General features: G+C 41.1%; 4 protein-coding genes and 2 long non-coding RNA genes across 11 annotated transcripts; 1 reads left to right on the top strand and 5 right to left on the bottom strand.

Annotated features, from left to right (window-relative positions):
* Positions 1-37315: 37315 nt before the first annotated feature.
* Positions 37316-58734, top strand: DAPP1 (dual adaptor of phosphotyrosine and 3-phosphoinositides 1). Its single transcript, XM_062574182.1, has 9 exons — positions 37316-37421; positions 46426-46548; positions 49832-49965; positions 52945-53075; positions 54908-54955; positions 55198-55260; positions 57023-57108; positions 57643-57730; positions 58196-58734. Exons 1-9 carry the CDS (start codon positions 37354-37356, stop codon positions 58244-58246), a joined length of 792 nt encoding a protein of 263 aa, XP_062430166.1. The 5' UTR covers positions 37316-37353; the 3' UTR covers positions 58247-58734.
* LOC134139597 (uncharacterized) lies at positions 58499-59278 on the bottom strand. Its single transcript, XR_009958218.1, has 2 exons — positions 58996-59278; positions 58499-58721 (listed from the first exon to the last, which is right to left on the bottom strand). It is a non-coding gene; the product is annotated as an uncharacterized LOC134139597 (long non-coding RNA).
* A 1390-nt stretch (positions 59279-60668) lies between these two features.
* On the bottom strand, positions 60669-66242 carry LAMTOR3 (late endosomal/lysosomal adaptor, MAPK and MTOR activator 3). The gene is made up of 7 exons (XM_062574183.1): positions 66142-66242; positions 65986-66034; positions 65707-65741; positions 64870-64928; positions 63842-63975; positions 62534-62597; positions 60669-61507 (listed from the first exon to the last, which is right to left on the bottom strand). The coding sequence occupies exons 2-7, from the start codon at positions 65992-65994 to the stop codon at positions 61434-61436; spliced, it is 375 nt and encodes a 124-aa protein (XP_062430167.1). The 5' UTR covers positions 65995-66034; positions 66142-66242; the 3' UTR covers positions 60669-61433.
* Positions 66243-69190: 2948 nt separating this feature from the next.
* DNAJB14 (DnaJ heat shock protein family (Hsp40) member B14) lies at positions 69191-96878 on the bottom strand. Of its 3 annotated transcripts, XR_009958217.1 has the most exons (9): positions 96532-96878; positions 88968-89142; positions 80314-80459; positions 78047-78232; positions 77552-77646; positions 76737-76846; positions 75336-75508; positions 71440-72657; positions 69191-69908 (listed from the first exon to the last, which is right to left on the bottom strand). XR_009958217.1 is itself a non-coding variant. In XM_062574179.1 (8 exons), the coding sequence occupies exons 1-8, from the start codon at positions 96662-96664 to the stop codon at positions 72533-72535; spliced, it is 1143 nt and encodes a 380-aa protein (XP_062430163.1). In that variant the 5' UTR covers positions 96665-96878; the 3' UTR covers positions 69191-72532. The 3 variants fall into 3 exon arrangements, 2 of the variants coding, with proteins under 2 accessions (XP_062430163.1, XP_062430165.1); XM_062574179.1 differs by having other exon boundaries at positions 69191-72657; XM_062574181.1 differs by lacking the exon at positions 96532-96878 and adding an exon at positions 94399-94511 and having other exon boundaries at positions 69191-72657.
* Positions 96879-98316: 1438 nt separating this feature from the next.
* LOC134139591 (histone H2A.Z) lies at positions 98317-105699 on the bottom strand. 2 transcript variants are annotated; one of them, XM_062574177.1, is made up of 6 exons: positions 105684-105699; positions 101751-101848; positions 100022-100099; positions 99467-99580; positions 98894-99023; positions 98317-98718 (listed from the first exon to the last, which is right to left on the bottom strand). In XM_062574177.1, exons 1-6 carry the CDS (start codon positions 105691-105693, stop codon positions 98657-98659), a joined length of 492 nt encoding a protein of 163 aa, XP_062430161.1. In that variant the 5' UTR covers positions 105694-105699; the 3' UTR covers positions 98317-98656. The 2 variants fall into 2 exon arrangements, with proteins under 2 accessions (XP_062430161.1, XP_062430162.1); XM_062574178.1 differs by lacking the exons at positions 101751-101848; positions 105684-105699 and adding an exon at positions 100586-100736.
* A 36-nt stretch (positions 105700-105735) lies between these two features.
* LOC134139593 (uncharacterized) lies at positions 105736-113188 on the bottom strand. 3 transcript variants are annotated; one of them, XR_009958216.1, is made up of 4 exons: positions 112384-113188; positions 110970-111867; positions 110197-110299; positions 108928-109236 (listed from the first exon to the last, which is right to left on the bottom strand). It is a non-coding gene; the product is annotated as an uncharacterized LOC134139593 (long non-coding RNA). The 3 variants fall into 3 exon arrangements; XR_009958215.1 differs by lacking the exon at positions 108928-109236 and adding an exon at positions 105736-105918 and having other exon boundaries at positions 110970-113188; XR_009958214.1 differs by having other exon boundaries at positions 110970-113188.
* Positions 113189-120692: the final 7504 nt, after the last annotated feature.

Raw genomic sequence — 120692 nt, 5'->3', positions numbered from 1 at the left:
TTTCCAGTTATGGTCCAAAGATATTTCTCCTCCTATTTTCCTTTGGTGATACCTTGAACTGAATCTTCTCAACTTTACAGAACTTTACAGATCTTCACAGCTGAGGCTAACACCGCAACAGAGCACCTCAGACATGCCCATATGCTTATGGCATATCTCTGTCTCCACCAGGGGGAATTAATGCAACTGATTCAAAAAACTACATACATTAAACCCTACATCTCCTTCAGCCCTCATTTGTTTGTTAGGCATTTCCCATGGAACTAACATGTTCCTAGGATCTAGGCAGCCACCCAAATGCTAACAGCCACTGAAAAAAAGTGAACTTGTAACAGCCAGCCTAAGTGCTCTAATTTCTGTATGTGCATTGGAGGAAGAAAAAACAAACAGGCAAGCGAAAACCAAAGAGAAGGATTTCCTCCTCCTATTTTTTTTGTATCAGAAAATTGTGCCCTGACATAGTGCCAACCCCTAAGAGATGCTTTGTTGTGAGTCTGGCCCAGAGCAAAGTGCAAAATTCCATGGGGGTTTAGGCTTAATTCCTTCTCCTCAGCTTCTCCCCTTAGCCACCTTAGTGTCGGCTTTGGTAGATACTATTTTGGAGGCACCTAATAATCCTCATCTCAACCTCCTGGTTTTCTGATTTGCTCCATTTATTTGTTTCTTAGATTATCAGAATAAAAAAGGTAAAGACTTCTGGAAGTCTGTTTGTAGTCCAAACATTCACTGAGAAAGAAATAAGCCAAATATTTGAGTTGTAGGAGAGTTAGTATAGGCTAAATTCTATATATGTGTCTGAATATCAAAGTTCTTCAATAACTTTGTTTATAAAGCTGTGCTTTTTTTATTATTATATTTTCTTTATTAATGTTGCCAGACAACCCTTACATCAGGCAAAGGTAAAGTGATGAACCAGTATCTGTTCTCAAGCACAAGTAAATAGGAAAAATGTGGTTCCATCATACATTCTTGAAAAAAGCAATTTCTCACTATACTCTTGCTTTACTCTTAGTTGATCGGATCAATGTGATTTTACTTAATCACGTTGGATATTGGTAATCAATACTTGTCATTTTTATGCTCCTACTAATACTAGGTTAAGGCCATCATTAACACTGATCAGTCTTCTGTGTTTTCACCTTTAAACTTACTAAGCCTATCGGTTTCTGAAGTTTCTGGATCCAAATCCATCATGAAGTGCTACTGAAACTGCCCTGACAACCATGCAGCTTCTGTACACTGAATGCCTTTCATAATGTGCATAGTAGGTATTTTACTTTTAGGCTCTTATTGTTAAAAATCCTAACACACTATATTCAACCACATTCTGCCATTTGCTCAGATAAGCTTAGATCAGACAGGTAAAGGTCGGGGAAAAAATTCAGACAGACTAAATTATCTGTGCACCTTAAAACACCATCACTGAAGGAAGCAGGATTTAAGAGAGACTCAAGAAGAGAGACTTCAGAAAAGTGTACAGTTGGTGGCTGGAATGGCAGCAAGATTTAGCTGAGCATTCCCTGACCAGGAAAAGGAAAAATGGTAATTTATTAACATTAAGAAATGTTAATAAATGTGTAATATACATTTTAGTTTTTATAGAGTTGACTCACATTTCTTAAAAACTGAAGTAGGAACATAAATGACAGAGGGTTTAATAAAAATGGGTCAACGCAGAAGGAAAATCAAAATATTGTTTGCATAAGTAGTTCCACTAAATAAGATGGATGGATTAATTAAGAAATTAAGAAATGATGGATTTTGGAGAAAATAAGGAAACAGCAGCAGGATCCTGTTGCATTCTGTGCATGTAGCAAAAGACTTCGGTCCTTATATGTCTGGAAAGAGATGAAGAATGACATAGGAATAGGAAGGAACTTTAATTTTGGTAATTAGTCTCTTTTCAATAATAATCTGAATACTGCTAGATTTGATTTCTCAGTAAATTTTGATAACATTGTGCACTGTCAAAATAAGCTTTGGGGCACACAACATCTTTTTAGCAAGGGCTTGACTGTTGAAGTACTATGTTCTAAGTAAAAAACAACATCCATAGGAATGAAGCCCTTCACTTACTCGGAAGACTACCTGAGCTGAGAGGATCTTTCCTCTTCCCTTCTGAGTCTGGAAGCTTTAGAGACCTTTCTAATCAGCCAACCTGCAAATTTAAACCATATATGGGCTTGTTCCTGGCAGCCCTCTCCGTTTTACAGCAAGTCAGACTCTCTTGTAAGGAAGCTAGAGTTGGATGGGTCTCAGGACCCTAACCTGAGTGTCTGAGCTTGCAGGATTTAAAGGCCTTAGCACAGCCTGTGGAGTAGAAGGCTATGTTTCGTTCAGGCTTGAGAAAGGATCATGTTCTGGCAATTGCCTTATGCTCTGTAATGTGCTCCCATGTAACTGAGCCCCTGTAAGAATTGGTGGCTGAAGCGCTAGTTAAATGACCAAAAAAAAAGCTTGGCTCTTTCTCACCCTAGCTCTAAGCAGCTCCCTCTGGATGCCTTACAAGGTCTGCAGAAGATGCATGCATTTTTAAAACAGATCCTCCTCCTCATTACCCATCCTTCTCTTCCAGACCCCAAAATCTCATGTCAAAACAAACAGGCACAAATGTAATCGCAGAACAAGCTTACATTTCTTGGATATTTTCCCAGTTGTGCTACAAATACAGTCTAAATACCAGTCTGTGTATTTGTTAAGGGAACCTGCTACCCAGGCAAACTAAATTAAATCCTTGCTGAATTTTACATGTGTCAGGTTAAACAGCCTCTACGCTGTCACTGATAGAGTATTTTGGTGGCTATTAGACCTAGACAGCAAGAATGTATGTAAACTACAGGAACATAAGGAATATGGTTGTTTATAAACAGTTTATTACCTTCACTAATATTTTTGCTTGTTACTTTGCTCATGACAACAGGCCAGCTGACCCTGATGCGATCATTCAGAAACAGAGGTGCTCAGAGAGCCGCAGGACCGAGGGGGCTCTCCAAATGTTGTGAGATCTGTCTCCCCATTGCAAGGGTACCTGAGGGCAGACATCCTGACTGGTGTCTGTCCAGCTTTTTCTAGCAGATTTTTACTTACTTTGTTTCACAGCTTCCCCAGGCCATCTCATCTGCTACTTGCTTATCCATGTAATTTGATATGAGTCTCCTCATACCTAATCTGACTCCATACTGTAAACCCTCTATTTCTGCCATGGATGGAAGAAGCGATTATCACTCTCTGTGCTGCAGCTTTTTACATGCTTAAGGGTGACGAGTGCATTTACTCCTCTCCCATCTTTTCTTTAGGCATAACAGCCCCAATTCATTTAATCGTTACAGGTGGAAAGCTCTTGCTAAATCTCTGATCACTCCTCTGGACTTTCTGCAAGTCTGCAAGTGTGGTGCAAACCTTCGAGTGCGGTGCAAAGAAGTGGCTACAGTGTTCAAGGTGGAGCCTCCGCAGTGCTGCGAAGAGCGAAAGGTGACTTTGTGTCTGTAGGCAACGTGCCTGCTTATACATCCCAGCCACATTTGCCATTTTCGCCATGGCGTGACAGCGTTGACATCCCTTCAGCTAATGCCCCATTGCAAGCAGATTTTCCATTCATTATCCGACTATTAATGAAAATAACTGAACGCGACCTCCTGCCCCCCTTGAATTCACTATTAAAACAAACGATGCACTATCCACAACCAATATTCAAGCATGTTCTGTGTAGTTATTTTTCACCTCATACTTTTATCTCTACAGTGCTTCCCTAGCTTGCTGTAAGAAGGGCAAAATGCCATACCAAAGCCAAATGCCATTTCTCCTCTGCACAAAGCCTGTTGCCCTATCATAAAATAAATTAGATGGGCTCATCAAGAGCAAACCATATCACCCCAATGTTGTCTGTAACTTCTCTCTTCATTATCTTTGAAGGGCTTACAAACTGTATATTTACTCCAGTGTCTTTCCAGAAACCGAAACTGATACAGTTACTGATCTAACTTTACTTCTCTTTCTCCCACTTCTCTCAAGACCCGTCTTCCCTGAGATCCCATCTGCTAGGTTGCTGAGTCTGCTGAAGTATCCCATCATGTGCGTGTCTTGGGGACTGAGCTTCAGCGGTGACCCTATTCTTTGTACAGTATTATCGTGTAACTTGAGCACTGCAGATGTATCTGATTATTGGAACTGTGGAAATGATTGCCACAAAACCCGAAACCATGACCTTTGCTTGAGGTGTTTCAGCCAAGTTGGGGGGGGGGGGGAAACAGGACAACAGAGTTGATTTATGACTATTCATTAAAATTACGCAAAACTTATTATTTATAGAAGTGGACTTGGGATAAAAAGTTCAGACTCAAAACCAGCCTTCTTCACAATTCAGAGTATTTGGATGTGGAAAAACATGGAAAGTTTTCCTGAAGCCAGATGAATGTAACCAGATTAAATTTGCATATTTCTTAAAAAAAAAAAAAAAAAACTCCTATTTTTAGCTTGCCACTGGCCACAATATGAAAACATTAAGCCATTTGTTTCAGAATGAGAAAAACAAGCAGCCAAGCTGTTTTTTCTGTTGGGCATCATCAGCCCTTTATGTGATCAACTGCATCTCAGAGGGGTTTTGAATTCTAGCAACAACTTGTTTACCCGTAACGGCTTCTAAAGCCAGAAAGCACAAACGTGCGCGTAGGCACCGAGGCCGTAGATCAGCACTCTCGTGTCATGTCCCTGATCATGGAACTGCCACGGCGTGGCGAGTAGCCAGCTTTGGACTGGGACAGTTTGCAAAGCTCGCTAAGGACACTTGGAGGACCCCACGAAAAGCAAACCCCGTTTGTTACGCACACCTTCCTGCCGCGCGGCCCGTGTTTGGTCACAGGACCCAAAGTCCGTGTGGTACCCGACCAGTGGGCACTTCTCTCCCTCAGCTTAGAGCAAAAGGCAGCTAAAGTGCCTTCCATCGCATGGCAATCAAAAGGAGGATCAAACAGCTCTCAAAGCGAGCCCCCTTTGGGACTGAAGTTTCTATATATAGAGCGGTTCAATAAACACCATTATGAACCGTACGCAATCTGCCTGCCCAGAACTGAGGTCACGTACACACTTTGTATACGGATGTGTTTCTCCACTAGCTCATTTAGCTTACAGATTGAACAATTAAATGGGAGAAGCTGGTTACACAGTAAGTGGTTAGAGATCAAAGCAGCTCTTATCTGGCAAACTACTGTAGTTAGCGCAAGAGGCAAAAATCTTTTCCCAAATTAAAAGAACTATGGAGAAAAACAAGAATGAGTTTTCTTGAATTCAGGTGTAAAATCCATTGTAAAGGTCAGGTTTACAAGGAGAACATCCCAAGATGCTAATGACATGACAGTTTTATGAGGCTGGAAAATGATACCTTGGCTGAAGCTGAGTAATATTAGACCAAGGGATTTATTTAAATTGGACTACATTTTTTTCTTCAAACTTTGTGAGTGATCTTGCCAAATCTTACCAAGATGAGGAATCCTTACTTATAAAAATACTCTCTCTATATTCAATAGAAAATTGAAGCAAGTAAAGGTTATTTACTATACAAGGCATTATTCTGTAATCTTATGTACAAAAATCTTTGAAATATTTTTCTGCAGTATATATAACCAAAAGATATTACATGTATGTGCATTTTTAATGTCTACACATTGCAAAAATATGTAAAACATCAATTCTTAACAGCTAGTCTCAGAAATAGAAAGAGTGAAGTTGTTACACAAACCTTGACACAATTTTAACTTGGAAAAACTGCATTTCTCCACTGTAGTACAGGAAGGCATAATCTGCCCCCGAAGAGTTCATAGTCAAGTATATGCTCTTAACATTAACACACACACACATAACCTGTGGAGCCTAATTCAGGCACGCTAAGAATAGGCACTTGTGTATGTAACCAGAGCAAAAGTACTTTTCACTCACAACACAAGCAATTATTTAATATCTTAATACTGTTTCTTTAGAAAGCAGCGCTAATAACAGGTGTGTTTTTTTTTTTTAATTTGTCCTAATTTCTTGTGCAATGAGTTAATTCAGTCTCTGAACACTGAAAGCCCCTGAACAAATCCTTCATCAACAGAGCAATTCTTTTTCTGCTGAAAAACAATGCAATTTTCATTAAATTACAATTTCAAGCTTCAGCCTCAAAATATGATATCAATACATTAGATTTTGCTTGTGTAGCTCTTGTATAGCTTGTATAGCCACTTTTTGTCCTCATTATTGATTTATGAAAGATGTGAATATTTTAAACATTAAAATTGTCCATTTTCTTTTCTCCAAGAAGTTAGGAATTCTCTAATTAGGTCTACTATTTTTCTACCCCCAGTGTTTCTAAAATGCACACAGAATTTTAACACTTATGAGTGCTCAAGAGGTTTAGAAGGGCTCTTTGCAGTGAACACACAGGCCTGATTCTGCGAGGTGTTGAGTGCTGCCTGGGAAGCGATGAGCTCTCTGAAATCCTTGAGCTTCAGATCACTAAGCCAAGCAGATATGACCCAATCTTCCTCCTGCGCTACCCTGTGAATCCTCCTCTCTGCAGTATCTGCTATGCTTGTTTTCAAGTGAATCTTCAAAAAGACTCTCAACTGAAAAATAACCCGTGGCATTAATGACATGGGGAATGGCACTGTAGCCTGTGGCCTGTTTGGGCACACACCTAGCTTTGCTGGAAATCACTTTGAAAAGCTGATATTCATCTCCTCTCTGTCCAAACCGAGTCTGCATACAGCTTCTCAGCAAAGAGGATTAATGCAGAAACCCACTGGGGCCAGAGGCCCCTCTTTCTGCAGCCTTGGAGTGACGGAGGGCCCGCTGTACACACCTGGACTCCGCAGCGTGTTTGCTGCCAGTGAGCGCCAGCCACTGAACTCCGAGGGCAAAAACACCCTGTGGGGGCAACGCTCTTCCTGCAAACAAACTGCTTCTGCTCGAAGGCCTCTGTAGTGGCCAGGAGGCTTCCTACCCCTCCACTTGCACCAGCAGCCCACAGTCGAGGAATCTAGCGAGGGCCGGTCATGTCCTGTGCTTGCCAACTGTCAGCAGCTGTGGCACAGGCAGGATGGTACTTTCCAGCTACAACAGGTGTACCCTGCCCTCTAATCTCTAACATTTCAGCACAGGCAGGAGTTTCCAAGTCCTCCCCCTCTCCGCGCTCACCTCCCTTCCCCCAGGCGGAGGGGGGATCTTGGCTTCGGAGCCAGGTGGTGTGTGTACTGAAATGAAATGCAATGAAATGCTGGTGCTCTTCCAAGATAACCTCTTACCCCTCAGTTGGCTCCCACCACGGTTTTGCTGCTAAGCTAACTCAGGGTGAGGAGAACAAGCTGGTTTCAAGTAAGGCTCCTCTCTTCAGGGAGGTGTTTTTCCATACATGGTGATCATAACTACTGAATCATCACGGCAAGTTGGCGTGTACCACACAAGGCACACATGCACTGAATGCATCTGTTTTCTGCCTCCGTAAAGATAAAAAATGTGTTTCTGTCAAAGCTGAAGAGAGTCCTGAATCAAACCCCATGACTGTAAGCACACCTGCACCCAAATCCCAGCTGCAGTTTCTGAATGCTGCAGTGCTAACCTTAGTAGAGCTATGTTTCAGAATTTTTAGCTGAGAAAGTCAAGGGAGAAAAATCACTGTAGGTTAGTTCAAAAAAAAAAAAAAAGATCAAACCCTGTTTCTTTCAGCTGAAATTATAAAATAAAGGAATTTCCTTGCTGTGTTAAACAAAAAGACCTGCTTGCTCTTAAGTGGAATGTTTTGCTCTTCATTGGCAAACTTTTAAACTGCATTTACATAACAGGAAAGGAGATTTATTTGAGGGTAAAGTCACAAGTGACCACTGACATGGGGAAGTTAACACCAGGATGTGAAGGATCCAGGCTGCCTCTGCCCAGTCTGAAGCAGGTATCTGACTAAAGGTTTTCCATCTCTGAGGACAGTAATCTAACCAGCTGGCTTTAGTCACTCCCACGCTTGCCCTTTGTCCCTATAGATATTTATAAAAACCAGAATGACTTTAGCCAGGGATATGGAAAGCAACCTAATCCAGAACGGACTGATGGCAAGGGCACTCCTTGGGAGGAAGGACACCCAGGTTGAAATCTCTGTTTAAAATCCAGCAGGAAGGACTTGAGGACGTGTGGGCTTTTGTTTTGGGTAAGTCACTAGGCTGCGGGAAATCAGAGAAAGACTTTCCCCTCCTATTTTTGATTTGTGTCCATGTTCTGTTGTGAATCTTGATTTACAAAAAATAAAAAAGACCCCTCTATTTTGGAAAATATAAACACTAAATAACTTTTCTCCTCCTCTTTTTCAGCTTAAACTACTTGCTGAATTTGATCCAAACTAATAAATAGGCCTGAAGCGTTCAGTAAATAAATGACCAGCTGGAAATTTTTTGGCCACGCTCTAATAGTTGTTTATTTTCCTATACTGTTAGTACAGTTAGACAAAAATATTTGCCGCCCAGCGACGCTAGCAACAACTACATTAGCTGGTGGCTGCCAGGTAGCACGTAGCACAGATACTTGTGCTGACTTTAAACTGGCTACTTGGGATACTAACGGGTCATCTGCAAAAGCGCAGAGGTTTAGCTGGGCTGGGATATCTTGCCTCTAGGTATGGCTGGGCAAGCTTGCTTATCTCAGCTCTACACTGCAGGCACTTCCCGACGGCGAGGACTCCCAAGAGCCAACCCAAGAGCACCCTGTTTGTCAGAAAGTGCTTGTTTGTCTCTTCACTATAGTCTTTGTGATGTGAGGGCGATGCAGGGGAAAAAAAAAAAAAAAGCCTTAATTCTCCCTCAAAAGCTGTTCCTCATATACTGCTCTATGTTTCAGAAGCATGGAAAACTGAAAGCTTATTTGAGCTTCCTTTAAAATGACTTCCCATATTTTCATTCCTCTGTTTCCGGACTCCTACTGGGACCTGGCATAAACGGAACAAAATGCATCTGGAATAAGACTATTTCCTAAACATTCAAACGTTTTCACTAGGTAGGGAAGCCTATGATCATCAGGTTCTTACTTCAGACCAGTCACTTCGATGTTTTAAAGCACGTAATAAAAATTTCCCTATCTGACCACAGAATAACCACCTTACTTCCCATTTACAAGAAAAACAGAATGGAGTTTCCAGAGTGACTACTATCCTGAGACTTTTATTAGGATTTCACAGAGGCCCACGTGGGATGTATTGTGGCAACACTGGAAACCCACTACTATCAGAAAAGAATAAAGATCTGCAAGACGGATAACTTCATCTGAATGGGGATCAGCGGTCTCACTAAGTCTAAGCACTTAACAAACGTAAACTAGTTTATACTTTGGGATGTTCCTGTCAATGGTGGTAAACTTGACGAAAATGATAGCGTGGGTTTGTGTGCAACAAAAGCAGTCATATACGTAGTCAGTGTCCGATACCTCGAACTACAGTGGAATGATATGTTTAGCTTGAACGAACTCTTGAGCCCTCTTTCAACTGCTTATGCATGGCAATGACCTCAAATGTGTTCAACTATTGCATACTCATCTCCATGCTGGAAAAAGGTTAGTCCATGAAAGCCCTATCCTGCGACACCAGCAGTCAGTGGAACCTAAGCCAGATGAACTTGCAATACAGCTAGGTCTATAATGTAAACTTCATATATACATACTTTACAAATAAGCAAGCATAAAACACAGAATAACAATTTTCTATCGCTGGCTACCGCGTACGTGGAAGCACACGTTGATGCTTTTGAACAAATCACTACTCTCAGCTGAAATCTCCATACATCCTACCGTGAACATGTTGAAAAGGGCTGGCACTTAAAGATGATCTGGGCTAAAGTCAAGCGGCACTTGACAATAAAGCTCTAGTTAACATATATCCTGTTTGGGCAGCACAGTTGTCTTTAGTGATCAAATATAGCAAAAAGGAGTTACAGTGATACGATGGCAACCTGAGAAGAGCTGTGCAGTGACAGAGACAGTATAGCCCATAACACAATATGGGTTTGAAGAGAACAGACACGCAACCAATTCCAGGCTCTAACGTAGATGGGCAGGTTCTCAGGTTACATGATTTAGTCAGTCATTTATCAAGACTAATATAAGTAGTCCTGTATGTTTAGGAGAAACCTAGGATTTATCAGTTTCTAAACCAGAGATTCATGTTCTCTCTCTTTACCTAGAAAAGATGGTCATTCAAGGTTACAGGAGAAGTAACTGAAAGATCAGCACGCAAAAACTTCCAGAGCAGCTGCCTTAGTCTGTTAAGGCAGGCTTTTCCACCCCAGAGCAGATGGCTTTGAAGCTGGCACAGAATCCAAACGGGCGAGACATGGATACATGTACAAAAGCTTTCTCCACTCCCGCATGCACTAATGCCCTCTGAAGACAAGTCACACTGGACTTGCACAGAGTGTCTCTGAATACAAGCGTGCAAGAAACTTTCCACATTCTCCCTTTTGACAAGTGAGTTTTGCTCCCAAGCTATGTTACTTGGGAAAGGACTGGATAACTGAAAATCCAGTACTGTCACAGTATGTTGTTGCAAAAGAGACGAAGATACATTTTTCTATCACCAGCCAACTTTTACCACACTCTGCACAGGTTTCATTTTTGGATATTATAAATGCTAAAAGCAGTGAACAAAATTTGGCAAAATATGTTAAAAATGCACCTATGGAAAAGAGGGCTCCAAAAAAGAAAGCACTGAAAATTCAAGAAACAGGTTTTTCTTGGCTGCTTATCAAAAGAAAGGATATATATATTACATTGAATACTGTTACTCTGCTTTAGAGGAAGAAAAAGAATATATTAGTAATGAAAAAAGTCAGTCAAGCTATTCACACTCCTGATGGTGCCTTTTAAAGTGTTATTCAATTGTACTGCAGTTCACTGCTGTTCCTGCGCAGAGGGTTTCCATGAATATGAATATTAATAATCTCTGACAGAATATGGTTCAGATCAGCTGACCCACCAGAATACTGATTGTCTAATCTTCCTTAATACAAAATGTTCTGTCAATAGTTTACTACTGTAATGGCTTGTCAGCAATGCAGAATGGAATAGCAGACTTGTTAATAAAAATTAACATTTAAAATAGTATGTGACTTATTGATATATGCAAAAGTCTGAAGAATTAACTTTCTGAATGAAACGGAGAAGGCAATTTCCTTTTAACAACAACAACAACAAAAGTCAGTCTGATCTTTGATTTGGAAACCTACAGAAATAAAACTAGGTTCCAAGGTTGTATCTGAGTCCTGAAAATTGATCAGCTGCTCCTGACCTGAACAGAAGGTGAATCTTCTCCCATCTGGACCAGAGGAGTGGCTTGACTTCATGGGATAACTCCAGATTTAAATTAGCACGTGAGCTGAATCAAATGCTCACTCTATCTGATGATTAATCTGCAATGCTTCTCCAACATTTTCACTGTGCACAAGAAAGAAAAATCTTCCTAACTGGACATTATCTGTATTTCCAAACACAAAAATGAATTTCAGTTTCTAAGCAAAACCGAATTTTTATTGATCAAGCAACATTTTAACAGCTCTACTCAGTCTAATTTTATTTTTTTTCACTATACTATAACAATAGTCATCATTATCCTTCATCAGCTGGACAGTCCTATGATATATCTCAGTAAAAGATAGGTAGGTGAAGACATCCAAAATTCATTGCCCCTAGGAACCTGGTATCTCCACAAACAAATTTTTTGTCACATTAACGCTGACAGCATGAGGATACAATAGCTGCACTGGCTATTTATAGACATCTGTATAAGTATCAGCAGATGTTTTCAGAACAGTCTTGTACTTTAACAGTTGCTTCTGTTAAAAAAAATCAGAGCATTAGAAATAACTGTAACACAGAAACTCAAAAATATACAAGCCCAGAACTGCTGATGTTTTCTAGGGTATCAGTCAGTCCTAAGGCTAACTGCTCTTCTGGTCAGACTATTTGTGGGCTGCTTCTGTCTTTGATCAGTACTAGCTGAAAGCATGAAAACAGGGTAAAAGCCAGACAAAAGTTAGAATAACGTCAGTAACTCATAGGAACATCTCAGGTAAGGTGCATGTTAAAATGTTGGCTTTAGATTATAAATTAATCATATTGCCAATCCCAAACATCCAAAATTAATGAGATTTTTGAAATCAGTGTAGACAGATGTACTCACTTTAAGCCTCTATTGCTCACTCTCAAATTCTGCTATATAATTATGCTTTTTTTTTAATAAAAACGCAGATGAAAAAACCCTACAAAACAAAATCCTATACTGATTCTAGTGCAGTCATTGAAAAGTTACAATACAGCTGTGTGTAAGTTTTTGTTGCAGTAGCCATTAAACACAAAGTACAAAGAATCCCTTGAAAAAAAAAAGGCACCTTTTGGTGAGAATTTGACCGCAAAATACTCCCTAAGCAAGTTTCAGCTGTGTCAGTTTAAACCATAGTCATCAGTTTTGCCTCTAAAGTTGGATTTACCTTTCCCCATCCTATCTACTGCCTAGAGGTGCTGAAGAGGCTTGCCTAATTTCCAAGCTGAACTGTGTAAATGGTAAGCTACTGCAGTGTACAGTAATCCCCAGGACAAATACAGGCAATATGTTTGCACAAAAACACGTGCCTTGCAGGCTGACGAGCCATTAGGTGTTCTCCACGATCAAGGCTTTGTCATAGGGACTGGGTGCAAAGCATGGAAACATCATTATCACTGCTCCTGAAGGATGAAGAGCTCAAGCTAGACATGTGGCAGAGCCATCAGGAAGGATGTCGAAATTGGGTAACAAAATCTGTAAGTGCAAAATTCATATGACATTTATATATGGAAAGTGAGCTCTCTATTGGGAGTGCTTTCTTAGAGCTGTCAGACAGGAGGAAATGTTCAATACAATATCTTCACTGCTCTCATTTTAGTATTGGAGCAGAACAGAACTTGTGCTTTCACTTATCTTTCATTACATCCAACAAGTAGCACTAATAACAATCAGGCAGAAAATTCTGACTTTCATTACACATTCACAGAGCAGTAGCCAGAAGAAATTAACTTTATCAACATCTTGATAAAATTCACTTTATATACTTGGAGGAAGTCTAGACCAAGATACCTGATTGCATACTTCCAGGATTTAATTTGAAACATCTCCCAGGACGAAGGACAGGACTGGAATTTGAGAAGAATTCTATAGCCAGACTAAAGGAACTAAACAAAAATCCTGGATCCAAATAGCTCCGAGTTTTGTGATGCCTGAAATGCAGATCTGATACTTTACTAAACAACGCTCAGGATGTTCTGTTCCCTTTTGCTGACGTGCACTATAGTTTATTAATGTGAACGGCAGCACACCAAACCTGTGTAGCATCTCATGAGCAAGTGGCAAGAGTCAGCACACCTCTGAAGCTGGGCGCCTTAGCCCTTTATAGCAGAACGGGTGCTCGGTTACAGCTATGGCTCCCTGCTCATACTATGGTCCATGCCAAAGGCTCTAGTCAGGAGAGGCCTCTGGTCCCTCTAGATGCTGTAAAATAGGAGTCTAAAGCTCAAAAAAAAGAGTCCCAGCAAAAGCTCTGAGGGCTGAAGCAGAGGCTGCAATGGAAAGGAAGAGATCGGAATAAACCTGGTACACATCCCACTAGACTGTAGGCACAAAACAGGCAGTTCTGGGGACTTGTCATTTTTAATTTGGCTTTAGTCAATCTGACGCAGTTCTTCCTACTGCAACCTTCTCTCATTCTGAAATTTCCTGTACATTTCTGTGATCAAGAATTTAATCCAGAAACATCCATCTGCATCTGTTCCAGTGTGAACACTGGCATTATCTCCTGCATTAGCAAAGTGTAGTTTGGACACCTGGCTCTTAGAATGCCCCCAACACAGACTCTTTAAGAACTGAACAGGACAATTCCCAGGCATGAAAATGGGAATCTGTGGCTATAGAACATATTGTGGCTGCAAAGTCACAGTCTGTATGGGAGGAAATGTTTGTATAGATGTTTTCTCTTGACTGGAGACTCTCAGAATCCCTTCAGGAGCCTTAGGCAGCAACAAAGAGAAATGCCTCTACTCAGCTCTTCTTGTTTGCCCTGCAGTTCCCTTTACACCTTCAGCAGCTGGGCAATTAGCACAGCTGACATTCTTGGTTCTGGATTTAGGTAAGGATTATGAACCGGTCTTGCCCTCCCACCTTGATGTGACCAGGCTGCACTTGGGCCCTTTGCATGTTTTGCTTGCTCCAGCCATAACTCTTCAGTGACAAGAGGAACAGATGAAACATTTCCATAGTTTCAGCAAGCAGGGCCCAGTGAGGTTCAGTAACCTTAATCAGCTGATAGCACAGCAAAAGGATAGCTGTTCCTAAATTAGGTTTCTTGGCTTGGTTGCTTTAAAACTTTCCATATGGTACAAAGCAACAGTTGGCACTGTTTTCTTACAGGGTAGAACTGACCTCTGCCCAAAAGCTTGGCGACCCCTGAAGAACAGTGAGGCAAAGTGAGGCTCATTTTTGTTTCTGCTGGACAAAGATTAGACCTGTTTAACTCAAACTTTAAACTGGTCTGTTACCCCTATGGGATTGCCCAGAGAAATTCTGATTACTGCTGATTTCTAAAACAATTTCTACAATTTTGTGTCTTTCAGCTGTGACCTGTTACTTACATTCAATTTAGAAATGTTTTTTAAAGAAATGTGTTTGCAATGACTCATGTTGTAACAACACTCATTCAATCAGCTAATACTGAATTACAGCAGAGCTCTGAGACATTGCCTGCATGGGACTCTCTGTACACACCTTGGAGGTTCACATGCTAGATGGTAACGAAAGGGATCTGCTTAGATGGACCTGAACGAGAAGACTGGCATCTAACAGTATATGGGACAGAAGAGTCATCTGTTGTGCCTGAATTTTAGCAGCAGTAATTCATGGCAGGAAGAGCAGGATTGGGGCTCCCAGGGTTTAAGTCAAGCATATTGAAATAACATGCACACAAGAAGATCAAGGGTAGTAGAAGTCTAATCAGGGCCTAGATAGGTCACGGTCATTGACGGCTGAAGGTATTTGGGAATTTGGAGGAGACAGAGCTCTGCGCATGTGACCAGCGCGCGTAGCTAAAGACAGATAGGCAAGGATTCCCAGAAGGGACCCTCTCTGTGCAATACAGCACAGGATGAGAGACCCCCAGAGCCTTACACGTACATACACATCAGCAGGTTGTGGTACAGCAGTACTAGCACAGATCCCAAAGGAAGGACTGTGTTAGACCATCATGTGTAACTAGCCTGGCATCTCTGCTGTGACATTTACCACCAGCACAGAGCTTCACTATGGTTGCTATATTGCTTCTGAGTCCAGAGTTGTTAACTTCAGTATCTCGACACCCTGTGCCCTTCCAAATGTGCTCTTCATTCACAGAAAAACCAAATTTTACAGTTTATGCACACAGACATGAACAGGCACACAAACCCCCCAAGATTATGCAGCCTTCCTTGCTACAGCCTGGGAAACCATACCACACCCTGACTTGGCTTCTAGACCCTTTCCTAAGGAACTCATAGTACCAGTGTATTTCTTAGTGTCCCTTATGCTGTTAAATGAGCCAGCCGAGTCAAGTAACCGCTACTATAGTTACATTTAGTGCCTATTGTATAGCACTGTTCACACCTGAGGGCATTTAGAAGTATTAACTTTCTAACACTCTGATGTACGTATATTTATAATAATGATTATGTCTACATGGTGTAAATAACTTGTAAAGATGGAGAAAATGAGGCAGAGAGAGCCACAGACCCAATTATGGCTATAAAGCCACTGGCAATTTGGAGAATAATATATAAAACTTCTTTTAAAGTAGCAGGAAAGCCTACCTTTTGCCCTGATTTTTCATGAGTAAAGCTTAAATGGGTCTTTGTATAGAAACATCCTTTCCAAAGCTCTGTGAAAATAGAACATTATGGATATGATCACACTTTATTCATTCCTTTTACACAGGGGACCACAGGGTGGCAAAGATTGCTCGGTGCTTGACTTCTACACAGTGAAATGATAAACTGAAACATTAAGATGGGTAGAACTGCATAAGGTGTCCAAGGCCCTTGAGTGAACAGAAAACAGAACCACAACAGCACTCACTCCACTGCTCAGATATGGAGGCTGTATTTCTTTCCTATAGGAAGGACACAGGATGGGAAAGAGAATAAACACTCAAATCCTACAACAACAACAGAACTTTTCAGAAGGTCCCATAAAAGGCAAGATTTTCGTGTATTCCAAGTCGCTAGAACCTAAAATGGACCTATGTCACTTCAAGGCATGCTGATGATTCACACTGTACATAAACTTCAGAAGACAGCAGGTGCTGGAGTTGTCAGAGGACTGAGTACAATTGTTTTCTAGTGAAGAGAGTAATTTGAAAAGTATTTGTGCCATCTTGCCAAAAACACAAACTGTGCCATATTTATTTTTAGATCCAGATATCCCTCAGGGAAGAAACTACACCAGTTATGTCACGCATAAATCAGAACTACCTGCTAGTTCTATCACAGAATTTAATAAACAAACCAGTGCTTTTTAACAGCTATATCTACCCAAATCAGACCTTGCACTGTGTGTTGCTACTCGGCAAGCTACATTGCACTAATAGTAAGTATCCAAACTTTCTTTAATTTGCATGACAAAACATCTGTTTTCTCAGGGATCAAAACGCTAACTAGGCTAGGGGTGTAGGGCGGGCAACAGAGAATGCAGGAGCAAATGCTGCCTCTTCTGCAGATTTACATCAAACAGATTTGCCTTCCAAATCTCCTGGATGTTGGTGTCACATCACCCTCAGATACAGATGCCTGACAGAAACCTGGGGCCATCATTTATGGACAGATAATGAGTTTACGCTGTGCAGAAGAGAATGGGATTCATGCACTGAACTCAAGCTATCAGAGTAAATGATGAAGAGCCATATTGGGGATTTAGGTGTGGCAGCTCTGGGTGGTCACCCAGAAACCAGGTAGGCAGAAGGCTCTCACAACCTCTGTAGCAGATCAAGCAGATTAGCCACTAGAGGGGCACAAAGATCTATACTGGCCTCATCTTCATCTGAATTACACTGGGTTGCTTCCAAGGTTATTTTTTCTGTCATACTTTTTTGTTTTAATCTGAGATATTTACAAATGAACACCTTCCTTTGCAAAGAAGGAGAAGCTACTTGCCAAGGTCACATTGCCATACTAGCAGTTCTGGAATCAATGAGTCTGTGCCGTTGGCTTCCAGAAACTCCTAGAGAGGTTGGCTTTTCCTTTAACACTGCCATCACCATCCTTACGCACTTCTGAGGGGCAGTAAACCCACCATCATAGCGCTCTGATCACAGAAGTGGGAGTATCTGCAGAACCCCCCCCACCTTTGGAGCAAAGTTAATTCATCCTTTAAAAGCCAACAATCACTCTACAACTGCTTTACACTTAAAGACCTGTTTCTCTGTGCTGCTTTTAGTGCTGAACTGTACTGAGCTCTTTCTACTCCAGCTGCTGAGCTCCTACTCTTCACTAAATTCACATTTAAATTAAATCTTGTCACATTATGCATCACTGGATTCTGCGCCTCCCTGCCATTCTATGCAGCTGCAATTAATGGCCCAAATCTTCGTTCAAGTGTCAGAATCTCAGTAAAGTTAACTGGATTTGTGAGGAAAGATAGAATAGGAGTCATAACCAAAACCCCGCTTCTTATCAGCAACCAGGTTCGTACTACAAGAGTCTTAGAAAAGGATGCATGAATATACGCCTATTAAGGGAAAAAACAGAGAAGGATTATGTGGAGAGAAAAAGGTTTCTGTAAGACTTCTTTAATGCTATTTTCTTATTTTTCTTGTGTCATATTCCACAGAACAACAATACTTATCTGCTGTCCTCACATTTCCTTTCTTGATAGGCTCTTTGACCCTCAACTCTTTCCAAAAATAACCATAGTATTAGTCACACAGTGCAATGCTCTGCAATTACGCTTTCACCATTCTCAACAAGTATTACTGTTTTTCCACATTCCCCTCACTGTTTGGAAAATAAGGTCTGCAAATCCAGTGTGAACGTGCACTAGTTAACTCATTAAGCTAGTACTGTTTACTAATTTTGAATACGTAGCATTTGGAATGCTTAACCAAAAGATCAGATGCAAAAACACGCATACTAGTGGGCAACTTTAAGAATTCAAAGTTCCAGTTTAACTCAAATGCTGCTGGGGATTAAGAGTTAAGAGCTCTGATGCCATTTTGTCTTCACGTTCCTCCCATTTTTTATCATTGTATTTGCTTGTCATGGGTAAATACTGGGTTAATTATGGTGCAATTACCACAGTGATGGAAACCATTCTGAAAACCCCACACAAGAGTCCCTAACGGCTGCACAGACACTAGGCAACAGTGTTACAGCTGGAGGTTGGACTAGATCATCTCCAGAGGTCCCTTCCAACCATAATTTTCTGATGACTCTGTAACATGTACTTTTATATGCTTTAACATTACCCTTCCATACATTAGTTATTCTGCACAGAATAATTCCATGTGGCAGACAGGATTTGGGGGCTGGAATTTCTCTGCTAGATCACCTTCTCCAAGCCCGCAGAGAGCTGTCCTGAGCCTCACGAGACTGAGCTCCAACGGAAGGTGGTGTACTGCTCTCTAAACATCACACGAGTTCCATGAGGTTGAGCGGCAGTAGTATCTTGAAGAGCGAATGCACAGATCTGGCAGCTATCAAGCTGAAATAATCCTCAGAGAGTTATTCCTCAAAACTTGGGGCCTTACTTTCTCCTTTTGGGGAGAAGAGGGCATGAAGTTTCTGCCAATGAGGTGGTGCTGTGTGCTAATAGCCCATGGGCCATCTATAAGGAATTCACATGCAGAAAATTATTTAATGTGCATGTATTCTCCAAGCAATGAAGACTGAGCCAGGATCTCTGCCAGCTTGTTAACTCCTCCATCTTACATTCCTCATCTTCATCCACCGTCTCTCCCACACCACGGCTATCAGTGACCTCTGGACTATGTTTCCGATGGAGCCAGGGTATCTCTTGGCCTCCTCGTGTTTCAGAAATCCTTCACCCTTTCACTCCTGCCCTCAGGGATTATAAAACAAATGAGATAAGCCATTCACAACTTATCTATTGAGAAAAACAATTGGGTTGTTTCCATCTGTTAAAAGTGACCATTCCTCTCAGATTTCTTCTTCTATAGCACCATACAGAGAAAGTGATGCATACTGGTCTCACTTCCCATTAAACAAATGCTATCCCTGTCCTGTTTTGAAAATATACAAGCAGCATAGCATTGCATAGTCCCTGTGTTCTTCAAGGAACAGTTTATTCCAGATATATAAAATCTCTGAAAATAACAAATAATTGTGTTCCAAATACTTACGAGCCTTCTACTTGCCTAGTTTCAAGGTAGTACTTTACAGGAAGCCTGTATGTCTCGCCCTACCTCAAGTAGCTTCCACATTGCCTTTTCATATCAGCGTTTTCCTTCCTGCAAACCCCCTCTGGTGCTTCACATTCCTGTTGTATACACTTACACATACCCACAGAGGGACTTTTTTGATAAACAGAATTTTCTAATCTATGAATTTGCAATAGAGGTCAGGTTCCTCTACTTCATATTGCATTCTGCTCCAAAGATACATATTATTAATATTAAATAAGTACATTGTTTTAATGAAGTCAATAAAAAGCATGTTTCCCACTACCCTCCTACAAATGGTAATACTAATCTCTACTCCAAAACAGAAACAAACCCATCCGATAGTTCTACTGTATAAGTTGTTTAAAGAACTCAAAGACTGATATGTGTTTACAATTTCACATTTTGTTTTTATCCTCAATGACATTATCCTTGAGAAGGAGCAGCTGTTTATACCATGACCCACAAATACTGAAAGCTATTTAAATACAGTCTGGACAAAGTACTTGCTAGGACTAATATTCTGAGTTTTCTTTTTTACTCTCTGACTCTAACCTCTCAACTCAAAGCTCTTCTTTCTTCAATCATTCCTTGTTTAGGGCTTTATATAGCTCCTATCCACCCCTTAATTACTCTTTCACTAGCTTGTCTGACTCCCGTCTATTTGCTTGCAAGTATGTCATTGCACATCCTCGCTGAAAAAAATCCCTGAGCTTTCTTTTGACCTCATATGCACCTCCAGCTCAGAACCTGTTTCCATGATCCAAACCCCGCCAAGAGAGCTGACACATTACTTCAATATCCTGGCATTGCTCTGCTCTGCCTTCACTTTTCTGGCGTTAGGGAAACATCTCCTGAGCACTGTTTCCTCCTCTCTCCCAAAAAACTTCAGTTGTTTAAAGGCTCATTCCCCCTCTCGTGATATCTAAACAACTCAAATCAATCTGAATGTTTTCTATTTTTCTACCTGACAGTTTCTGATTTAGATCTATTTTATTTTAAAATCATGAGGACCAAAATACTTTTCTCAGCTAGTGGAGAAAAAAAGCATATTGACTACACTCTTTTCCTCTTCTCTACTGGTTCAGATGCAAACAGTAAAACCATTTTAAGTATAGGAAAAGAGTGAGCTAAGAAGTTAGAAAAGTAAGAAAAAGCAGTGCAATATGGAAGAGAAAAATTCCCAAATGCTAAAAGCTTTTTCTTTTATCTTTCTTGCTAGATGAGATTACAATTTCAATCTTGTTAAAAGGGGGGAGGAGTATTTTTTCCCTCAAAGAAAAAAATCCCTCTAAAAATAAGTCCTTCAAAACAAAGGACATGCTCAGTTTTTGTTATTACTGTTCGACTGTGAACTTATTAAGGTCCTTACTGTGACTTCATCCTTTCTTTCTAAGCTTCTGCAGTTTTAAGTACGAATATATGCTAATACTGTAGCCTCTCTTATAGATTCTTTAGGTACAACAGGGTTTTATGGTCAGTCTCTGCGTCTTCCTTTGCCTCCTGGGTAATCCCACTGTTTTCTGTCCTTGCCTTAATTCTGACTTGCTCTTACGCTACTATTATCTTCTGTGTGATACAGAAACACTTAGAGGCCTCAGTTTTGTTCTTCTATGCTGTGTATCCACATGTAACAATGAGAATATCTCTGTCTCAGCAGCTTCTAGCTGAAGGCCGGGATCCAGCTAATAGTTCAAAGTGTGGTGAATTTTTATGACAGGAAGCAGCACCATCTGTAATCCAGTGAGGTTACAGATGTTTGCAGAATCTCCACTATGTATGCGCCCTTCTGGTAAGCAATAAAACTAATGGACAAAATATTTGGGAGAAAATATTTCCATAGGAACAAAATTTCTCCCCCTTTTTCACCTGGAGGAAAAAACAGATTTTTAAAGTTAAAAATAGCTAAAAAATTTACCATCGTTTTTTAAATCAAAATATTAATCGTAACATAAAATTGTGACTAAACTGAAAGGTCTTTTTGATTCTAGTTCCTCCTTCTCTTCCTCTCCAAATATGTATAGTTTCAGCCAGCTCTGCTCAGCAGGGATATGGGAAAGAGAAACTCTTGGGATATTTTTGTAGCTGAGATGAGACCTGTCCATACCGACTTTAATAGGGAGCAAAGAAAACAAACAGGCTCTTCTGAGCCTTTCTTCTAAGAAAAAATATGTGGAAAGACAACAGAATAATCACATTCCTCCCTTCTCTGTTAGGCTGGTGCTGGGAGTTACGGCTTGCGCTATTTTAGATGAATTATCTCCACTGGCTTGACCCAAAATGCATACTCTATAATGCTGTCAGGAATCGTGTATGCACACAGCCTAGTGCAAACAGTGTTCCTCACACTTTATTAAAAAGACAAACCAGAAATCCTTAGCTAATACACAGGACATCGTAAGATAGGAATGTGTCTCCCAGAACCTTTAGTTCTTTCTAATCACTTTCCATGGCTCAAAGCAACACAGCTCAGAGGCCTAGAGGTAAAGTCCAGAATAGGTTTAACTGAATTAGGTATACGATATCTGCAACCTCCCTTATTTTTTCTTCCTGTTCACAAGATCTGAGGACGAGGCAAGATTGCTTCAATACAGCAATTACACAAAGAGCACGACTGGTTTTGTAAATCTTTTGTAAACCCATATACCTTTCTTTCCTTTTTTTTTTTTTTTTTTTTTTTTTTAAGAAAAACTATGTGGTGAGAAGAACTGGGCAGCTCTGTGGCTGTCAGACAAAGCTCTGCCAAGAGAGACGATTCCATTTTCTACACCTTTGGCTTCAGGTATCACGTACTGTCTGCAGCTGTAGAAACTAAAATCTGATCTCTAAATTTAAGTACAGGCCACTTTAACCGCTCATCTGGACAGCTGCAAAACTATCTCAAGTGGAAGCGAGGCAGTTCAGAGCAATTACTTAGTAGATCAGCCTTTAAGCAGAGCCTGGAAGAGTTTCAGATCTCTTTCACCCTCGCCACAGAAATTACAAACTGTCATCGCTATCTCTACTCTCTGTTCACTCCCTTGACAGCTATTCCATATAAATATATTACATTAATTTTCAGGATGACACAGAAATTATTATGTGTCTTTATTTGGGTGTACAGAATTTGCCATTCTGATTAAACAGAAAAAAGGGGGGGTGAGGCTCAGAATACAGAAATTAAAGTACTGAACTTACCTGCACAGATGTCTCACTGCAAAAACAAATGGCTGATTTACACCTGCAATTTTGGATCTTGCTTCATTATCTGAGCACCAGAAGAAATTTTCAGCTTTTTCAGTAATTAATTATCCTCACTAAAAATAGCACCAGTTCCTCTGTTACATTATGCAGTTGCTCAACTAACAGAATCAATCAATCAAACTTTCAGAAAGGGTTTCTGATTTTTAGTTAATTACAAAAAAATAAAAAAAAAGCCCCAGCAGCTGAATTGTCATGCTTGACAGTTTTGATGTTGAAACTTTCGCCAAAATGAAATGAGTGTTTAATATTCACTTCCCTTGGGAACATTCTTGGAACTCTGAAGCACAACCCTAAAAAATTTCATTTTCTCCAACTCTGTTTTTCCTATGTGGAGGTTCCTAAAATAGCTCAAGCATTTCCAAATAGCTATCCCATGTCCCACATTTACAATGAAAAAAGTTGTTTTATAAAAAATAAAATGAGAAGCTCAGTCTATGTGTAATGATCTAACTGTTGTTTAACAGTTCCTTCCTACATTACTAATTGTTCCACACCTTGAGTTTACCAGGTGTGAAAAACAGTGGCCATGTAGCTAAAAACAGGTACACAAAAGACAAAATAAAAACCAAACATTTACCATCAGCAACTCAGCAATGGTGCCATCGGCCAGTTTGACTCTGACTCGCTTTCGCGCTCAGCTGAAGGGGTGTGCTTACAGAAGCAATTGCAGACAAATCGGAATTCCTCAGCCCACACTCTATACCACCTGGATGTGAGCCAGTTTTGGCCTGAAAACTAAATATCTATGTTAGCAGGCCACTGTGCATTTTCACTCTGGCCAGCTCCAAGCAAGTAACATAACATAATGGCTTTATCTCAGTTTCCCTGCCTGAAACAGAGAAATAACACAGGTTTCTCCAGAATTCGTTCACATTTTTACAGTGCTGTGGTTTCCTGGATTGTAACAGTGCTATATGAGTACCCCACTGTATAGTCTGAGTCTACCACAGCATGGCGCAAAACAATGCTGTAGTGGAGGAAGTTTATTGTCCCAGCTTTCTTCAATGTAAATTCAAGCACAAAGTCCCAAGGTGGAAGTTTGGCCATGGAAGAAGTCACAGCGTTAGAAAGCAGCCAAAAGCCTCCTTTCCACCAGAGAGACCTACCTGCTAAATCATATTTACACCATACTTGGACATAGTGGTGACAAATGTGATCTATAGCTGTCTAGCTGTATTTATACCGCAGCAACCACTGCAGTATCTGGGGAGTGTGGTATAAATACAGACAGCATGATAGCCAGGGAAGCCCAAGGAGTGGGCAAGAAGGGCGAGTGGCCAAAGCAGCTGAGTGAAGTGCTGACTCAGTGCATCTCCTTCAGCTGTCCTCAACAGTGGGTTGCCATGGAGCTGAGGTCAGGAAGCTTAAAAGAGCTGATCTTTCCACCATCACTCTGAAGACATTTTCTTTTTTCCCTTTAGAGCCTGTTTCTCCTACCTGGTTTGAACCTACAAGTTCCTTAATTTGTTTTTGAGTATCTGACCATAATGTGTTGCCCTACTATATAAAGTACAATACATAACGAATTCCTTTATAGTAGTGATTTAGTTCATGTCTGCCACCCTGCAGTATTGGAGTTATTTTACAAATGGGGAAATATCATGCAAAGATAAACTGCCTTGCCCCAGCTGGCCCGTGGCTGTGCTAGAGGTGCACGTTCTAATCTAAAAATCTAGCCATAGGACTGTTAAGAAGAGAACTCAAACTATATCCCCATTTAAATGTGGGAAAAATGATCAAAGGAAAATGGAAATGATTGTTTAAGGAAAACTCCTAGATATCCATCTCTCAGTCACATGTTCAGTCTCTTCCTAAAACACATTAAAGGCTCTGAACAGAGCCTTTCAATAGTGAAATCAGTGACAATTCAAAATCTGAACTTTGGATGTTGACTTCCTTCTCTTTTTCAAAATATTATCTTTGTTCTTAGCAGTTCTGGAGAAATGTGATGGACTCACCAGACTAGCTAGCTACTTGCTGCAATTCCAGCAAGAAAAGTTTCTTTCCCTACTCTATGAGTCTGCAGTGAGTTGGACTTCTTAGCAGCAGTCTAGTGTGGCAGAGTAGATATTCTGCAACAGCTTTCAGTCATGTTTTAAAGCCTTTTACATAACCAGAAAGGCCAGAATGAATTATTTTTAAGTCTAAGATTAGATTTGGGAGTATGACTTTACCTCTAGCAGTTGAACTCAATGAGTGAATGGGACTGCACTTAAAATGCAAAATCTATCTGTTCTTTAGGAGTTTATTATCATTTTGTCAGATGACAGAATTTAGGTGACTTCTGCTCCTAGAAAATGAACATCATACATGGCTAGTGCCAAAAAGCATTACAGTTTATACTTATCTCTTTGTCTGCATGGTCATCTATTCAGATACATTCTAATTACACTTTCCTGATCTCCACAGATGTTTATAAGCACAAACACGTTTTTTTGAATGGGGTTCTTGACTGAGTGGGATTATGAAAGTGACCTCTCTTCTAGGTATTTCTCCAAAAATATTACTAAACAAACCATCATATAAATTACATGATTGCATTATATGTGATTATTTCATAGAAAAGTTGAGAAGTTTCAGAGGAAGGAGTTGCTTTTATGCTTGCAACGTAACAGGGTGCTTTTGGTTAGATGCCCAGTGGCTTCCGTTCCCTACAACAGACACAGCTATTTGACTTACAAGTGGCAACATGCTCAGAAACCCAAAAGAATGGGACATGGACCCAATGCTGTTTCTTGTGAAAAGTGTTTTTCAAGCTGTGCCTTCTGGTTTGATTCACATAACAATCTGAGTAAGACTCTCTCCCTGTTTATTTGGTTCTCAATGCTATTTAGCAGTAGATCAACAAGGTAGGTCAAATCAAGACTATCTTTATGTGAGACCCTTGCTTCTCAGTGTACAAATACTGTAGCTTCTGGGAAGAGCTCTTTGACAGATACCTTCTCAGCCTTTTTTTTTTCTCCTAAGTGAATAAGGTGCCATAGTACCAGTTTGCTTTAACCTCTGTTTGATTTAAATGCATGGTCAACAATGTTCTGCAAGTACAGGGCATCTTTCCAAAATATCTCAGTCATCTTCTCCTGTTTTGCAGTAGGCTTCAAAGGCAATTTTCACAGAGACTGCTGTGGACAGTACTACTTCTCTCTGCCCCCAAAAACTGCGTTAAGAAAAATCTGTTTAGCAGCTTGAAAATACATGGATTCTCTGGAGTCTTTGTTTTGATTGTAAGGGACATTATGCAGCTTATATTTTCGTTACAATTTTCTTTGGATACGCTCCTGTCAATAAGGAGCTGCTCTGCATCAGTTTGAAAGATCTGACAGCACTCGCTACAATGAGAATGTGCAAGTTCCTCTTTGATAAGATTTCCTCTTTCCTTCTCTGCTACTGTTACTCACTAGTGGCCTATGTATTTGCCATTGTACAACTGTTCTTTAATGTATTTAATTTCTATACATTTTCTAATGTTAAAGAATACTAGAAATTAAGAGCAGAATGGAAATAAAAGGTGTTTTCTGATTTCAGGCAGTTTAACTTGCAAGGATAGCTAATACTCCTTGTAAGTCGGCTCTGAAGGGAAATTTTCAGTACTTAATTGTGCACTGGCAGCACAGGGCAGCCAGTCAAATCTTGTTCCCCATGGTGCAAAGCAACACAAAAACATGAGCAAAATATACTGCTCCTAACTCCAAAGAGCTGTTTACACCTTGAATCCTGAACAAGTAAAAACTGGTAGTTGTTTTTCAAAGTGCTAACAGGGGCTGCTGCTACCTAGTTTACTTCTTTTAACCAAGAGAGCAGACAAAGAATCAATGTGACATTTTCCTTCTTGGCATTAACTAAACTGCCCACTCCTATTTGACTACACAAGTTTTCTTCTGGAGATGCTCTAAGTGTGATCCCTATTTGTATGCCAGTGGGACATCTCCAAGGTATGTTGGATTTGCAACTCTCCTTTGAAGAATGTGATTATGAACATGTATCTGTTGTTAAAATGTTTTTTTTTTATCACCTGCAAAATATGCAACAGATTAAATGCTGTCCAGCTTCTAAAGGGTCATACTTTTTGTGACATCCAGATTGGATTGCTATAAATTCTTTGTCTGCAGCTTTGGCAGGAACACTCTGACATGACTGGCAACTTATACAGAAGTCAAAATAATTATCACCATCTGAGGGAAATAAATATTTTGCTATATTCTATAAGCTCTACACTGATGCTACATTTTTTACTCAGTGGACTTTTCTTTTACTGAGCTTCAGTTTATTCAAGTCAGCCTCAGACTGCTATTTAACATACAGTAAAACTACTATGAATTTCAGTACTATTTCTTAAACAGTGGTATTTACTGAACAAAATAATTTGATTTTAGCAGTTTAAAAATAGGTTAAATTTCATGAATACTTTTCATTACTGTGCCACTTGCTTCTCTGGAGCCGGTGCTTTGCAAACTTCCACTAGTGCTGTGACAGGTAGGAAAAGCAGGCAAGTACCTTGTGAATGCTGAAGAGGATTAGCTCATAAGAACATCTGGGTTCTGCTCCCAGCTCTGGTGCGGGCTGCTTGACCTCACTAAACCACTCTCTTCATCTGGCCTTCTGTTTACCCATCTCCAAAATGAGCATAATTTTGAACCAGATCACCAGCATGAAAGCTGACAGGTCTCTGACATTCGTACATCATACAAAACCTTTAGATGGAAAGTTTATTGGTCTAGTGAGTAAAACAGAACAAGCAGCAGCAACTGAAGTACTAAGGGTCACTGCAGCTCTAAAGCTATTTTGCTTCTGCGTATGTTTGTTTCTTATATTAGAGTGTGACTTATATTTGGCTCTCAGAAATGTAAGAACGCTTACTACTAGAAAGATCCTATGATCCCTGCAGAAATACTGTAGATAGAAATGCTCATTTTCCCTGTTCATATGAATGGGCCTCTTAACAGATTACAGTCCATGTTTTTTTGGTTTGTATTCTACCTTTTGCCAAACGTGACCTTGGATTGTCAAATGCTTCTAAAGCCAAGCAAGCAGCTCATTAAATTTTAAAATTCATAAAAAATAATGACGTTGAAAATCTTGTGAACTACTTTACTCAAATTTAGGGTTTTCTGGGTGCATCCCTCTCCCCCCCCCCAAAGTTCCTCTGCAAGTATTGCACATGAAATTTAAAAATTGGAGAAGTCCCAAGAAATAAAGGTAACCAACAAGAATTCCCAAATTCCAGTTCTAGGTATTCTGTCTTAAAATGTATCAAAGATGTAGGATAAAAGAAATGTCTCCTACTGAACATATATACACAAAATTAATCTCTGTGTCTGAGGAGGAGATTCTTAATTTCCTGAAATCAACTTAGGCTAGAATATGACCCCCATGCTTCTAAGAGTATCCTCAATTTTCTTCATAGTATCAGGTCGCTATCTCAAATCTCAGCTTTTTAAATTCTTCCTCTTCAAACAGACCAAAATCCTCACAGCTTTATTCTTGGGTCATAGGCAAATTCTCCATTCAATTATAATTTGTATTTCAATCATCTGCCTTGCTGGGTACAACTGCCTTTTAATCAGTTTTGCCTATCACCAATGAAATTAGATAAGTGGCTATACTTGGAGCAGATCCACAGTGTTGACAAGGTTTGAGCTGTACAAACTTTGCAACAGATAAACATGAGTAAACCCCAACCTGCTGTAAGTTCGTGTAACCAAAGAACACAATCACCACCACTGCAAATAAACCAAGTAACATTGTAAAATCCTTGAACAGCCAAGTGTCTTCAGTTTAGTCAAGAGCGAATAATTTTTTTTGCTGCAGAGTGAAACCATTACATGAAAGCTGCATTTTCTCCACTTCAAAACAGAGCTAGTCCACTGTGCTGAAGTCATGTTGGCAAGGACACATCAAAACCAAACTCCCCAGACCATTGCTACCTTACTTGCTTATGTCAATCAGTTTGAGATTTTTAACATTTGAGTTATGTTTATCTGAACTGGTTTTCAAGGTCTAATAATAACATTTGAAGCAGGGTGAGACTGCTGCTATGAAAGTCGCAATATAAATAAAGGACTTGACGGGCTGACTGATATGTTGGCACAGACCAAACATGTATGTCACGTGGAATCCAAGTGCAGCTGTTGTAGTCCATGTTACAATAAATAGCTTTGGGGAAGCTGCATGGTCACATAATATTTTTTAATACCACTGTGCTAACTTGACCGACTGTATTTGTGTTGCAAAAAAATGGTGTATCTGCAGTTTAAATGTAGAAAAGTGATATTACTAGCAGAACAAACCTGGTGTGCTTAGAAGTATCTGGATGAGAACATGGCATGACTGCCTCTCCCATCCTGCCATCCATTTACACAATCCTCCGAAGATTACCTACACACATCTGCCCACTCAGCAAAATCAACACTGCTCTTGCATTTTTTGTTTCTTTTAGCAGGCGCTTTATATCAGACAGGGTACACTGTATATAACAATGAAAGGTGAACTTCCTCCTCCCTTCACAGGAGGAATCAACAACGACCGCCGAGGAACAGCCACGCAAGCATCATGCCGCACAATACTCACAGAGAGATGTCTCAGGTAAGACTACGCTCCTAGAGAGGATCTCTATTTATAACCTGGACCCTCATAGGTGGCGAGACTTGGGTGTTAATGTGACAAAGTATTGGTTTTTAGAGTAGCTGAAATGCCTCAACACAAAATGGAAGATGAAACCGCCACTGGCTTGTAAATGATCATTCATGTCGTTTGCTGGTAAGAGAAGCAGCAATGAATATAGAGAATTTGCAGTGCACTGAACACAAATTCAACTGATTAAGGTCCCTGAAATCTTAATAATGAAGCATCTGTACCCTTTCTAAGATTAGGCTCTTATTCTTTTTAGAAAACATTGTTCTGTCATGGGGCATATGTAGCTTTAAATTAGCAACTGGCAATGAACTGAGCTTTTGACAAGGCTCTGAAAAATGCCTGGCATCCATAATTCCAGTAAGATGACTTCTGGGTTTCTATTACACAGATATGAGCAGCATATTAACCCATGTTTCCCCAGCAAGGAAAAAGCTTTACAATTACAAATACTGCCCTCAGAAAGTAACTTACATTCCCTTTTTGAACCAGACTCTCAATATCCTGCAAGAACATGCAATACACAAGAACAACTCCGTAAGATGCAAAATTATGCAACATTCACATGTTTTTGGAGCTTCTGACATAACATCATTTTGTTTGGCTAAAATAACTTTCTCCACTGCTTAGCTTTCAGTGTTACTCATGCAGTTTGTCCTTGCATCCATATACAGTCACATAAAGGAACAAGACTATAAAGTTTGATAGTATATGCATACATTTTGCATGTTATTTGAACTTAAACTTTGAAGCTTTGAAAAGCTAAAAAATGGCACATTTCAAAAAGAATTGAAAAAAGAAAAGAAAAAATATGTAAATGAGCTATGGAATAAAATCACATAAGACAATGAATTTCATAAACAGGCACATAAAACTCTTTTCAACTTTCTTCCTAACTTACTCTCTAGTTTAAACAATTTCATTCTGTATTTTAAGACACTTTTATCTAAACCTAAAAGTGTATGTTGTATCCCTATCAATTTTGTCTTTCTCCTGCAGTATTTTTTTCTCCAATAAAGTGCTTGAAATTAACACCGCACTTTGTATGCTTTCTCATGAGCTCAACTTTGAGTGCTTTGAATTCAAGGTATAAAGGATCTAATCTATTTGTTTTACAGCTGACAACATGGAGATGATATTCTGAGCCTTTGGGAATAAGACACATTAGGTATCTGCTCCAGAGTCAACAGATGTTGCAGAAAACTGGCATTTATTTAGTTGTACCACTTGTTTCAGAGTTTCTTCTCAGTGGATTGGTAGACCTAAAGACCACCACAAAACCTTACATGGAGGCAGGGTAGCTCCTGTGCGTACACCAAGATAGTTCTATGTAATTAGTGGGGCTGATACTGTAGTAGCAGCATCTCTGGGATGCGAACAAAAACATTAATGATTGGTAGTTCTAAAAATGTCAAATAGGTGTTTAGTCCCATGTGTGATCTGAACCTAAGCCTGTGGTCAGATGGGAACTGTAACTCATTACAGAGGTGGTGCTGGGACCCTAGGCTCTGCAGAGGGGACCGAGTTTTAGGCAGGCTTAACAAGCAAGTGGGAGAACAGCAGGACTCACTGGTGGGATTCTGGGTCTGAAGACATTCAGTTCTCTAACCCTAACACCACCCCCGACCCCAAAGGGCTACAGCACAGACCCAGATTACAGGGAGCCCAGAGAGCCTCCTCCTCTCTGGATCTTTAATCAATAGGTAGTCACAGCACACAGGCTGCCACCCAGCCATGATGCCTCTTGGGCAGAGACCTTGGTCCTGATTGCTGGCAGGACACTTGAACACCATGTGGCCCACAAAAAAAGATGCCTGCCTCCAGCCACTTCCCTCACACTGGCCTGTGGCAAGAGATCACTCTCTTTTACAAGCCCATGCATGCTGTAGCTACTAGCCACCGAAACTCACAGGATGATTTCCTCATTTAGACATAATTCCTAGATATTTAGGTTTATTTCTTGAGATTATTTTGTGGCTTGGTTGGCTAGAAAAAGCATTTGTAGTGCATATCATCTATTTAGAGAGAACATTTCTCTAATATGGAAACTTTTTAAAAAGAGACTTTGGCCATCTCTGAGAAGACCTGAAAAATGTGCTAAATGCTTCAAATACAAGTGTGTATTAAATAGTGTATTGAGAAAGTTCCTAGAAAGTTTTCCTTGTAAAACTGAAGCTGGGAACATGTAATCTTCATGTCATTATCTACATTATTAAATTTGTGGAAACTGAACCACGTGCCACAACACAGCTGTTCCATAGTCATTTAATCTCCCACTACCATCTCAAAATATACATGATCCAGCTCTTGGTAATGTACACAGTAAGCAATGATTAGAAAAAATTAGCAAGCATCAAGGGCAACTTCCTGATCTGACTTCCATGTCCCTGTTAAAGTTCACATACCCCCCCAAATCTTGCTTTTCTTTCTTCAAAAGGAATATTGGACTTTCTAGACTGAACAAACAAGAGGAGAAAGTCTTACATGGTTAGGAACGCTAACTATAGTTGGTTTCAAAAGTCACATCTTTTTGTGAGTTTGGAGAACGAAAAGTTTTTTTCTAAGGGTAGTTAAGAGACTTAGAAGGATGAATTATTTAATAAGTGTCTCTTAGATCCCATAGTTAACAATTTTTGCACAACACGGCTGTGGCCCTCCTATTTTGGAGCAAAGAATATAAAGATCTGGGAGGACATGGCTATTACGTAACTTGCTGCACATAAGTGGGAATATAATCCTAGCTTAAGTCTGGAGCCTAGGGAATAAGCCTTACAGTGACATGACTATGCCAATCTTGGGGTACAGAGGCACTGGCCAACGCAAACTTTGAGAGGAAATGAGGGAGACATAACCTTTTCTTTTGCCACACTTCTCTCCAATCCCATTTTCACTAAGAACCTTGGTAATTTCTCATCCCTTTTCTCACCTCTATTCTGCATTCCCCATCTAAAGATATTACAAGCAACATAGGGTTAGTCAGAATCTTTTCTGTGTTGACCACTGAAATTGGGACTGCATTAAACAAACACATCCTTGGGCATCTCAAAATTGATGAAGAAATATTATCACTATGTTGATATCTACTGCATCAAGGGTTTTCCAACAACAACGACAAAATAAAACAGTATAATTTGCTTTTCATAAACACTCCAGGCAATCTGTGATATGTTCAGAAGGGAAGAATCAAGTTAATTGCAGAAGATTAAGTTAGTGCTCATACCATGGGTGAGCCCCATGTGTGAATAAAGTGAAAATATTTCTGTAGTCTTCTTAATGGATTTCATGGTATCCCCTGGGACTACACCTGAGTATAACAGAAAACTGTCAGATGCAATTACCTTAAAAAGAATACTTGCTTTTGCAGCTCTGTGTCCTATAGGAAACTTGCACTCTACCGGTAACCAGTTTGCTGCAGCAGAGAGTGACCTCTCCTGTTGACTGCTGAGCGCAGCAAGAGCAGCTGCTGAGCGCTCTCATTCACAGCACCTCTGCAGTCGCCTCACGCCCTCCGTCCGCGGAGCAGTGCGGCGATGAGAGCCTTCACCCAGGAAGGAAATGAAACGAAGGGAGACCAAAGCTCTCTTGCTCATCAGGTTTTGGGGACTTTAAGCAGAAACTCTCCAGATGGGGTCACTGTGGCACAGACCTGGACTGAGATGCAAGCCCTACCCTGCAGCTCCAGACATGTCCCTCATCCTAATAACATTAACAATGGTTTTGTGATATTTCTATTTATTTTGGTTTCACTTCGATGAAACCAATCCCTTTAGGGTTTTTTCTTTTTTTGCAGGGCGGCAGTTTGCAGTTGTCTATTCAACTTATTTGAAACTGAGGTGAAAGGGTAAAATGAAATAAAGATTTCAAATATTTTCTGTCAAATTCTTATCAAAAGTTTTAATAGCATTGGGGTTTAATAGCATTTAATTGCACTTCCGCAGTAAGTATGTCTCTTCACCAACTTTATTTGATGCTCAGCTATTTAAGCTAAATTTTCCTGTATTACATTCATGTATCTTGAAATATCTAGAATTACACCTCTTCCTATCAATGATAGTGATTTACTGGCCTAAATTCTGAATAAATTAAAATTATTTCAAATAGCTCTAAGTAATTACTTTGTAAAAACTTACGATCTGACTGCAGGACACAGGCAGTATGATCTGATTTAGCAAATCCACAATTTCTGCCTGAACACAGGCACATCTTCCCAAAGTGCCTTGTCCTAACAGAAAGCACTTGCTAGTCTGTGAGACCTGCGAGCTGCTCTGTAAAAGCATTTATTGGGGTTTAAATTCTGCCTGTAGTTATAGTGTCCTGTAACAGCCTTGAATGACAAGGTATACTTACATACCAATCATTATCGACTCTCCCCCTCCCCATTTTGCTGGCCATAGTTTTCCTTTTGTTTAATTATGACCTAGAGTTAATAAGTTTTCTTTTTCCTGGGATGAGGTAGTCATTTAAGCAAGACTGTAATTTTGAATTAAATTACACTCTTTGGTTCACAGCTACTGAAAGGTGTGAGAAGATGAGAAGAAAACCAAACTACAAATTGATTTGCAAAAAGGTACCTTACTTATTCTCTCGTTTCTTTTGGAGGCGCTTTGTGCTCAGCAGTGCTCTGGGCTGAGCAGCGGGCGTTGGAACACTGCTGCTGCCTACAGGTCTCATCTGCATTGTGCTCGAAACCGATACAAAATCAATCCTGCCACACGTTCTTGTATTTGGGAAAGGGAACTGACACTACAGCCTGTTGACTTTTGGGAAATGCAACTTAGCAATCTGTTCTGTGGCTGAAAGTTTGTTATAAAAAAATTAGGTGGACTTGATTTAAGGGAAGGCTGATCTCTGTTGCACAACGGGGCTTTTTCTTTCTTTCTTTTTTTTTTTTTTTTTTCCTATGAACGAAGAGGAAGCTTTGCACTCTCAGGTGCAGAGTAAGAGGAAGCATCTGCTCTGAGATGGGAACCCTCTCCCACCACAACGTATCAGTGCACGAAAATGATGGCTTACAGAGGGACTAGAAACTATCTTCAAGCCTGCAATGCTCAACTTTTAAACCAATTTGTGATGTAACTAGAATTCCCTAAAACTTAGCTGTGGCTATTCATTGTTCAGAATTTACTCAATCTCTTCCTCAGCTTTTTCTTGCCACAACCAAGAGACATTGATAACCACTTTTCTATTTTTCAGTAAGACAGGCAAACAAAATAATGTGAAATAGATTAAACAAAAACTTTGCTACAAACAAAGCAGTTTTCAGAACAGAAGAACAAAAATAAATAAATCTACCCACCATATACAAAGAGACCATGGAGAGTTTAAAAGTATCTATTGTTACTTAACCTATGGTCATGGATTTCAGTACCCGGCTACCAAAGACAGCATCGGATCATAAACATTCTGTAGGTGACAGAGGAAGGGGCAAACAGAGGAGCAGCTAACAAGGAAAAACCTCCCCCAATGTACAATAACAGAACAAAACCAGATCATTTGTGAAATCTGTACTTGCAACTGTGAATTTTGCTATTGAGATGAACAGTCAAGAGAAGAGAGAGCATCTTGCAGCCATAGAATTAGAGGCTCAAGCAGAAGGAGAGTCTAATCTGACATACGGAAAGTTTGTGAAGCTTTATCAGTCCAAGATACTAGAAAAGCTCTTCCAAAATTGATTAACCTAGACCATCAGGAGCAGCACCTGATGAGCCCGTTTCAAATAAACCTTTGTTCCATACTGAGTGTCATGCTCATATGACTGCATATGAGAAATACATAAAGAGTCCGAAATAGATATTTATTAAGGTCTTCTGAAAATAACTATTTTCAATACTGGATATTTAGTATTTGAAGTAAACTTCAAATAGTGTACGTGACATGAAAATACAAGTCCACTTTTTTTCTTCTTTAATTCACTGAAGCCCTATCTTATCATTAAAGAAGCTTAATAAAACAAGAATTTACCAAAGCTATAATAGTTACTGCACATGAAATATTCTGGAATACAAACAACCTCTAGTCTGCAGGGAGTCATTTATGCATCTGGAAATGCAGGCACCAGCTGATGCTAAAAGATTTCTCATCCACAGAGTTCAGTCTGCATCTAGCAGAACTTCACATCCTGATTCATATTATCTTTTTAAAATTCTTTCACACTGATTTCCTATTATTGTTTCCAAGAGACAATTAGTACAAACTCTTTAAAATCCACATGCAGAGGGAGGACAAACAAAAAAAAATCAGTCATCAAACTTGCAATTTTGAGTGTAAAAGAGTTAATGCCAGCCTTCAGAAAGCTGATAGAGCACATATATTTAGGAAAGAAACAGAGATGGCAGCTTCAGAAAGAAGGAGCTGTTCCTCCGTGTAGTAACCTAAGAACACATTTATAATGAGCAAGAATATACGTATTTTGGCTATTACTTATGCTATTTCTCTGCTAGCTCCGTTCTGCATTAGGAAAATTTGAGCTTGTAATTTGCCACTGGAACAGTTCTTCAAGTAACAGCAGAAAGCAAAGGTATCATATGAACAAAAGTCTGATATGAAAAGTTTGACAGCTGTTGCTACCACCTGTAGAAATGTGCAGGAGTTGAATTACCTGTCTTGATTTTGTAGAACCAGTTAGCTGGATCAGCGTTACTGGGCTGTATTAAATGATAACGCAGGCTCCATATATCTCTATGGACTTCTCATTCAGACTGCAGCTGCATTTCTGAGGTAAACCATCACCAGGATGCTGAAGTTGCAAAATCTGCAATGACAGTACTGACATTCTAGAAGGCTGCACTCAGGAAGATTTGCAAGTCACAAAAAAGTCCAAATCCTACTCTCAAATTTGGATGGATACAGTAATTATCTACTCTTACATATATGGCAATTTAACCTTATTTTAAGGCTAACAAAAAACTCTATAGATTTCCTCATTGTGTACTTTTAGATAGATGTTCAAGAGTTAAAGGGGAATTCATTACAAGCGAAAAATGAACACATGTGGAATACTTCAAAGTATGTATTCTTGTGATACAGTTTAAAGTAATCTGAAACACACTCCTAGATGTGTATGTCACAGCTTGACACATACTTTATAAATTCCTATTTCCGTTTACATTAGCATTTTAAAAGTGTATCTGCGTAAATACGCACTTCCTCATTCTCACGGAATTAGCAATAATTGTGTAGCATTTGCACACGCTTACAGAACAGCCATGCTGCTGTCCTTCCTATGCCAACAGAGATGCACAAAAATCATAGCCCAGTCTCTTCCACCTGTCTTAATGGAATGACATCTTTTTGACGGATGCATATGGATTGTCAGTGCTATTTCACGTGGCTGCTTGTGAGAAGAATAAGTATCTGTCCTGGTCTGCTTCTAAACATAAAATATCCTGGGAAAAACTTGTTTCCAGTACTGGAAAGCCAATGCAAATGTCAAAGTGTTTTTGCTTGCACATGTAGCTCGGAGGCTAGCCCTGAGCTGACAGCCCGCAGGAAGGGGACAGGCCGCGGTGCGTCCCTCACGGCCCTGTCCTCCTCCTCCTCCTCCCAGTGCTGTGGGGGCAAGGTTGGGTGCAGGGTGTTGGAGGACCAGGCCACGCGCTCCTTCCCGGGGCTGTGGGGAGCCTCCTCCTCCCTCCTGGCTGCAGTCAGGCTTGTGGGGACGTCGAGCCTGATGGCAACTTGCGATTCCCACATCTCTGTGAAGAATATAGAGCGCACCGGCTCGCGCTCAGGAGCTCTGCTCGCTACATCCGCAGAACAAATAAAATAGATTTAAAAAAGCCTCCGATGTCTCACCTCAGGGCTGCGCGGCCGCAAAGGCCTGAGGAGAAGCGCGAAGCCCCGGGGCCGCCGCAGCTTCCCCCGCCCCAGCCCGGGGCCGGGGCGGCTCCCTCGCCGTCGGGGCGGGCGGCGGCGAGACCCGCCTGCGACGGGGCGCCTGGCCGCGGCGGCGCCTCCGCGCCGCCGCCCGCGCACTTCCTCACCGGCCCGCAGAGGCGGCCGCGGGCAGCCGGCGGCGCAGAGCCGCGGCTGGAAGATGAGCCAGCACCAGGAGGCGCGTCCCGCCGAGCAGCGGCAGCTCGCCGAGGAGCTCCAGGCGCTCGGGTAAGCGGCGGCTCCCCGCCACCACCCCGGGGGCGCGGGGCTCCCCCCGCGAAATGGCGGCCCTCGCCCCCCGGGGCGGCACCTGAGGGGCGCGAGGCGCCCCCTCGCGAAATGGCGCCCCCCGCGGCAGCCCCCCCCGCCCCCTCGCGAAATGGCGCCCCCCGCGGCAGCCGCCCCCCCGCCCCCCGCGAAATGGCAGCTGCCCTCCCCGGGGTGGTGCCCTGGGGCTGGGGACAGCAGGTAGCGAGAGGGGGAAGAAGCCGCTCTAGCTCTTGCTGGCGGTTGTTAGTAAGGAAAGGAAGGAAACAAACACCTGAGCATCTGAAAGGCGCAGCCCCCTCAGGGCTGCCCCAGGCGCCCAGCCCGCGTCCTCGGCTGGACGGGCTTGCGGGCGCGTAGCGGGGCGACACGCGAGCAGGAGATCCTCGTTTGAGAAGCAAATAAGCACTAGAAAAACTAGCGCAGCAGCCGGCACCACGGCGCGGACCTCGGTCCCTGCCACAGGGCCGCTGCGCTCGGCCGGGCCCTCGCGCCTCGGCCTCGCCGCCTCCAGCTGGGCGGCCGAGCCCCGGGGCTGCTCGCCTTTCGCGAGGGCATCGTCCTCAGGCGAAAACCAAAACCCCAGAAGCAAAAGGAAGGGCAGCAGTTGCAACGGACCTCCTGCTTCCTCCTCCTCTGGCCGTGTTTGAAGGCGAGCTGCTAGTTTTGCTTTTGGCGGCGGGAAGGGCCTGCTTCGCCGCGGGGAGCGTCGCCAGCGGTAAGGAGGGGCGGCAGCAGGACGAGCGGCACCAGTAGCGAGCAAGAGGAAGGAAGGGATGCCGGACGGCGGAGTAAAGGAGTGGACAAAGCACGCGCACGCAAAAAACAAAAAGAGCAGCAAGGTTTAAAAAGCAAAAAGGCTCTGGTGTCGTCTCCAGACTCAGAAGGACTCAAGGATGAAAACAGATGCAATAGAAGATGATGGGTGAGGACTCGGTGGTCATCGATTTTTGGCAATTACTTAGTGAAGAGATTGGCGCAGAAGAGACAGACCTGCAGCTGATCTCCTACCAGCTGATACCTTCCCCTGTTCGGGAGCACCCATTCGTGGAAAGCTTGCTATTGAAGTTTCTAACAAATACGAAGTGAAACAAATCATACTAAATAACTATTTAACATAATGCATATAGATGACATACTAAATCTCATCCTAAAAAAGCATCTTTGCCTCACAGAAGCAGGTTGTGTTGCAGCTGTTGAGGGAAGCAAAGTTGCAAGTTGCCAGACAAATTGCATATTGCAGGACAGCCATTTGTTTAGGCCTTATGGCCTGAATTGGTCTATGCCAGGGGTCTGTGCCCACAGAGGGCTCCACAGGTTGGTGAGGAATTTGTCATCATTGCAGCCTGACCTGGTGCAAGTGAGGAGGACAAAACTCTGAATGGGAAGGCTACAAAGATGTAGAAGAAGCAACAGCTTTAAAATGCTTCTCCTTCAGTGGAAAGTTGGAACTTTCCACACTACAACAGAACACCAGGCTTCTATTTCAGGGCATCCTCTCAAGTTAAATGAAGGAAATGTGAATAAGCATGGTGAGCAAAGGCTCGTTTCAAGTCATTAAGTCAAGCCCTTCTTTCAGTTAGTATTAGGTCCACTTTTCTTGAATTTTCTCAGAAGAAGGACAACTCTCAGGCTCCGAACATACAGGTTGGCTCTATTTTTCTCCACATATCATATTAACTATGCATGTAGTGAATCTTTTAATGTACATCAACTGTGAAAAGTGAGCCTGTCACTCTCAACAGATACAGACCATAACTTTAAGTTCTCAGCTACCACAAGGCTTTTCCCCCCGCCCCCCCTTACCAGTCATGGGTTCTGTAACTGATCAATTCCCCATATGTCAGCATAGTATCTACCACAACTGAGACCTGAATCTGAGTAGGACCTCTGACTTACATAGGATGTGGAGGGTTTTGTTTTTGTTTTTTTAAACTTCATGTACATCATCGCAATAAAGACCCATAGACACAAAATTCATTTGAATGAGGAGCAACTTTGAAATTCACATGCCTCTTGGAGGGAATTGAAGAAGGTTTATTTTTAAACCTGCTTGATTGTGCAAAAAAAATCAAAGAAGTTTGAGGAGGTTTGAAGAAGTGTTAAATGGGAAGCACTTGCGCTTTACTTCTGAGAAAGGAGATTGAGTACCACAATATCCTTATATTTTGCCAGGTCAGCTGGTCACTTGAACCTGAAAGTTGACAACAACATAGAAGATTTTGCAGTATAAAATCTACTTGACTCCTTGCTAGGTGGAAGTGCCTGGCATTCACTAGTTTGTTCCAGTTTAGTGCTCCAGAAATTGTATGGGGAATATTGAAGTTGTTAAGAATAATGGAGAAGAAAAAAAAAGAAGTTTTGAAGAGTGAAAACATCAAGAATGTTCTTCTGTTGCTCTGTCAAAACACCTAAACAAAAAACATGAAAAGCTCCATCTTTCTTATTCCTGCTCTACACATATTCCATCCATCACTAAAAGTGAAAAAAAAAAAAATAAGGATTTGATCATCCAAATAATGATCAAGGACAATCACAGCCACTGAAAGATTTAGAAATGTCTACAATTACTTTCAGATTGGGTTATTTTCCTCCAAAGCCTCAGTATTTATAACGATATGCTTTTTGGCCTCTTATTCACACCAGAAAAAAGCCAAACCTATCACTTTCCCCTCTTTAGCAGCTTCCTAGCTTATGCTGTTTCTTTCAGACCTTAATGCTGAGGAAGAAAGTGGCTTGTATGTATTTGTAGCTCTCTACATTATTTGAGAGTTTGGTGGTCAGATAATCAAGAGTTCAAAGCAAGCAATCAGAATACCATCAACTTCATTGTAAAGGCTTCTATAGGTAGAACCAATGTCTAACAAAGAGACAGATCAAAATCAGAATATCATATATAATTAAAGAGATGCTAGAATTATTAGCTTCTTCCCTAAAATTAGTGGAAATATTTAAATAGGAAACTTTTTTAAAAGTGACAGACAAAAAGAGACACCTTTGTTTAAAACCAGCTTACTGAGTCTTCTTTATAGATCTATTCAGCTATTCCTGGAATCAGCCCTTTTTCCAATAGAGTTGATTGCTGCTTTAACTAAACTAAAACATCAGCTTTTGCACTGCAGTGCAAACTCCTGTAGCTGATCACATGTAGCGCAAGTTTGGGGAATTCCATTTTGTAGCTCACATATTTGAACAAGAGATGAGAATGTGGAATAGCTTGTCATCCAGGTAATTATAGGTTGGTCTGGTAACACAGCTTTGACTCCAACCTAACATAGCTTTGGTGATACTGCTTTGTTTTCTGTCTTTCAGAGGTGAAAAGAACTGGGGACAAAGAAACAAGTTTTTGAAATTTTCTTCCCTCTGCAGTGCCAGTGTTCTTTGTTGTCTCTAATAGCACAGATTTTGTGTTTCTCCAGCTCCAAGTTTGACAATACAGTAACAATATTAAGACTGAAGAATACTCTTCACATTTAGTTTTAGTAAGAGAAAGGAATTAGACCACGAGTCCTAAATTTAGCTAAGTGCTCAGGAACTGAAATGCCTAAGACAGGGTAAACTGTCAGAAGAAATTGTCTTCATCTATGCTTCTAATAGAGAAAAAAAATCAAAATTTCAAGGACAAAATTGTGACAGTTAAAGTGGGTAGTGGACTTAAAGGAAGAGAAATAGGCAAAAACCAGAACAGAGTCTGTTGAGAGAAGGGGAAGAGAAAATGGAAGTGAGAAGCAGATGCTGAACTAGTAAAAGCCTTCTGACAGAAGAAAGAACTTTAAGGTTGGATACATTGATGGCACTTACATTTCCATTTTTTAAATCGGTTTTCTGCAAAATGGCACCCTTGTATTCCACCAGCATACTTCACATGAGTTTGTGATTTAGTGTTTCAATGTTACACACTGAAAGGATGTCTAACAAATACCATTTTTTAGTTGCATGCTGCCTCTAACTCCTCTTCCTTGCATTCATCTAAGTCTCTCACCCTTTTTGTTGATTTTCTAGAGCTCTGTAAACTTGTAAGCCATTAGAAACACTGAAAAAAAATCTTCATTTTTACTGATGGGAAGTGCAGGAAACCCTTCTGTCCTTTAGATGACAGGTAATATTTCTAGAGTTTGTCAATGTCAGGAAAAAAAACGCACATCTGATCTGGAAGTTGCTGCAGTCCAGCATACAGAGTACAGAAACAGATAAGGCTGTTTTGCAGAGTCATTTTTGGAATAAAGGCACATAAAAACCATTGCATCTGGCCTAAAGAGATAAATGAATGCTTTCCTACTTGCTTCATCAAGCAGTGCAGTAACTCATCTAAACTAAGAATGGGAATGTATCTTGAGGCTAGTATGTAGTTTAAAGCTGTAAGAAAATTCAACTGGTTGTGATGCAGGATAGTTTTATAAAGAGAAAAAAATGGGGGGGGGAGGGAAAGGGGGCAAAGCCTACCAGTATTTACCACTGCAAAAAACAAAGTAAATGTTTACTCCGTAATAATTTAGGAATGAAGTCCTACTGAGAGCACATGCAGACCACTTGCCCCTAATGTGAATCTCTGTTCCATTTCAGAAATGGATGAGACGGATGAATTCAACTGCTGTATTTCTGCTTGGCTCCTGTAGCTCAGGCAGCAGAGGTGCCATCGGCAGGGACAGTCACCTGCCCAGGAGTACAAGTAATATTGCACCAACTTGCTGTTTCTGAGGAGGGAATAGGGAGATAACCCAGCTGACTATCAAGAATCTCCTTCCTGTTTCCAAAAAGGAACTTTAAACTGCTTGACTTTTTACAACAGTAAGTCAAGACATCTGTAATAACCTGGGAAGATACTCTGAGGATGGCAAAAAATAAGCACAACCTTTGCTACTTTTATCTAACAGTTATCTGTTAGCTAGGCATACCTCAGTTATCACTCCAAGCAGTAGAAACAAATGGCAGTTAAAATTTCTTGCTGTGCTCTATACTGGTCATAGCTAACTTTTATCCCTATGAGAAAGACAAGGAAGGATTTCTATTGGGCATTAAGCTGATCGCATATGAAAAGGGCTGAGTTGATTATCCAAGAGTCCTGTAACATTACCTGTTAGGTTAATCACAGCTAGATGTTTTATTCCTTCTGTATGCCAGTAGAGTTTGAAAGTTAGTCCACCTGATGCCAGCTGCAGTTTTGCTGACCAGCCTCTAAATACACAGGCAGAAGAGAAATATTTTGAAAAATGTCTGTACAGCTTCGTCAGTGTCATCAGAAATGACAAATCCCATGCATAAGAGCTCCCTGATCTGCAGGGGGGATATAGCTTCTCCTTCCCCACCATGTTTATTTCTTCCTCCCTCCATCTATTTCTTCATAGAGCTCTCTATCAGGAGCCCCAGGCAAATTCTTCACAGACTTTCAGTCTGACAAATGTCAAGAGTACAGAGAATTTCGGGAATTCTTGCAGCAATACAAGCTCTGTAGATTGAGTCAAATAGAGGATTTTCAGAAGGGCTTTTAGAAATAGCCCGATACACAAGACATACAATGTGGTTTAAACTGGAAAGGCTGATAACAGAATTCAGTTTTCTCCCAAGAAAGTAAATGAGTAGAATGGCTTGCTCATGGTCTTAGTAAAGGCATCAAAAAGACAAGTATTTGTGAAGCCTTTAATTTCATTTTATTAGTTTTCTGTTTTAATTAAGCAGGGAGATAGAGATAGGTTATCTTTTCCATCAACAGTTTCCTCTCCCAGGTATGTAGGCATCACAGAGAAAAAGAGCAGAACTTAAGCTAAAGGTAGCTGCCCCTTACAAGGTCCTGTTGAATGGAGCGTATCTCCTACCTTGATATAATACCAGCACACACGCAAGCTGAGCTCCAGCATGCTGTCTCAAGAGTTCTGTTGGTATCTGTAGAACACAATTTATCAGACTAATGTGACTTTTCTTTAAATCCTGCTTTTTTTTGCCTGCAAAATTCAAAGGGCTGGCTAAATGATTTTTCTAAACATGAAAAGTTGAAGGATTCCCCTCCTCCCTCCAAATACTTAAGTTCAGTTGAAATTTATGCAGTAGTATCAGTTATTAGTCTGGCTGTCTCATAGTCAAGTCCTCTGACTTTGCAAACAGTGTCATGAAGTTTTGACCTTGGTTCAGTTATTGGACCACTGTTGTACATAGCAGAGTGCAGTATAATCAATTTAAATTAGACAATTTCAATTAAAGCAGCAATTTAAGAGGTAGAGATCTGAAAAGTTGCATACATCTTAAATATATTACTAGCATATATTTAGCATTCCTACTGGTTGTAGGAAAAGAAAGAGGGCAGTTCGGATCCTACAGTGGACTGTCTGATGATCAGAATCACTCATTTACAAGAAGATATTAGTACAGGCAGCAGTGCCAGGTATATTCAGAACTGTTATAGTAAAACACATTTCATAGTTGATTTGCACCAAGGAGAATTTGGACTTTTTAAACAGCTGCTGTACTCATTTGAGGAAAATTGGATCAAGGCTTCCCTTTTAGTTTCTTCTTAGCTTGGCATTTGGCTGATCAAGCAGGCTTTATGAGCCTTCACTTTACCTTCCTTGGTGGTTTGTGTGGAAATACTGAGTTGCCATAGGATTTTAAAATTGTACCTGTGTTCAGTATCATTGGAACAAGATCCAAATGACCATTTGCATGGTTCAAATAGTAACAGCTGTCAGGTTACTCTGATATTTCACTATCTGACAGGAGAAAGGCAGAAAAAATAACTACATGTAACAGTTGCTTTGGCATGAAGAGCCATATTATAGCATTACATCCATTTTTAAAGTGAGCAAGACCCTGATGTTTGAGGGGTTTTTGTCCGAGAGCATATTCAGGAGAAAGAAATGGTGGAACCTTTTCTCCAAAGATTGAGATATGCACTTTATGACAATGTTATTTTCCCAAAGTGTTGTTTTTTTTCTGGCACTGCATAGTGGTAAGATTTCACTGGTTAGTGACTTCATGCTTGAAGAGAGACCACACTTAAACAGAACATTTTTAAATAGAGCAACTTCTATTTTAAAATAACTTAGCAGAAGGCTTTTTGGAAATAAGGTAACAGTGCACTTAACCTCAGATTGAATATGCCTTCTTCAGGAAATTGGCCATTTACAGATTTTTCTCAAAGCATGTTTCTTTTGCACAAAAGTGAAAGAAAATGCTTTATGAGATTTCCCCCAGTTGTCTTCCAGGTCTAGATCCAGCCAAGTGTGCGTGCTGATACCAGCCTCCTAGCATCAGGACAGACCTGACCTTTGACTATTACTTACTTGGGCAGTTAATCCCAAAGCAGATTTTGGCTAACAGGTGTTTCAGAGGATGATTGATCTTTAATCTTTGATCTTTAAATATTCATTATTTTATTTGTTACAGTGAGACAGCCCATAGAGCACGTTCTAGAGCCAAAACAGCAATACCCTGCCAATATTAAGTTTCACGGGGATCTTGTCTTCTGTGGGGTTAACATTCTGAAGTCTTTCATAAAGCAATTTATCAACCAGCTGGCCTTTCAAATAGGCAGCTGTCTAAATCCAGAGTTATAACTTTGGGGGAGTTGGGTGGGAGGATGCCAAGTTTAGTGGCAACTTGCAATGAATAGATAAGGAGGAAGAGTTTATAATTACACATCATTTCAGTTCAAAGACTGCCATAATACAAATGCCAAGAAGTGCTGTGATACAGCTCCCTGTCAACCTGTATTTCTGTAGCTGAAATAGTAATAGAATTCGACCCCAAAGTTGCGCACACACACAAATTAATGGACGGAGGAGACCCCCCACCAAGACACAAGCCAGCAAGGGAGGAGCCTCACTCCTGGCAGAGCCGTGCCCTATTAGCACCAGAGGTAGCTCTGCTCTTGCCACAATGTCCCTGCATGTTAAAGTGCAATGAAGACACAATAATTGTTTATTAACAAGGCTAATTCTGCTCAGGGATACTCTATTCCCTTTTACCTTTGCACCTGAAGTTATAATTACAACTAGTAGTAATACCTGCATACACTATCTGTTATAGGATGACACTCCAGCCTTTTACACATCTGTGCCTCCACTTTTTCTTTTTAATATGTTTAGTCTCAGAAACATTTTAAATGAGATTTTCTATTAAAAAAAATCAAGTTTTTCTGTGCTAAATCACTCTGCACATAAATTAGGCCGTAACCAAAGTTTCATGATCTTCTCTGCAGGATTTTTCCAGTGGAATTCCCTATGGGTTCCTTGTCTAATTTTTCATGTCATTCAATAAAGCAAGTGCTCAGATGTTCTGCTGCATTTCTTAGAAAATGTGTGGCTGAGCAGCAATGATACCAGAATTTAAGTTTTATCTTTCCATTTTATCAAGTAACTTTGTTCCCTTCTCCTTTCTGCCAGAAAGGCTAGGCCTCAAATGAAGATTTTAAATCTAGGCAAATCTGTTTTCTTATAGATCTTAACAGTGCAGATGAGCTGAGTTACAGGGAATGTAGAATTTGGGAGGAGATTTCTTAATAGTGTTGCCTATCTGCCCCAAAAGAGGAAGTGTACTGAAGTGTGTAGATATGTCAGGAAGTACAGATTTAGCAAATCGACAAAGGAACCTGAATACCCCTCAAAATTGCTTTCACCTAAAAGTCAGTATACATTTAGATAAGGGCTCATTGTTCATGCAGGCTAAATTTGCATTTTTTTAAATAAGATTCAGCAAACTGTCAGCTGTTTACAAATTCTGAAGGAACACCAACTTCAAACCTGACAATCCCCCCCCCCCCCCCCGCAACCATTTTCTGGGCTTGTCAAAAGGAAGCTGCTGAAAGGGGAACTGTTCTGCGCAACCTGTGCAGAGGACAGGAACGGTAACTCACCATTAAAACAGCTTTAGTTGCAGGCCTTCCTTTTTTCCCCTAGCCCAGCTTCATAACTCAGCAGAAGCATGAAGACTGATGCTGAGAGTGAGTGATGATTTCATGCTTGTGTCTTCCCAGGTGGTATCACGATAATCTTACCCGGCATGCAGCAGAAGCGCTGCTTCTCTCCAACGGGCAGGATGGAAGCTATCTCTTGAGGAAGAGTAATGAAAAGGAAGGCCTATACTCCCTCTCTGTAAGGTAGGCTACAGGCAGAAGTGACTGATTTTATCTAACACTACCCAGCTGACAGTTTTAAAGTTTTCACTTATTTCCATATTTGTTTGCAACTCTCCTGCATTGAAATAACCCACAAGGTTCTTCCTAGGGCATGAACAAGAACTGTTTAAGTGTGTTTTTCTCATGGTAGAATCCTGCTGAATGAGATTTTGATAGAAAGAAAAAGACTTTGGAGAGAGAGAGAAAAAAAAAAGCAATTTCCAATTCAAAGTATGAATTCATCTTCCTGGGAAAAATATCACTGTATAGATAGATTGTACAGGTTTGTTCTTGCATCTTGTGTGGTAAAAATCCTTGACAGTCAGAGGAGTTCAAAAAACAGACGGATGAGAGTAGAAAGGTTTTATGAGGAGATTAAAGTACTCAATATACAGTTAACAGGTGATAACTTCACCAGTTTCTGGGCAGTCTGTTCCTATACAGCTCACAATATCTGTTTCACTGTATAGGAACAATCATCTCTGGGAGATGATGCAGTATTTTAGTGAGCCTTCCCCATTCTGGGTTAAGACTGTTTTAGCTAGTAGTGCCCAACTGATTTGAACAATATCTCAGAGTAACAAGTATCATGCCCTTGAAGTCATCAGAATTACAGCAGTAGCAGTATACAGCCTATACAGAGCACACATAATTCAGCCTATACCTCACTACGGAATCACATTTAAGGACCCTCCTAAGATGCAGAGAAGACATACAAATGTGTTAAGACACAAAAGGTAGTTGCTGCACATCAGCTGAATGGAGGTAACCAACCCCAATACATTCTTAGCCTTTGACAAATACATAAGATATATTAAGCCTCTTTAATATTAAAGTTGAAGCTGGTGCATTTGACCTAATTTCTATCACAAACTGAGCCTGCAGGTGATTAGTGACCACAACTCAGCTGGATCACAGTAATTTTAAGCTAAGGTCACTTTAATAAATACATTACACAACTCTAATAGACAAGAACACAGCACATGCCCTTGAGATTAGCGATTTTCCATGTATTCAGTACCAGGAACCATTATAATTTGGAAGTATAGTCATCAGGAAACTGAGGAAATTGCAATTTGTGCATATTCTGAAATGAAAGGCAAATACAGTTTGCTTCACTGACCTCTGATAGAAGGCCCTAGAGCAAATATTTCCATACATACACTCCCTGAAATTTTACCACTATAGACAGCTATTTGTACAACATGCTTGAGGGGTACATGGATCTGTGCGCCCTGATTGAGGTCCTGAGGTGTTTTTACAGAATGAATATTCAGAGTGATAATGGCTAAATTATGTGCAAGTGTTGTGAAACAGGACAGTAGGATATATAAATAGCACTCCTTGAAAAAATAATTTATATGAAACAGTATCTTAATAGTTAATATTTTTGACTGTAGAGTATAACTAAACATTATTTAGAGTATTCTACTTCAGGCAAATTTTCAAAAAAAAATTCAGAAGCTATTTATTTTCAAGAACACTCGGGAAAAAAGCCTATTACCATAAAATAAAATTTAAATTGTTCTTATAATAGAAAATAAAAGCTAAAGTGTTAAACAAGTGATTAAAATAAATTCACTGATTTAAGTCGAGGCTTAAAAATACCTTAAAGAGTCTACTTCAGGCCAGTTCCAGTATTTATTCAGCTCTCCAAGTAGGATTAAGAATCATTTATTGCATTACTAGATGCACAGAGTATCCCAGAGCCTGATCTTTTACTCCATTATATTAGTTTTGTGGTGGTACAACTCTTGAAATACTGATTTTCACTTTAAAATGTTTCATTTACTCATTTTACATGCCCATTTAATTCTAAGTTTTCCTTTGCATTTTTTGAGTAATATAGAAATTTGTTTTGGAGTAAGTGGTTTAATTTTGTTCTAATACATTTTTATAAATGTCATTTTAGCAATACTGGCTGTCACAGTCCATTTCTCCTAAATTCCTTCTACATTTTTTATTTTCTGCTTCCCTAGACACTTCAGTCATTGTTAGGGTTTGTTTTAATAGGAAATAGTGCTTTGGATTTTTATTGACATATCTGTAATGAGAAGCTAGAGATAGATGACAGATTGACATCCCCTCCCCCATCTAAATTAGCCAACCCTAAAAAGGAACTAGGAAATAGAGTAAAGTTGCTCTCATTGCAACATTGTATTTCTTGTGAAACTAGATGAAAATTTTGCCAGTACAGCAAACAGTCACAGCAGCTATTTGATGTATAGGCCATCATCACTTTGCTTCACACCCTGTCTGAGATGGCTGAAGCAAAGGTGTTTCCATAGTACAAAAGCACAGGGGAAGCTGATAGATGCATATTCTACAATATCATTTAAGTCTCAAGGACAATGCAAAGATTTAACCACCTGCTAGGAATACATTATAAATCACTTCAAAATATTTTCAGTATGTTTGCTGCATATATTTTTCCTGAGCCTGATTTTTGTCTGGACTGTTTTGAATGCTAGCAATAATATTGACAGAAAAACTTTCTCACAAGGGAGAGTGTGCTTCACTGACTTCTGAAGTCAAAATAAGCACCCATTCCAGAAGTGAGGCCTTAAGCATTTCTCTAAATATCAACTTTCATAAACAAATGATGTGGCTGCCCTAACAGGAAAAGGACTGTAGTTCACATTAGACAGAGCCCACAATAGAGTCTCCTCATATGAGTACAGAGACAAAGCAGACCGAGAAGCCTTTTGAAAAAAAAAATATATATATATATGAAAGCCTTTGGTATCTGAAGTTGTTAAATCCATGCTTAAAGAGAGGTAGTCTAATTTTGAAAGTCAACAACATTTTTAGTGAGATCAGGACACTTGACAAGATGAACACCAAGGGGTATAGGTACACCATCAGAGCTAAAGTCTGATACACGGAGGAGTATTATCCTGGTTAGAGGACTGGATAACATGATTCTAAGTCTTGTTATCTATTTGCAACATTAATTAATTCAACTTACCCAGCTTTTCACTATCACCTGTAAAGCAGTGATTATTTATTTTTTTTTAAATGAATCTGATTTTCAAGTGTGTTGAATATTTGTGAAGGATGGTGATAACATTGATATTACTGCTACGACAGTGATTTTCAACCTGCAATCTGTGAATTCCTTTTTATCTGTTGTACTACAGTCTACTGTGTGAAATAGGCCCTGCAAGTCCAGATTTCTTGCAGTGAAAACTGCTATTCAGGAGTTGTAGGTACCCCAAAGCTTCTGCCATGTATGTCCTGACAAATTTTTCCTTTTCTATTGTAGGGGAAAAGATTCTGTGAAACACTTTCATGTGGAACATACAGGAACTACATTCAAATTTGGATTTAATGAGTTTTCTGACTTGAAGGAATTAGTCATGCATTTTGCAAATCAGCCTTTAATTGGAAGCGAGACAGGTAAGGAGAGCCATATGCTTATGCGATTTTTTTTTTTTGCCTTGCTTTGTGTAATGCATTGTAAGCTCCTTTTACTTAAATCTTTATCTCTTTATGAGAGAGGAAAGAAGCATTTCAAAATATGCATGTATTAGGAGTAGAAGGACCTCTCCAAAAATAATAAAACCAAAGCAGGATGTTTGATAATTTATTCTCTAACTAATCAAATATAAATCCCCAGTAAGCAGAAAGGGTCTTCAGATTGTTTAGCTGCACTGTTCTTCAGCTGCAGAAGAGTCTGCAGTGACATGCTCCCCTTCCCTGTAGGGCATGTGCCCTGTATTACTGCTGTTTCTTCCCAACAGAGGATCAGCCTGCTGAGCCCTACCCACAGTGGCTGGCCTTGTTTTTAGGAGAAAAAAAAAAAGCACAGGATTTTTTAATGGCTAACCTTGAACTGATATTTAAAAGATTAAACTCAGTTCCTACAAATGAGTTGAACACCACCACACGGGAATCCAAGGAGAAAGAGAAGCATATTACCATGATAATGACAGTTTTAGGTTTAGCTGGAAATGTAGAAGTTAAAGATTTAAAAGTCAGTACAAGTTAGTGCAAAGAAAAAAAAAGAGACGGGGGCAAAAAGGTATCGTGTAGGAAGTGTGGCAACTGATACATAGAATAGTGCCTAATTATGTGTGTGTCCAGTTAAATAATAGCTGGTGCACACAATAGCCATAATACACACTAAATATGCATGAGTACTCTTTAACACAAATGAATCACAAGTATTAAACAGTAGGATTACTTTCTAAGATATTTTAAAAGAATGCAGTGGTACTTGCACTTTATCTTTCAAAGCATTCTCTTTTTAAGTTGCCTTTAGAGCAGTTTAAGTGGATGTTTTTTTGCCAATAAGCTGTTTTTTCCCTGAAATCAGACATACGCCCACAAGCCTAACTTCGTAAATATTTTAGTTGACATATAGAAATATTCAGGCACATACTCATTGCCTCTGTTACAGACATTAGTAATTAAGGATTTGGTGTTATGTGATCTCTGTGGACAGGACCTGGACAGGATCAACAGTGCTGAGTGATGGGCTCACTTGCAGCCTAAAGCTCCCTAATCAGATTCTGCTGGCTCTGTGAAACCTCTTTAATATAAGCTGGACATGCTACAAAGTAGGAAAAGGCATTTGGACATCACTTCAAGGAACTTTCAGCCTTTTCTTCCTACAGGCAGCAATAACTAGGAGGAGAAAGTTAGCACTTGGGCAATGCTCCTTCAGTAGATATGTCAGAGCTCTCCTGGGAAGTAACTGATTTGTGTCCAAAGGTGGGGGTAGGGGCTCATGAGGGCCCACTCTGTAGGCAGCGTCAGTGAGGCTAAATGACTGGCCCCACACCGGGTCACATAGCAGGTCAGCAGAAGAGCCAGGAACAGCCTCCGATTTCTTACCCCTTTGGCCATGCTTCCATTCAGCGAGGGGCAACAAATGACCTTTGACTCAGGCATTAGTAGAAAAATAGAAAAACTGTGAGCTCAGCAATGAGAGAGAGCAAAGCAGAGTAATATGAATACTTTTCATCTCTGGCTTGTATAGAGACAGGAATTTAAGACAGACAAAGAATTGCAATACATAAATGGAAGATAGTGGAAACCATTATTATTATTATTTTCTGCCCTCTATTGGGGCTACTTTTACCTCTGGGAGAGGCACACTAGGCACTCTTAGACCAGTGCACTCACTGCAACCTCACTGCAACCCTGCAAACTGGTCCATGCAGTGCCAGCGGTTCATTTGTCTGGGAACAGCTGCAGGGTTGGGTTCCAAGCCCGACAAGCCTCGTTTGACTACAGCTTCATTTCCACTTTGCGCTGCTACATGGATTCACATCTATTTTTCTGTGTCATAGTGTATGTCATAATACACTTCCTCCTGAACTATAGATAATTAAAAAGGAAATTAAGGCTAGTATTATCTGAGAGATGTTTTCTTGGAACAGACCACTGACTATTCAGTAACAAGGTTGAAGCGATGTACCATCATTTTTCTTTCTTTATGTAAAGTGACAACATCAAAGTGTTATTCCTACCTATTTGTTTTATTTACCAGTTTTCAGCTACATTTGGAAAACATTTAGAAACTTCGAGTCACAAGCGAGACAGAAAAGCCAAAGTTACTTTAACTTGAGTAAAATTTCCAAGAATGTGGCTACATGCTAGTTTTCATTCTTCCTTAGAAACACAAATGTACAGAAAGACTCTTGCTATGGGGTAGCTGGATCAACTTTTACTAGTTCTTATATATTTACTGAATGATTCTGTAAAAGCATTTTTTGTGGAGAGAAAAAAGGTAGCTTGCTAGAAAAAACAAACCTCCTCTAAAATGTCCTTCCAGTTCTTATATAAGGATCTCTGTGATGTACATATGATATACATCTGTTTGAGCCTATGCAACAGGTTAGGAGCAGGTAAGGTTTCCATAGACTGATGGAGGTTCTCAACTTCCTTCCAAATGGTAAAGCTTTCTCCCCTCCCCTAACTAGAGAAAATTAAGCAGATTCTGCCTTTGGACCTATTATAAGTTGCATATATCATATTTGCATACACCCCTGTGTCTATAATCAGATTTCAGTTATTTGCTTCATATATTATTTTCTGCTTCCCTTTATAGCCCTTCCCATTACAAAATATAACTCATTAAACTATATTTTTTTCACTTTGAAGAGACTTGAGTCAACTGTAGGTTTCAAGTCCAATTTTTAGTAATCCTAGCATCCTCCTTCTTTAAGACCTGACGATATCAGCACAAGATGCAAATACAGCAAAATTTCATATGCTATGACATTATTTAAAAACAAAGATTAGATGTTACAGCAGTTACTATTTTAAGGAGGTTGCTCACTATTGCAGATAAAATAAAAGTGCAGCTATTTGCTAAGAACCTGCAATAAACATGACCTTGTAACTCACTACTGCTCTTTTTCTTTCCAGGAACCTTAATTGTATTGAAGCATCCCTATCCACGGAAAGTCGAAGAACCTTCCATTTATGAGTCTGTCCGAGTTCACACAGCAATGCAGACAGGAAGGACGGAAAACGATCTTGTTCCAAATGCTCCCTCAGTAAGTTGTGTTCTGGCATGGGGGTGGAGGGGGGTTTCTCCCAGCCTGAGTTTAGTATGATTGCTGAAGTAAGCAGCTAACACCAATAATTCATCCTTTTATGGGTTCTTAAACACAGGAAGTCTTTGTCAATCGTAGCAGAACCAAAAGTCTTATGAGATAGAGTCCCAAGACAAATAAGGCCTTTCACACTCTGTCTCCAAGACCTTCAGTGCTGTCAGTGGAAAATATTACCTGGGGCTGACCTACACGAGCCTGCCATCTGAACCCAGTGCTTCTGTATTAGCTTCCCTTTTGAATGTTAACTTAAAGCTTTTAAGCAGTTTTTTTTCCCTTTAATTCCTCACAAAACACACCCACAAAACAAGCATAACCCTTCTCACATCTTTCTGACAATTAAGTTGTATACAATAATACCTATGTCAGGCTGCACAGTAAGCTCTTGTTTTGGCAAACCTCTTTTACAGTCAGTGGAAAGTTTCTCTCCACAGGTGTGGGGGGAGGAATACCATAAATAACACAACCAAGAAACAGCTGTAAGACCTACCACATTTCGTCTCAGTCAGTGAATATAAGGATTAGTTGACAGGAAGCAACTAGTGAAATTAGGCAAACTCACTGCTTCTTATCATTTTAGTAGCTAGCAATATACAGCCTCATTCCTAACAGGGAGGAAGGAAGGGAAAGGAAGAGCATCTCTGACTTTCTAGGTTAATTAAAAAGTGACCCTTTGAAATAAAGGGAGGAAAAAAAGAAAAGGATATGTAAGACAGGCAGGGACACATTTGGAAGACTCGGACCGAAACATAATTCGAACAAATTAATATCAGTACTTACATCCTGATAGGTACATTATTATATTAAAAATATTTTTGGGATTTTCATGTTGTAACTTTAGAATCACCTTGACTTAAAACATGAAGACGCTTGCTGAATTCTGCCACAGACCTAAGCCCAGCATAGAGAAAGCAATATGATAGAGAAGAGCCTCCATACTTTAAGCCCTAATAATTATGAGCACAGTAAAAAAAGCTGTGTCACATTAGAAGCTATGCCTTACTGGTATGAGAAACAAGAGAACATCTTCATATCCATTTGGGCCACCTGCTCTGACATCTGTGATTCACTTGGACAGTAATTAGAGACTTTAAGTCCCTAGTATCTCATATCTGAGCAAAACAGGTGATTTGTCTAGGAAAGTAGTGCCCAGAATAGAGAGGAAGGTACTTGAATGATATATTAATTTATTTTTTGGAGAAAAAGAGAACGAGTTAAATTAATAAGGATTAGCATAAAATGGTTAAAAGAAGAAAGTGTTTTGATGTATCTCACAATCATTTATAGCTGGGTTGTTCCAACTTCACCTCCAAGGAAACATGACCCTGTCATATATATATATATATATATATATATAAAATTGCCTTTTTATTGATTAAGAGCAAATAGCAATCCACTCAGCAAGAATCTTTTTTTAAAAAAATATATAATATATATATTAATATATAACAGTCTCACAAATAGATCCCTGCATAGAGTTTTAGTGAGTATCTGAGAAGCCACAGGATCCCAGAATCACTGATGATGGCAGTAAACCAGTTCAGAAGCCAGTTTTTCAATAAGCACATCTGAATTTTGAATTTGTCTCCCTTAATGTGGGTGGGAGGTAGGGGGTGAGGCACATACAGGAGGACCAAGGATGGAGCAAGCAGTGATGGAAAGCTTACCACAAACAGGCTGCTGTCCTATCTCACAGGAATAAGGACAAGAGGGAGATGTGGGAAGTAAGCAAAGTTCAGTGTCTAAACCTGCTCCCTTTCCTTCTTACCTCACAGCTTGGTACAAAAGAAGGATATTTGATAAAACAAGGCAAAATAGTCAAGGTAAGGAAACCTCTATCCCTTGCTTCCACCCTGTAGTCACACACAAGCTAGAGACAGTGCAGGGCTGAAATAGCTCTGCCTGTACTCCTCTGTATAGAGAGGAATAATTATTGGTGCTTTGGAGAACAGCAAAGCAAGATTGCAAACCAGAGCAAGTTAACAGCTTTAAAGGTTTTTCTTCCCTAAACGGTGTTACACTGACGTTCCCACAAGACAGTTACCATCCTCTTTTGATCTTTCAGAACTGGAAGACAAGGTGGTTTACACTGCATAGGAATGAACTGAAGTATTTCAAAGACCAGACAGTAAGTAGCAAACACCAGTTCTACTGTTGCATCTCCAGCTTCTTGCATATGTATCACCACTTTCCAGGCTAAAACTTCCCATACTTTCAGAGGTGCCAAATCTGTTCAAATAAAGTCAGAATTTGCTGATGACTTTAACAGGAACAGGTTAATAAATGATTATGGATAGAAAACATCTTCTGTGCTCCTTCAGTCATACTAGACAGGGTTTGTTCTTTGCAAAGAATTGACTTACCCAGCGAGTTTTAAGCTACCAGCAAAATGCAGCTTTCATTGGTGGCTTAGACCCACCAAGAGATAGCATGGCTTTGGAGATATTTCTGCAAATGCTAGAAGTATGTTCTCCTCTGCTTTAATTTAGTCCTTTTATTTCAAATGGCTGTATGGTTTGTGGTGGCCCTCATTCAGAAAGTCCCTCCCTCCTAGCATTCTGCCATAGATTAAGCTGTTACACCTCAGAAAAAATGGTTTGTCCTTACAGTTGCTACTCCATTTTTATCTTAAACCCAGTGAAAATAGGACATACCTCTAGAGCTTCTCTACCCCCAGTTCTGGCTACTCCATAAAGGCAGCCAGACTGTTTAACTCTTTATCTCACACCTCTGCCCAGTCCCATTCCAAACACTAATGGATTTTAACACAACAGCATACAACTCTCCCCAAACATTACCATTTATAAACAGCTGTTTATTTATGGGCCTTCCATCAGTTTTCACTGCAGTTTAAGCCAACTTGACTTAGCTTTCTAGGATAACATTTCAGACAGCAGAGCACAAAGTGTTTGAGTAGCACTTGTGACTTACCAGGCACAAAGGTGTCCGTCAGAAACACAGCCTCCTCCAGCTGTCTCCTGGCGCTCCCGTTGTTGCTGCACGGTCGCAGTACCTACTGCCGAGCAGCTTCCTGCTGGCCCAGGGACAGCATTCGCTCACATTTTCTCAGCACAATCAGCTTTCTTCTGATGCAGCACGTAATTGGCATAGAGGTACTTCACATACCTAGTCAGACTGTGACTGCTGAGGCTGCTTGGGTAGAGAGGAAACTATTCTTCCACACCACCTGCCCCTTATAAGGTGTGCAACAAGGTGAGGTTGAGAGAAACAAATCAGGAAAGGACTCTCACACCTAGGAAGAATTAAACTCTTAACAGAGATGGGTGGCAGCAGTGCATAGTCTTCATCCCTGACCCAAGCACTTCTGGGCCTGCCCCAAGAAATTTGGATACACATATTGTTCAGTCAAAACCTTCACTCCTGCTGTAGCAGCTGCTGTTCCAGCTCTCCTTTTGCATTTCTCCTTTTCTAGCTTCATCCTTTTAAAAGCGCTTTTAGGAATTAATTAAATCTCCAGCAGCTGGTTAGGCCAAATCCCTGATGAGCCCTATAAATGTTCCCTGTCTCTGTGAAAGTAATTATTTTAGCTGGAAGTGATATCAAAGTTGTTACTGTGTTGGTCATGTTATAATATATCAACCAGACTCTCAGCAATCTGCTTCTACCTCTAAATTTCCTGTGCTAGTGCTGTACTCTGTTGTTCATCTAGAGCTAAACTGACTGTCCTATTTCTTATATTTAGCTGAGCTCCTCTTGCAGTAGTACTGCTATTAATTTTGCTAGTTAGCGTTTGTAGTGTTGTAGCTCTGCCGCCTATGCCTGGAAAACATTGGTGTGCCCGTAAAGGTCTATATGCACTGAAGACGAGCTTAGATAGATTTAGCTTCTGTTTCCATATATTTCCATTTTAACACCATTTTATTCTCAAGGCCACAGAACCAATTCGGGCACTAGACTTAACTGAATGCTCGGCTGTACAATTTGACTACTCCCAGGAAAGAGTGAATTGTTTCTGGTAAGCTGCTATGTTTTTTCTACTGTTTGAAAAGGTCAGAATAGCTAGAAAAGTTTGAAATGCAACTGCTGGGTGCTTCTCAAAGCTCCTTTTTGATGGTTGCAGTCCTGATCTTCTCACTTGTGACTGTTTTTGTCAGCCAAATCTCCATGTGTCGTGCATGGCTTTGCTGGAATCACCATTGTCAAAAGGGGTTTTCCTGGTGAATAGGAAGGGGGTAGGTCTGTGTTGTGTGCATTTGCCTTCCTAATTCTGTAAGTTCATATAATCATTGCCTAGGCCCTCTTACTGAGGTAAGGTCCTTAGCTCCTGAGTTCAGATCTTGCTGCAGGTCACACAGTAACCACTTCCACGCACAAATGCAGGTCCTTTCTCTGTGTGGGCCTAGGACAGCATATCCCAAATCTGTAAAGGACTGCAAGCGATTCTTGGCTAAGCTCTCCTCCTGTGACTACAGAGCACTGGGCTCAGTTTTAGGAGGAACTACTGACTGTTCTAGCAATTTAAGAAACTGTTGTAATCGTTTACTTACAGCTTAGTGTTCCCTCTAAGGACATACTACCTGTGTGCAAAAACTGGAATAGAAGCAGATGAGTGGATTAAAATACTGCGATGGAAACTGGTAAGTGATGTGCAATGGTAAATGACCATAGGCTTCAGGCAGTAATAACCTTGGAACTACCATAATAAAAGAAATTATGGCACAGAAGAGTTCCAGTTCCCAGTATCTGCAAAGAAGGGAGTAATTGTTCTGTCTTTCAGGCCAACTAGCCTGAAATACGTAGTTTTCAAATAACATATATATAGGCCTGCAAACCTGCTGTAACATTTTTGGGGTGCCTTTTTAACATATCCTGGTTATGAAGAAGAAATTACTTCTATTTTTAAGGATGTCATCTCACAAAGATTGTAAACAGTGTAGAGCATCACAAACTGCATGTGTTGTATTGTGAAGCAAGCAATGAGAAGACAATGCAAAGGCTTGAAAATGTTACTTGCATAAAACTCAGTATTTGGCTTGTTTTTTACTCATCCACATACACATGTGCACACATGCACACAGTAATGGATTGTCTTTCTGTTCTAGTCACAAATACGGAAACAACTGGAGCAGCAAAATGCCACTCTCACGTCATAGTTGTACCTCGAATACTTCTCCTCTGCTGGCCCGATTTGTCTCTTTGCTAAGGGGAAGGCATCTGATTAACAAGAGGACAGTTTCAAATGTCTCCATTGCTAGTAACGAGCATGTGCCTGTGCGGATACCCCTGCACGCACCGATTTGCATCCAGCTCTGCGCACAAAGGGTTTGTACAGCTGACCACTTTCAGGCCGTTGAGTCATGTGTGGAGACCGTTGCAAAATTACAAAGTTGGTTTGATACGCATGGTTTGCATTTGTAACACACATTTAATTCATACATCTGCTAACCAATCACAGAAGTATTCACTGTTTAAAAATTTTGTGGTAATACAGAGCACTCCCTTGAGAATTTGTTGCAAGCTCTATTGCAACTAACCTTTAGCAGCATATTCTGCAGCCTTGAGTCTGTTATTTAAAATCAGTCTTTTCTGGAAACCTTAAATATTTCTTCTGTATTACCTGTGTAGGATCTAAATTAAAAGAAAAATGACAGTTAATATTTTCTTATAGTTGTGAAATCAGCTAGATTATGTTTTTGTAAATAATGTCTATATTACAATCCAAAGAATAAACTTAATATTTCAAGACCCTTTTCAAAATGATGGATGAATAACACTTAGTTCTGGTCAAATATATTTTTGTATGGTTTAGCTTTACACTGCAGCAACAACTACAAGTGAACATTTGTTGTAAATGGCATATAGAGGTAGCGGAAAGCAGCATTGTGAAAGCAAGCTTACTTACAAAGTAGGCATCCCGCAGCTGTTCCCAGCTCAGGTATGAAAGAGGTGCCACGGGAGCTGAAAGATGGACAATGACGGGGCTCTGCAGAAAGCTTTGCTTGCAGCAAACACCAGCCTTTTTAGCAGGATTTTGAGTTGGGCCTCTTAAAATCCCCTGTTGAAAATGGGCTGATTTTGTATTTTTCCTCACATAAAGAACTTGATAGATGAAATAAGAGGCTTTGTCCAGAACTTGAGATGTTCTAGAATTAAGCACTGCTTGCTTTATATTAAATGAGATGAGCAACAGTAATAGAAAGGCACAATCTTCTCTATTAAAAATAACTTATGGATTTACAAGAATACATATATAACTGTATGTAAATTTCCATGAGGGAGCTGCTCCCTCTGGCTCTTCGATGGCCAAATATCCTCCATAAGGTTGTACGCAAACCCCCTCGGTACACTGCTTTGGCAAAAGGCTTTAGTAACGCTCAGGTAGCAAGTCAGTTTTCAGCAACTGCCTTTACAGTGAGGAAAGCTTAAGAGGAGAAGGGGAGAACAGTTTAACCCTGGAAGAAAAAGGAATCCAGACAGGACATAGGAATAGCATTTTATTTTAACTTAGAGATGCCAAATATTTTTTTTATACAGACTTTCTGAATGTCATTATAAAATTTGCAAGTCTTCTGTATGTGTAAAGTAAGCTTGTCCTTTTTTTCTTCCTTAAATATACAGCTTTAACATCTGTAATTTAATTAAAAAGCTTTGATGAGTTTGCATGAAATAAAGACAGCGTAAGGGAAGAGAGATCTGATATTCTTCAGCAGTATTGCTGTTCTGCGAAAACAGCTTGGAAATGAAGCTTGAAGCGTAGCCACAAAAGCAACCCTCCTTTCCGTACAAGCAAACTGTGTTACAAAACTTTAGAAGCAAGGTCAGCACACAGTGCCACCAGCTGAAGCCAGTACAGAGATGGTGCTTGTTTGGCCGACAGGATGTTAGACTAGTTGAACAGAAACTAATGAACAGCAAGAATAGACCCGAGATGGAATGTAACAGCGGTTTTGCCACATATGAGCACAGATGTCTTGGCACTCATATACCACTGACTTCTCTAATTATAAGCAACAGAAAGCCTAAGCCAGGAGCTCAGCTTAAATGCAAAAGGGTTGACTGACAAGTTATTCTCAGCAAGAGCTTTTAAGCCAAGAGTTCACAGCCCTCCTCTCCAGCAGGGCCCAAACACAGTCACCTCCTCCAGCCCCTCCGTCCTGAAGGATGGCAGGGTGTGTGTGTGTGGGGGGGTGCAGTGTCACCTCTCCCAGCTGGAAGCAGAGGTCTGCTCACAGCTCCCTCTTGGACCAGGGTGGAGAGGGAGGGCTTTGTTTCAGAGCTGAAAGAACTATGCTAGAGTCATGACAAAAGGTTTTGGGGGGTGCGATGGGGGCAAAGGACACGAGATTCATCCCCAGTGGCCTCACAAATAGGAAATCAGCCAAACATCAACTTCCACACCTGTACACTGACATAGGGCTTTGATACCATCTATAAGATCCGACCAAAAGACATGCTGGTTAGTTTTTAGCCTGACAGCTCCCAAGTTTTGTACAAGCAATTGACACCTGATCTCTGCACAGAAAATCTGATGTATTACATTAACGTTATGGCACAACAGAAAAACGGACCAGGCTCTGTCATTTAAAAATACTATATTTTATTTAGATTTATTTACTTAGGAAAACCAAGGGTAAATGAGCTGAGAGTCACCATTAATGAATGCACACAAAGAGTATGAAACATAAGAATGTCACACTTATATTACACAAAAACCCATGAAGTGAAAGATTGGGCACTAGGAAAACCCCTGAAGCAAAATCTTTTGTACAAACAGCTCTTGCATAGAAGCAGGATGCAGCTGACATGTAGATTAATAGAACTCCTTTTCCAAAGCATCACCAATCTGAGAAATATGGGGTATTTATTGATTGTACTGAGAAGTCACTGCGAGCAAACTTGCTTTCACAATATTATTTTTAAACCACATCTTTGATAGTATCTTGTAACCAATTAAATTGTTTTTCAGTATGTAGTGGTAACTAATCAGAGGATAAGTCCTGCTGTATGCCTAATTCTCTGTACAGCAAAGGACCTGCAGGTTGCTCATTTGAATCCATAGTATCATGCTGATATGGCTCAGCTGGCTGAGCTAAACTCCATGGGAGCTATTTTGGTGGTCTCTCCAGTACTGCACAATACAAGAAATGTGGCCTAAAATAACATCTATCTACAACACACTAGTAGATCATTTCAGATTCAGTACTATGTACAATTTATTCTTACTTAGTATACTAGGGAGATGTGGTATTTCTTCTGAGGTGTGTTACTCAACTGAGGATTATTGAATCTTTCTGCCCACTGGGTTGCAAAGAGATACTGAACTTTAGCTATGCCGTCAGGTTAGGAAACTTCAACAACCTGCCTCAGTTCTTCAAACAGGGGAGTGAGCTCCTTCTCTAAACTTACAATCAACCCTGAAAAAAGAAGACACAGAACATCCTGTCAGATGACCCACTGGAAAAGCTTCCCTCCAAAACCCACAGCTCCCTCCCCTTAAAAGGCACAGAAAGGGTCTCATGACATACAGAACACTTCATTCCATCTTACTGCTCCCTGTGGGAGAGGCAGAGGCAACTGATCCCAACAGCACCTCAAGGGTCCAGGGCCTGCTCCTAGGGGCGGCCCAAGGCACGGGCACCAGCAGGAGCAGACACACTGCAACTTGTACTTCTCCCCCTTCTCCATTAGGGCCCTGCTGTTTCCCAGAGATATCCAGGGCCAAACAGCTGTGCCAGAAATAAATCCCCTTTGCCCTCCTTCTCTCCCTCCCTCATTAGCCAATACCCTTGTGAGCAAATCCAGGTGCCTCGCTCAAGGGTTTGCCTGCCCAGAGAACTGAGAAGACGAAGCTGCATGTGTTACCACAGGACATAACCTGCCCTGCACTGGCTTCGTCGCTGCTGGTGGCAGTAACTGCCACTACTGATTTAGCAGGATACAGTTGTTTTCTCTGAAAACCAAGAGGGCACCTGTCCCAGAAGTCCAACCATTTAACAAGGGCAGGAAGTACAAGGCATAGAAGCCTGAAGGAGAGTAACTTAGAGATTGACAGATATATTTTTTCTTCTTTTTTTTTTTTAAAAAAAAAAAAAAAAAAAAAGATTTAGTCTATTTATGTGGCACTAATGGAAAACAACTGGTTAATACTATACTATCACTGCCAGTGCAGTGAGTTCTCTCACATAAGCAAGGATGAAGTCAAACACAGGAGATACAAGCTACTTTCTAACTGAGAGTAGCATCTCCAGCAAGTCATCAAGAACCTTCAGGAATTTTTACCTACGCATTTCCTTTTGGCCCCTCACAACACTCTTTCTGACAAAATTCATAGCAGGAGCAAAGTTCATATTCCTTCATAAATTCTGGTAATTTATCTGCAATTATTCAAACATCTGGGACTTAAAAAGGCCATAATATGTAAAACACATCTGAAGACATACCGGTGTTGGCATTGCTGCTAGCAATGAAACTTACTACCAAAGGCAAGCGATTGAACTGGACCACCTGCAAGGAAAAACAACATTCAGGGAACAGCCAAAATACCTTGTATGTCAAAGCTTTACTACATAAGCTCTTTCTGAAACAAGTAGCCTCCACAATTCAAAAGGCAAGTAGGAGTGAAAACCATAGAATTGGCTTTTAAGCATATCTTCTTAAGATTCCTAGTTAAAAACACCCCAGAGCTTCTACCACAGTACATGAAGCTGGTTCTTAGAAAGCCTGGCATTTCCTTCCCTCTCATTTTCTGTAGCATTATCTACTTGAAATAACTCAACTGCAAGAGCTACAGAGCACTCTATGGAGACCACACTTTCCATAGACATCAAGAGAGCAGATAGGAATCACAGGAATCATAGAATGGTAAGGTTGGATAGGACCTCTAGAGATCATCTAGTCCAACACTTAGCGTAGCCCGTATGGGGATTGAACCTTGGCATTAGCAGCACCACACTCTAACCAACTGACCTAAGCCTGCCCCCATAGGTTTATTGTTTTAAAATGCCACTCTGTGTAGAGCAGTATTCCTCCCTTCCTTAAATGAGTGGCTCACATGGTGAGCACAACAATATATTAGTAGTGTTGAGAATCAAAGCAATACGTGCCTTGTGTAAAATAATTCATCCAATCATTTATTTTGCACACAAAGCTGTATACTGCAGCCTAAACAGCTGGCCAGTTTACTGCAGCCATACTGAAAAGCTTGCAAGACCACTAGAACTTCAGAAGGAGCAGAAACTTATTGGATGACAGATTCCAGAACACAAATAAAATATCCACTTTGTAAAACCTGTGAATGGTATTTCAAAACTTTCTTTTTTTAAAGTCACACTTACAGCAAGATTAACTGTGAGAGAAGCTGGATGTGCTTATTTTAAGTTTTTTATAGGTGTCTCTGATCATAAACACACAAATATTTGTTTATAAAAAGAAAACATTAACCCATCATAATGAGTCCTGAAGGCCATTTAACAGCACCTGCAGCAAACAGCTGATTACTGTCTGTTCAAGAAAACACACCAGTTTCAATGAGCAAACCTTCCTTCTCAGGTTTGAGAAACACAAAAGCAGCTCAAAAAAGATTGCAAGAGTTTAGCTTAGCCAGCATTAAGTGGTATGAGAAATAAAATGTATATGAATACTTTAATAGCAGCCTACTAGAAATCTAGCACAGCTTAAACAACCTCCCCTCCCCCTTCTCAACATAGGAATTGCTATAGTCAGTAAGAACAAGCAACACTGTTCCTCACCTGGTATGTGTTGTAGTAACAGATGATACTTTTGTTTTTCGAAAGTCCTAGTTTACTGCCCTGATCTGTTGCAAGGGCAAAGGTGGACAGAAAGCCAGGTCTAAGTGCATGTTCTGGAGCATTATCATTGGCAACTGGAATAAAATACAACCATTTTTGTTTTTACATGGTATCTATGTCTACATTACAAATCCTTACCCAGCTTAGTGCTGTCCCAAATGTAGATTTGGTGTACAAGATGCATTATTTGTTCCCCAACATTTCTGCAACAACTAACTGCTCTGGGACAATCTTCAAAAGCAGTACATGGGTTAATATTCAGTAAGTGACCTGTGATCATTTCATCAGCACCCTTCCCAGCATTCCTAAGAAACATTCTTTTCCTTTGTGGTGTGCAGCCTGTGTTAATGCTGCTTTGGTTCAGCATCCCACACTGGCAAGCATTCATTTGCATGAAGGCTGGTAAAGGTGTGCAAAGTCTAGACATTTAAGTACTTTGAGACATAAACATCTGCAGGTACCTGAATCTTTGCATATTTAAACTATTCTACCTATATCTTAAACATGGACTGCAGAGATACAATACAAATGATGGTGCTGGAAAAAAAAAGTCACAAAAAACATGTAAGAGTCACGTGCAATTTCTTCTGGAAACAGATCAGTCAAGTCACTGTGCTAACAAAATACTGCTAAGCTCTCTCCTAGCATCTTATAACAACCTGCAAATGATTTTAAGACATAAACATCTTATAGCATTCCAACCATATTCACTGATGATGCAGAACAGGCCAATTCCTGCGGACTTCAATATCAGGAACATTGCATATACACAAACGGATGAAAAGACTAAATTAAAGAGGTACACAATTGACTGTTAAAGTAAAAATTTAATGCAAATCTTCAACCTCTGATATTCACAGACTCCAGATGTAAACGTAGAAGAGTCTGTTCTTCAGGAAAACTCCCCAACTGCCCTGGCGTTCAATCAAGAGCTCCTTTGCAGTGCACAGTGAGAAGCTGAAGTTTACCTTTGATAACAGGCACACCATCTCTGTCTGATACTACAATAGCATGAAGACCTTCAACGCTGCAGAAAATGAAGAAAATTTGAAAATGAAGAGTAATGAGTGGCAAAGAACTTTTTTTCTGCACAAACATGCAAGAATGCAAAGAAAGTAATATGGAAAAAATTGCTGCAATAAACTCTGCCTATTGTGAAACTGCTACTTAATTAGAATAGACTTGTAAAATAGACACTACTCAAGAACCATGGTCTCTTGAAAGAAGTTAAACGAGGAACGTAAAATAAAAATACTGAAAGTAGTGCGGAACTTTTAGCTTCAGAGAGAGGAACGTTACTGCAAAAAACTTCATTATTCAAGCAAGAGACTTTAGATAGCACACACAGTTACTAAGGGTAAGTTTTACTGCGTTTGCACGTACTCCCTGACTGCAGCTGTTCAATAATACTAATAATTTGCGATCACCAGAAAATGAGTTATCAGAGACTCTGAAACTGAGTCACACTAAGGGTGTTTTTCCCCCACTTCTCATTGAGAAGCCATGAAGCACACTTAAACTTCCTTTCAAACGCGCAAATACAAGGCCACGCTGGTTTCATCTAAAGGTACTTCCATCTCGTTTACACACCAAAGAGACGCGCTAACCTTCAGGTTCGCTACGTCCCCGACGAGCAAGGCAAACGCCGCGCAGACAGGCTCTGCCGCGGCTTAAAAGCGGCTTACACCAAGCCAGCCACGCTGCGCGGGTGCTTCCGAAAGCCATCGCGCTGCTACCTTCGCTGCACCGCAACACAACTAAGCAAACGCGGCGCTTTGCGAAACGCTCCGGCGCGGCGCGCTTACCTCGGCAGCTTCTTGTAGAGAAACCTCTTCAGGTCCTGAAGGGAGAGGCGGGCGTCAAGGCGCTTTTCCGCGGAAACCGCCCGCGGAAGCCGCTCAAACGGAGGCGACCCTCAGCCCTCGGCGACGCCGCCGCCCCTTCCCCGGCCGCCCGTGCGGCGGGCCCGGCTCCCCGCGGCGCGCGACGGCGGCCGTTAACGGCTGCCCGCGCGCCCAACCGCCGCCCCAACGGCGGCGCCCCTCTCCCCGCCGCCCGCGCGCCCGGTTGCGGCCCACACTTACGTCGGCCATGGCTCGGGGGCCTCCCGGCGCTGCTGCCACCTCCGCGGCCCTGCGCGACAACGCACAAGCGGTCACCGGCGCCGCGGCGGCCCCAGGAAGGGCGGGCGGCCCGGGGGAAGGGGCTGAGGGAGGGGGTGGGGGAAGCGCAGCGCTCACCTGCCTGCGCGGCCGCCGCCGCCACTTCCCCTTTAAGCCGCTATCGCGTGACGGCGCGGCCGCCACAGCCCCGGAAGCGCGTCCCCGCCGCGGCAGCGCCACATTCGTCCCGCTGACAGCTACCGAGCATGCGCGGCCCCGGCGCGGCTACGGCGCGCCGGCGGGGCCAAACGCGGCGGCGGCGGCAGGAGATGAAGCGCGTTTCCCGTCGGGGGAGCCCTTTGGCTGCACCCGCTTTCCCCGGTGCAAGAATACTGAATTTTCCCGGGGGTCTCCTGCGCTAAAAGGCTGAGTAGCCCCTTTCGCCGGGGTTTTTAAAGGGACTTCAAGCTCAGGCACAGGCTCCCAAATATTGCCAGCAGCGCCAGCAACGTGCCGCACGCCGAGAATGCCACGTACTGGCGGAGAAATGCTACTGCACGTCGTGAGCTTGCTCAGGAAAACGGGCCTCGCTTCACCTCGGGAACCGCCCTGCCAGGGAAACACCCCGCTCACCAGAAAAAAAAACCGCACTTTCTTTTAAAGAGAATCGCCTCCAGAGCTGTCAGAGTTGGCCGGGTAGTTTTCACTGTCTGCACTGTGCGAACTTACAGCAAAAATATATAAAACAATCAGAATTGGCGATATTAGCCGGAAAAAATCTGTACACCTATACACGTGTGTGCACCGTATTCACAGTGGCCCCGAGACCAGTGAACCTTGGAATCTGAAAGAAACTATATACCGACCAAGGAAATTATACATGCAAAGGCCTTTAAAAAACACGCTTTGCATAATCCTAAATATAAGGACTTTTTAAAAAAAATCATGCTTAGAAGAAATCAGACACATTGGAATAAATTCCTATCATTAGCAGTGACGATAAAACTGAGAAGGGAGTCTGAAATCTCAAATTTTCTCTGTAAGGATTACAAAATTCAGCTAAGAAGCTACTGCAAGATTACCAGCTACTTTTCACCAGCCAGATCAGCACTTTTTTTTTTTTTCCTCTCCAGCAGCTTTTCCTCCTACGATTGCTTGGTCGATTTACCTATTTCACCATCTGGGCAGAAAAAGCATTTCTGTGGCAGCAGCAGATTTAACTAGAGGAAGGGAAGGAACCTGGTGCTTTTCTGTGAGCACAAGTGGCTGTAACCTGAATTGCGATCCCCAAAGCCCCTTGGGCTTTTCCCGTCCAATGCATGAGGCTCCAGCTGTTTAATTCAGTTTAGGACACTGATGACAACTCCAGACAAGATGCTGCACAAGTTTCAATGAAAACAGAATTAAAACATAAACAACTATTGTCTGCAATCAGCTACTTTGGGAAGTTTGGCTATTTTCATAGAAATCAGATGTTTCTTCTCTTGTGGTCAACAACAAGCAAAACCAAGAGTTCTGTTTTTCCACTAAGCATCACAGCTCATCTTCTAGGAAGACTTGTGAAAATAGAACAGTTTTGGAAAATCCCCCTCATGCATTTAAGGATCAAAAAATGAAATGTCCATTTCTGCTTAGCCTAGTTACATCTAGTTTTACTTTTCCAAAGATGCTCATGTCCTGTAAATGTACTCCTACTTTTGGATCTAGTCCCTCGAGCCATGCACCTGCAGACTAGTAATGTAACAAACTAAGGTGAGGAAACAAGGAAGATTCATCCACTAGATGCTCACCGAGTGAAAATGGTAACTGTGTATCTATGTTAAAACTCCCCTTGTATCAGAATCTAGGATCATAGCAGTAGATTTCAAACAGTGTTGCGCATCTGACAGTGCTCCTTCTCTTGAAGAGAGCTGCTGCACACTGAGCACTGATGAGATTTTGTCTGGATACCAATACTAGAGCTTCAGAATAATAAAGAAGATGCTCAGCTGAAACTTGCTCATTTCTGAACATACAGGTCTTGTGAGGTCTACAAAAAAAACCCAGAATAACCAGATACAAGTCAATTTTGCAAATCACAGAGGAAAAGCTCTATAAAAAAAAGGCAGATCTCTATGAGAATCTATGCCTCTTCCTAAATACAGGATGTAGCAATTTGGTAAGGGACTTGGTCATACTAGAGTAACACTTAAGGAGCTCCCCATAAAATTCTCGTATGTGAGCATCTGGTAGTATTTTGAAAATGTCACATGCAAAAACCTTGGTTCACTCATTTATTTAAAATATTTCTTACCATACACTAAAAATGTAGCAAGAGAGTTGTTAAAATTTGGTGGCATTATCCTAAACGATTCATTCTACTTTTCTCTGTTACACTGAGTACTCACTGAGAGCTATGCAGGAGCATCTATGGGATGACTCCTGCATTTTAAAGTTAACAGGCATCTTGTCTCCAGTTCCAGTGACAGCCTATGTACACATAGAGTCGGTGCTTGCAAACTCAGCCCTGAAGGGAGAAATATATTTTGCATGAAGAACTGTAGCACCATAACTAAATATTACATCTTAATACGACTTCTGAAAATCCTGAGAAATCTGACACTCAGGCTTAATCCTTGCCAGACTGGGAAGTCTCACTTGTCCCAGAGAATAGATACATGGGGAGGAGGGTTTATAATGGCATATTTATTTCCCATATTTATTACATTTGTACTGTTTGCTCTGAAAAATAGCTAGATCACACTTCAAATATGGCACTGCTGATAATGTTTTATATTTGTTATGGGGTACCTTTTGTCCAGGCTCCCCACTGTGGTTAAAAAGGACCATGGGGAAAACAAAGGCCGGAGGTGAGTGATGCTTGCAAGGTTATAGTAAATTCATGGTAAAATAGCAATACAAGCCAGGGCCTGCCAGTCATCTGACTGCAGTCATCATGAATCATCATGACCAAGCTTCCTCTGGCAAAACTGACCATGGTCTATTGACCAGATCTAAACAATTGGGAAGCTAGTACTTGTAAATTACAGTTTCAGGAATTTGTATATTGACTGGATTTCCTCTAACAGTGTTTGGTTTTACCATTGCATTTCGCTTTTTTCCTACTCTGTTTGAAAGATCTACACAAAGAAAGGATAATGACAACTCTGAGGATGAATGAAATTTACAGAGCAAACAACCTTAAAAATGTATTGCCCAGCCACTTTAATCCTTTTATGGGATTCATTACAACAGTATATTAAAAATGTCCATAATTTACAATTGCTTCTGCTGCCTATTTAAAAGCATCCATTATATTTTAGTGACTATACATTTTTACATTGCTTGGAAACTTATGAAAAAAATGAAAATGTTAAAAAAATTCAGTAATTCAAATTTAATGTCATTTTCCCTAACCAGGTAGAGAACTTACAGGCAAATGTTCATCAGATTTGAACACTGAACTTGCTCATGACTCAGACTGCTCCATAAATAGAACAGATACCGATGTTTTATTTCAGCAGATGCGAATCACCTCCCTTTTTCATTATGGTAGGTCAGAGTGGCACTCCAAGATTTTTTACTATTTGAAAGACTTTCCTACTTGCTCTTTGAAATGAGAATTCAAGAACCCTTGTTTGTCCTATCTTTAATTCTAGATTAGACACTGAGGTCATGACTAAACTAAATCAAAGAATAAGGAGTTAATTCTAAGTAGCTTAATAAGCTGAGGGTTCTTTAAGCAAGGCTGTTCAAAATCACAGTTTTGTTTTTCTCTTTTCTTTCCAGTATCTTAACTGTACGATTACTTAACCTTTTGAAGAAAGGTCGTCTGAAAAGATTGAAGTACTCCACCGTCTTCAATTAGCATCCTCATTTAAAAAAAAAATCACTCTGAACTTTCCAGCAGATTCCTTCAGCAAAACCTGGGAAGATGATGACATTTCTGAAGAAAAAAACTTCAGACTCAAGAGAAAAGTAACAACCAGATGAGTGAAACGTTAACAGAATGCTTGCTGGCCATATTTCAAGCAGGTTAATATTTATGCTACAGAATATAGGAACGTCCTTCTGTATTCTGCTGTGTATTTCAAACTCTGCAACTATTCAATCTGTTAAATGCAAAGCAGCATTTTTCCACCAGTCTAAATATATTAGCTGTTTCTTCTTTTAAAAGAGTTATTACAATAGATAATCCAAGGAGATTTAACAGCTCATGTCTTGTTCTTAATCTACTGGGTTATGTTGCCACACAACACAGACATTGCATTATTCCAGTTTGCTGAGATACTAATAGTGATCAAACCAGCAGAATGCTGCTCAGCAGCAGTTCATTCACCACCTCCTCAAAGGAAGCATAAGTAACTGCAGGGCAGACATAACTGATCAGATTATGGTAAGCAGCTTTGCTAAGACCATCTCTTAACTCTGACTTCACAGTTCCAATATTTGACAAATGTGTTATACATCTCTTTTCCTCTGTTAACCAAAAGATCAGTTGCAAGCTCAGACTCATTTGTGAATCGAAAGGCCTGAATACTTGCTAAAGCCTTTGAAACTTTTTTTTTCTATTAAGAACACACAGGAGTATCAATATGTACTCTTATAGTTTGTTTTCATTATTATATTTACAATACATTCCAGACAATTGCAAAATTTGGGGAATCACATTTTCTCCATAAATTTATGTTGTAAACTTTGAACATTTGAGCATCTTTCATCACTTCTTCCCACTCACCCTATAATCTTAGCAAGGAAATCCAGTACAGCAACTCCTTCTTTCTTCCAGCAGCTTTTAGTTCTGCTTTGTTCCTCAGCCTTTCACATCTACTCCGAATGCTGCTTTAGCTGCTCTGTTAAAACTCTGCAGCTAGTCCCTCTTGCGTTACAACAACTTATTCAATACAGGGTGTTTCCCTTACCCTTAGAAAAGGTACATATGCAAGCTGATTTCTGGGTCACTCAGAGCAGTAGCATTTAATGTATTTCTAGAGTCAAATACTGTTCTCAAACTACAAGTCTAGATCAAAAGAAATTAAAAGGACTCTAGTCAAGCATTTAGATTTCCAAATTAGGAGCAGAATTCGGCTCCACATGAACTGACAGCATTGCTTAAGACAATAGTTTTCTCTGGCAAAATATACTGCCCTTATTACGAGCCATCTGGCATTCTCAAATACAAGAAAACATTCTGCTACATAGCACTGTTAAAAAGTAGAAACAGCTTCTGAACATAAAAAAGTTTTCAGCTCACTTTCTAATATAAACTTTTAGTACATTGTACCTAGCTGCTTCAAAACACCTCTTCATTTGCATTAACAGGTGTGGCAACAAATAGTCTCCACGTGCAGGCCACTGAGTTATATGATACCGTAACACGAGAGCCGAACAGCACGCTTACTCATTTCTAGGAAGTCAATTCAGCAATATTTTGGTCCAAAGAAATGCATACTCTACCTATTCGTTCCTTTAGTTGTTCCTGTCCTGGGACAAGTAATATGGCTCTGACCACAGAAGCATATTGCAAACTAGCAAAGCATTTAAATAGTTGGCAAAAGTGTTGGAAGGCACATAGCTTGTCCTCAGCAATGTCTCCCTGCTCCACTTGTGGTGCCCATTGAGGGATCAGTGTTAGGACCCAGCTTGAAATAAAAAACAGTAAGAAAATTAAGCAGGTCTCCCAGGAAAAATATATTATTATTATTACTATTTTTTAAATCTGGATTTGCTATTGCATTTTTTCTCCTACCTTTTCAGTGAAAATTAAGGAAGCTGTGGATGCCCGTTATGGTCTTATTACTGTAAACTCTTGCAGGCACTAAAAGCAATGCTTATAATGGTCTGTACAGCAATTGCAAATACTTACTTTGAAAAGAGATTACTGTAGTTCTTAGTTTTCTTAGTATTGCTTAGAAATGCTAAAAAACTACAACAGCTAACTGCTACTCTACACCAGATCAATATACCCCAACATATATTTAGGAATATACGTCATTATATTTAAAAATACGAAGTTCCTCTAAGCTGGTAAACCTAGAAGATTTTACATAGAGTTAGAGATAAAATATTAAAAATTCTGTTTCAACTCCACACACTTGACATCTGAATAGGAGTGATGTAATCATACTATTTATTCCATCAGTGAGACAAAATGTTATATGGAACTAAATTTCTGAGATTTTAAATAGAAAGTCATTTAACTCGTATATACACAAAGTGTTCTTTCCACAGATATTTACATGGCAAATATGTTAGAGGAGAATCACTATGACTAAATCTCTACAACATAGCATCCTTTCTGAGCTATTCTCTCTGCTGAAGGAATTCACAGAAGCTTTGAAGTAAAATATCTAAACAAGTAAGGTACCTATATTTCACAGTAGGTAAAGAAGCCATTAAATTATAATTCAGCATAAGGTTTCTGGAAACAGCTACACAGTAGAGTTTTACATCCACCTCTCTTTTCCAGCATTCATGATGAAACTAAATCTCTTCTTAATTTGCAAGAGAGACAACAGCATACATAAGGATGCACATGTATAATTCTAGTTCATCCTCCTCGATAGAGGCTGGTCAGCCGTTCTAGTTCTTTGCAGTTGTCCATAGACATGGAGTCTGCTTTCTTTCGGAGGCGGTCATCTCGATACACTTTTGCTGCATAAAGTAAGTCTGTTTCTTTAATAAAAAAAAAAAAAGGAGAGAGAGAAAAGATATCTCAGGTTAAGAATTGAATACTTCACACATGATATATTCCTTCTTAGAGTTGTCCAAACCACCTTATGCTTAACCTTCACCTTTCTCCCTTCTGCCAGTTCTAACTACCCCCAGACACCTCTGAATATCCCTGTCACAGGCTTCCCTTTACTGAGTCTTCACCAGCACTTCATCTTCTTGAGCAGTGAAAGTGGTAACAGCTTTACAGGACCCTCATATTTCACACAGCAGTCTCTGACTGAAAAAAACTACCTCTCTGCCAGATATTGTTAAACAATACAAATATATACCACATTCAGTAATCTTGCATATTATACACAGCTCTAATGTCTTGTCTGTGTCCAAAAACCATTCTGAATGTTAAAACCGTTACTTCATTCATGCCACTTCAGACTGCCTGTGTTCAGGGGTATTAATAGAAGACCTCTCTGTAGTATACTGGCATTCATCAGCTTGTCACTAGCTTGACATTGTTGAGTATTTTAATTCTATACAATCTTTTTCAGCCTTTCAACTTGAAATGGATTAGCAAAGCATTCTTTAATGTCAATCAACACTGGAAAAAAGATTTTAACTGTCAAATAGATCTAGAACACAACAGATACTTTAAATCCATAAAATATAAATATATAGAAACTCTACTAGTGACTGCTTTTTCAAGATTAATCTGGGTAGTTTTCACAGCTTGATAAATTGCAAATAGCAAACAAAATGACAGTCACAATCATCAGGTTATTTTTTTCTTTATACTAGTGTGAGATGTTTCTCTAGCTATCAATTTTTTCCCATTAATTATTTACACAATGAAGGGTGGGCCTCTGCATTGTCCAGGACTCTTCTAATGCTTATCAAAGTAAACCTGTCAAGAATAAATGCTGAAGAATGAGAGGCATCTTTCCCCCCCCTCTTTCCTTCCCTAGATGGGAACTGCGTATCGACTAAGTAGCTATCTTTCCAAAGATACTTCGGCAGTATAGATTACATGAAATACAGATCTGATGTGCCAGTAAATCTAAGTGTAATAACTAAGTCACTAAAAGGACATGATCCTTCCTGATCTATGCTCTGCTGAAAAAATCCACAGACAATATGTCCTCATTTTATTGTACTGGTTTATCTCTTATGTATTAGATTTTTTGAAAACAATCACCTCTCATATTTTTGTGAGCCATTTTATTACATTTAAGTATTTTATTTCCACTTGAGACTATCAATCCTTTATCTAGAAACCACTTGTAGATGAAAAATTAGGTATTTATTTCTTAGAATGTGACCATATTCAAACATTTCAAGATTATCAAAGGAAAATTTAGTTGCAAATATACAAGAGTTCTTAATATTTGCTTATGAGTTACATCCAAACATTTTCTCATGATTTCCTGTATTTGAAAAATATGAGAAAAGTTATTCTGACCAAATCTAGTAGTCTAGGTGATTATCTCAAAATTTTTCTCCAAAGCAAGGTGTTTCTCTTGCATACACGTGGCCCACTGGGACAGCTGGCATTACTAGCCCACAACTTTTCTTTCCTGTGGGCAATCTGAAACTCAGTAGAGATTTTACTCGAGCACATGCAGTGTATATTCCTGGGGAAGGAGCGTAATGCCTCCAGGAAGCATTGGGCCTGCTCTGCATGGGTCATACAGTTCATGTTTGTACACAGACAGGCCAATTAAAACGAGCATGTGCATTCCTGAACAGATATTTGACCAGCTGTGATGTTTGGTGGTCTCTTGCAAGAGGGAGAAGCTAAGCGGCTATTTCAGGTGAAGTGTTTGGCATCACTGGTCTGCAGAGAGTGAAGTTAGGCAGGAACATACAATTGCATTCAGGGAGCAGCAGCATTCTGTTTGCTTCTTGTCAGTGATGAGTTTACCAACAGTTCATGAAAGAGTTATTTCTCCAGTAAGATATCACTGAGTTTACCAGCATGCTTTCTGATCTTAACACTGGTGCCATTTTAGCAGTGCGGTTCTCACTGCAGAGAGCTAATGTCTGATGTCACTCTATTCGCTCTGTTAAAGCAAATTCTGTGCTTTAACACTGAATTCTATTTCCTATGATGTTTTACATGACATGTTGGCTGTCCTTGGTTGCCAGGAACAGTAGTATGTGTTTGTACTGTGATACAAGGCAGTTATTTTTTTCCTTCTCTGAACACATCTACGTGGGCTTTAGTTTTATTTACTTATTTTCATAAAAACACCTATGACCCTTGCCTTGACTATGAGGGATTACATTCTGGAGAAAGAAGCAAAAGCTGGTTCATAAGATACACGATAGTAACGAAAACAAAACAATAATACAATATTGCCATGATAAAACAATGTGGAAGAAATCAGAATTCTCACCTTTCATCCTTTACTTAGAGAATTTTTTTCCATTATAAATTCACTGTAATCATTAATTTTCTGAGAAATGGCCACAGAAAACAGAACAACAGGCTAAAAATCCTGATTATTTGCAGATGGTTATTAGATCACTGAGTAAAAGACAGGGAAATTACATGATACTTGCTGTGACAATCTGAGAAATGAAAACCATTAGGGAACTTCACACTAGGCACTTGACTACAGCCTAAGACAATCTTTTTATAGTAATGCATGCTTTTATGTAATTACACATAACACCAAACTTACTTTGTTGCCTCTCCTTCCAACAGTTATTACGAATGTTGGACACATAATCCTCTTCCACACTCTTTTCCACTTTCTGTAATGATACTCCTTTATATTCATTTCTAAAGTCCTTGTTGACATAGTAAACAACACCCAGGTTTTCTGTCTGCATTTTAATAGTTTGCCCCGTACTTCTGCAGGAAGAGGAGAAAGAAAGAGTTTTTTTTTTTTAAATTTTTTTTGACACCACAAATACACTTTTAAAAAATATCATTATTGCAGAAAAACAGCATGTCACTGAACTTTCTATTTCAAGACAAATAATGATATGAATGGGTGTATATTTTACTAGAAAATTACTTGTATTTACATTGACACTAAACATCTGTTGTTTTCACTCATAATCCCCAAAAATCGACTTTAGTGAGACACTTTATTTTATACCTCTTTAGCCACATGTAAGTTTTGATAATAGAAAATTACATTCAAACCCAATAGAAAGAAAAATAGATCACTATTCTGTAGCAACCTAGTACAGGCATCTCTGCTCTAAAATGTTTTCTGCAACCCCTTAAAAATCCATCTTCTTGCTGGCATTCTGTGGTCTAAAAATCAATGATTATGTGCAAACATTTTGGCAGAGAAGTCTTTATAAGCATCCTAACAGCTTAGTTGCAGAAGGAAACAACATTACATTCCAGAATTAAAGAATGCCAAAAAACAAGAAAGGAGAACGAAGTTCTTGTGTTGAGGAGCCATGAGCTCTACAAGGAACTGAGAATCTTTAGAACAGTTGTGGCAAGTGGGATCAGTCTGTTAGCTGGTTGAATGCTTGATACTTTAATATGTTATTTATTTCTCACAAGGAAAAAAGATGTATATATCCTTCTGTACAAAACAGAAGGTTTCACTACCAGAATTGTCTGCAAGGCAGCAAAAATGAACTATTTTATTGTCATCTAGAATGAATGAAAGAACAGTAATTTCTCTAGCCTTTATCTAGTTTGAAACTTAAGTAAGGATGAGAAAGTTGCCTTCAAGCACTTTGCTTGCTACAAGCACAGATGACTCCTAAAATAGTAATAAGCCTTAACAGGGTTCAGGATTGGATTATTCATGCTGGAGATACAGACAGTTTTGCAACATGCTACATTTCATGGTCCTACTGCCTCATTTTAGAAACTCTCCTAAGTGCCAGTTACTGCTGATCTCTTTTCTCCATTACATCTTCACAGTATGTTCTCAACATCTAACTTGTAATTTTTGTTTCGCTCCATTTCTGCTTCATCTATACTCTTCCTTCCTTCCCTCACTATGGAAAATGAAGGCCTGCCTAATGGAGGACTCTCTAAAACGCTTCTGATGGCAAGGCATTATAATATTTTACCCTGTTTTAAGCTAATGCAATTTAGCATTACTTACGGTCTTGGGTATAAGGTGTAAGGAGGGTTAGATACCATCAACTGGCTCAATAAGGAAACAAGGATCAACACAATAATAGGCATCAGCTGAATGAACATAGAGAAGCCTCCCTAAGGAAAAAACAGATTCAGATATTTCATAAAACAGAATCAAATAAATAAGCAAATTTGACAAGATTTAATCCTAACCGTGACTTTATGCTTAACCATCAAAAGAGTATCATCAAAAGGAAAAACATAACTACAAACACTATTGTAACCTGCAGGTTTACTGATATTATCTGTGACATTATCTTAGCATTCTAATGTACACACATTATTCACAGTGTGCTGAAGCTACAGGAGTTCATGGGTTAACACACAAACAATTACCAAATAAATGACTGGATTCAGCTATATAGTACTCCATTATTTGGTCTCATCTATACAGTGATATGTAATTATATAGGATTATACATAATTCATATATAGGACTAGCTATTGAGCCTTAAGTACAAGCCCTACCTCAACCCAAATCAACTTTTAAATGCAGATAAGGATTACTGATGAGGATTACTGGCACAGTTAGACTAATAGTACCGCTCACTAGCTTGTTAGCGACATACAACAATACACTTGCAAACACGAACCATTATCTTCTTAAATTTGCACGGCTATTTACCAACTCCCTAAGACCACCACCTGCCAAAGTTTTAAAGTGTGAAACTGGCAAATGCAAATTCTCCTCTACAGCACAGAACTCCCTTACAGTCACTGTAAAGGGCTACTAGCAAATTTCACAATCCACATTTTAAAGTCAATGGCACTTAAACATACATCACCCCTTTCTTCTTCCCTTTCATGACCACTCTGACGGTGCTGATTAGGATGACTGTAGCCAGCGCGACCATTAGAAAATGAATGTACACTACCTAAGGAAAAAAAATACCCATATTTAAGACATATAAAATACGACAAAGGGAAAAAATCTAAAAGTCAATATAGGGGCAAAAACAGGGTACTTAACATTATTGCATGATGACAATATAACTCAACTTCATGACATTTTACAACTACAAAGTCTTTCAAAATAAATATTCTAAGTTCTAAAAACAATTGATTTAGTTCAGGTGCTGTAGGATAACCTCAAAGAAAGGAATTCACATTTTGGGGATTTTGGGGGGGATATTTTTAGGAGAAAAATAAACCCTGATGTAAACTCAAAAGTTGAGGGCTTGTATTTTGGAGTAATTTTATTGTTTTAGAATGGCACAACATTTAACACCCCTCTAATCAATACCACTGTATGAAAATGCTGATGTATACAAATACCTGTTGGAAATGCCCCTCCAAAAAACATGTTGAATAGATCTTCTGGAGTAATATCTGCCTCACAACCTCTATGGAAATTGAATCTACCATTGCTAGGGTGACTGCATGCTTGCTCTTCACTGCCTGTAAGGTCATACTGTTTTCGTTTTTCTGGATTACTCAGCACAGCATACGCATTTCCAATTTCTGAAGCAAGGAAGAGAAGACAACTCCCATGAATGAAAGATAAGAGCTATTTTAGCATGAAAACTGCAATTTCAAAGTCAAGAATAGGCAGAGATTGATGTCCTCTACGTTAAAATTCAACTATAGTACAACAGGGTCCAGTAACATCTCTGCTCGTCTTAGCATTGTTTCCACCAAGTTTCCCACCAATTCCATTCAAAGTCTTTTTATTCTGTTGAACTAGGTGCAGAAAGCAGGACAGTTTTGTTCCTCCTGCTAGGGGAACACCTCCACCAGTGGAATTATTGCAATTACAGAAAAGAATCAAGCATTACAATGAACACTTAGGAATGGAGTAACTGCAGCCTAGGATTGAAATTATCATAAAGTTTTATTTAATAAGTGTTAACTTCTAATGTGTCAGCTTGATTGCCTTCAACTGTTTGGAAGTATTTTCATATATGCTGCTTAGATATTTTAGAGTACATTAATAACAAAGTTTTGCATAATGTAACATGAAGAATACAACATGAACGCATGACAGGACTGTTCCTGTTCACATGTCAAACGACACGTTCCTGTTGTTGAAATAACCTTAATGTTTGGTACGTCTGGCCTGGATGCTTGCCCCAGTACATTAATGCCATATTATCACAGACTAATTTATTGGATTTTGAAAGCAGCAAGAGGAAAACTTGGATAGGTGCGCATAGGTAGTGTGAAACAGTGTGAAAAGACCACAAGTTCTGCTGAGTTTACGAGACTCAAAAGTGCTTTCACCCTAACTACTATGCAGAGACACATAGCTTTTGCAGACTTAAGGAACTTTTCTGCTGACACTTGACAAATAATCTTCACTCAGTCATACCTTCATTAAGACCCTTTCTGCTTTTCTTTCTTCCTCTTCTCCTTGTCTCTCCAACAAAAGGCTTCTCTTTTGCAGCCCATCAACACAAGTCACAGGAATTAAGTTTTTCAGTGCCAAAAGGCCATCAGTCATCAAAAGTTGGTGAAAGGTGCACCACTAAAACCTCATCACCGACAAATAAGACTATGGCTCCATCCAATTCACGTTTTCAACATTATCCAATTGAAAAAAGTGAATGGAGTCTTAGCTAAAGCTTAGCTTAAGCTTTTAAATTGACCTTAGAAATTATCATTAATAGTTCCTTTAAGTGGGGAAAAAAAGCCCAAAGAAATGAAGCACAGTAACTTAAACTGGGAGCAGGTTACACACTCATGACACCAAATACTGTTACAAAGTTACTGTTACTCAGCATAAGGATAAAATTGGTACTAAAAATTTAGGGCTTTTTCAACAATTAAGAATTTAGGGAGACAATAATCTGTTGAGAGCAAATAAAGTAAAGAAACCACTCTCACAGTATGGTCCATAATTAAAAGCAACCCTTTTTGACTATTTATTTGTTGGTTACATGTTTTTGATTAGTTAATACTAATTCAAAACAGATCTGATTAAAAAAATAGTTTTCTTTATTTAAAGACCAAAAAAAAGATTGCTCAAATGTTTGAAAGATTTTTTGATGAAGTTAATACAAAGATTTCAAGAGATTAAATGCGATTTTATTTGTATATACTTTTAAAATCTAAAAATAGCCTCAAGGACGACTGCTTAATACAACAGATGAGTAGTACTACCTAACCTCAAGATCTAAGCAGGTATCCTTGCCTACGACCAAACTCAATTCTATTCTTAATTGTGATGATTCCTTAAAAGAAATATCTTTTCCTTCAGATATTATTAGGAAACTGCTTTTCTCAGGTAGGATGTTGGAAATTCATCAGGCACCATTAAAAGCCAGACTAAAGTGATGAATTTACTCAGCCATAAAAAATGACATTTAAATATAAGAAAAATGCTACTTTTATTGTAATTATTTTTAGTCAGCAAGATTCCTCTGCTAAGTCTTTTGTTTATGTACTGTAATACTACACATCTAGTTCAGAACCAAAAAAGGTAAGTTTAATATTAGTTACAAAACACTACCTTGTCAGTTCTATAAAAAGACAACCGACCAATGCAGATGAATTCCTTTTATTCTGCCAAAGTTTGATCATAAAGTTTAAGAAAGATATTTTACTTTTAAAAGCTTCTGTTGCTCCTGGTGCATGGTTTTTGTCTGGGTGGAATTTCAAAGCAAGTTTTCGATAAGCCTTCTTTAGGTCTTCTTCACCAGCATCCTTTGACACTCCAAGGACTTCATAATAATTTTTACATTTCTTTATACTGCAAAAGAAAATGAAATAAAATATTTTAGCCACAAAGATGTAAAAGCAGTATGTTGGAACATAGCTGCAAAAGAAGTAATATACTATATTGGCTGCTGACATTCAATAGAAAATATACAAATAAATTCACTCTAGAAATAAATGACAGAGTATTCCTTCATAATAAGCTCAATATTGAGTACAAAAACTATCGTTCTCAAACCTTATTTATTGGTTATATTTATTTTACTTTCACTTGTACTATAGAACCACTGTAGACCAACAAGCATGTCTTAAAGTCAAACCAAATTATCTAGGTAAGAGTTCAGAAACATAGATCACAGAATCACACTGCAGAAATCAAACACACTTGCATTTAGTAAATACTAAGAAAAGATTTGTTCTGAGTAAGCAAGAGAAATTGCATCCAGAAATATTTTAAAAGGTTAATGGGAGCTTCTTCAAAGTGACACAATTGTTTCAACAATCTTTTAAATGCATGCACCTGTACATAAATATGGGTTTAGTTTTACAAAGACTATGCACAGGGCAGCCAGGTGGAAAGAAAGGGGGTAAGCAAGCCTTTGACAGTTCCCTGAAAGAAGAATGGGCACCCTATTATTAAGGGAATGCTAGCACCAAAAATACAACCACACCATCTTGTGTGGTCCTTCAGAGTTCACAGACTGATCAAGTCAAGTTATTTAGGGATCCCTTTTTCCTATGTTCAAATAACATAAGCTTTTCATGGAAGTGTGTAATGCTCTGTGTAATGCTCCCAAGAGCAATGAATTGAATGTATGCATGCAGTTGCCAACAGGAATATCCTGTGAAACAAACATAGTTCGTTACACTGAAGTAACATTTAATAAGCTCTAGCTAGGAAGATGATAAAGCTAACTAAAAACAACACTGAATTCATCATCAAGAGAGAGTGAAAAAGAAAGAAAATACACTAAATTATACTCTGGGTATAATTTTTATGATAGGCTGAAATTTTGGAAGTAAATGCACATCCCTTCATCTTTAGCCTCAAGACATGGATTATGTATAAGCTATATCGAGAACAGATAACTTAATATGCAAGTTATCTTGTATACTAGCCTTTTGTTTCAAGAAATTGCTGTCTCAGCATCTGATCTAAATTCCTTCTCTTCAATAATTCAGTTTCTGTATCATTTACTTTGGACCACACCTTGCAGAGCCTAGGTTGATACAAAATAAGGTAGTGATTCATCAATATTTGGCACTTACTATTTCATTAGCATTAAAACTGTAGTTTTAATGTTTGCTTAAATGTTTCTAAGAGCCATGCATCTTCAACAACTTTTTCAAACATGAAAAAAAAAGAAATAAACTTGACAAAAACGAAAGTTTAGTTCTTTGCAGACCTGATACACATTTAGTTCACAGCACTCCAAGATGCAGAAACGAGAAAATTTTAAGAAAACAGAATAAAACAAACCGTTCTAATCTTCAGAAACTTGCCCTAAACTTTCTTCCTACTCACAACCAATAAGGAAAGTTGTATAGTGGACTACTATTACAGGAAAATGCTCATTATGAACCAGAAGACATGCAGGTTAGCACACTACCCACCAGCTTCTGACATTATGATTTACTTAATGCCAGAGTGAAGAACTAGAGATCCTTCCTGATGAGAAAGCACAAGAAAGAGCCTGCCTTGTGGGTCATACAACATTTGCCCTCAGCAGAAATGAATGTAATCACTCTCCATGCAAGAGCCATCCTGAACCTGGTCTGCAAGCAGTATCTGCTGTTATTTATCGAGAACTGAGCGTTCGGCTAAGATATAATACATTTCTATTTTCTCTTAACGTGTCTTTGCTAGTGTTTTATTTGTTAAACAAAAAAAATCTGCAAACAAACAAGCAAACTCTTTATTTCAACATTCTTCATTTTATATGAAGTCACGATTTAATATTTCAAGCACATCTAGCATCAAATCACCCTCAGAACTTGACCTGCTAGTCATTGAGATCTTAAAACACTAGCTGAAAAAGCCATTCTTAGTCAGCCAAGCCTTTCCGGAGTTGTGGCTGCCACTCCATACTTTTCTCCTGTTCTCTTTTGCCTGTTCTTGTCAAGATGGGCACACTCACAGCAACATTGCCTACAGCAGGCCTGTAACCGATCTTTCAGATCATTTACATTGCCCTCCTTTCTACTGCACAGGATCTACACTGAGTTAAGTACCTGCCGTTCACTGCTTAACCCCTTGTTGTCTCCAGAACTCTGGCAAGTCCCTGCTAGCTCTTAGAAACCTCAGCAGCAAACACAAGCTTCAAGTACTCTGCTGGATAGCTGGAGGAGCACTGCTGCATGTGACTTCCTTCAATATTCATATACATAAAGCAATTTTGCAGAGTTTGGTAGAACTTTGGATTCAGTCTATCGAGCTTTAAAGCTAAGCACATCAAATGCCCGTCTAGATACACTAGACAAAAACTGTATGAAGACTGCAATTCTCAGCAATGAACTTTGCCCTTACCCCTTCAAGGCAAAACACATCTGGACTGTAACTATCTTGCATCTAGTTAATGCCAAATATTGCCTGCAAAGTTTCTTAAAGAGAGGAAGAATGACTTTTGTCAGGAGGTCCCTTTACTGAGCACAGTTCAGGGCAATAATCACAGGGTAATGACTCGATTCTTCCCACCTCAGTGAAATCCAAGGAGTTTTGCACCACTACTGCAGGAGCTTTGCTGTGGGGAAGGTGGGTCAAATTACCAATGTTTTTGATATATCCCTGAGATAACATCCCCTGCAAACTGCTGGCAAGTCACGTTAACTGGCAGGATGAACAGTGCTAGATAACAGGGCAAACCATCAGACCCTCATTTCATACATATGCTGTGCAGTATCAGGCTTCTCCAACACCGTTGAGACAGCTTGAGTGCACAGCCCACCCCACTGTGGCCTGATATGCTACCTCCCTCCTCCACCTGAAAGAAGTGGGGATCACAGGTTCATCAAAGAGATGCTCTAAGAGTTAAGTCCCCTTCCCCCAAACTGTTACTGCCCCTTTGAAAAATTTCTCTCCAGCTTCTGGGAGCTACTGGAAGCCAGGGCAAGCTTTGTTCCCTGTTCCTCAGCAGAAACAGGCCCTTTTGGGTATGTTCCTCACTACATTTGTCAAGGCTAACTGATAATGTCTGACAATCCTCACTCTGCCAAAATCCCTTGCCTGACATGGAAAAATTGTCCTGTGCAAACTGGTCATGGGAGGACAGACAGATGGAAACAACCAGTCCCCTTTCCATTCATCTTCTACCCCAGCCACACAACATCAGCCAGAAGAAGCTACAAAAAGTATGAGAAAAAACAGTGGAGGTTTTGAATGAAGACTGATCACTGATGGTACTCACGGCTTTTACCTGTATCTCAAATCCCTGCCCTGCAGTACACTCAGCATGAATAACTAATTTTTTGAAGGCTGCATTTCAAATTGTTTTTGCTCCACGTAAGGCACTGTTGTCCTTTATTTTGTGCGTGCGTGTGTGTGTGTGTGTGTGCATGTGTAAACTCCAGACAGATGTTTCTTTTCATAACTGCATTTTACGTATCACTTGTTGACTGCACTCTTGCAGTCAATTTTGTTGCTTATTTTCCAGTTTAAAGATCAGTGTGTTCACTGTTCATTTGATTTTTGTGAGCTGCTTTTCTTGTGCTTTTCATTACTGCTTGGATTACTTGTTTCTGAATTACTATCAAATTATTTGTGGTGTTCAGTTAATTTTTGTCCCTTCTGAATTGTTAGTCCCCTGCCAGAATCTTGGCAGTGTCCTCCTGGCTAAGATATTTGCTGGCTCTTTTAGGAGGGCACACTGTGGACGCACACAGGCCATCACTTGCCTTAATGCAATTTGATAACTTTGTAAGTCAGGTATTATTTCAGGGACATCCAACAATCTGTTGATAGAGGTATCTCATCATGACTTGCAAACCTCCACTTTACCAGCTTGGCAGCTGACAAGCCAACTGCAGTAAAAATGGCCAGCCAGCTTTTAAACTTCAGCAGCAGCCAATTCTGCCTTAGGTCAAGCTCCCCTCTGTGCTCCGGCGGCAGAAGGCAGAGTAAGCCCTTCAAGTAAAGAAATGTCTGCTTTCTCCTGTAGAAATTCTGAGGATATGACCTCCGGTTCTCCTGTGACTATAAAATGATGTGATCCTGTTGCTCTGTGCTTCTTGTTTTACTTTCAGATCTACAATTCAGATGTCAGCATCAACAGCTTTTATCAGGTTAACCAAACCTACCAGATACGCTTTCATTTCTGTATCAAACACCTACAGTAATCCATAACATAAAATTTTTGAGTACCACTATATATTTCAAAAGGCCTTCCAAAACCTCTGCCTACACACATGGGGATGGCCCAAAAGTCATGCATATTTGGACCACAACTTTCAGAAGCTCCGGATAAAAGCCACCATCATTTCTCCTGATTGTAATCTAACCTAAGCAGCACCGTAAGCAGCAACAAGAAGTGCTGGCTACAAAGAATTAAGCAAAAGCAAGCTGTAAAGACTTCTGGTCCCAGAGTTGAGCAGAAAAACAAGGTAAACTGCAGACCAATTTCTACACAGGCTCACATTTCAGATGATGCCAAAGGGCCTGATGCAAATGGCATCTTGCAGCTGAGTGGGGAGTGTGCCAGTGAGCACAGCCTTTAAAAGATACTCTAGATTGGAAAGAGGGGGTCACAGTGTTGGAGGGGAACTCAAATTGGTCCTAGCATACCCCCACTTTCTGAAATGCCCTGGATGTTCCAGATCTCTGTTCTACAGCTACATTCAGCAAGACACTAGGGTGCTTGCCTACTCTTGCACCAGGACATCTGATCAGTTTCTCTTGAGTATACTACACAAAATATTCAAGTCTGTGTTAAATATTAGTATAGTTTTCTCCAGACATTTTTAGGCTTTTCTCTTAAGTTGGGAAAAAAAAAAAAAAAAAAAAAAAAAAAAGCAGGAACTTTCTGAGAAAGTCCAGACTTTTCTGTGCCACTTTTCCGTAACAGGCCTTACTACTGAGATTTCTGTCTTGATTTTCTCAATCATTCAACTAGGTATTTTCACAATTCACAGCAGTTCCAGCAGCCTAATTAAAGGCATGCCCTGATTTCTGTGCTTTGTTTTTCCATTCCAGGATATGTTGATTGCTCTTATTATTCCACTTTCAGTCAATTATCTTTTTGATCCCATCATAACCAAGTAATGATATACCTCTTTTTGCTGAATTTGCAAGTCTCGGTAGCAAGCCTGGAAAAAGTCTGCCATACACAACTTCTCTTCCTTGCAGTTTGATCCATCAAATGTGCAGAGGCAATTTTTTTGGTTTACTTTGTGAATTCAAATGAAGTTGCTGGTTATTCTTGACCACTACCAGATGAAATTTAATCCTGCCTTGCAAGACTCCTACATAACTCATGACCAACAGTTTGTTTTGGTTCTAATTCAAAAATCCAAACAATACAAAATTTCACTTTTATGTGCTTAGAAGTGCACTAACAGGGCAGAACAAGCAATATTCCGGTTGAGCTTTCACAAGAAAGCAATCCAACTCTAGCATATTGCTAATCGTGGAGGTTGCTTTTCATATGTCAAAGAGGTAATATGGAATTTATGCTAACTTATTTACTAACAAGGGACATCAAATACGTATCAATTTTAAGATCATTTAAAGAGAGTCAATATAAAGTGAGCAACCTAACTATATTTCTCAAACTGCTTTTTTAAAATTATGTAGCTGACAGATAATACACACTTGACAGCACAAACAGAAATGAGAAAGATTAACACAAAGCAGGCACTGATTCTTTTTTAAAAGGATATTTTTAATTTGTCCACAAAAGCTTTCCAAAGGGTCTGCATAGTTGGTATGACAAGGCAGATACTACAAACATAATTTGTTTGAAAGTAAGAACTTTGATAACTGTATTCCTGTTCAACACTTATTCTTCAGTTGTTTTAAGCAAAGTAAAAGGAAAAAAAAAGTTACTATGTTTCTTGAGCAGATGCTTCCTTTCTCTACCCCAGCAACAGATGCAGATAATCTATACAAAATAGCAAAGAAATTGCTTTGAAGACCACAGAAGCCAAAACTATTGGCATAGTTCAGATAGGATTCAATTGCCTAAAAAGAGATTCCTAAGGCACCAGCTCTAGAAGGAAGTAACTCTACCATAGGCCCTCACACATTTTCGCTAGCCTTATTTTGTTATCTCTAATATACAAAGACATCTAAAGTGTTAAAGCTATGTGATCCAATCCTTACTGATAAGATGATAACCATCAATAAGATAAAGTTGCATGTACTACAGATTGTATTTTTAAAACATTTTAATTCAAAAGTAACGATGTGCTTTTGAACAACTCAAGTTTCAAACTGTTGCACTGAAATAGTGAGCACATTTCTTTGTTACCTTTCTTAAAGAACAGAGCATCACTCGACACTTATGCAATCCCTGGAAATGTATTGCATCTTACGCTCCTCCCTGTCGAGCAACTTGTTTGCAAGCTCATGCAATGCTCTTCTGAAGCGCTATAGTAGCTTGCTGGTGATCAGGATCCCTTGTGTATGTGGAAAAAATAAATACACTGAGGTGCTTGTTTATACTCACATCTACATTGCTGGAGTAACACTGATGAATAATATAACAGTTAAATCAATCAGTTATACTGCTCCAAGTGCATCCTCGCTATGTTTTCTAACTCTGCTCACAATCAAATTCAAGATAGCTGGACAACTCCAGGAACAGTAATCAGTGCTCTAAGTCAGAGAGCTGAGTCAGTCTCCCTATCCTACTGTTCATTAGTGCTGATAAAGAAGGGAGTGTAAAGGGCACATAGAGGTAGATTAGGAACACCTTCTCTCAGTCTATTCAGTTGATAGCACAGAACCCAAAACTCACTGAGGGAAGGATACCTGAGGATAATGGCCACATTTCAAGCCATTAGCACATAAAACAATTTAGTTTGACAAAATCAAATTCATGCTAAGACTGAGCTTTCCTTCCTGGGAAAAAAGTTGGCTCTACAACATGATTTTATTCAAGACAAAGAGAACCTTACTCGCTGGTAAAAAAACAAAACAAAGTAACAACAAGGCGCTCTGTCTTCCAGAACGTGCAGGGAGTAAAATCTGAGCAAATCGTAGCTCAGAATGCCATATCATGAGTGAGTGAATATTGACAGTAGGGCAGTCCTACCTCTAGCAGCTTTTGGAGAACGATTTGATTTAAGCTTAATTTTAAAAAGGATTTCTTTCTGGATATTTTCTCTCTCACACACTTTTTGCTTTTACAATATGTCAAAGTAACTGAAAATTTACATGCTTGTTCAGGTTTTACTTTAGATGTAACAAAGGGAAACAATATTAATTAAGCAGAGAGATGATGGTAAATGAACAGTATATTATAGTGAACAGCAATACCAAGAGGATAACGATGTCAGATGCTGCTCTCTACTTGCTTGAATGCAATGCTGCTGTATTAACAAAGAAAAGCAAGCTTCTGTCACTGTTAGTATAGCTGAACAGATTACTGAACTTCAGAAAATGATCCCAACATAATAGCAACAGCAGTTTACATTTTACGTGGAAAATTTAACACAGTCTTCTGTTTTGTGCAATAATTCATCCGATCCACACAAGCCAAAAGACAAGGACCTTTAGATTCCCCTTTCGTGAACTGCCTTGAAAATATTTGCTATACTCCTCAGAAAATAAAGGCTGGTTTTGAGGTATGCAATTTTAGAGTGGCTACATCAACCGTTTTTAGCAGAAAGTAGAGCATGCCTAAAACAATGTATTTCTCACTCCTATCACCAAGTCAATAATGGTAACATTACTTTTAAGACCTACTCTCATTAAAAGGACATCTTTATAGATCTTTGATTCTTTTAACTCATATCCAATGTTCCCTCTGTTGCCCCATCTTAATACTGTCACACTATGTGAGGTCCAGAGTTTATGATGCTATTTACACTATTTGATTCAGTGCCTCTCAGACATATGTACTTCCAGAATGAAATGACTGTAATGTTGGTTTAAGCCCTGTTTGTATAACGATATTATCTTGTAAATAAACTTCAGTTGTGAGAATTTTTTCCTTCTCATACTTATAAGCCTAGTTTTTTTTATCCCACTGTAAATTTAAACACTGCATATGAAAATATTCAGGAATAGAAACACTGCCTTGCAAGTTTTACTATAGAATTTTCATTACTACATTCATTTATCATGAGAACTACTTAATAACTATTTTCACTTTTTTTTCTTTTTAAGCTATCCAGGTTTCTTTATATATAGATTGGTATGATCTTTCTTGCACAACGTGACAGCATATCACACTGTCTTAAATCTTTTCTTCCTGGTCACAGTTCAGTATAAGTAACGCTACCCAGCTATGCTTTATTTTTCCAATACTTCTTTAGATCCTATATCTGGAAGCATAAGTATATAATACGCGGAACGAAAACAGTGACATATTTAATAAGGTCATACCTGAATACTCCTTCCATTTGGTCTTTGGTGTAGCCTTTTCCACTTTCACCAGCAGCAGATGCATTGCTCTCCTTCGTGCTATTGGGCTTACTTTGATCATTGCTATTGGCTGGTTTTCGGCAGTAAGCACCTCCCCCAGCAGTACTTCCATTCTTCATAATAGCTTCCAACAAAACTATAAAACAACAATATATGATAATATAATATCATATAATATATGGTAATATCATTACAGTGTTACTGATCAAGTCAGGAGCTCTCAAGTAACTTAAAATGGAGTGCCATGCTGTAAAAGACTACCTAAATCCCCCTTTCTTATTAATCATCGCTTTGTACTACAAATGTTTCTGAAGACAGTCTATCAACTGATTTTAAAGGTGAATAAATAGGAAACGTTTCAAAATTAGTGACTGGACTCCTCTCCATAATAGAGAGTAATTTAATACTGGAGAGAACATGTCCGATACCTTCATTTCCAAATGTTTTTTTAGAGACACTGAGCCCACATCCGAATAAGAAACAGTGAATAGAAAAGGGGAACTAATCCAACACTCAAAAGAACCTGAGAGTTACTCCATACAGATACCAAGCCCATCTCCTGGTACTACGCAGGCTTGTCCTGGCAACAGATTCATTGATCTTTATGATGCAGTGAGATTTTAGTCAGATTTATCTGGTTAACAGATGAGCATACAAAAAATAATAGTTGGTCTTTGCAATAGAATAATTCATCTCTGTTGTTTCTAAAAGAAATAATAAAAAATAAAAAATCACAATTTGGAGTAAGTCAACAATGAAGTTTCTATGCCTTGCTAAAATTAAGAGGACAGAACTGAAAAGATTCTATGACGACAGATCAAACCTCTGGTTATCTCTTAATGCTGCAACAACAAGCACTCTTTGGCTAACAGTTTACTACGGCAACACTAAAAAGGACAACAGAAGAAAAAATTCTGCTCCTTTCTCAGCCCATCATCCCTACAAGCCATTGTAACAGAAAGACAAACAACAGATGCTGTCCAAGGGAAAAGACCACAGCACCTGACCAAAGCTACACTACAAATTCAGGTCATCATTTGCATTAAAGTTATATGCTTCTATTGGTAGCTGCTGGTTAAGAGACAGGAATTTGCTGATACTCAGCTCCCTGTCCTCTCCAACAAGTCTACCTGCTGCATTGTTACTTACAGCAAAAAACACGAACAAAGGATTGTTTGATTAAATTCAACCATGACAAAACGTACATATGCTTGTAGAAAATGGAAAATATGCAGTACTTCAGTCCCACTTTGCCTGCAGAGCAAGAGTAGATATTATGTGACATTGGCTACCCTGGACTCCAGAGCAAGAGTAGATATGTGACATTGGCAATCCTGGATTCCAGATAGAGGAGTTTATTATACTGCTGTTATTACTGTCAAACAGCCCTAAGACAGTACCCTATTTTCTAATGTGTAAGAATGGCTTAGGACATGGGCTCAATCCCCGAGTCAGCCATGAAACTCAACTTCACTCACATCACAACCAATCCCATCCTTATCTGGGAAACAGAACAGGGTACACCTATATCTCAGAAAAGCACTGATGATATAGTCATGCTTAAGGCAATGAGAACTAGAAAGATTAAGACAAAAGTCATGCTTTTGTCAGGCTGGAAAATCATAATGCTCCCTACTAGGGTTTTCTTTAAAGCAGCATATTTCAGCTGCTAAAGAACATGGCTATTTGTAACCAGTTTGTAATCAGTGGCTACGTACTGATGCTCTATACCCCATTTAGGCAATATCAGCTGAAATTCAAATTACTATTAAACACCACAGGTAAGTCAGGACCAACTAACTACACTCAGCTCTTCAGTCCTGTATCTTAAAAAACAGCTATATTTTTAAATCCTCTTTCCTTCTGTGATCCAACAGATCTCAAATGTGTCAGTTTTAATAGATTGCCAGACATGAACTTGCCTTTTTGTTTCTGCATATGAGACTGTACTTTGGGGGCATATGTCTGCACAAGAACTTAATGTAGGTAAAAGACCAACCATTAACTAGTTTTGCTTTATCCTTACCAAAAAGAGGTCCTTCAGAGCAAGATGACAAACTAAAACTGTGAAGGGCAGATTTGTTTCATAAACTAAAAGTTATTAACTAAGAGTTCCCAAGAATTATTATCTGCATTAAAAATGCCCTTATAAAAATTCCCAGAGAAAAATATTCCACTCACTGTGGAAAGGATACTGTAGCTTCACTGTTAAGGAGCATTTTCCCCTAATAGACAGTGAGAAGAAGTTGGAAGGACTTTCTTCTAAATCTAATGAAAAGTTTCTTCTCCAACTAACATGTCAGTCTTAGAGCAGCAACAACTGAGATCCTAAACACTATAGACCCTGCATCTTAGACAAGTGCAGGAAGAAAAAGAAAGCAGAGTTTTATTTAAGGAAGAGAATCACTTTCTTCAGATGTGCTTATTTTTCACTCCCCAATATTTGCTTTAGTTTTTATTACTCACTGGCCAGAGCAGTCTGAAGGACTGCGGACTAATAGATACACTCGGCCTGAACAAGCAAGTCATTTGACTTCAGCTGCCAGTCCTGCGCTCCTGCCTGCCTCAGCAAGACCCATCATTTGATCAGATCAGGATTTTTCACTGCACAGGAGAAATAAACAAGAAGTTAATAACTAGATGTCCAGTTGCATACCAAGAGGAAGTTTTCACAACAAATGAAATGAAGTTCTTGAAAACAGGAGAGCTGTAATCCCATTATGGATTATAACTGAAGTACATTTCCGAATATATTCATTAGGTTCTTCTAACATCACCTGTTATGGCAATACTTCATTCATTTCAGAACTTTAAATAGCAACTCCAACAGATGACTTTGTTCACAGGCTGAGAATTGATCAGGAACAGAGACCTGGATAGACGGAGTCTTTAAAATGAGCATTTCTGGTCCAAGATTGCTCCAGTTAAATGAGAACAGAAAACAGCATTCTTTTTCTATTTTGTGACCTTTAACATACAGTAAAGGTATCACTTGCGATCGTATTGGACATGTGACCCTAACTCACCCTCTATAAATGATGCTGAATTGACAGTTTTGCAAAACTTGTCTTTATATTGGAATTTCTGTGGAAATTTCCCATTCCTGCAACAATGCTTGTGCAAACTGGTAGCAGTAAAACCAGCAGAAACATTGGTATCAACACTAACTTGCATTTTTAACCTAGAGTATCTATTTAGGGCAAGTTCAGCTGATAAGTCTGTTAAGGACTAGCTTGTCTACACAGTGCTTCCAGCACTACTACTTCCTCATCTCCACAGTGGAGCTGCACTGCTGAAAATATAAAGTAGGATGCTCGCAGAAAATGTCAAAAACGTGTTAACTTCTTAAGCTAGCAGGACACACCATATGCAAACATGCTATTATTTTATGCAGAAAAAGAAAGTCATACGAAGAGCCTGGGGGCACTGTTTTCTCCAAAAAAAGATTCAGTTCATATATTCAGAAAAAAAGAGCTTGACTCTTCTGTGAACTTCTGGTGCTAAAATCAGCTTTTAGAGTGGCAGTACTAAGTGTGTATTAAAAACAACTTTCAGTGTGCATACAGAGATTTTAAAATAGGATACAGATGGAGTCAGTTGAAGACTTGTTTTGTTAGCAGGTAAGACAATGATTCTTATCTTCAAACATATATGAAGGCTCTCTCATGCTTTCTGTTCCTTGTTTCTGAATGAAAAATTCCTACGCTGCATTTGCAGCCATCACTCATTCAGCAGAACCCTCACTTGCACTAATAGAAAGAATGTTAAATTCAGAATCATACTAACATAATACCCTAAATAAGTAAGCTTACTTATGCCTGAAAAAATAAATGTTTGCTTTTAAAGTCAGCATCAGAAATAGAGCAAGAAATCTTAAGTAACACTGAGAAATAGAGCTATCCTTATTAAAACTTGTCAGGCACAAACTTCAACGTCATTTTCTGTCTCCCTCTCCAAACAGAAAGGCACATACGCTTGGAAAGGAGATCTTGTTCTTTGTTATCTTTAAATTCACTTACAGATCACTGCTGAAGAAGCAATTAGCTGCCATTCAGTTGCAAGACAGATTATTATCCAAAATCATAATCTAACTTAAAATTTTGATTGAACAGAAGAACTGCAGAACTATTTTCCAGCAGAGAATGACGTCAACACAAAACCCACTACTACGAAGTTATTAGCTAAACATCATTGACTAAACACTGACCTTACATTTCATACCACTAATGCCTTAAAATAGCACTGCTCCATCAGCTTATTTCATGCAGAAGCCTTGTTTAGCAAAACTATACTTCAGCAATGACTGAACCAGTGCTGAATGCAGTTTAAACGCAAATGTGGCCACATGTAGTACCATTTCGGAGACAGTAGTTTAAAAGCTGCTTTGTGTCCTTTTATAAACCACTACAACATCAGGAGGAGGATGCTCAACAAAGAGAATTCAGTGACTGCAAGGTGAATTTCTGCACCCATTGGCTTCTTGGCCACCTTCAGGGAAGGGCAGCATCAGGAGTGCTCTGCTTGTTGTCCTCCTCTGATCACGCCCTTTAAGTTTGTAACCTTTTGAGCCTGCTCTACCTTTTTTCATCCACTGCCTCTGTAATATTTTTTCTCCCTCAGCTTCTTTCTTCAGTCTCCATTTCCTCTTCTTTATCTTTTTCATGTTTGCCACAGATGGGCTGATTCCCATCAGTAAAATTAGTCAGTGCTATCATTCTCATCGCTGTTATCATGAATGGAACATCATTTGTGAAACGGTGGGCAATTGTTCCCCAAAAGATAGCGAGTATACACCTCACAGAGAATCTCTGATGCTGTAGAAAAATGAGTAAAAACTATCTTCTAACACACATTCCAAACAGAAAATAAGCAAGCACAGTGACAACTGGGTCTGCATCATATTGTCCTATCTCCATAGGAAACTAACTCGTTATGATTGTAAAATAAGAATTTGTGTTAGGATTAAGGAAGCTTACAAAACCTTACATGTTCCCTTCTCTTGAGTATGTACTGAAACACAATTTTTAATTCTCTGATGAACTGCTGTTTTTCAGCATGGGCCCCCACTTAATTTATGAAAAAGTGGGCAATGAGATTATGAAGCAGTCACTTCATTTTTTTTTTAGCGTAAAATTCCAATTCTAATTTACTGTACATCTTCCAGATTCTGTTCCAAAAACAGAACATTATGTGTCCTTGCAATCTACTAAACTTATAACAGGGCTATTTAAATGCCTCAAAAACTTAAAAAAAACCAAAAACCAAAAAACAATGAGTTGGTGCTATTTTGTGAGGAAATGGGATAGGTTGCGAAGAACCATCAACTTCCACAGCTAGAAAACTGAAGCACAGAGATATAAAAAGTTTACAGAGTTCCCTAATTTCTAAGTACCTAGTTCAAATCAAGCCTAGAGCCTGATTTTTCAGTGGTATTAGGGCATCTGCAATTCTCATTAGCTTCAGATGGAGCTCTAATTGCCCACCAGTTCCACAAATCAGCCCCTTGTTTCAAGCTGAATACCTGAAAAATGAAGCACAAACAATTAACAGTCACTAATGAAAACAGAGCGAAGTGGCTTATTTAACATCACAGAGAAATTCTGTGAAGCATTTAATGTCAATACACAATTTCCCAGATTACACTCCACTACCATAACCACAAGGCCATCCTCTTCTCACCAGATCTGTATCTCATTTGTGACACACTTTGTTAATTTCCACAGTGAATAAAACAAGTGTCCTAGAGACAATAGCCTAATTAGCCATCTATTTCTTGCACCGAACACTTTACCATGATGGTTATGTAGCAGTCCTACTTAAAAGAAAAAACAAAAACCTCAAAACATAAAACAGATGTAGACATCATCCTTTGCTGAGAGCTACTGTAACTCTTACATTGGAGATGCAAGACCGCTGTTTGAAGCGGGCAAAGCTTTAGAGGCCAAACTGAAACTCTCAGTCTTCCTGCTCCTGACCAACAGAGCTTACAAAAAGCTGAATATACTTTCATGCATGTCATCTTCTTTGGTTGTAAAAATTTAGCGGAATAAGAAAAACTTTTATCTGCTTTTATTTTAGGAGGTATGTAGCGTGACAGGAGTATAAACAATGCCACCTTCTTAATCCAAACAAAGCAGCAAGGATTACCTTCTTTGGGGTTATTTACCAGCAACATTCATGCTGTCTTGCAGGAAAAAAAAAAATCTTATTTACTCTTTAAAAAAAGACGGCTGATAGAGACCATAGCATATCACTTTTATGTTAAAAAGTAGTCAGGATATTAAAGAGGATAGAAAATGTTCACTGAACATATGCCTGACACTGAATGAAAACACAGGCCTCAGCATTCACCATTTCTGAACATGACTCTAGGGTGAAAATTTAACTGCATGTATTCTGTACTGTATTTTATTCTGTAGCAAAGTCAGTACAGAGCACTGAAGCCTTTCCTATCCCCTCAATGATAAAGACAATTTAAGCGAGAACTAGAGGAACGCAACAAGTCATCACAAAGGTATTGGGCTGACTTCTGACATAGCGGAACAGAAAGACTCAAGACATGTAACAGCTCAGTATACCTTCAGAATTGAAACCTTACTATCGTTCCTTTCAAAGAATCACTTCTGAACTTCATTTCTAGCACATTTTGCTAGAAAGTTGCTAATTATTTTTAAAAATTTAGAAAAGAATTGTCTAAAGAGCCAATTACGACATAGAACAACCTGCCCCATTCTCTCTACCATAGCTAAACCTGTGCTTATTTTCTATTCAGCTACTGTAAAATGAAAGGGGATATAAAACCCCCAAAAACCCAAACCACAAATTATTTATAAAACAAAAGCATTGCCCAGTCTGCAATTTTAGCTGTTGGTGCGAGCTGTCAGCTCAAGGCTAATTCACAGTGATATAAAGAAACCAAACTAGCATATCTTGCCCTGGGGCCTGAGGCGCGTTGCTGTGAATCAGGCGTAGGCTTAGTGTGGATGACTCCGATTATACTGATGGCTGAATTAAAAAAAAAAAAAAAAAAAAAAAAACAGCCGAGCGCTGTGGCTGCCCTAGAAGGAGCCCCTTTGGTGAGGGACGCGGTAACCGCGCTCCTCCTGGCGCCGGGCGCGCGCATTCGCCGCGGAAATTCAGCCGAGCCGAGCCAAGCCGAGCCGAGCCTTCCTCTCCGCGGTTTTTAAGCAGAGAGGGCATCCCTGGGCCGGCACAGGCGGGGGCACCACCGCCTCGGCGCCTCTGCCGACGGCCCCACCACACGCCGGCTAACAGTTGCGCCGGCGGCTAAAGGTCGCGCCGGCAGCTAACGGTCGCGCCGGGGCCCAACGGCCGCGCCACGCGCCGGCGGCTTAACGGCCGCGCTGTGAGAAAGCTCCCCACCCCGCCCCCCTGGCCCCGCGCTTCTCCTCCCCCGGCCCCAGGAAAGCCGGTAATAACCGAGCCGGGGGGAGGGGAGGCGGGGATGGCAGCCTCAGCAGGGCCCTCCCGGGGCATCGGGCCCGCGGCGGGGGCCGGGCTTCACCTCGGGCCGTCTCGGTCGGGTAGAGTTTCTGGGCCTTGCCGAGGAAGCGGAGGGCGCGGTCGCGGTTGCCGGCCTCCAGCGCCTCCCGCGCGATGCCGATGCACTTCTCCGCCTCGTCCCGGTTCCCCTCCATGGGCTTTTCCTTCCGCCGCCTCCGCCCGCCGCAGCGCAGAGAGAAGGGGCCTGAAGCCAGAGCGGCGCCGGGCAGGGCAGAGCGGGGGGCAGGAGCGGGGAGGAGGGCGGGCTCGGGCTCCCCGTCACTCCGCCAGGCTCATCCTGCCGCGCCGCTCCGCGCCGCGCCGGCGGTGCCCGCAGCCCCAGCGCGGCGCTCGGCCTCGGCAGCCAGCCCGGCCCGCCGCCTGCTTCCGGGGCGCCGCCGCGCATGCGCCGCCGGCCGGGCCCGCGGGGCGCCCCGGCCCCGCCCCCCTCCGCCGGGCGCTGCGGTCGGCCCCGCGCGCGCCGCGAGGACACGGGCCCGCCCGCGCGCGCCGCGCACTGCGGTGGCTGCGCCGGAAGGCGCCTGCGACCGCTCGCTCTCGCCCGCGGGCTCTCGCCAGGAACCGCTGTGCCGCGAAGGGAGAGCGCGGCCCTTACTTATAAGAGGATGAACGCGGTTGTTTAATATAGATCCAGCCAACGTTTTAGGATCTAGGTCAACACCTTCCAGCTACGACGCTGCAGCAGAGCACAGTACCTGCAAGAGGCTGTCAGAACAGATTAGCCCTGTTTAATGCAGAAGCATCTTTAAAGCAGTGAGCTGCTGGATGAGAAGTGGTTCTAGAGAGCGGGGAGTTTATTGTCCTCATCCATTTCACCACAAATTTAAGGCTTCACAGGACCTTTCGCCTCAGCAATAAGAACATAGCACAGCAGACAGTATCTTAAAAATGTGTGTGTGTGTGTGTGTGTGTGTGTGTGTGTGTGTGTGTGTGTATACACACACACACATTTTTTTTTTAAGTAACAAACCTAGAGGGAGTTAAGGAAGCACAGATAAAAGAAATAAGACTAGAACTTCCCTCAGTTTGCTGTGCTAAGGATACAGCATCCATGACCTTAGAGCTGATGCAGAAGTTGTAATAAAAATTACAAAATAAGACTTTGAAGATAGATGGGTAGTTTCTCACCTAATCACTGTAGGGCTCAAGAGTAACAGAAAACAAGTAGTTTTAGCTCACTGATCTGAATGCGATGTTAAGATAGCTACTTTGACAACAGGTTTTCCACTGGCATTTGATAGAATCAGTATAGACACACAGCCTTGTTGAGAAAGCGCTCAGCCAAGCTTAAAGACTGCTACCTTCCAAGTGTTTTAGACACCCCCCCCCACAAAAAAATTATACTATAAACCAGTGAAGATTACTGTGGTACCCTTCTCATTTCTTTTATGGACTCAATCATGGCCTTTCATTAACAGAAATATAGACAGAAGTTCTAGATTTTCAACCTCCAGCCAGTCAGAAAGCTTACACTCTTCTTCATCCACAATAATCTGAAGGCTGCATCAAGTAAATTTGTCCTTAAATAGCATGACCCTTAGATATACCTTTCTAAAGGTCATCAGGCTCAATTAAGAATGTTTTAACCTGATGGGGTGAAACACATGCACCATGTCAGTCAAACTGGGCTGTACTAGTAGAGCAGTATTCCAGGACTATGCTTCCATTTGAAAATAGATACCTGCAGTACTTCACAGCCTGGAGAACTATCAGTTGTGTGTTCTTGGAAACACTTCAGAGCTGCATAATTGAGACCAAGTGTTTTTCAGTTACTGTACATGACACATTTGGTATTGATATAACATTTATTGAATACTTCCACTCTAGTGGATGAAAAGTCTGTACAAAACCAAACACTTCCTTTACTTAATCAAACCAATCTAAAAACAGTCAGCTCAATCAAAACCCACTACAAATACAATAGCTTCTTTGAAGCCATGGTAACACTTAAATACGGTTAAGACTTCAATGCAGAAATTTGGTTTGTTAGAAAGCTCAGGGAGCTTTAGCTTCTCAAAGTTACAAAAAGGCAAAATTGTGTTTCACAGATACAGTCCACTGGAATCACCAACACTGGACAATTTAAGTACTTAGAGTCCTGAGATAACACGGAATCCTGGTATCCTTTAGACAGTTTTCTGTTGTCCTTTCTTTCCAATGAGAGATTTGTGGATATGTGGTATTACACCTAAGAAAGAGCAATACCAAGAATTAAAAAAAAAAAAAAAAAACAAAAACCACACACATTAGTTCTCTTCAATGATTTCTCTAAGCTTTGCACTTCAAATAGAATTTGAAGAACAACCTTTAACACTATTGGATTTCTTGCCACTTAACACAAAGGTTGACAGCAAGTTACATACCACCACCAGCAATTGTTGCCTTAATGAGAGAGTCCAATTCTTCATCTCCTCTAATTGCAAGCTGCAAGTGACGTGGAGTGATACGTTTCACCTTCAAGTCTTTGGATGCATTTCCTGCCAGCTCCAGAACCTGAAGACAAGAACATTTTTAGATTGAGTTAAGCAAGTCAAATGAGAACAATTACATGGCTTTAGTTCTCTTCTCTACACCAACTGCTCAGTGACATGAGGACACCAAACAGTACATCTTTTAACCAGCTCCTCTTTTAGCAGTTTGGATTCAGGTTTCCCCAAGGAAAGGGTGATGTTTTGCAGCAAATGGAAAAAGCTGTAACTGTACACTTTATGAAACACTTCACACATGCCTCTGTTATAAGCCACAGCTACCTGCTTTGCACAAAATGCAGAGCAGAACATTCCATATGTGTTTCATAGACTCCTTAGGAAGCATGTACTTCAAAAAACAGGCTTAAAGCAAATGAAGAGTCACAACCCAGTTCAAACTGGCAAAGTACAGGGGAGACTGGTCATTATACCATTTCAACTGGACTGACCAACTTGCAGCAGTTTTACCTCAGCTGTCAAGTACTCTAGGATTGCTGCACTATACACAGCAGCTGTAGCTCCTACACGCCCATGGCTGGTAGTCCTAGACTTCAGATGCCTATGGATGCGGCCAACAGGGAACTGAAAGAAAACAGAAATATGAGTATGCTGTCACCACAGAGACAGAATAAAAGCAGTATCATAAAGCACTTCTGCTGCAGAAATTCTGTTGTCCAGCATAAGCAACTGGTACTAGTTGAATTCTAGTGTTGGGAGTGCTGTGTATCATTGAAGTCTACATTTCAATAGCTGGCACACAGTGTCCTTAGCTGTACTCCCCAGCCCACATCAGCAACTTCACAAGTCTAACCTCCAGCAGGAGCAAAACCACAAGGCAATTCTGCCAGCACAGACGTACAGAAGCTCAGAGCATGGCTGAGCCAAACACTAACATACTCAAGCACCAGACTGATCCTTATGCCAATGGACAGAAGACACTGGCTACCCAGGTTTCACAAGGTACAAGCTGGACATGGAAGGCCAAGCTGACTTTCATTTGCCCACGCTCCAGGCTCTGCTCACCTGCAAGCCAGCCCTCTGAGAACGGGACACCGCTTTGGTCTTGGTCTTTCCAGAGTCCTTCCCAGCTTTACCTCCAGCCTAACCAAGAGGAGAGACCCGTGTGAGCGCAGACACACCGGCAGCAGCGCTAACCCGCCACCCGGCTCCAACCCTCCGTCTCTGCCTGGCACGGGCCGCGCGGCGGCGACCGCATCCCGCCCGCGCATGCGCTCCTCGTCCCTCCTCCCTCCCCCGCCGTGGGGCGGCACGCGCTGCGCCACCACGCCTGCGCTCTGCCCGCTACACCTAGCGGCACAGGCCGCCCGCCGTGCGCATGCGCCGCAGCCCCTCCCTCTCCCCAGCGGCACCAGTGCGCGTGCGACTCTCCGCGCCCCCCCGCCGCCCCTGTCCGCCGCCTGCGGCAGGTAAAACGCCTGCTGGCGCGCGCCGCCCCCCCCTCAGCCGCCGCCCGCGCGCGCCCTCTCCCCCAACGGCCGCCGCCGGGTCACCGCGCTCTCTGCCATCGCCGAGGCGGCGCGGCCGCGCGCCCCCGCGCCCCCTCCGCTGCCCCACGCGGCTCCTCACCATCGTGAACGGGACCACAGCGCCACACAGGGGGACACGGAGGAGAAGAGCGCCCCACACACGCCGAACCCGCGCGACAACGCCGACCTACCCCGACCCGCCGCGATTCAAACTGCGCCCGCTCCCGCCTTCCCCCGGCGCTTTATAACCGCCGAGCGTGCCTGCATCCGGGAACCCCAGCCCCGCCGCCAGCCAATCGCCGTGGGATGGGGCAGGGCGCCCTCGCACGGCGACAGCCAATGGGAACGGCGGGGGGGGGCGGGCCCGCGCAGGGCTGGCCGCGCGGAGCCCAGGGGCGCTGGCGAGGCGCCGCGTTCCGCAGAGGGCCCGCCCGCATTTAAAGGGGCAGGAGCCTCGCGGCCGGCGGCGGGGGGAGGAGGGCGGACGCTGCTCCGCCATCCCGGGCCGGGCCCCAACCGCTCGGAGGCCGCGTCGGCAGGCGAGTCCCTGTGGCGGGGGAGAGGCGAGCCCGGCCCCCCTCGGGCTCGGCTGGAGGCGGTCGCTGCGAGCCGCCCGCGCGAGGACACCGCCAGCTTCGGCCCCAACGGCCGCTGCGGGCGGTTAACGGCCGTCGCCGCCCCGCCCCCCCCCCCCCCCCCCCCCGGGCCCCGTGCGGTTAGGGGCTTTCCCCGCGTTCCCCCCGCCTCAGAGGGCGGGCGGGCGGCGTAGCCCGGGCAGTGTCAGGTAACCAGCTGTGCGTTAGCCAGCAAAGCCCGGGAAAGCCGCCTCGGCATCCTGCGTGCCGCGGGGTGCGAGGGTCATGCCCGTGAGCGCCCCTCAGCCGGCACCGCTGCTACTTTCTATTGTCAGTGCGACTCTAGCTCCCGAGAGCTTGAAAGCTCTCTGAAGCGTGCTCGGGTGCAAGATCGGCACCTGAACAGCACCCACTCAGCTGTCACCTTGGACTGCAGACGCCTTTCTGCTCTGTCAGAGCTGCAGCCTTGCATAATCCACATGCTGGTGTGTGTGCGCGCAAGCAGCCTTCCCCTCCCCAAATACAGGGGCAGTCGGCTCCCGCCTGGCCCCTCGGCTGCACTCCTCAAATCGAGGTATGAAAGCCAAGTCCTGAAGGTCTCCCAAGACTTCAGAGCAGGAAGAAATCCAGTTGGTAAAACCAACGCCGCTCTCCCCAAACTTCTCCATGCAGCAATGTTTCCCATCTCACCTGCCGCAAAGGTTTGGCAGCCAAGGCAAGCCAGCTGTGTGCACCTCTTACAAGCACACCGAGCACTTCTGTTCTGGCTGCTGTCACCATTATTGCAGCTGCAGAAGACAGCAGGGGTCAGAGGAGGTTAGGAAACAGCACTCACAGTAAAAAGCAGATGAGGTTTAAGGACTTGGTGGGGGGGAGCTACCAGTACAAGAAGTGCTTGCCAGAACTTTTCTAGTGGTTATTTTGGTAGTGCCCAAACTTAGTAATTATTCCTATACTGAGTCTAGCTGTGCATCTGCACCTCTAGACACCCAAAGAGCAGGAAGCCATACAAGAGCCTGTAGGGGAAGTACTAAACATTGGTCAAAGAGAACCATAGTTCTGTTACAGCCATAAGGCAAATGCATGCTGCTGGGACGCTTCTACATGAAGCATAGTCTTTTGAGATCCTTCAGAGAATAAAAGTCACATGAAACTATTTAAAAGTGTGCTCACTCTCACAAAGTATAACTTTAGGTCGTGGAAGGGATTGTGCTATTACAGATCAGCTTACAAGTGATTGCTATGCTTCAGACAAAAGCTTTCACTGGGGTTTTTAAGGGGGTCTTTATGCCATTCAGAGATACTATTTGATATGCATTTCTAGTAAGTCTTCAGCTAAGAGCCTGAAGATAACATGCTTCACTTTGTATTCAAACTTAAGTTATTTTAAATTCACTACATTACCAGCTGAAGCCTTTAGCGATGAAGTTAATTGACTTAGTGTACAAAGCAGTTTAGAAGCAGACTGAATGAGGTTACATCCCCGGCTTGGGATGAGGTGCTATTACACTATATTAGCAAACATATGAGGCCAACCAATGTGGTTTCAGCAGAGATGAAGTCACATCTGCTGCTTGTGACACTGGGGGAAGGGAAGTGCCAGCATGTCGAACAACTGTACATACATGCACTAGTTTTTATTTTTACCTCAGTCTTATGTAAGAGCCACGTGATTACCAAGGGCAATCCTGCCTCAGACCCATTCATCTCACTGATTATTTCAAACTGTAGTTAAACCATTCATCCCCAGTTCAATTCTGTCAGAGTGCAACTTTTAATTAATGCATTACGGAGGTCCTTTGCTTGGGCACTTCAAAACCCTGCCAATATTTCCCTGAAATGAAGCCTTAGCCCCATTTTTTTGGGGGGGGGAGGCAGGTGCCATTTCCAGTGCAGTGCAATTATTTCTACTTCCCTCCCCTCAAAAAAAGAAAAAAAAAAACCAAAAAACAAACAAACAAAAAAACCCACCACACAGACTGGCCACTTAACACACTTAGAGAAAAATCTACAAATGATTTCTGAGGTCATTTTAGGTCTTTCAGCTCTAAAAAACTAACTATTCATGGTGCTATTCCAGAACATCATAGATTTTAGTTTGAGATGGTATCTAATTCACCTAGGAATATCAAACATGCTCTGGCAGAATTCCTGGTACTTCAGTGAATGAATAGCTGTTTAGAGGTAAGACTAGCTCAGTCTGTCGTACACTTTACTAATATAATCACAAAATCATCATTTCAGATGTTATATGTATACACACACACGTATATACATTTCTTATACACACACACACACACACATATATATTTCCTTTAACCTCAATATCAAAGGGTCCCAAGCAGGAGGAATACTCTTACAGACTGAAGTTTAACAGGAGATGGAGCTATGAACACAAACTTACTGTGAGGCCACTCTTCTCCACAACTTTTCTTTCTTCACTTCTATAATGAGCCAAAGACACAGAGCTCTAAGATATGTGCGTAAGTGCTGATCCCTAGACCTCCTCTTCAAGGTCTTTTCCACTCTATTCTGAAATAGTAAAGACTTAAACTTTGTTACTCAGGTACTTTGTGTTGGGTATCAGCCATGACAATGAAAGAATCACAAATCAGGCTGACAGCTTCAAACACTTGGAGCTCAAGCAATTTTACATCAGCAAAACAAACAGAAAAGCAAGTAGTTTAGGTATCTCCAGTTGCTCACCAGCTATCTACAAGCAGTAGGAGTCTGTGTCCCAGGGAGTGTTGTTGTTTAGCTGCAGCTTCTTATAGTTGCTTTCTTCCAAGCTAAATGATCAATGCACTAGCAGAATGCATTTTGCCTGAGTCTCCAGACAGGCCAAAATCATATCATCAACAGCCTCTGCCTCTGAGTTTCAGTTCAGCCATTTTATGCTAGCCGGTTCCACTTTAGGGTAGAGAGACCTACTTCTATCTAGCTAGGCAGAACCAAATTGAGAGCAGACCATCCTACATTAGAAATTTGGCATTTTGTTTTTATATTGCTGTCTGGTGCTTCTATCTATTTAAAGCATTAGTTATTTATCTTGGGGTTTGCTGAAGGAGAATAAAAAGTTTTTCAGTTAAACAAAAACCCCTCAAGATTTTACAGAAGCTCGTCAAAGTCAGAATTTCATTCAATCTACTATTTTTAAAATGGGTTCTGTCTGATGTGCCTAGCAAAGATCAATTCACTTCCTTCCTTAAAGGAAGTAGAAGTCAAGTTCCAGGCCATAAGACCCTCTGGGAATAGTACACTAGGTGCAGTAGGAGAAAATTTTCTCCCTGGTTTCTGTCTACAGAAATCCTAGGAAACAGGACGAAGAAGACTCCTACCAGATGGAAATAATCCCTACCACAGACATTCCTTGCTTCCCACACAAGTCTCCCTGACAGTTTCCTTCAGCTGCATGCTTTTAGCCACATAAGGCCTCTTACAGTTCCAGATTGCACTACATGGGTAAGACAGCATAAAACTGAAGGTGGTGCTTTGCACAGATGTGTTTAAAGCAAGCATAACCCCACTTAGTATGCACCAAAGATCAGGGTAGGTAGCACCAAAGATCAAAGGTGTATAGATACCAAGGAGATCAGATGATCATATCTGATAGAGCAGTATATGAAAGTAGTCTCTAATTACCCTACAATAGCTAACAAATCTCTCAACATAACCAGCACTCCCCTCCTTCCCAATATTTAAAATGCTAAGGTGAAACTAATTCAAATATTCTAGGAAGAGCCTAAAATCAAAATTAGAGCCACTTATAAACACAAATAACCCCTACTTCAATCACCTGTATGCTAAGGGAACACTTACCACCTCTATCCTTCTGATACAACCAAGCTTCTTCTCTTCTTTTCAATACCCCAAAACTGCTACTCTGAGTTTCTTGCCCAGCTTTTATAACACAATTGTCTCATGAGGAGAAGATGTGCTTCAAGGGGGCACAACTGAGTAATTAGCCTTTGTTGGTCCAATTAACATTGATAGGTCCCTTTAATGGGGTGAAAAATCCCTCTAATAGGAAGGTTATAAGGAATCTGGTGATGCATAGTATAATGGTATTCATGGCCAGTAGTCTGAACAGTGAGGCCTGCTGGGGTAACTTTTTATTACCTCTGGCAGCAGTGGCCGTCAGTGATGAAGAGTTTTGTCTCATTTCCTTCAGTGCTTGTACACTGCTTTATTAATGTTAAGGTTTCCTGATGCTTTTCATTACAAGACGCTATGTTCATACCAAACTGTTTTCTGCCTTAAGATACGCTGTGACTGACATGTCACTGCAGTACAGTTATACTCAATCCACTAGACAGGCCATGGTTATGATATATGAGGGTATATGGCCAAGTGAGGGGTGCAGATGTCTCCTCAAGCAGCAAAGCGGTGCCCAGACATGGGGTGTGACAACCATGGGATGCCTGTCAGTAGTGCTGCCCTAGGCTGAGTGCTGCTCTTGCGCAGCTGCAAAACCTACTAACTCTGACCAAGCAGTGAGCCCTGTGTTAGCAGGCTTTATACAAATCCTCACTGGGAGGAAGGCAGCCTTACAGCCTAAGTTCTCAGGTAGGAATTGTCTCCACTTTAGAGGTAGAGGATTGAAAGCCAGAGATATTGAATCACCTGGTTGCATTTTCGGAGTAAGCAGCTGGTTGGCGGAGTTTCACCAAGGTACCTTCTGCTCCCAAGAATCTCATCTTCAGCCATGTCTGGAGGATGTTTCAGATACAGGCTTGCCATGCTCACCTTTTATGTGGCCTTCCAGCAGGGCTCGTTAGGTGAAGCTCAATGCTACATTTACTGCTGTCTTCCAGTGTCCGATCAGCTTGGAGTATGGACAGAATTCATTCTTCTCTACCTGCAAAATACAGGGAATCTATAGTTCTGTTTTCTGGCATTTATAGTTTGTAACATCTATGCTAGAGCAGATCACATCACTAAGGAAGCATGCATTTATTTCATCTCTTTTAGTGTGTCAAACACAACAAAGGCCAGGAGATTATAATGTATTTTTAGGGAACTTGTCTTCACCATAGACTCCAGAGCTCTATATTAGACACCTGAGCTCCCTATGGAGTTCACAGGGAAAGATATGCACCACAGAATAGGTCCTGAAATTCCCAGCATGTTCATCACCTGAGTGATGCTGAGGAGGAGAGATCATGCCTTAATAGTGCTTTACATATGGCTACAGAAAGGTATCACTATTCATGTGAGATTCATAATATCCTGGGGACAGATACTTTCTTGCAAAAATGTAATAGATTTCCCCTTTGTTTTTCATCGCATCTTAGACATGGAGTGTAGTGCCACTTGCCTTTCTGCTCTGCTTACTACTTAATATGACTTTTTCAGAGGCTAAAGCTCACTTTCATTTTCCTCTCAAATATGGACATACTCTCTAAAGCAAGAACCACTTCTCACTTTCACTAATCATTAGATTATGGACATGGTCATATTTGGATTATCTCTTGAATTTGTTTCTTGCAGTTTTTCAGTTTCTACAGAAGAGGTAGAGGTTATCTTCATCTTCATGACAGCCTGAATGGGCTAGAGACTGGGGCAGGTCATGTGCGAGGGAGACAGGAGTTGTTGACTAGAATTTCATCAAGAGGTAAAAAGAATTTAATCCAAATTTCTCATTCTCAGGGTAATGGAGCTAACCTGTAGATCAGCTCATCTTTTCTGAGGTCTGCTCATCAGGAGTCTGCACACCGAGGCTAGATCTCCTGGGCCAGCTAAGTGCTGCACTTCATGGTGGGGAGGATGACTGGACCATTGGAGGTGCTTCCTGGGAGGATGGTGAAAGGAGGTGGATCTCCTTGCAGGAACGCAGGGAACATCGGAAGTCTAGTGAACTCTTGGCAAAAATAATTGCTGTATGGGTTTGGGCTGAAGGCCACCATATATATACTACAAGATAGCCAAAAGAGAAGCACAGGTGCCCACAGACACATTTTAAAAGATAGTAATAGCTGTTGTATTTTTCTGAAGGGTAATTCTTGTCTGTGGTGGTTGTGCTCTGAGAATACTTTGTATATCAGATCTCTCAGGGAACTTCGCGGTTTCTGGATCCTGAGTGACTCTATGTGGGGGATATATACCTAGCTGCTCAATCTTACTATGATATTCCTGGCATTTCAAATCAGAACGCTTGCGGGACTTCAGACCTAAACAGCAGAAGACATTTAGTGAATTCATGAGCCTCTGGTTTTAGGTGGCAGAGACTTCAGGATCACATTTTTTTAGTAGAAATGTCTAACACGCCCAACTCCCCCTTTAAGTGAGTGGGTTTTTTTTGTATTCTTTTTTGTTCTTTTTTTAGTATCTGTGGTGACTGCTTACATTCATTTTGGCTCTGTTTTTGTGGTAAGATGAACTATAGGATGGCCTGCATTTGCCTGCTGTTCCAGGCTAAACACACTGAGGGGTAGGTTGGGGACTTCTCCCATGGCACAGTATTCCTTGCTGTCCTTTTGCAGGATTCTGTGAAATAACAGGGTTTTGCATCAGTTAAGTCTCTCTGCTAACTAGTGTATTTGGGTTAAGGAAGATCACATGCTCTCTGGTAGCAATGTTGTGTTGTGCTTGATGATGAATGGATGCAATTGTTTGATTTAATAGATACATTTATTAACTTAGTATCTAGAAACAGCTTCCTGTGTCTCTGTAATAGATCTGCAGATAATACTTGCGTACTGATTATCAGAGGGACTTGAACTCCCCTTATATCTACACTTATGTTCATTGTATGCTCTTGTATCTGCTATTAATAGTGTCATAATGACTAGTCTGCACAGATTTTTGCTTTGTTCTTGTTTAGCCAGCTGTGAAAGGAAGCTGTAGCTGGCTGGGCCAAATGAAATGAGAGTCTGTCAGAGATGGAGCCAACTAGATGTCCTTACCTTCATCCCTCTCATTGCCTTTTGCAGAAAACATTTCTTACGCAGAAACTTTTCTTCTCCAGTCCGTTTTTATTGCTGTGGGCACCTTGATCCTCCCTATAGCAAGGCTGTTGGCTTCCTTGTTACCTGTGCTAGAGCTCCATCCAATATGGTAGCTGAAATATGTAATATTTATGCCATATTTTGAATTGCTGTATAAAGCTGTACTGGAGAACCTGCTCAAACTGTGTTCAAGCTGTGGAAGTCTCGAGGTGGATCTAATTTGGTCTACGACATCTATGCTCAGAGGACACTGTGATTAAATAGGCTTATACCAAAGAAACATGTCAGTTGTATCAATTTCTTTCCTTATAAAGCAACCTGAAAATACTCTCTCAGACTAATCACTTCTTGTTGTTTAATCCATTAACACACTTAGACTAAGCCTGCATTGTAAACAGTCTGTATTTGAGGTGGTGAAATCAATGTATTTAGTTTGAACAGTGACTGATAATGTGTTACAAGTGCATCTTATTTTGGTTTTATAACCTTCATTCTTTCATATATTATGTTTCATATATTATGTTCATATATTATAACAATAATTATGTTTCTTCAATCACTCTGTTTGCTAAACAGCTTATAGTTAATTTGAAGCAAAGTGTAGCAAACTTTAAAAATCAAATGAGAAAGGATGAAAACAGAGTTTCACTTCTGTTTTTCAGTGCAATCCTGTATTTTTTATTCCTTTCCTTTTTCCCCAGGGCTTCAGTCCAATCAGCAGCTCTCCCAAAGGCTGACCTTGTCCTATTAACTCTTTATATTCACTGCCACCCATTCTTCTGCCAACACTTCCCATCCATCTTTCAATTGAAATGGAGTATCTAACTGCTTCTGGCCCTGACTACTTCAATGCAGCAAGGAGAAAAAGAGAAAAAATTTCCATGAAAAAGAAACAGGAGGAAAACTGCATTTCCCTGAATATTGCTGGTTCCAGGTTTTCAATCAAAATGCCCATTTGTAGGAGCTGGAAATGGTTCTTCACAACTTGTTCTGTGAAGATGACAGGGAAAACAGAAATGCCATCTGCCCTTGGAACAGCAGAGAGAAAATTCACTAGGGGGCTCGTCCTTTCGTTGCCAAAGTCGTTGCAGACAGAAGTGTCCAATTTCTTCTCCATTGGTAGAAGGCGGCTACAATGCAGTCAGTATTTGTTTCTAGATAAACATCCTGATTTACCTTTTACTCATGGTATCAGCGGAGTTGTGCAGAGAAGTAGATCAAACTCACTGCTGGAATAAGAATCTGTATAGAAACTGATTTATGACACAAACAGCATACCCCTCACCGAGTAATGTGTGATTAATATTAACATGTTCTCCTTTCTAGCCACCTGCAACAAAGAACTGGAAGCACCAGGTCATCTTTCATACAGAGAAAAATACTGATTTCATAAAGCTAGGTTTTGTGTCAGTATGAATATAACTTTTACACATACACATTTACAATAATATGCCATTTAGGAAATGAGGGTAGGCTTTTTGTTGTTAAACTGGTTAAATAGCATCTTCTTGAACAACATGAAATTTATGTGTTTGTGAACAATATGAGATTCCACACATTTACTAAAAGTGAAATACAGCTACTTTCACAGATAGTGCAGCTCTTACACTTTTTAGTATTTGACTTTCTTTCATCTCAGCCTTCTCCTTTCCCCAGTTTTTGTCCATTGAGGGTTATTTGTGCATAAGGCTTTTTGATTTAATCCTTCAGAAAGGAAACATATTTGCAAGAGCTCACTTATGCCAGAATTTGGGTTCTGCAGCTACAGGCTAGTTCATTTCCCAAAATGATGACTCCCTGAGAACATTTTTTCCCCCCTTTATTTTTAAATTCTAACAATTGTAGCTAAAGAAAAGAAAGAGGTAAGTAGGTATTAGATTTTACATATGCTTTCATCTCTTCCTTGCTCTTTGCTGTAACCTAGGTCCTTCTCTTCAGGACTTGTTTTAGAAATTTCTGAATTGTTTCATTTTTCCTAAACCAGAGATTTGCACTCAAAAGCAACAAATCCTGATTATTAGCACCCAATTAAATAAATATACTGTGAAAATGCTTTGCCCTTTGATCAAAATGATACGCAGGGTCATGCATGGAATGGATATAAATTTTGTAAAATGTAATGTGGCTGCAATTGAACAAATGAAATTGTCCCAGTGGTGGCAGTATAACATAAGAAATAAGAATCCTACCAAAAATACAAAATGATGAAGGGTTTCCTCTTCAATAACATTTTTAGGCTGAGTCATCACTGCTGAAGAGGCATCCTTGTTCTTCCGTGAAGGGTGGAGTTGTCTGTAAAATGATAGCACAACCATTATCTTGCTAAAAATTGGAGAGAAAAAACATTTTTTTTTTTTACTATCAGGTAACTGGGCAAGGTCAGAACTTTGCATGAGACTGATCTTGTCTAATTGCCATTCAGTTCAGATCCTCAACTACCACTTCAGAGCAGGAAAGACAACAGGCATTAGGTATCTTGTGCTAAAACCATGTTTTCTTAACTGTGAAGGTAAACCTGATTTGTCTGTACCAGTAACACCAGAGGGTGTAACTTCAGAAAAACAAAAACACAACTATCTAGCTATAAAATGACTACCTCTGACAAGTAAGATCTTTTCTAATCAAATAAAAACCAGACAAACAAAACCCCCCCAACTCATCCTCTTGAGCTTTGTGGAGGTTTTGTATGGTCTGATAACTAGCACTTTTTCTGTTTTTTTCCCCAAATCGGCTGGTGCAGGGCCTGCACCTTCTTGTGTTTGTCCAAAGCCTGATACAACGGACCCCATAGCCCAGTGGAGACCAGGCAATTTAAATGAAAAGATACTAAAGATCTGCAAGGGTGAATAACATTATCATTATTTGTGAAGCAATCTCCTTCTCATAAGAAAAAAAAAAACAGAAAGAAGAAAAATAAATAGCCTTTTCTTTCTTAGTCAAATTTGTCAATACAAAGACCCACCTGTCCTGGTGATGGCTTGCAAATGAAAAAAAACATTTTGTCACAAAAGCTAGGGAAGGTTTTAAAGAGACATATTTGGCAGAGAGAGAGTTAAATGTCAATGGTTAAAAGGGTTTCAGCAGGAGGATTTTCTCTTCCATGGCTCTGTGAGTGATGTGTATCTATCCTTCTTATCTTGGTGAAGCAGCTGGGCTACCAACAGCATAAATCAGGTGCAAGAATAACCGAGTTATTACAAGAGATTTGCGGCTGGCTGGTGGCAGTGCTGGGAACACTGGGAGCAGACATAAGCGCCCAAAGCTTCTGCAAGACGGAGTGATGAGAAACACGAAGCCCGTGGTGCCGCGGAAACGGAAAGGAAGGAGCCAGGACGGCGGTGCTCCCACCTACGAGACAAGCCTGTCTCGGAGGAGCAGGAAGCTCTCTCGTCCCGAGTGGAGCAAGTGGGAGGTAAGTGTGCAGCCAGGGGTCGTTGCTGGGAGCGCAAGCCCAGAGCGTTACGTTGTGCGCCGTGCCCCGGCTGGATGAGGTCCCCGCAGCTTTGCCTGCCTCTGCGCGATTACAGCCGAAGCAGCGGGGCGCCAGGCGTCTGCCTGCGGCGCACAGCACTGCTTCCAGGTCAGCTGCTTGTCTTCGTTGCTGTGGCCCGTGAGCAGTAAAACCAGCCACCAGGCAGAGGTGGAGCGGGATCCTGCAACGAGGTGTGAGTGCACGGGAGAGATGCAGCCTGTGAAACCCGTTGACGCCAGAGGAGGTTGGAGCCTCTTGGGAAGCCACAGGAAGCTTCTTGTATACACAGTGCTTCAAACTTGAATCCTGCACTTCCTTTCTCAGCATCACGGCCTTGTGTGGACCGGATTGTAAATGACTGAAGCCTCTGCGAAGTCCCTGGGGTCTTCTGTTTACAGACACAGGGAATGTGTTGAAGATAGTTATTGCAATACAGACAAAGCTTAGGGAGCAGGGGCATTTGCTCATGTGCAGTAATTTGGCATCTTCCAACACAACCATTACAGGTAATACATATATTTTTTAAGGGCATTCTGTGAAGGGTGATGCTCATGATTTTGTTCCCGTTTGCCTAGCTGTGGCATATGGGTAACGGTGCAGACCAAGCAGCTGAAACTGCTCAGGAAAAAACGACAGCTCTGAGCCCTGGCACTGATACAAGGGCAGTCTCTGGAGAGGCCAAATTTCCTCCTCCAGTGCAAGACAGGATTTAAAGCGGCGTCACTGGGTCCAGGCTCCAGGTCTCAGGAGGGGAGGGATGCAAAGCCTCTCACTGTCTTTTATTGCCCCAAAAGATCTGGCTGCTCATAGTGTGATTCTTTAGGCTCCAGTTCTGACCTAACCAGTGTGAATTTTGTTCTTTCTGGATTTAGGAAGTGTGCATGAGAGAAATAGAGTTAGTTACGTATTTATGTTAGGCTAATTCTACTCCCAAACCACCCGATCTTGTGTATAATCCCACCGGTACCGCTGGGCTTTCTCTTGCTTTAGAGCAGCTAAACGATGCAAGGTCTGGAACATGCAGACTGCTTTCTAAATGAGTCACTGTGGAAAGAAAGGCTGGAAATGAGTATCTGGATGTTCCTCAGAAGATGGTTTCAGGCCAGTGGCTCACCTCCCACCTTTATTTAGGGGGATACAAATAAGCTTCCCACATTTCTGAATTTGCAGTCTCTGAGGAGCTCTTGCTTTCAGGGACAGCTGGTGTTAAATGAGCTCCCCCAACCCCTTTTTCCAAAATGTAGGTGAAACCTTCCTTTTCCAGGGCACTGTGCTGCACTTCCACAAAGACATCTGCATTTGGGCCACTGCCTGTCCTCTCACGAGCCATACAGCGTCAAACCACCTCTGCAAGGGTGCTCTGTACCGCACCTTCAATCCCTAACACTGACTGTGAGGGCTAAGAGCTGCAGATAACCAGGAAAGGAAAGGGGAACTGAAGGAAATGTGGGAACTTGCACCTCCCTCCTCCATCATTCAGGTGCAATCTCACATCAGAGTGCCACCCCTTCACCAGTGGATGCTTTTGAGAAATACTATTGCATTTCCCCTCTTTCCTAGTCTTTGACTTTAGGAGTCATGCACAACAAAACCATCACAGCTTTGTTTAAGAGGCTGAATGGTCACCCGCTTATCTACCAGAGGTCTCACTGCCCACCACAGGATACATAGCTTTCTTATTGCTGGCTTTGTCCGGCCTGGCAGCAACCATCTGTAAACCTGCTGATAAGCTGGCTCAGAGGTGACCTGAGGAAAAAGCAGAGTGACAAGATCCAAAGATGTCAACTCTTTCATACATTTGAAACAGAATAGGCAGAACATTTATGGGAACACTGGAATATCCACGTACCCAGCACAGGGAAAAGGAGCATTTTGTTAGATGTTGATGAAAACCTGTGGCAACATCTCTGTTTCTTCTACTCACTGTCGGAGTGGCTGTGTGCTTTTAGATATTTGCTTAGATGTTGATGTGCAGCCAAGCGAGGACCAATTGTGTGCCACCCTCCTGCAGCTGGGATCATTACACTCCCGCATTTAGTGTGCCTACATTTTGCCATGCATAGGTCTAGGTCTTCCTTGGCTTTTAGCAAACACCACTTGCCCTTTAGGGGGCACTTCCTTGCCCTTTAGGAAGGTTTAGGGGAAGGAAAAGAAGGAAAGATGGAGAAAGAAAAGAAAGACAGGTGAGAAAAAGAAAAAACCTAGGGCTGCTCAGTAAGCCATTTCTAAAGGAACTGCTTGTGAGTGAGAGCTCTCACTGGCAACCTGTGACAGTGCCTACTCAATGGTAAAAAGCTGAAAGCAGCCCTGTTAAAAAAGCATTAGACAAAAAAAAAAAAAAAAAAAAAAAAAAAAAAAAAGGAGGGGGGGCATGTGGCAATTCCCATGCCATCTGTCTCTGAGGAGCCAGGCATTGTATCACCATAGCAGTGAACATGATCGCTGCCAGCAGTGGGCATCTGACCGTAACAGACACTGCTGTGGATAGGTGGTGCCCTGCAATGAGACTTTTGTGCCATGATGTACTTCCATGATGAGGGCACATGTTGACTGCTATAGAGTTTCCCTAGCAGCTGACTTCTGGGGAGGATTTTCACCACACTTGGTTCTCATCAACCAGGGGTGCTGCTTTTGGCATGTACATGTCTTTAAAGAGCTAGTCTTTTTGCAGATGGTTCTGGCCCTTCAAGCCTTCCTGGTTTGCAGGAGAATCACAAGTGCTCTTTCCTAGTTTATGCACGGAGAACTTTGGCTCCTCGTTTTCCTGTATGTGTCCTACAGGGGAAAGAATGGGCATGGTCGTGTGGGTTGGCAGACAAGCTTGCAGATGATAAGGAGTCTGAGCAGCTCTGAAACACACTGGAAACGCATGCCTTCCTTGCAAGGCAGCCAAGTAGTGCAGCGTGGGCACCACAAGGCTGGCATGATATCTAGCAGCATTGCACAGGACAGGCAGAGGCATGAGGGACACTCATGCCTGTGGCATTGCCTGAAGAGATGACAAGGAAAGTGTTAGCAGACTAGAAGCAGCACAAAACCTCTCACTAATGCTGCTGAATGCTCCTGGTGTTATAAGCAAGCTAGGGGAAAATATAAGGGAGACCCGTGAATGGGATCCCACAGCTGCAGGGGGGTTGCGCCAAGGGTTAAGCTGTCTAGCTACCGAGCCTCAGGGAGGCTCACAGGCATCTCCGCTCTTACTCATCAGCTGTATAAAGACATAGCCTGACCACCTTGGCTTGGCTAAGCTTGAACTGTTTCTGCAATGCCTCCAACAGGGCAGCCTAGCATAAGCATTTGGAAATGGCCCTAAGATTTTCTTTTCCACTTCAATTTAAAAATAGCCCATCACTGTTTGCTTTCCTGGGCTTATTTTTCATACCAGACTCACAACAGAGTGTTCCACAAAAGCTCTTCTCAAACATAATGTTGTTTGTGACATTTCCTAGTTCTTTCTTCATAATTCAGGCAATCCTGTGCAACATGTAAAGAAAATATCACAGCTGCAAGCATCATGCAGCCCCCAAATTAGTGCAATAAAACCATCATCAGCCCTTGTAATACTTTGCAATATATCTTGTGCAATTGCATGAAACAGTTTTTGAAATACTGAGGCCCTAGACACTGTAACAATGACAACATATCATAGTAATAGTGTTAGCTAATGCACAAAAAGAAAAATCATACTGCAATTAAAGCATAAGATCAGTCTCTAGCTGCAAAGGTGGAGCGCTGTGCTCTGACACGCGGCACTCCCGTCCCCCTTCCCCCGGCGAGCGTGATTTCGGAGAGCCCTTCTCCCCGTCTGCTCACCGAGCCCTGCGCCAGCCTGCCCTGCCACTCTCCCCCCCGCTTTCACAGAGGCTGCGCACGCAGCCCGCTGCCATCACACGTGGCAGCTCTTACTCAGCAGCCTTTGTCCTTGCTCTGAGACGCTGCCTTCCCCTCGCCGCACGCTCCCCTCCCACCCGGCGGCAGCCTGGGTGCTAAGAGCATCTTTCCGTGGCGGCCTCGTCTCTGGTGTGCAGACACTGGAGATCTGCCCTCAGCCTTGCTTGAGCAGAAGCCCTAAAATCAACAACGTCTCGAGCAAGGAGCGCTTTTTGTCCTGTTTCTAGCCGTTACTGTTTTTTCAGGAGGGAGACAAAAAGCCTTCAGCAATAACTGGGTCAATCTGTAATCTGTATTTCCCATTGGAATTGCTTGTGGCTTACCGCATATTACGTATTTTCAGTGTTTTCAGGCTCTGCAGGTTTCCGTTGCCCTTCCAAAGAGCTTTCTTTGTCAAGACATTTGGGGATCATCCCTGTCTGAGAGGGAACATCGCACTAGCTGAATGGGGGAATCTGAAACAGAACAGTAAAAGCCTCACATCCCTAGGCTTGCCAGCCAAAAAATGAATCTTGGGGGATTTTCGTGCAATTATTGCTTACCTGTTTTAACTAATTAGTTTAATTAGTGAAGTTCATTTAATTCTCAGCACTTTTTATTCCCAATTAGAAATGGGCCTGAATGAGGACCTGGGTCTCAATTAGGAGACGAGATCTTGGTCACTAGCCGTCTTCAGTGGCTGACACAGCACAAGCATGGGAACCCTCTGGAAGCCGCAGGGAAACACTGGATCCAAGCTCCTCCTGCCCTCAAGCTCTCAGGCCAGTCTAGAAGCAGATCAGGAGCTAAACGCATGGCAGCTTCTGCAGGGTCTGAACACACTTCTCGTGCCAACCCTCCCCCAAAAGGGGGTGGTTGCTTTTTGCTCCCTTCCACGTCAGTCACATCAAACCATCTGTAATGACCAGACACATCCCTGAACCTTAAAGCTGTTGCATCGCATCATCCTTTTCAGCTACTTCTTGCAGCCTTGGCTCATTCTGAGAACGACACGTAGCAAACTCAAATACGTGCTGTAGTAAGTCTTTACAAAGACCTGCAGCAATAAATTATGCGTGAACACAAAAGTACACTTATTCTGTGACAGCCACAGCCATGCGCACGGGGAGTCGGGACAACAGCCTCTTTCTGTTTCTGACTCGGGCATTGAAATGAGGCTGCTCGTAACCGCTCTGTTCCTGCATCCATAAAAGAGGGACAGTGATACATACCTAGCCTGCGTGTGCTCTCGCACGTCCCCCTGAAAACTAGACCCCCAGGAGTAAGCACTACTTAGAAACTGCAGAGTTCAAGGATGAGGTATCAGCAACTTGCAGCGGTCTGTATGCCATCAGTGGGGTTTCTCTCAGCACACGTTCACGCTGGGAAACTTGAGCAGCGCTTACCGCCGTTGTTATTTTCAAAGACCGATGTCTTCTACTCAGTGTCAGCGTGTGGCCTCTATTGCCTCATGTACCAATGAAGGATTTTAACATCTGTAACGCCGGCACTCTTAGTGAAATGTTTGACTTTCTCATACTGCAAGTCAATGTGGAGACAAATGGCTCTCTGCAGATTGTACAGGTAGCCTCCATTTGCAGCTTGTAGGGCTTCTCCATAAACCTTGATGTTCTTTCCTAGGCCCGGGATCTCCGTCCCTTGCTAAGATGCGGTTGCTTGAGTTGCCAGCTCCTTCACTAGAAACCTACAGGTAGCACACTGGAAAAAGAAAATACAGTTTGGCATCAAAAAGTAACTGGTCTGATTCTGGTCTCAGACCTTTTTTTCTGCAGGTGTAGTACAACAGATTTTTCACTGTTTTATACCCTGGATGCAAGAAGAGTTTCAGACCCAAGGTTATTCTACTGTCGAGTTTGGAAGTTTCTGAAGCACCCTCACTGTAATGCATGATGAAAGGACTTATGAATTGGTGAAGTTTATAAAGGGAGCTTTCACACTCATACAGTGGAGACGCAGTTAGCTGTGAAAAGGTGATGGGCTGAAGATTCATCTGCCTGGGGAATAAGACTCATTCTGACAAACTCTCTTGATGAACTGCCCAAAGAAGTCTGATGCTGGCTTATGTTTTTTTTTCTTCAAGAGGACCACTAGAAAATAAAACGATTGTAGTTTCCTTTGCTGTAGCAGAGCTAAAGACAGTATTAACTAGAGACTGGATCCACTGCTCACTGAAGTCAGTGCAGTTTTTTCTGCTGGCTTTATGGGTGTTGGAACTGGCTCTGTATTAAAGCTTACTTTGATTTTTTGCTGTTGTGTGAGGCTCTCTTCCCATTTTTTGGGGGGAATAGCTTTAGGAGGCTTAAAGTTTAGATGAAATATTTGCTGTAACTGGTCCCCTGCTTCTTTTTTTTTCCTTACATCAAGACTCTCCTTCTCTTTTGCAGTTGTCAGCTATAGTCATCGCTGGCCTCCTCCTGCTGTACATCTTGCTGTGTTATGAGAACTTCCATTTCCATGTGGCTCATCTGTATGCTCATCTGGGGTACCCCAATGCCCAGCACCTTGTGGGACAGAGATATTTGAAAGGTAATATTTCTCCAAGCCCAGCTTAACTTGGTGTCAGAGTATGGGTGTGTATAAAAAAGAAACACAAATGTGGTTCCGTGCTTTGTGGCACATTACCACACTGCTCTATTTTGGATATCATATTTCATATCCTAACTATTACTTCACTTCCTTTTCTTTGTCTCATATCTAGGAGCTGGAGTGGAAAAAAATGAGGACATGGCCATGCACTGGTTCAGGTGAGGCGGGAATAAACAATTCCCAACATGGCAATTAGCTCTCTCCTGGGGGAGGAGAGGAGGAAGAAGAGGCAGCAGTGCCTCCTGCAAAGAGAGCTGAGTCAACCCGTCCCGTGATGCAGCATGGGGTGTTAGGAGGGAGACCCATCGCGCCTGACTGCTGCCAGGTGCTTCACTGCTTTCCCTATCTGCTGTTGCTATTTTTTAAATCAGTGGGAGGCAAAGTGTGTTGATGGAGAGGGATATCGGTGCTGCCATGACTGTGTTGGCCAGTGCAGCCTTCCTGGGGAGGTTTCAGCCACAGGTAGCAGCAGGGAAATGTGACCTGGCCTAAGAGTGGAAGGGGACAGAAGCTGCTTTAGGCAACAGAAAATAAAAGCAGCAGTGTATGAATTTCCCACCCTTTGTGTACGCTCACAGGAGGTCTCTGCCATGTAAATGAGGCAACTGTCCCCAGCACGTGAATTTGCTGCGGTACCTGCTGCAGTGCTGCATGAGGTAGCTGCATCCCTGGCGAGAGCTGGGGCTTCTTCCTCTGACACCCACGGGCAGCTCAGCCAAGCCCAGGCGCCCTTCAGCTCCTGCTGAGAAATGGGAAGGACAGGCTTTCCGTTCTGCACAAAAAGCCGAGAGAGAGAGGCATGTCAGATGTTTCAGATGCGTTTGGTTAAGGCACAAACAAGGTGAAAGAAGATAGCATAAAGCTGCAAGATCTTTAGGGCTAAAATAACTGGGCCTGTGACACCAGGGGTTGTGAACCAGGAAGGCATCTTTAAGGCCATCCATACTCAGTAACACACCGAAGCCTTAGTGCCTTTCCCAAATCAGGGCCTGACAATTTTAAAGCGGTCATTTCAGGATACTGATTTATACATACCCTTCTCCTTGTTTGCGCTTACCTTACTTGAAAATATTCAAACTAAGGTTTTCTTCTTCTGCATTTTCTCTTATCATTTTCTTTCCTCCTCTTTTTCCTCCCTTTAGAAAAGCTGCAGGACAGGGCCATCCACACTCCTCCTTTAACCTGGCAGTGGGAGCACTCAAAAACATGACGATGGCACTTGAAGAAGGGTAATGTTAACTGTTCCTGTTCTTTTCCTTTGCAGCTGAATTGCTGGTTCTTTCCGAGTGGGTGGTGATCCAATACCAGTCTCTATAGGTGTTGCTACCCAAGCATTTTAATGCCTTATCATTATATTGTCAGTAATGCAGTTCTATCTGTAGCTAGAAAGCCAAAACCCCTTGGGTTAGCCCATTGATGTTTTAAAAATTAGATGACACGGTACCTAAAATGCTTGTAATCTGGTTGTGTATGTATTTCCATCAGTAATTTCCCAGGGGGAGTGAGGGTCGGTGAGAATCATACTGGTATAGAAAGAGCTATTGAAGATGCACGCAAATTTTCTGCTAGAAAGAATAGTCTTTCTTTTCAGAGGCACCACTTTCTTGCCCTCCTTTAAGTCTAGGGAAGCCAGTTAAAAGTTTTCTTTTGATTTCCAATGGGTTTTGTTGAAGCTACTCAGGACACATCTTTCTTACTCTGATGCACTTATGCATACTTGAGCTGCACACACATGTTCCCAGCAAGATCAGATAGCCAAAGATGACTTGTCTTGCCTACACCAAAGTGAAACTTAATCATTTTTCTGTTTTTTTTCTTCTGAGTTTTTAAAGTTTATTCCTAATTTGAAATTTAAAATTGAGCTTGGGGAGAGTAAACTTAAGCTAACTGGAAGTGAAAAAACAATGTTTGTGCAAACCCTATGACTTGAAACCACCATGTTTCATTTAGATCTGTGTTGTGTATTAGGTCAGGTGGGCTCATGGGTTCAGTTGTATGAGGAGTATGTATCCTGAGAGCTCCAAATTCATCTCTATTGCAATTCAATTAAATTGAAAAGATCACCAAAATGCAAACATACATACAAAGGTGACAGGGAAAAGCAGAAAGAAAATTAGGTAATTTTCTGAATAATGGAGAACTGACTTTACAGAAGTAGTTATGGTCCTCTTAAAAAAGCCTAGGTAGATAAAAATCATATAGGAGCAAATGAAACTTCTTTCTACATGTTCCTGATAATGACTTTATGTCCTCCAGGGAAGTGGAAAAGCTCCTTGGTGTGGCTGCAGCCCAAGGGCTCCAAGAAGCTCAGGAACTTTTAGAAAATATTCTCAAGAACAGAAATCTTCCCTGAACAACCACAGCAGAGCTAGAAGCACCGACGCTCCTCTAGCCTTGCCTTTTTTTTGTGTTTGGCTCCTCTGCTTCATCTTTGCTGAATGTCTATAGTCTTTAAGTATTCGAAACATTAACAGGACATTACATTTGTTCTGCACTGGATCACCACAATTAGATCTACAGCAGTGATTTGCTGCAAGATGCAGGAAAAAAAATACAGTTATATGCACTTCTTTTAATGGATGAGAATTCAGGTTGAATTCAGTTTCATCGATGAGCAGTACAGATTAGCTCCAGTCTCAGTTTTAACAGCAAGGGTGATTCAGTCTGTTTGTCATAAAATGCACAGTGTGGGATAGGAAAATACCTGAAATGATCAATGTTCTGATACTCTCCCTT

This window comes from Rhea pennata, chromosome 4 (genome assembly GCF_028389875.1).
Source record: "Rhea pennata isolate bPtePen1 chromosome 4, bPtePen1.pri, whole genome shotgun sequence".
NCBI classification, from domain to species: domain Eukaryota; kingdom Metazoa; phylum Chordata; class Aves; order Rheiformes; family Rheidae; genus Rhea; species Rhea pennata.
The sequence above is the reverse complement of the archived record's forward strand: the minus strand, read 5'-3'. Positions and strand labels throughout refer to the sequence as shown.

Excerpts from the sequence above, each read along its gene's own strand:
- DAPP1 (XM_062574182.1), top strand. The coding sequence starts at position 37,354 with ATGAGCCAGCACCAGGAGGCGCGTCCCGCCGAGCAGCGGCAGCTCGCC. Across the intron at positions 49,966-52,944 it reads TTTAATTGGAAGCGAGACAG|GAACCTTAATTGTATTGAAG; the intron begins GTAAGGAGAGCC and ends TTTTCTTTCCAG. Across the intron at positions 57,109-57,642 it reads GAAAGAGTGAATTGTTTCTG|CTTAGTGTTCCCTCTAAGGA; the intron begins GTAAGCTGCTAT and ends GTTTACTTACAG.
- LAMTOR3 (XM_062574183.1), bottom strand. Across the intron at positions 64,929-65,706 it reads CTCTACAAGAAGCTGCCGAG|CGTTGAAGGTCTTCATGCTA; the intron begins GTAAGCGCGCCG and ends CATTTTCTGCAG. Across the intron at positions 62,598-63,841 it reads GTTACTACAACACATACCAG|GTGGTCCAGTTCAATCGCTT; the intron begins GTGAGGAACAGT and ends TTTTCCTTGCAG.
- DNAJB14 (XM_062574179.1), bottom strand. The coding sequence starts at position 96,664 with ATGGAGGGGAACCGGGACGAGGCGGAGAAGTGCATCGGCATCGCGCGG. Across the intron at positions 80,460-88,967 it reads CAAATGGAAGGAGTATTCAG|TATAAAGAAATGTAAAAATT; the intron begins GTATGACCTTAT and ends TTTCTTTTGCAG. Across the intron at positions 72,658-75,335 it reads TTGGAAGGAGAGGCAACAAA|AAACAGACTTACTTTATGCA; the intron begins GTAAGTTTGGTG and ends TTTTTATTAAAG.
- LOC134139591 (XM_062574177.1), bottom strand. Across the intron at positions 99,581-100,021 it reads CTCAGAGGGCTGGCTTGCAG|TTCCCTGTTGGCCGCATCCA; the intron begins GTGAGCAGAGCC and ends GTTTTCTTTCAG. Across the intron at positions 99,024-99,466 it reads TAGAGTACTTGACAGCTGAG|GTTCTGGAGCTGGCAGGAAA; the intron begins GTAAAACTGCTG and ends TCTTGTCTTCAG.